Source organism: Chelon labrosus, assembly GCF_963514085.1.
Source record: "Chelon labrosus genome assembly, chromosome: 14".
NCBI lineage: Eukaryota > Metazoa > Chordata > Actinopteri > Mugiliformes > Mugilidae > Chelon > Chelon labrosus.
Window position 1 is genome coordinate 9,324,139 of NC_140347.1, and position 121,896 is coordinate 9,446,034.

At 43.0% G+C, this 121,896-nt stretch overlaps 1 protein-coding gene across 2 annotated transcripts; it reads left to right on the forward strand.

Moving 5' to 3' along the window:
- Positions 1 to 39,061: 39,061 nt before the first annotated feature.
- Positions 39,062 to 115,770, forward strand: cnih3 (cornichon family AMPA receptor auxiliary protein 3; the record flags this gene model as incomplete). Of its 2 annotated transcripts, none has more annotated exons than XM_084560383.1 (6): positions 39,062 to 39,139; positions 57,921 to 57,989; positions 70,134 to 70,181; positions 101,950 to 102,062; positions 106,966 to 107,109; positions 115,254 to 115,770. In XM_084560383.1, 6 exons carry the CDS (start codon positions 39,062 to 39,064, stop codon positions 115,279 to 115,281), a joined length of 480 nt encoding a protein of 159 aa, XP_084416509.1. The 2 variants fall into 2 exon arrangements, with proteins under 2 accessions (XP_084416509.1, XP_084416510.1); XM_084560384.1 differs by lacking the exon at positions 115,254 to 115,770 and adding an exon at positions 107,672 to 107,699.
- Between the last annotated feature and the right edge of the window lie 6,126 nt (positions 115,771 to 121,896).

A 121,896-nucleotide genomic window follows, 5' to 3' on the forward strand; every position in this document is an offset into this window, starting at 1 on the left:
GGACATGGACCTTCTGAGGGTGTCTTTCTGAGGGTGTCCTGTGGTGTCTGGAAACAGAATGTTGTTAGTGGGGGGGGTGTTTGAGGGGAGGGGCCTCTTTGGATCATCCCACAGATACTTGATCAGTTGGGGATCTGGTGAATTTGGAGGCCAATTTGAGTGATCATTTCTGGGGAGGTGCAGGTCATCTACACCGTAGGGTCTGCTCTGTCGCCATAGCTACCACCATCAAATTGACACAGAAGCCTAAACCACCTATAAGCCATGTCATTCACCACCAAAAGTCCCTTCAGCTCCATGGGTAAAGATTTACCATTGAATCAAAATGGTACTAGACAGCAGCTGTTCAGCTTGGGATTCCCTGTGTTTTGCAAAACCCATCTAAATTATTTCAAGCAGGGTTGGGCTAGTTGAATTGTTAAGGTATGCCAGGACTTATATTGCACTTTCTTCTTTCCTGGTTAAGTTTGGTAACCACTGCAGGCCACAAGGAGATGATTGTAGTATCGTTGAAAAGCTTTTAATATATCCAGTAATGTTATGAATATATATATATAGCTTTTTTCTCTCGTTGCATGTTTTTGCAAGAATGTGTTGTAGATGTTGGAGTGGATGATATCAGTTGTGCCTTAGAGAGCTGATAAGCATTACTGCTTCCTCTGCATCCCTATTGTTAAAATATGAAAGAGAGAGAGAGAGAGAGAGAGAGAGAAAGAAAAAGCAGATGCTCATTTATTCTTGCGGCAAAGCCAGATAATGGTTTTTTAAAACGGCCTTCCATTCACAGATATTTCCTGTGTTTAAATTTTTGCTGTAGCTGCACATGCATCAAAGACGGTGACGAAGCATGTATGAATGTAGCACGAACGCACGCCAAACACTTGTCTATGTATGTGCATGGGGCATGCGAATTTGCATTTGCATATGTCTGTGAATATCTGAGAGACTATGCATGTGTTACCATGGTGACGCATTGTCCTCAGTCCTGATGTAGAGACTCTGACACTTTCACAAAGGGATTACCCTGCTTGAAATGAAGACGGAGCTTGGGAATGAAGGAAATGAGAGAGGATAAATCTATATTAAGTAAATGGATAATGGATTTTTGGAAGTAAAATGTTCACTTGTTCTATCTCATCAGTTTGCCCGAAGTATTTGTGTAAATGCATGTGCTAATTTTGAATTTTTTACTACACAATAGCCACTATTTTTGACATAATCAAAAAGAAACTTGCTAAATCAACTTTATAAAGCCAGATCTTTAGAAGGTGATCTATCATCCGTGAAGGTTCAGAGTGCGAAAGCAATTTTCTCTAACCTGGTGTTTGTCAAAGTGGAGATCTAAAGGGCTGCCAAGAAAGTGAAGTTAAGCAGGCTGTTTATGGCTTTAAGGAGAAGCTGCTTTCTACAAGTCAGAGCTTAGAACACACACACAGCGGTGTGCACACTGACAGCTCTCGTCACTGTGGATCGCAGTGAGAAGCCACGCATTTGTAAGAGCCAGGTTAGACTAAGGCGGGGATAAGAGAACCTGTGCAAAGCATCGACAAGTATAGCAGCATCAGAAAAAAATACACAGGTGAAAAGAGGTGAAGCAATGGAGTGAGGGAGGTTTTAGTAAATGGTCTTGTGTTTATGCTTTTCTACCTGTTGGTGCTCAGTGTACTTTACAGTCATAATGACACATCTACCCATTAGTTTACACACACATTCGCATATGAGTGCCAAGCACTAGTAGCAACTTGCGGTTCAGTGATTGGTTCAAGAACACTTTGGCAAGTGTTCCAGGAATCAAACTGCTAGCCCTTTGGTTCATGGACAACCAGCTCTACCTACTTACCTTTTATAACTCACAGGAATAGAATGCATGAACATTTTATGGATTTACAGAACATTATTGAACAGTTAAGGTCAACCCTTCCGGCAGTGAGGACAGTGAGTTTGAGAAGATTGACAGTGAGGAAGAGTGGAGGTTTAAGGCGGGGTTTGAGGGAGAGTCAGGAGATGAAGGTCAGTAGAGTAACATACTGTAATCAACATGTGTGTGTGTGTGCTAAACTAATTTTATGCTTCCTGGTTCCTCTTGAAATACAGATGGCCTGTCTGACGACAGTGAGTCTGTGGATGAAGAGGGAAATGAAGATGATGATGTATCAAAAGAAGCAGCACTGGGATGAGAAAAGAGAGAACTGATGAGTCTTTATACGTTGCCTTTAGGCTTGCTCTGGGGGTTTCAGGCCGGGTTTCAGACTGGATGTTGTAAAGCCTCTTGAGACAATTTGTATCATTATTGATGCTATATAAATAAAATTGAATTGAATGGAATACGTTCAAGTCGTATATTGCAGAAAGTTTGTGCAAAAGTGTCAAGAATCTTGAGCGTATGAGAGTCCCTGTTCCACAAATGCTGGGGAGTATAAAGACAAGGAGCATAAGACAAGTCTCTACACCCATTCTGGTCCCTGATGTGCGTCTGGACACCACAGCCCACTGGCACCAGGATGCAAAGGTACATTTTATGACTGATATATTATCAGGGAGCCCTAAGCTCCCAAAAACTAGGATGAAATATTTTTCTCCTGCAAAGATAAAAAAGTCATGCCCTAAGAGGGTAGGGGTTGTACCTAGTCGACTACACCGCTGTGCCGTGACGCTTTAAGCATCATGTCAATTAGTCACTGATCACGTGACAATAACAACATGGACACCTCCTAGAAGAATGTGAAGAACCCAGTGGGTCATTAAAGCCAACTAGTAGCGATTCATCAAGTGTGTGGAAATACTTCACTAAAGATGAAGCCCATTGTACCGTGACATGAAAAATATGTTAGTCGGTCCAGAAACACAACAAACCGGCTCCCTTATCATATCTTACAACATGTTGTGCTGTTAAATGCCGATTTATATAGGCTATCCGTATCTGTATATAAGGTCATGTGTTTATGTTCAGTTCTGCTGTGTTCTGTTAGTTCACATAGCTGCTGCTGTTGTAGAGAGTGTTTTTTTTTTTTTTGTCCTTGATGTCAGTGAATGCACCATGTAAGAGACATAAGTTATGGTAGCGCTGAGAGTTTGCCGAGCGAGAGCCGCATATTAGAAGTGTCAGGTGTTACACGGTGTTTATGGTGTTGACGTGGGCTACGGCTGACAGTACAGTATGTATTCAGGTCAAGAAAATACATTTCATTATTTCAAGGCATTACTTTCTACTGCGTTTTAATTAGTGACATCATCGGCGGCTGCAGTACTATTGACTCAACAGGGAATAGCACTAGCGTATCATAACAAAATATTGGTGAAATGAACGAGTTTCGTGGCAGATAATGCGTTATTTAGAGGCTGTGTTTCGGTGCCCCAGTCACTCCTACTATATGGATACACGCAGATCTAAATATCGTCCGAACGACTCCAAATGAAACCAAAGTTATATAGGTAAGTAAACGATTGTATTTTATGCCAGAAATAAGGTCCAGATTGTAAAAAAAAAAAAAACGGTAATTCCCCTTTCAATGAATTTTGTAATTTGTGGATCAAATAAACTTTTCATAAATCACTCACAGTAAACATGTTGTGTTTATTCTGTGGATTTAGAAAAGAAACGCCATTTGTTTTGCACCAGGCATTCAGAAAATATTGTACATGCAATTACATTAAGCTCATCTTAACTCTCGTGTCTTCCTGTAGTCTTATCTCTCACATTAAATGTTGCTAAAAAAAAAAATAAAAATAGTGACAGTATTATTGAGCAGTTTGACAAATGACAAGAGGTTAGCAGGGCGCCTGAGATACTGCTAGAAGAGAGAAGCAGTACCTTTAATAATATTTATTTGCAAGTCAAATCTTCTTAATGGCTTTTGTTCATTTATTTATCTGCGCGCTATATAATGGCGGAGCGACTTCTCGGATAAATTAGTCAGCGCTGAGTAGGCAGCTCAGATCCATTGCCCATCTACTAATGCAGGTCTTCCTCTTTTTATGCAGCCATTCATCTCAGACTTCTTTGCGTAACTCAGCGGCGTCCGCAGCAAAACTGCCGGGCGCTTCAGACGAAGGGAAAGAGTGCATGCAGCAGATAATCTGACACAACAACAGAGGGATGGGCGCATTACGGGGAACGGGAAGCTGTTGCGTCAGCGTTTGCGATGCGCGAGCCGGGGGCCGCAGCGCCAAATCACTCTCTTGTTAGGTTTGATGTCATTCATTAATGAAATTTCATACTTGTAATAGCCATTTATAGAGCATGTGTGCAAGAGCCCTCTGGCACTCCTAAATTTATCCGCAATTTGCAAGTAATCATTTATGAACTGGGTGTTGCCATCATTCGCAGTGTATGGCTCATTTCCCAAAACTGATTTGCAAACACTCGGATCAAACAGCATCCAGATTCACAGATGACTTCTACTTGCAACTTAAAAATATGAGTCGTCCTGTCCTGCAAATTAGTTCTTTTCACATGATACAGCCCCCTCCCCCAAATTTTGGTGATTTCTATATTTGTCTGTTCTTTAAATGCATCTGTTCACTTTATGGTGGCTTTGCTCAAATACAGGATGATATTTGCACTCGGAAATTAGCATTGGAAAAGTGCACACTCAGAGCGTGATTGTGAGCCTCAGGAGCCTGGCAGGACGAGATATTCAAATATGGGCTTTACAGTACCGCAGCTGGGTGACTCCTTTTCCTGGATTAATGGCATTGCAGAGAAATCGTCCCAACGCGAGGAGAGAAAACATGTTTCAAAGGTTTGTGTGGTGTTTTCTCATGCCCAGTGGTAGACTTATAAACAGCAATGACCTTACTTTTCTCAGTGGGACTCCAGAGAAAATTGGACCCATAGATTGGCAGCTGCCTGCGTTCACGGCACCGGTCTACATCGCACACTGTGTCTGGAAAACCATGAATATTCTTCTCATTTACATGCACCGATTAGGAGCGCTTTGAATCGGAACCACGTCTTACACTCTCAGTTCTCATATTCCTCAACTGGGTGATTGCCGTCACAGCTGACTGCACCTGTTCCCCCCTGAAACAGATACGTGCCGAGCTCAAAAGGTGATATCCTGCACTGATTCCCTATTTTTTTTTTTAAATCACCCATACAAACATATCTCCACCGTCTTTCTCCAGCTTTAGTAATGCAGCTAGCATTCATTAGACATTCACAAAAGCACAGCGAATCGTGATGAATTTCGTACAGCCGAACAACAAATTAATTGACACAGTTTGATGCTTTTTGGCATCTTTGGTGCATATTTCCAATTATGATTCCCTCAGTCATTCAATTATCACTGCCACCACACAAAGGCATCAGATGAGACTGAAACCTCTGGCGGTCTATTATTTGGGTTATCATAACCCAAATAATAGGCCGCATGCACTGTAATTTTCCCCCAAACAATCTCAGCTGTTATAACCAAAAATATCATTTTATTATTAGCTTGACAATGACAGACATAAAATTATTGTTTTTTCGAAATGGCATTCTTGTTTTTCGCACAAAGTACATTTTAAAAATTACTATTTCTGTTATTTATTAGGAAATAAGCAAAGATATTACAGGATAATTGCCTCTTATGACAACCGGTGTCATTAAACATTAGTTCTGTGAGCTCTGATAACACTCTGATAATTTCTGCGATCAAGGATTGCAGCAATGATGTTAATACTAAGTTAGACGAGTCAAAGAGTTGCAGTCACTGACCCACTGACATTTCTTCTAGTCTTTATGCCACTGTATGCATCAGAAAGCATTTCCATTTCCACTGCCATATCTCTGCAAAGTGGGGTTTTCTACAGTGAACACACACTAAACTGAGGAACAGACTGTGCTTGTCTTGCTGCAAGAAAATAAGCCTAGTGATATTGGTAGGTTGCTGGTTGTTCTTCAATGCACATTGAGTACATTGCATTTGTAGCATGTTGAGTTGAATGTGTAATAAACAATCTGCCCAGTTCAGTTTGTAGTTTTGTATCTGCCAAGCTCACAGAAATGACTGTTACTAATACTTACCCACTTCACCCTACGAATGAAAGAAATTAGGCAACAGTGACCGTGATAGTACAAACATTAGGACAAGAACCTGAGTAATGTTCTCTGAGTTGTTACCCAATGTGATATTGTAAAAATCGACATTATTATTACTATGGATCATAATATGGATCACTGCTATGTAGTGGTTTACAAAATGAAGCTAATTATTTAGACTTCGCCATTAGATTGTCACTTATGAATACATTAAAGGGGAACTACCGTTTTTTACAACCTGGACCCAAAAAATACGATTGTTTACTCACCCATATAACTTTGTTGTCATTTTTAGTCCTTCGGAAGATATTTAGCTCCAGCGGAGCGCCGCGTATATCCATATAATGGGAGTGACTGGGGCACCGAAATGCAACCTCTAAATAACGCATTATCTGCCACAAAACTTGTTCATTTCACAAATATTTTGTTATGATACGCTAGCGCTATTCCCTGTTGAGGAATGTAAATCCAATATCATTTTTACTGCTACAGTGTTGTGTCTACCAACTCCAGAGGGAAATATCTATCTCTTCAGCTGCTAAACGCTGTTGAGTAGCTACTGTGGCTTGCCGACGTGGCTGTAAACAAGGTCCACGAAAGTGATATGATGGGAACAGCCGATGTGGGTGATCATTTTCTGGTAACCAAACATATCACCGCACGCTCAGGCAGCATGCTGTTGACCTAGTGGTCCGGTGGTTCTGCTAGGTACGCTCAGACCATTCGGACCTTGCATTAACATTTGCCCTGAGCAATCCTATAGCAACTGGCTGGAAATCCCATTTATGTCTTTGTATGTGTTAACCTGAAATAGAAATTTTAGAGCGCATGTCCCAACTTTAACATCTTGGCAGCGCCCTATTTGGGTTTCCATTAGTATGCTAGCAGAGTTAGCAGATATTTGTGTAGATCTTGTTTTACATACACACTACATGTTTTAATTAAAACCACGTGTTAATTGAGATTCAGACTGGTAAGTCTAATGCACCTGCTGTACAAAGTCATTACAATCATTAAAAAAATTCCATATTGAGGGCAAGACTTAAAAAAATACATGCTACCACATTTTCAGCTGACGAGGACAACTCCTCAGTCAGGAATTCATTTAAAATGCAAGACAGTTACTGCAGATAATGAGCCGTTACTTGGGTGAAATCTGTTTCATAAGAGATTAAATAAAATAAGTGAGCTGTTATTTGCCCAGAGAATAAAAGTTTTGTACAGATGAACACGCAAGACATGAATCACCCTGGACGTAAACGAAAAGCTGGTCATAATAAACCAGCTTACTGTACTACACAGTAATGTGAGCCTGTGGTTATGTTTCAAATTGACAACCAGACCACTGGTGGCCCCACCCTGTTAAGTCGGCTGTCTGCGGCATAGACACATTGATGGATGCGTGATACTATGAGTTAAGTGAGCCTCGCCTGAGGCACGGCTGCATCTAAGGCAATTTCATGGCTATTGATTGTGGCCTCGTCCATATCTGCCACCCCTATTTGGTCCATGACCTCTCCTGCAGGTCAGGCCGGGGTCACTCTGAGGGTTCTTGTGGCCACAAACAGCATCCCCAGAGGATCCAATACTCCATCCCAGATGATGCAGCTCATAGAAAAAGGAGACCCAGTTTAAGTGAATTTAGGAGGATTAAGAGAATATATCAACCCCAGCAATACTTGTATAGAAATTTGCTGTATTGCAAAGCTTCCTCCCACTTTGATCTCCACTGTTATTCAGCGGAGATCAAAGAGAATCAGGGAGAGCGGAGATTCCCTTTGTGGGAATGAGGTGTATGGAAAAAAAGAAGATGTGCTAATTTAACAAGCTGCAGCTATGAGATGCACGCTGGCTTCCTTTGGCACGTCATCAAAGCAGAAATCACAATCTGCTGCATCACCACTTCATAAGGCTGCCCTGGTAAAGAACACAGAACTGAGAGGGATTTGCCTTTTTTCATTAGTGCAAGGAATGAGAAAACGGGGAGGTCAACACGCCATTATCACATCAAGTCTGTGAGGGTGCTGGACAGCGAGGGTGTTAATTCTCTATGAGCTGCAGAGATGGGATTTACGGCTCTTCAAAGGGAGCCAGATCTCCTGGATCCATCCCTTTCGAAGAGCTGGCTCATTATTATAGTTTTTTATTTTTTAAGAAGCCAGCTGGGGGTAACTTATTTTATCCGGGAAATAATCACTGGGAGGAATGACTGAATATGTTGAATATATATTCTATTAGTGGGATATCTAAGTTTGACTTATTCTGAAATATTGATTCTGGCAAATATGGCACTTTGCTTGACTGATTTTGTCGTTAAAAAAGTGTATCCACATGCTGCTGCATTTTCTTTGTCTTGAAGACAGTGTGGACAACTCAGATGACGTCACACTATACTACGCCTTGTGCCTGTTCTCTGTCTCAATCAGTGGAGTAGCAAAGGAGTAGAACAGCTCGGAACTCGATTCTCATTGCTTGCGTTAAAGAGCCGGTCAATAGATTCGGTTCGTTCGTGAACGTCACATCTCTAATGAGCTGTACGTTTCCCCAAAGATGAGCTGAAATTTTTGAATCAACAAACTAACTTCAAACTCAACACACAGTAGCTAGATAGTAAAAACAATGGGTGTTTTGACAGTTTCTATTAAGTAGTTCATCCTGTTCATATATTGTTAGAGTGATATTTAGCTCATGTTCTAAAATCTATAATTAACATACTGCAACAGTGCAAAACAATGCTACAGTCCTACTCAAACAAGTGAGGTTTCTTTTTTCTCACTCCTGGGGCAGTGAGAACAAGAAAAAGGTTTGTTCTGGTCAGGTAATTTATACCAGAAATTCTAGTGTCGTACTCCGGGGAAGTCCTCATAGGCCCCTCCCATTGCAATATACGCCACACGCGCTAAGCATTGTGGGAGATGGACGAAGAGACGCACTTTTCTTATTATTTTCAGATGTGGGCCAGTCGTTGTGACAACCGTGTCAGTCGGATCACTCCGTTCGTTCAGCATGCACCAACACACAGTATGACGATCTCTACCCAGGAGAGATTAGCGGTCACACTGCGAACATTAGCATCTGGGAGCTAATAGCTATTAGCCACTCCAATTTCTGACCAATCACAGAATAAAGTTCTGCCCAGCTGATGTGTCGAGAACAGTAAGTAACGGCTTTGGTGCACCACTATGTTGATTAGCTGTAGATGCTAACCTTAACTGGCACTGGTCTGGTAGTAAACAATGATTTCTTTTTCTTTGAAAACAGCTCAGTACTGTGGCTAAGAAGGTCAACAGCAAAAATGTTTCAGGCTGCTGCTGGAAATTAGGTGAATTAATTAATTAAACCTTTATTTATCCAACAGTGGGGAAATTGCAGTTTACAACAGCATACAAAAAGGCAGAGAAAGTATTGAATTGCACAGATGATGGTCAGATATTGCACAGATGGACCGGGTACAACAAGCAGACATAAGCTCAAGAAGTATGATGATGACATTAGTATTTACCTAGTAGGAGCTGTTAATAATAATAATTAAAGTTAATGTCAGAAGTCTCACTCTTGTTAGAATATACTTAGTATAAATGAGTATAAATACCATGATGATGTCAGGCAGATACAGTGCAAACTTTATTAACCATAATACTGTCCAAACTCATCAAAATCTTATTAGTGTCTGTTAAATTCCAACGTGAAGCCTGGCTATGAAATAATATTCTTCCATATTTTCCGTTGACTTGGACTATACCTCAGGAATCGATTCAAAATTAGAGGAACGGACTCATGCAGGAGATAATGATTTTGTTAACAAGGTAATAAAATCTTGCTTTGGGGAAGAACTGCGTTATAACACAATATGAACAATGGTGGGAATGAAGGTGACGGTTAAGAGAATGTTTGAATCACAATTTGCAGGTGCATGCTGAGAGATGATTCAGCTTGTGATATCATTCTGCAAAGGCTTCATCCAACTCTCTGCTCAAGCAGTGGTCAAGGCAAATTTAATTTTTCATCTGTGTTGTGTGACGCATCAACTATATTTGCACAAACCTGTAATGTTATATATGTTTTAACGAGTACTTAGTTGTAATACTACAGGAAGGCAGTAAGAGCTGTTGTGTAAAACACCAAATTACAGTTTTTCTACAAAGCCAACGTCTTTGCCTTGTAATTTTCCTTCAAAACTCTCCTAATATGCAAGATTTATTGTAAAAGACTGGAAATATATGACATATGTTTGAAATCACATTTGTTTTCTGACTCATGATACCAGGATGTTATACATACAATATACAGAGGGAATATATTAACTCCAGCAAAGCCTGTATACGAATTTGTTGTATCGCAAAGCTTCCTCCCACATGTGTTATTCAGCGGAGATCAAAGAGAATCAGGGAGAGCTAAGATTCCCTTTGTGGGAACGAGGGGTGAGAAAATGAAGAAGGAGAGATGCTCTAATTTAACGGGCTGCGGCTATGAGATGCACGCTGGCTTCCTTTGGCGCGTCATCAAAGCAGAAATCACAGTCTGCTGCATCACCACTTCATAAGGTCGTCCTGGTAAAGTCGACACGCCATCGTCACATCAGGTCTTTGAGGGTGCTGGACGGGGGAGGGTTTTGCCAAAGATGACCTTTGACTCTGTAACTAACTTCAAACTACATTACACAGTAGCTATGCACTGTAAAAAAACAAATCCGTAGAAATGACAGTAAAAAACTGTCAAATAGCAACAGTAAAAGACAGTAACACATAAAATAGTATATGGCCGTACTAGATACATTACAGTATAACATAATATGTAGAAACTATACAATTTTACAGTGAAAACTATGATATAATATATACATAGTAAAGTTATCCTGGTAAAGAATACAGACCTGAGAGGGATTTGCCTTTTTTCATTGGTGCAGGGAATGAGAGAACTGGTAAAGTCGACACACCATCATCACATCAGGGAGGGTATTAATTCTCTATGAGCTGCATGTTTTGCCAAAGAGGACCTGAACATTTTGACTCTGTAACAAACTTCAAACGACATTACACAGTAGCTATACACTGTAAAAAACTTATCTGTAGAAATGACAGTAAAAAAACTGGCAAATACCAACAGTAAAAGACAGGAACATATAAAAAAAGTGTATTTTAATAGTATTAATAGTAAATAATACAGACCTGAGGGGGATCCACCATTTTACTACCTATTAGTGCAGTGAATGAGAAAATGGGGAATTCAACAGACCATTGTCACATCAGGTCTGTGAGTGAGTTAATTCTCTATGAGCAGTGTGTTGCCACAGATATCAGTTGAAAAGTTTAACTCTGTGACCAATTTTAAACTACATTTAAACTGAATACTCTAAAATAAAATCCTCGGCTGTAGTTTGTCAGACTGTGACAAATCAAAAATGATTCAGATTATCCACACTGCATATTGTATAAACAATCCGAAATGGATCCTGTCCCAAACTCTATAATGCATCCAAATTTGATGAAACTCAAATGAAGTACAACAAAGCAGCACAAATTTTAATTAATTAGCATTTAATTAGCCTATACTGTATATCCTGCTCCTAGCTAGGAGTTCTGATGTTGCTAGTAACAGATTGCTGCCTTTTTTAGATTTTTTAGAAATGGTACACAGGACCTCAAGTGGGAGCTGAACATCAACCACATTTGAGGACAAAGGCAGACTACAAAGTGTTATTTGCTCTGCTGAGAGGGAAATTGGCTGCAATCTGCCTTTTCTTCAGAACCTGAGCCTCCCGGACACTGAAGTGGGCAGGAAAGATTGCAGCCAACCCCCTCTCACCCTGGACACAAACTGTTTGAACCGCTGCCCTCTGGTAGGAGGCTGCCAAAACCTCACGCCACAAGAACAAGAACAGTTTCTTTCCATCAGCAACTGAATTCTGATTCTTATTGGTTTAATTAGTGATTCTGAATTGGCCATGGGTGATAGACTGGTGACCTGTCCAGGGTATACCCTCCCTCTCGCCCAACGAACTCTAGCACTAGCGTATCATAACAAAGTACTGGTAAAACGAACAAGTTTTGCGGCAGATAATGCGTTATTTAGAGGCTGCGTTTCAGAAATAAGGTGCAGGTTGTAAAAAACAGTAGTTCCCCTTTAATAAATCCATCAAGTGAAGGCCATTTAGTAATATACTGTTGAACTGGACATTCAGAAACAAGTATAACCTGACTGATTAGTGTTTGATCCAGATTTCAGCTGACGTAGGGGTCAAAAGTGAATGGCCGCAAAGGTCAATTTGATTTCAGCGAAGTTCAACAAGATGCAAAAAGTACTAACAACACACCAAGCTACAGTTTCTGCAGTGTATATTCAGCTTGACTAACACAAAACCTTCCCTCAAACTCTGATAACATGTGAGGAGCCTCGGATTAAAATCACATCACAATGAACTACAGTGTGCTCTAAATAACATATTTACTGTAGATGGTGATTTATTTAAGATGACATAACAGTTCCAACATCTTGTGGGTTGGTAGGTTTGGCTATGGGCATCTTCAATAAGCTTGAGTGTCTTCCAGCTCTGTTATAACCAACACTGACTTCACTGGTGATTATTCTTCATTTGTGAACAAAGACGGGGTATTAAAAAGATTTCGTATGTATACTCATAAGACTGATGTCCCCAATGACTTACGAGTCCCGTGTGCCGCCATTTCAGAGCAAACCCAATCTAAATTGCTCCTTTACTGAATAAAAATGAAATACTCCAGGATAAGACTTTGTGATGTCCATTACTGATGTGCTTATGCAAAAAAATAACTGACAAAACCAAAGTCCAATTTGTTCTGAGCCTTTCATTATCCGTTCAGGCGCTTCTTTTAACAAACATTTTTCTCAACTCCCACGCTGAAACGTTTCGTTTCAAGCAAAAGCAAAGACAAGATTTATGTGGCCCTCCAAGAAATGTTTTATAAGAAGTCTTGACTCATTCCATCACACTACCTCTCTCTTTTCTTTTGTTGTGGGTCCCCTGCTGTGCTGACTGTCTCTGGTGTGCAGCTGATTGTATACTTTGGAGTTCAGTGGGATGAGAGTGTGCTACTTTTGTTAATTTACAAGTGAATAGACTGGATTTGTGTATTCAGACCATATAACCACGGTGCCGTTGAGATTACTTGTCACAGTAATGATACAGGTATGTACACAGTAATAGAGGTAGTAGTCCCAGCCCTCGACACCACATCAACTATGGCAATATGGCACCACCCGTTTCTGAAATTTGACCATGTTGCCCATGTTCATACACAGTCTGTCTGACATTCATGTTAGTAAGCAATTTGCTAATCTCACATCCAGTAGAAATTGCGTTAGCACTAATTGGAATGGCATGTCTGATTACTTGACTAATTGCGTTTTTTTCCCATCATGGGTCGAAAGCTGCTAATTGCTCCTTTGGCTATCCGCTTTTTCTCTTTTGCCTTGTGGGGCAGCTGCTGCTCAGTAGATAGAGCAGGATATCCACAAACCAGAGGGTAAGAGATTCGATTCTCGATGGGTGGACCACATCCCGAAGGGTTGAGGATGAAGGAGGTGAAAATCCGGTGACGCAGGTGCACCCTTGTTGGGTTTAGGTGGTCATTAATGTGACTTGGGACGCGTTGCGTTCACACTGCCAAAGACCACCTCCAAATGTGGCCAGAGATCGTATCTCTCAAACGCGTTCTGAGTGCGTCCTTGGGGTGTTCAGATCGTCCAGATCAGATCTTGATGCAAGGTCTGGTCCAAAGACATTGACCCCTGAGTTGTTCTCAGTGCTCGACACTGTGTGAATGCTGGTGCGCCTCCGTGAATGTGTCACTGTGACTGTGAACTGCTTTTAAAACCAATGGGTAGGGTACAAGACCACAGCAAGAAGGTTCTGGGTTCAAATCCATCATGGTCGACTGGGAACTTTCTGTGTGGAGTTCCCTGTGTCTGCGTGGGTTCTCTCCAGGTACTTCAGCTTCCTCCCAACGTCCCAAGACTTGATGGTTAGGTCCATTGGTGATTCTAAATTGGCCGTAAGTGTGAGTGTGACTGGTTGGCTGTCTCTCTGTGTTAGCCCTGTGATAGACTGGAGACCTGTCCAAGGTGTACCCCGCCTCTCGCCCAATGACAGCTGGGATAGGCTCCAGCCCCCCTCCACGTCCCTTCACAGGACAAGCGGTTACAGAAGATGAATGAATGAAGACCATTTGTGCTGATTTGGTGTGGTTGATTTAGAGCTGGGCTACTGTAGAAACATGGCAGCAAGTTTGGCAGGTTTCAATCTAAGAGAACTTGCTCCATATGTACATATGAAGACAAACAAACATCAGCCTGTCGTAAGAGGTTATTGTGCATCAGTTACTAACGGATATCATATCCCTTTTTCAGTTTCTGCTAATAGACTCCCCTGAGTTTCCATAGAACATGGAACTTGCACAGTTTCAGGGTGGTGATTCTCAGTGGTTTTGTCTCAACGAGTGGAACCTTTGACATATACATAGATATTTGAATCATAGCTGATTTACAGCATTATTGATTAGTTCAGCTTTAAACTAAAGGCTTTGTCTTGCTTTTAAAAATCCATTTTTATCTGTTTTTCAATGCCCTCTTTACGCCCGTATTCACTTTTTCCCCCCTTACCCATATGACCCTTGATCATTTTGCTGCTATTACATATTTAACTTGTAGTGTGTCTTGTTATTGTCAGGACCACGTAGTGTTTGTTATTTTTTCAGTTCAGTTGTCTGTCCCTTTTGTCACTTCCTGCTTTATTTTGTAGTGTGAGTCTCATGAAGTCTGTCTTCCTGTCTAGTTCAGTTTCTGATTGCTTCCCCCGCCCTCATGTGTTTCACCTGTGTCTCATTGTCTCCCTCTCCCTCGTGTATTTAAGCTGTGTTCCCCTCTCCTTCTATGTCAGATCGTCTTTTTGGTTTTCCTGAAGCGTTCGAGCCCTTTTCTTCGAAGTTCTCTCTAGTTGTGACCTTAGCCTGTCGTTCTACCTGAGTTTTTGCCTGCCGGATAATTGTACCTTTGCCAGTATCCTGACTTCCTGGTTTTGACCCTGTTACTGAAATAAACGACCTCCGAGTTTGCCTGATACCTGACTCCTCCTTTGTCCACCTGGTCTGTACCTGATAGTACGATCTGACCAAGAACTATGGACACATCGGAGTCAGACCACCTCCACACCGCGCTGAAGGCACAAGGAGATAAGCTCTATCAGCAAGACCAACAGATCGCACAGATCCGTTACGAGCTTTCAGAAGCCACCTCACGTGCTGAGGCGCAGAGTGTCTCGGTCTCGGCGCAGCTGTCCCACATCATCAATCGGCTTCAGAGGCTGGACATCTCATCAGAATCCACTGCTGTGGACGCTCCGGCTCCTCCAGCCTCCGCTCCAGTATCCGCTCCTCAACAGCCTGAGTTCCAAGAACCCCGCTCCATAAGACTTTCCAGCCCGGAGCGTTTCTCGGGTGATTCCGGAGACTGCCGGCCGTTCATAACTCAGTGTGAGCTCCACTTCGAGTTCCAGGCCCATGCATTTCCATCAGACAGAGCCAAAATAGCCTATATAATATCTTACCTGTCGGGGAGAGCCAAGGCCTGGGCCACTTCAGAATGGAACAGACGTTCCGTGGTATGTAATTCTCTACCCATATTTCTTGAGACCTTTAAGCAAATTTTCCATTCTGCCACCCCAGGTAGAGAGGCAGCTAAGGCTCTTGTTAATATTAAGCAGGGCAGACGGTCAGTTATGGACTATGCCATTGAGTTCCGTACCTTAGCAACCGACAGTGGCTGGAATCAATCTGCGCTTGTGGATGCCTTCTATCAGGGACTCTCAGAGCGCCTGAAAGACTACCTTGCTCCCCTCGATCTCCCCTCCGAGCTGGATGCCCTTGTCCCTTTGGCATCCAGAATTGACCAGAGGCTCCTGGAACGACAGCGCAGCAGAACCACTACCCCACTCTTCCGAACACCCGCTCCCCGGACAGCTGTCCCCTCGGCTCCTACCCAGGAGTTTGAATCCTCTTCCGAAGCTCCCGAACCCATGCAGATCGGCCACACCCGGTTGTCTCCAGCTGAACGTCAGCGGAGATTCCTTGAAGGTCGGTGCATCTATTGTGGCCAACTTGGGCACGTCATAGCCAAATGTCCTAACCGAGGTACCGTTTCTTCATCCACCTTCAAACCCTTGGTGAGTGTTACACACTGCAAGACACTAAATCAGAGACAGCTAACCTGTGTCACTCTTGCCACATTGACTTCCACCACACCTCAGAGGGCATTGGTAGATTCAGGAGCTGACACTAACCTCATGGACTTTAAATTGGCCGAACAATTAGGACTTAAGACTATTCCTATCCCTGAGCCCTTAACTGCTACTGCTTTGGACGGTAGGCTGTTGAGTCATGTCACACATCAAACCTCACCAGTTAAACTCACCTTCTCTGACGGACACTCGGAGCAAATATCCTTTCATCTCTTCAATTCAGCTGTACATCCCCTCATTTTGGGTTATCCGTGGCTAGTTACTCACAATCCTCATATAGATTGGGCCTTGGGAATTATTCTGAACTGGGGAAAAGACTGCACCAAAAACTGTTTTTCTGGACATTCCAGACAGGCCCCTGAGCTTGCTGGCTCTGAACTAAGTACTTCCCCAGATTTAAAGGGAGTTCCTGAATGTTATCATGATCTCAAGGACGTATTCAGTAAAAGCAAGGCTACTTCTCTTCCTCCTCACAGGGACAGTGACTGTGCCATAGATCTCCTGCCGGGGGCCCCCATCCCTAAAGGCCGCCTGTACTCCCTGTCTGCACCCGAACGTCTTGCCATGGAGGAATACATCAAAACGTCTGTACAAGCTGGACTCATTCGCCCATCCTCCTCCCCTGCTGGAGCTGGTTTCTTCTTTGTTGAGAAAAAAGACAAAACGTTGAGACCTTGCATTGACTACACTCAACTAAACAACATAACGGTAAAGAACAGGTACCCTCTTCCTCTCATCTCCTCTGCATTCGACATCCTTCAGGGTTCTAAGGTCTACACTAAATTAGACCTCCGAAATGCTTACCACCTAGTCAGAATCCGAGAAGGAGATGAGTGGAAAACGGCTTTCAATACTCCCATTGGACATTACGAGTATCTTGTTATGCCTTTTGGTCTTACAAATGCTCCAGCCGTTTTTCAGTTCTTGTTAAATGATGTCCTCCGTCACCTGTTGAATAAAAAAGTCTTTGTGTACTTGGATGATATCTTGATATTCTCTCAGAGTATGGATGAGCATATTTCTACTGTACGAGAGGTTCTCACATGCCTGCTGAAGAATAAACTGTACGTTAAAGCCGAGAAGTGTGAATTTCACAAAGACCAGGTTAGTTTCCTGGGATATGTGATTTCTGAAGGAAAAATGGAAATGGACCCTTCAAAGGTTCATTCGGTGCTGACCTGGCCCACTCCAACCTCCAGAAAAGAGCTGCAACGCTTCCTAGGTTTTGCAAACTTCTATAGGAAGTTCATTAAGGGGTTTAGTTCTGTGGCCGCCCCCCTTCATGCACTAACCTCTTCAAAGACTCTCTTCCAGTGGTCTACCCCGCAGATGCAGCTTTCCAGCGCCTGAAGGAATCCTTTGCCACAGCTCCCGTTCTCACTCTGCCGAGCTCGGACCGTCAATTTATCGTCGAAGTTGATGCATCGGATGTCGGCATCGGGGCGGTCCTGTCTCAGAGGTCGGGTAAGGATGGAAAGGTTCATCCCTGTGCCTTCCTTTCTCGCAAGCTTACTTCAGCAGAAAGGAATTATGCAGTGGGGGATCGGGAGCTGCTGGCTGTCAAGGTGGCCCTGGAAGAGTGGAGGCACTGGCTGGAGGGGGCAGTTCATCCAGTTCTCATCTGGACTGACCACAAGAATCTGCAGTACATTAAGAGCGCCAAAAGGTTAAATCCTCGTCAAGCCAGGTGGGCTATGTTCTTCTCAAGGTTTGACTATGTCCTGTCTTACAGACCAGGCTCTAAGAACAAAAAGCCGGATGCCTTGTCACGGATGTTTTCTCCTGAGGAGCCAGAGGAAAGACAGTTCCCCATCATACCCTCAGAAAGGATACTGGGGGGCTTCACCTGGAGCATTGAATCCAAAGTGATAGAAGCCAACCAGACTATTCCCAGACCTGCGTCGTTGCCTCCCAACAGGTTGTTTGTTCCCCCCAATCTCCGGAGTGAGGTAATTCAGTGGGGACACTGTTCCCAGTTTTCTGGCCACCCAGGAGTTAGACGCACACTTTTTAGACTGGCCGAAAGATTTTGGTGGCCCAAAATGAGGAAGGATGTCATAGAGTTCATTTCTGCATGTACAGTTTGTGCTCAACAGAAGTCGTCCACAGCTCCCCCAGCTGGTCTCCTCCAACCTTTGCCCATCCCTCTGCGCCCTTGGTCAGACATTTCAGTGGACTTCGTCACAGGGTTGCCTGAATCCCAAGGTAACACAGTCATTCTCACGACAGTAGACCGATTTTCCAAAATGGTTAAATTTATTCCACTCCCTAAACTCCCCTCCGCAAAAGAAACTGCTGACATTCTCATGACCAGAGTGTTCAAAGATTTTGGATTCCCTCGGACTATCCTGTCAGATCGGGGGCCTCAGTTCATTGCCCAATTCTGGAGGGCATTTTGTGAATTAATTAACGCCAAACCCAATCTCACCTCTGGCTACCACCCTCAAAGTAACGGTCAAACAGAACGCTTAAACCAAGACTTAGAAACAGGACTTCGCTGTTTAACTGCTCAGAACCCCTCCTCCTGGGCCAAATCACTTCCCTGGGTTGAATTTGCTCACAATACCTTGCCTTCTTCATCTACCGGCCTAACCCCCTTTCAGACTGTATTCGGTTTCCAGCCTCCTCTTTTCCAGAGCCTAGAAAAAGACGTTCCAGTTCCGTCTGCTGCGGCCATGGTACGACGATGCAGAGGGAGTTGGATCCGAGCAAGGAGGGCCCTCCTCAAATCCTCTCTGTTATACAAGAAGTCGGCCGATCGCCACCGCCGCCCAGCTCCAGAGTATACCCCGGGACAAAAAGTCTGGCTTTCCTCCCGTGATCTTCCCCTGAAGGTTCCATGCCGCAAGTTGGCACCAAGGTTCATTGGACCATTCCCAGTGTCCAAAATTATTAACAGATCTGCTGTCAGACTCCAGCTCCCCAGATCCTCCATAATTCATCCCACCTTCCATGTAAGCCGTGTCAAACCAGTCAAGGAGAGCCTGCTAGTTCCCTCCACCAGACCCCCTCCACCCCCCCGGATCATCGATGGGGGTCCAGCCTATTCTGTGAGGAAGCTGTTGGCGGTCAGGCGGCGGGGTCGTGGACTCCAGTACCTTGTGGATTGGGAGGGATACGGTCCTGAGGAGAGATCCTGGTTGCCCTCCCGTCACGTTCTGGACCGCCAACTTATTAAAGACTTCCATGCCTCTCAAGGTCCTGGGCCGCCAGGCGTCGGCCCTAGGAGGGGGGGTACTGTCAGGACCACGTAGTGTTTGTTATTTTTTCAGTTCAGTTGTCTGTCCCTTTTGTCACTTCCTGCTTTATTTTGTAGTGTGAGTCTCATGAAGTCTGTCTTCCTGTCTAGTTCAGTCTCTGATTGCTTCCCCCGCCCTCATGTGTTTCACCTGTGTCTCATTGTCTCCCTCTCCCTCGTGTATTTAAGCTGTGTTCCCCTCTCCTTCTATGTCAGATCGTCTTTTTGGTTTTCCTGAAGCGTTCGAGCCCTTTTCTTCGAAGTTCTCTCTAGTTGTGACCTTAGCCTGTCGTTCTACCTGAGTTTTTGCCTGCCGGATAATTGTACCTTTGCCAGTATCCTGACTTCCTGGTTTTGACCCTGTTACTGAAATAAACGACCTCCGAGTTTGCCTGATACCTGACTCCTCCTTTGTCCACCTGGTCTGTACCTGATAGTTATGACCTTATCACTGTCAAACAGTTAATTCTCCAAGATCTCTGCGCAGAGAGTCTATAATCACTGCCATTATGCCAACAGCCAGTAAAGAGCCTAAAAGCAATCATAATTAAAGGGAACCCACCAGGTTGAAGTCGGTGCATAATATCACACTTTAACATTCAGCAAAATTAGTGTATCTCAGCCGCTTTTGTATGTGCAGCTTTAACTAGACATGCGAAACGCCTAGACTAGAGGGAGATGAGGCTGAAAGAATTGAACATGACAGATTTTAAAGCATGCATCCTCGCATGTATAAAGCGCAGCCCTGTGTACACGTCACATCCGGCCGCATCTGTGGTCTGCGTCGCGGCACACCTGCTGTCAAAGAGGGCTCGCTCAGGCGTCGCCGTGTGTCATGCAACACAGAAGCAGAGGTGCTCCCTTGACGCCTGATGTCACACAACCTGCGTTTAGACTGTCGGGGAGTGTGCTTCAGTCCCCATGGTAACCTTTTCATACCTGCATTCCATTTCTGTTTCTGTGCCATCACTGGCATTATTGCATGACTCTATATGTCACCCTTTTTGTCATTATTTTCTATAGGTGGCTGCTGCATACGCTGTCGCATTGTTGGGAACAAATGGAGAAAAGGGCAAAAGTGAAGCTTATACAGTATGTCATTACTAAATTGTCATTTCTCCATACACATCTCTACGTAGCTAGTTGTTGAGATGTACATTAATAATATGCACTTAAATCTGCTTACAACTCCTTCAAATTGCATTATAAACTGATCAGGCATAACATTATGACCATGTCCTAATGTCCCAATATTGTGTAGGTCTCCCTTGTGCCTCCAAAACAGCTGTGACTCATCAAAGAATGGACATGGGCCTTCTGAGGGTATCCTGTGGTGTCTGGCAACACAATGTTGTTAGTGGGGGGCTTTGAGGTTGAGGGTCCTCTGTGGATCGTCCCACAGACACTTGATCAGTTTGGGATCTAGTGAATTTGGAGGCCAGGTCAACACCTTGTGCTGTTCGGTTTTTTGAGTTGTTCCAAAAGCGTTTTTGTGTCTGTGTCAGGCTGCATCCTTCTGGGGATGGCTGCTGCCATCAAGGAGTGTCATTGCTATGGGGTGTGGTGCCTGGTCTGGTCTAGGTGGGTGCTACATGTCTAAGTAACATCCACACCAATGAATGCCAGGTCCAAAGGTTTCCCAGCAGAACACTGCTTATGGTTACCTGATCTGTCATATATAATAATTATTCAATAGATGATCTATCACTTTTGGCCTTTCTTCTGTCTGAATTCTGAGTATTTTCTGTGTTGTCGCCATGCCCTGTCCTCGGGCAATAGTCTGCTGCTCGGTTAGAAGAAAGCAAAGTGTCTGATTCTCTTTGGATGAGCACAGGTTCGTATTATAAAGCGCCTCCCTTATCTTGCTTGAGGCAATCGATCTTCCCTTAAGACTGAAGCGCTTGATAATGAGGTCATGCGAATAAAGAGGAAGGGAAAGACGGAGATCTGGTTAACATAATGATACAACACCTCTTCAGAAGGGGGAAAGCTGGCTGCCTTTATATCCCACCCAAGAACTAGCTGCAAAAGGGAACCAAATTATTACTGGGATTTATGTCAATGCTCACGCAGAAGATCAAATCACACTGAATGGACGTCTGGTTTCCTGCTGCTTTATCCTTTCTTATTCAACTCATTATCTTGGTCTGATTCCCAACATCTTTGACCAGGGAGGGTTAGGGTTAGGGTTAGTTATGGCCCAGTTGGAAAAGCAGGTTGTCTATGAACCGAAGGGTTAGCACTGCGATAACGGTGAAGAGTCCTTGAGCAAGACTCTGAATGCCAAGTTGTTCCACATATAACATATTGGTGTGTGTGTTTGTGTGAACAATTGGACTGATGTGTCATTGTGACCTGCTGTTTGGTAGACAGGCACTAAAAACAGTAAACACAAGTCCATTTACCATTTCTTGCCAAGCACTGTCTATGGAGATGACCTGTCTTGACCATATTGTGACAATTCAATGTTCTTCTGGGAATCTTCTGGACCTGGCGTCAAAAAACTCAAAAAACCATGAAGAACAGCACAAGGTGTTGACCTGGCCTCCACATTCACTAGATCCCAAACTGATCAAGTGTCTGTGGGATGATCCACCGAGGCCCCTCCCCTCAAAGGCCCCCACTAACAACATTTTGTTGCCAGACACCACAGAACACCCTCAGAAGGCCCACGTCCATCAGCCCATGGAGTCTTTAGAATATGCTTGATTTCATACTGTCCGATTCTAAGCTGTTCCAACCCTACATCAGCAGCATTTATGCTCTGCTGGGCTAACTATTTCTTTTAGACACGCTGAGGAATAACATAAAGAAAACTTTGTTAATGTAGATGACAACATAAAGACCAGCGTACATCATTCAGCAGATCATTTGTCACGTGTCCAAAACGACGGCTCCACATCGTACTAGCAAACCGATCAGCCGAGTCGCCTTCTCAGGTGAATAAACGTAGTACACAAGAAAATCACACAATGTAATTTGTGTCCGACGTCCTACGCGGGGATTGGCATTTGCGTGCGTGCGTTTCTGTGTATGTGTGTGTGTGTGGACATTGTTGCTTGACTAATCCGTATTCATTAGCAGACTGGGCCCTGAGTGACTGGTGTCCTTTTGCCCTTTAGCTCCGTGCCGCCGCCTCCGAAGCCAAATAAACACCCCCTGATAGCGCTTCACAAGGAACCGAGTGGAATTGGGAAAGGTGAGTCAAAGTCAAATGGGCACCAGCAGCCCTTGCCGAGAGAAAAGATACCAGCCTGAACGCATTAGTCCAAAATGAACAAAAAAAAAAAAAAAAAGGCGTAGGGACGTAGGGTAACAGCTCCGGGAGACACACAATGAAAGATAGGGGAAAAAAAAAAGTTTATATTGTCTTTTACCTCTGCTTTCATTTCCTACTATCACACTAAAACTAGGACAGGCCACAGCAAAGGGCCTCTTAAATAAATGAACCAATTCCCCTGTGCGCCCTTAAAGGGGCCAACTGGCAAGCCTATTGTTACGGCCCTAATGTTATCTATTGATTAGGTGCACATTTACATGAAGGTGAACTCTCCGAGAGATTGCAAGCTATGCTGAAGCGGACCTTGTATTGTCTGCCTGTCCTCGTCTGTTCTGGCAGCGGCGAGAGGTTTCTCATTCCGTGACCGAGGACGCTCTGCCAAACGTTGAGCAAGACGTAGGCGGAGCGGGAGGGACGTGAAATGAGACGCTGGGCTTGGAAAGCAGCAGAATGTGACACAGTTAAAGCAAAAAAGAGGGGATAAGACAACAGATAGGTACAATGGGATGAATCTCTGGTATTTAGCCATCTCCCAAGTTACCATTTAGAGCAGAGGTCTTCAACATGGGGTCCGCGACCCCTAGGGGGTCCGTGGAGGTAGGCGGGGGGGTTGCGAATTTTGTTTCCATAAATTTAAATGTCTTTAAATACACATATACATAAGTAGGGGGTCCCTGCTCCATCAGTTTGGGGGTCCTTGGCCTGGAAAACTTTGAAGACCCCTGATTTAGAGCATTTTAGTTCAGGGGCCGCATACAGCCCAATTTGAGCTCTAGGTGGCCGGATCTATAACGTAACAGAATAATAACCAGTAAATAACTAAATTGTTTTAGTGCGAAGAGGAACATTCTGACGACATTTAATTAACAATCCTTTCACAAAATTTTTTATTAGCAACTTCAAATTACTTAAGAAAAATACGTTTTGACACATTGCTGCCACCTACAGTTTAGTTCTCTACTTCACGTTATATCTGCAAGTATTACTAAATCAGTGCAACCCCTAGTGGCCAAATTAGGAATAGCAGTTAAGTTTAGTGAAACATTTTAGTATTCTATGTCATTTTCTCACTTTGCGAATTCATCCGACAGGCAAGATTGGACCCTTTTGTGGGCCGGTTTTGGCCCTCGGGCCATATGTTTGACACCTCTGATTTAGACCCTCGTAAACCCGATTATAATATTTTCTCTGTGTCTGATTTGAGCAATTTCCCGATTTAGCAGAATCAGCTCCACACAACTAGGCCCTTACGCTAAGCTAACAGGCACATTCAGAAACACACCCTGATACGTTTCTTCTTAGCTTCTCCAAACCCAGAAGGAACGTAATCTTGCATCCAGCTATTGACGGGGGAACACGGCCAAGCTCCGAAAAAGTCCCTGCTCAACCGAGACATTCAGACGAGAGCGACAAAAATTGCACTGCCCACCTCTGCGTGCATCTCCCCGATTCTCTCTGGCTGGAGAGAGAGAGGAGGGGGCATGCTCTGACTTTGCAGCAAAGCTCCCTCGCTCGCTCACTTAGGCAACGCTTCAGCAGATCACAGCTCTCTCTGCCAGGGCCCTAATCGAGTTCTCTATAGTCTGTCACATTGTGTACAAACAGCAATACTGCAGGTGATACAGAGGAGCTAAAGCAATGCCACTACAACCCCAGGAATTACATGGTACAAAGACAAGATGTTGCGCCGTTTATGTGTCTCTATGCATCAGCAGGTGTGACTCACCCTGCTTAAGTCACAAGAGATATTCATTTACACAGCTCAGGGAGGCGCAACTTTGTGACGTATGCCAGTGTTTTTTTGTTTTGTTTTTTACGTCTTGGGTCATCCAGTGGTAATTCTGAGCATTATAAGAGCACGGTAATGCTTTGTATGGGGTATTTGTTGAGGTGTTTCTAATCACAATAGGGGTGAAACATAAAAATCGTCCTTACAAGTTAATCATTTACATTTTTTTTTTTCGTGCCTTCTTGACAGTTCTGACCTTTGAGAAGAAACCCAATATATATGAAGATGGATGTTTGCGTTGGAGTTGGTTCAGAGCCTCCACTTAAAAGTAGCTCATAGCCTGTGCCACATATTCCACATGGGGCGCAGGAACAGAATCTTACATCAAACAACAGCCACTCATGGACCACACATTAGCTTTCGCTACATTTTGCTAACATACTCTGTGTCACATGTGAGTAAAACAAGCTAACTGGTAGTGCCTTTTGCAGTGTACTTAAACGTATCCTGCTGCGTTCCAGAAAACTAGGAGGTCTGAAATTTCAGAGCTCCTCCCAGGAAAGGTGCTCTGGGATGCCACTTGAAGCTGGAGGTCCTACTAGCGAAGTCGGGACATCTACCCCGACTTCACCGAGATGCAGCAACCTGACGTCACAGAGCAATGGCGGCGCCCATGGAGATGCACACCGTGAATGTTAAAACATAATTTACTAGACTTTTTCGGTCATGCTAGATATCATCATATTTCACAACATGCCATTTGCGTGAGGATATGTCGCTGTAAGGAGGTTTGTTGAGCGTCTACCGTTAGCTTCCAGCACAGAGAGAAGTAGATCACCTATTTCTGGTGGAAAAACTTTGGGAGACCTCAATTTCTATCATTGTCAGTAACTTTGGGAACAAAACAAATATTATCTTATTGTGGTCGGCCATGTTTGTTGTTTATGTTCAACTTTCCTGGAACGCTTTGAGGTCGCATCTAGTACACGCCAAATCCGACATCGCTGCGTTCTGGAATGCAGCATTAGTGCAAAGCGGGTGGAGCAAATGAATCTTTAGCTAATTCCATTTAACGTTTAATGTTCCACAAACTTTCAGGCAGTTGTGAGAGAGGTGAGCTGAGAACACTGCGGCTTTAGAAAGCATGTGCAAATAGACAAAACACAAGAACGAGAGCAGCCTTCAAGCAGCAGTGATACTAGATGTTTCAGATCTTGCAGAATTCTAAGCCCACAGAGAAAAAGGAAGCGACAGAATACCTCAGCACATGATCTTAAATACCCTTTGGACTAAACCATCTTTAAGATGCATAGGTTGAAATGAAAACCACCGAACCAAGAAAGTACAAATGTAAATAAAAACCCCTTTAAATACAGAAACTTCAAAATATTTTAATCTTAAATTAATGTTACTGGGCTTAACAAAAGAAAATACAAACGAAATCAATCCCCCTCTCTCCCCCTCTAAATTCTAGATGGTGCAGTCCAGATTGGAAGCACCTGGTGGATGTTTGTGTTCAAGTGCACTTCTTGTGCACCAGTTTCAAACAGAAAAACTTTCAAAAGAGAGAATAAAACCAAACAAACACCAATTAAATGGTGCAGCTCCCTCACAATAAGTCTGACATGACGTGGGCCGCAAATACTCACAACACAACCGAGAACGGAAAGGCGCTGCGAAATATCACCAGGCGATGCCAAAAACTAATGTAGAGTTTGAATACATGTTTAGCGTGCAAATTAACTGCGCACGCGGAGAGGTTATTTTAATAGACAAGCTGATAGAAAATAAAGGGCTAATAAGGGTAGACAGGATGTTAAAGCAAAAATGAACAAATAAAAGAACAGAAGAACTTGCAGCACGTTTCTGTATTTGAGTGTTTGCAGTGCAGTACGTTTTGTTCTGATTCAGAGATTAATTGATATCACATTGTTCCATTTAACCTCGGTTGGGTTTGTGTTCACGGGGCAATCGATACCAAGTTCTGACACATCTACGTTCTTGAAAACAGTTTTGTGATTGCTCCTAATTTTGCAAAATAAAAATAAAAAATGGGTTTCCGGAAATCAGCAACGAGTCAGACACTGGACTTTATTGCTGCATATGAACAACATGTTCAGTTTATATGATAAGAAGGCAAACTGCTTGGTGGATTCTTCCAAAGACGCGTCAGGTAAGCTACTTGATTTTATCATTTTAAGGTAGCCGTGTCCGTGGTGTAATGTGTCCACCCTGCAAACCAACCACGACTCCAGGGAGTGATTCCAAATGGGCTGAGACCACTTTGCCCAACCGGGCTCACCTCAGTGCTCTGTTCACACCAGCCCAAATGAACTGACCTGAGGGATTGTGTTTTGTCTATTTGCATGAGTTTTCTTGAGTTGCTTTTTGCTGCGACCATGATAATTTGGATCCAGTGGTATGCATGCAGTACGTCTCATGTAAAAACATGTACTGTGATATATGCTAACGAGTTCCTAAGCATGACAAGTATTCATAGATTAGTCACCAGCATCGATATACTAGATTCAATCTAGGAGAGATGAAGAGGCTTATTTTCCTTCTTCATTACATTTGTTTTAATTAATCCGTTTAGGATAATGCTATGATAAAATATTCTTATTCTCGTGTCCAGAGACATTACACGTATTTCTTGTGATTTACAAAACAGATGGTGCTTCCATCATACCAAAAGCTTTTTCTTTCTCCTGTAAAATAATGATTGTTTTCAGATTCCAAGTTCCCCCCCGCCCCCCCCCCCCCAAAAAAAGCAAAGTCAAAATAAACTGAAAGAGAAAAAGGCCCACAGTTCTGTCAGAGGTCACAGCTCCTCACATTCCTGCCTGCAGCAGTGTGGGGAACCATTTGGCATCGATATAATACGGGCAGCAAGAACCAAAGAGGACGAGAAGCTGCAGCTTCAGACGGCAGCGCATCGATCGGGTGATTCATCTTGAACACACAGAGGCGAGGAATCCTGTGTGGGCTGCAACATGTGCCCGCAGCAGAGTAGAGTACACGTCCAGTACGCACTACTGTATCTGCATCTGTAGTAACCCGGCAGTAGTTTGTCTCCCCGCGTCCGCCACGCTGGACGTCTGAAGATTGGAGACACTGGAGAAGGCCGATAAGCAGCGTGATGAAGACAAAATGCCATGATGAAGCCATGAAGCTCGAGAGGAAGCGTGTGAAAGACTGCCATCTAGTGGCGAGGCTGAAAAAATACTCCTTGGGAAAGACGTTCATATGCAGTAAAAGGTGCAAGTTACAAATTTACCTCCAGCATTGTCGGGATGAAAAGCTGCATTCTGACTCACGTTATGTCAAACAATGAAATCACAGGACTGACTGTTCGGTGACGTGCTGCACCTGCACCGTAGGCCAAAACGGTAATCAACTGAAGAGTGAGCCGCAGAGATGCATTTGCAATCTCCATCAAGCCCTCGTCCACCATGCAAGAGATTAGCACACAGACTGTATTGATGGAACTAAAGTGATTGATAATGTTTTAATTGTGCATCCATTGCTAGGGAGGGAGTCAATATCCTATGCCTTTCCCAGATGAGGACATGAGAGTCACAGAAAACGGTAACCCGTCACTGGTTTGCGCATTGCTGATGTGCATTTCTTATTAGAAGCATGGAAATACGTGTAACGGGAAAAAGCAAATTGGAGACTGCAATGCATTTGATTTGTCTAGCCTTGATCGAGTCAGTAACCTGTGCTTTCATGTCCTTTTGGAGGATCATTTTGTGCACGTAAATCCCACGCTGTCAATAAAATTGACAAATGAAAAGGGCCACTAAGGATACATGAGGTTGTTGAGGTCTGCAACGAAAACCTGAGAGTCCCTGAGACTTCATGTTCAGGTGAAATTTATAGAAATCTGAAGTATTTAGCTTTATACTGTACTTCAGGAAGGAGGATGTTCACCGTGTGCATGCAGCTTACCGCTTACCGTTCAATACGGAAAGATCAAGTAGGCGAAGGATGAACATTTATTGAGGGAACAAGAAAAAGAACATGAACATGCAAGGTAATAGTTTGAGGGTTAGACTCCAAGAGTGGCGGCGTCGTAGAAGTGAATCTCAGCCGGTGATGGTAGGGACAGAACCCCCCAGAGTCTAGACACTGGAGAGGAAGAAGAAGAAGAAGTTGGCAGGTAGCTGAAGGAGACCTCCGATGAAGACTTCTACGATGTCCATGGAAAGTACAAGTTGTTTTCTAAAGCGCCTATTGTTGTCGACGCTATATAAATTGAATTGAACTGAATCCCCTCGAGCCCTTCATCCCATCTCCTAGGTGCATATACTGGTGTATTTCCAAATTCAGCACACTCGTGTCGACTGCTAATGTGCAGACAGATGCAACATTATAGGCATGTCTTTATAATTGACTTAATGCATGTATATATGCAACTATAATAGGCTGCAGGGTAAGATTCTCATTGTGTTTTTTGTGAATGTCAGTTAATGGCATTGGGTTTAAAAGGTCAACCTCCAGTGGTGATATCAATAAAGAGACTCAGGTGCACAGGAATAATAAATAAAATAGAAACAATATTTATTTGTAATTATATGCAGGTAAAGTATCAGAATATGAGACTGGTAACATCAGTATTCATTATGGGGCATATTACGGGGAACAGCTCTCCATGCAATTGGATAGTCTTAAACGCAATCAGAGCCATTTACTTCTAAGTAAATTCAGCTCTACGGCACTCAGGTGACATGTATGACTACGCTGGTGTTATTGGGAAATCCTTCATGCCGCTTGCAATAACACTGTGCAACACCTCACCTGAACAGTTCTGCACTGCGCTAGTTCACTCTGCTGCTACTTCACACACTCATCATATTACCATTTTGCACAACAACGAAGGACAGAATGGATATGGACCTCAAAAAGAGGTATCCTTTATCTTTTATTTGTTGAAAGAGCAAGTTGCAAGACAGAAGTACAAGCATGTGTTCCGTGAATTAACGTATGAACTAGAAAATGATCTTTCAGGACAGCGCAACAGCTCAAAAATCTAATGAGCCAAAGCATGCAACAAATATTCACTTGCATGCAAGCACACTTTCCATATTGGCTTCCTGCAGGAGTTTGCAGGAGCCTTTTGGTGGAGGGCTATGAATGGTTAGGCAGCAAGGTGCTTGGATATTAGCTTATCTAAGAAGCCCAGACTCTATACTTGATTGACAGTATACCCCCCACCCACTTAATTACATGCAAATCTTCCACAAGGTTTGTTGTGTATGTCTGCATGCTAGTCTTGTTTTTCTTTCTGTTGTTGATAATGACTACATAACGGGTATGTGCCTCGTTTTCTGCATTAAAAATTTATTGGCAAACCTGACTGGCAAGGCTGGAGTGCGGAAATGCCAAATCCTTCATTTTACTGAAGAACACTTTGGTGCCCCATAAGATTTCCTGCTTCATTTTGGGGCGAATGCAATCTTTAGAGCTGCAGCAGAGAGGCCAGTCCACGCCACGCGAACTTAAATGTCAGTCTGTCAGCCACACTCATTAGTCAGGTGTATTTTTAGGTTCATTTTTAAATGGATGTTTTTTTTCAGTCTGCTTCATAAAAAAAAAATCCTTCAGCGTTTTTTTGATGACATTCTGAAGGGGTGATCGTATGAATGGCAAGACACTGAATGCTCTGACATTCATTAGGAGCGATGTTGAGCTCCAGGACGAGCATGGCTGTTCACTTCTGATTCTCATTTGGCAGAGCAGCAAGTGGACGCTAGAGCAGGAGTCGATGCTCGAACATCTCGTTTGTTTATTTCGCCAGAGCTGCTCTTGAATATATTATGCCTCACTGACATCTGGACTTGCTGACTATAATTAGCCTTTAGATCTTTACATGTCTCCCAAAATCAATTTACTTAGGATAATTCTGCTTTAGAAATATACTGAAACAAATCGTTACAGAAAAGAGTGTACTGTGTGAGACCCTTAATACCGTTAGCAAAGTTGCTGTTCCGGGCAGCTAATTTGTGCCTTTAATATTTTTGTTCACGATCACTTTCGACTCAGTGTATCTAGGGGACATGAATTTAAAGGGGAACTACTGTTTTTTTACAACCTGGACCTTATTTCTGGCATAAAATACGATTGTTTACTCACCCATATAACTTTTGTGTAATTTGTATTCCTTCTGGAGATATTTAGATCTGTGTATATCCATATAGTGGGAGTGATTGGGGCACCGAAACACAGCCTCTAAATAATGCATTATCTGCCACGAAACTCGTTAATTTCACCAATATTTTTTTACGATATGCTAGTGCTATTCCCCGTTGAGTCACCTGTTATCATCATCCAGGGTCTGTAGCTTGACCTGCTAGCCTCTGACCTGGATGATGTCATCGCAGAGCGTCGCGGCTTGTTTACCTGTAATTTTGCAACATGGCTGAATATTTTTCCTATTCTGAGGTTGTGGACGGCGACTTTGTTTATGATGGACGTCCTTACCATTTAGAGCCAGAGTATACGGATGAGGAGCTCATTGAAAGGAGGATGTGGAGGCAGAGAGAGGAACAGCTGGCCAAAGAACAACAAACCGCTGCACATCCACGAATAGATAACTTAGACTTAGATAAACTTTATTCATCCACAAGGGAAATTGCTTGGTCACAGTAGCTTAGTTGTACATAAAAAACACTCTTAAGAATCTCAGGTAAAAAAGATAAAATAAAATAAAATAGAAATAAAAATAAGTAAAATAAAATCTAGTAAAATAAAATAAAAATAGTATAAGCAAAAATGTACAAATTAGCATATTAGCATAACAGGTAACTCCGGACTCAATGGGGAATAGCACTAGCGTATCATAACAAAATATTGGTGAAATGAACGAGTTTCGTGGCAGACAATGTGTTATTTAGAGGCTGCGTTCCGGTGCCCCCGTCGCTCCCACTATATGGATATACAAGGATCTAAATATCGTCTGAAAGGCTCCAAATGACACCAAAGTTATATGGGTGAGTAAACGATCGTATTTTATGCCAGAAATAAAGGTCCAGGTTGTAAAAAACGGTAGTTCCCCTTTAATATTTTTGTTCACAATCACTTTCAACTCAGTGTATCTAGGGGACATGACTTTAAGCCTTAGTTATTGTTTTTTGTTGTTGTTTTTTGCAGAATGAGGAAAGTATAACTTGAAGGCACATGGCATTCAGCAGTGTAACCATGTGATGTTTCATCTGTATTCACATTACTCCCAAACTGCACTTCAAAAGTCCAACCGATACCGACACTGTAGGTCTAAAACAGCTGATTCCAGAAAGCAGAGATTAAAAGCAGCAGCAGCAGCAGCAGCAGCAGCAGCAGCGTGGTATCTGATGCTGAAGCAGTAATTTTGCTGGCCTGAGGGCCTTGCAGGTTATTGATTGAATCATTATCACAACATTGATCAGTCCGGATCACAGAAACAACCAGCGCAGCACCGCCCCAGCTATTGCTGCGGCCGCGTATTATCAGAAGCGGGACTTGATTTGAACTGGACCGACTTTTACATTAACCTGATTATTTAAAACTAATCCTTCTGAACCGCTATTACACTCGGAGACAAAGTATTCCTTTGAGTCGAGAAACATCGCAAGTTCTGTAATCGTTACCAGAAGAGGAAGAGTTTGCAAGGACATGCCACATAGGGCAAGCTGCTCAAAAATAAAAGTAGTTTCCCTCAGTTTGTTCATATCTAAATATTTTTGATGTCGTGACATGTCTAGTATTGAATGAAATGATGTCTCATGCTCCCTGAATCACTCTTTCAAAATCTGAGCCCCGTGAACATCAGGGAAGAAAAAAATCCATTGATGGAATAACCTGGTCATTCAGTATATTCAGGTAGTCAGCTGACCTCATTCTTGGGACAACATAATGTTGCTGAACCTAGACCTGAGCAACTGCAGCAACCCCAGATCATAGCACTGCCCCCACAGGCTTGTACAGTAGACACTAGGCATGATGGGTGCATCACTTCACCTGCCTCTCTTCTTACCCTGATGCCCCCATCACTCTGGAACAGGGTAAATCTGGACTCATCAGACCACATGACCTTCTTCCATTGCTCCAGAGTCCAATCTTTATGCTCCCTAGCAAATTTAAGCCTTTTTCCCCGGTTATTGAGGTTGTTCAGGAGGTTCTTTGTTGTTTTACTCGTCTCAGATCCGTAGAGGAGGTTGTTTTTTTGACACTCAAGTTGAATAGGCATATTTTGGTGTTGAGTGCGATGTCACGTGCTCTCCAAACGTCCCTCATCATGTCACGAGGACACACAGACCCTTGATTTCATCTCCTTCTTTCTTTACCAAGTTCAATGATAGAAAAGTATGTGGCTCCATCTGCTGGTGAAACACCAGAGCTCAACATCTTCCTTCACCCGGTGAAACAGGGGAAGAAAATGCAGTATGTGGTTAATGTGGCTGCCTCTGTGTTCACCAGGAGAGGTCGGCACTGTGCTGCACTTTGGATCTGCAGGAAGACGGAAGGACAGACAGTCAGGATTTCTGCAGCCGCATGCACAGCCTACAGGGACTGTCAAAATAGTAGTTACCGTTTAATTGTCACACAAAGAACTGTATGTCTTTGTCGTGGCATTTCTTATATGGGTTCTAATCCATCATGGCCAACTGGGGCCTTTCTGTGTGGAGTTTGCATGTTCTCCCTGTGTCTGTGTGGGTCCTCTCCAGGTACTCCAGCTTCTTCCTCCCACCGTCCAAAGACATGCTGGTTAGGTTCATTGGTGACTCTAGATTGTCCATAGTGTGAATGATTGTCTGTCTCTCTGTGTTAGCCCTGAGATAGACTGGAGACCTGTCCAGGGTGTACTCAACCTCTTGGTCGATGACAGCTGGGATAGGTTCCAGCCCCCATGCGACCCTTCACAGGACAAACAGTTACAGAAGGTGAATGAATGAATATTTATTTGTACAACTGCATAAAATCTTGTAGCAGCCTCTACTAGTAAAAGTGACTTTTACTTGTCTAAACTATACGATATCCTTTACTGACGAATCCCCAACTTCAAGCAGTGCCTGCTGTATGTGCATCTCTACACTGGATAGTAATGATTAGAAAACGGTGAATAAAGCCCTTCTTGATTGGACAAAAAGGATTACCAGTTGCTATGCAACACCATTTGAAACGCCTGCTGGGAAACACACACATTATGGCCTTGGCTTCTATCCAGGCGAAAAATAAATAAATAAATGACTAAAAAGAAAGCAGAGAGAGAGAGAGAGGCTATGCCAGTTTCTGGCAGTGCTGCTTTCACAAAAGAGCTGTAAATAAAGTCCACGCTGACACATGCAGCTGTCTGTGATAAAAATGAATCCCCAAATCAGCTGTTACATCATTTTCCACCAAGTTAATTCGGACTCAAGTATTGTACTTGAGTCCAAATTTGTGGTACTTGTATTTTACTCAAATAAACTGGGTATTTGCCTTTCATGGCACAGAGAGAAGTATAGTATGTTTCACTCTGCTACAGTTATCTGAATGCTGTAGTTACTTTACAAATTTAAAAAACTCACACAGATCATATCAAATGTGATATTTTGTTATAGTTGGAACTGTCCAACAGGACACCCAAGAACTGTCTACTAACTAACTTCTTCAATCAATCCATTTGTCCATTAACCCTACTGTTACTGATGATCTCTTTCCGTAGTTTTAGCTTCTCAAATGTGATTTCCTAATAGTACTAATTTCATTTTATAATATAAAACACTAGAACAGTAACAGGAAACGTTTTTTTGGAGTTTGCTTAGCGTACTTTTACTTTCAATACTTTAAGTACGTACATTGATTCATTCATTTTCTGTAACCACTTGTTCCTGTGCAGGGTCGCGGGGGGGCTGGAGCCTATCCCAGCTGTCATCGGGCGAGAGGCGGGGTACACCCTGGACAGGTCTCCAGTCTATCTCAGGGCTAACATAGAGAGACAGACAACCATTCACACTCACACCTACACCCAATTTAGAATCACCAATGAACCTAACCAGCATGTCTTTGGACGGTGGGAGGAAGCTGGAGAACCTGGAGAGAACCCACGCAGACACAAGGAGAACATGCAAACTCCACATAGAAAAGCCCAGTTGGTCCATGGATTCGAACCCGGAACCTTCTTGCTGTGAGGCATCAGTGCTAACCACCACGTCACTGTGCCGCCCGTCAAACACAAACCACAGCTAAGGTTGGTATGTCTAGAACAAACAGCATTTAACAAACTTTTGTCATTCACTGGGTAGAGCATGCCGACTTGCTGGAACCGTTACGCAACAGGTCCATCCTGAATGCAAGTAGTTAGCCCGCTGCCACAATGAATCAAAATGTCTGCTGACCAGTGAGACGGAAACATCGCCATCCCTACAGTCAGTCTGGAGCGGTGACTTGAAATGGAACCAAAACCATTTGCAGAGCAGTGAGCTGAAATGCTGCACAGTTACAGGTGTGGTTAAACTATTGGTCCAACCAAAACAAGTTACTCAAATAATCCGAATCAGAATAATTAAAAGAACAAAAAACAATCAGCAGTTACCTCAAAACATGTCGCACTTCCATACTGTTGGATGACTTGTTAAACAAATGGTACAAAATTTAAGCAGCAGAGGTCAAGATATCCTAAGTTCTTCAAATCTTAAAGGGGAACTACTGTTTTTTACAACCTGGACCTTATTTCTGGCATAAAATACGATCGTTTACTCACCCATATAACTTTTGCATCATTTGTAGTCCTTCGGGGGATATTTATATCTGCGTATATCCGTATAGTGGGAGTGACTGGGGCACCGAAACGCAGCCTCTAAATAACGCATTATCTGCCGTGAAACTCGTTCATTTCACCAATATTTTGTTATCATACGCTAGTGCTATTCCCTGTTGAGTCCAGAGTTACCTGTTATCATCAACGGGGAATACCACTAGCGTATGATAACAAAATATTGGTGAAATGAACGAGTTTTGCGGCAGATAATGCGTTATTTAGAGGCTGCGTTTCGGTGCCCCAGTCACTCCCATTATATGGATATACGCGCATCTAAATATCGTCCGAACGACTACAAATGACGCAAAAGTTATATGGGTGAGTAAACAATCTTATTTTATGCCAGAAATAAGGTCCAGGTTGTTAAAAAACAGTAGTTCCCCTTTAAACTTTCAGTGATGCAACCTGATCCTGTACTTTTTGTCTACTTGGCAAACTATGGTTTGTCTGTGTTACAAAACGTCCAAGCTACATCCTGCAGATGTCCTCTGTTACAATGTGAGGAGCAGTACTCATTATGTAGACTGTGTGACACTGTGCATGTACAATAAGACCGCCTTTAAGCCTGTTACCCAACTAGACCATGCCCCGTGAACTACCTGGATTCAGACGCAGTATTAGAACTTTAAACGGGAGTATCAACATTTACATCAGAAAATCACGAGCAATGACGCAGCAACCTGCTGCATCACTAGTTGCCGTGCAGACTGCCGCTGTCTGCCTTCACCCGCCCGTCTCTCCTCCTCCTCACGGGCCCCCCTGTCTGTCTCCGCCTGACACTTTTGACACCGGTACTTCTCGGCGCCTCACAAAGAGGCCGTCGGTGCTGTCATATCGCTGCATGTGTTGGGGAAGAACAACATTTTGACAGCGGAGTGGTTAAATGTCACAGCGACAAAGACGAGTCCTAGAGTGACTTAGCTGGAAGTCAGTGTGTGTGTGTGTGTGTGTGTGTGTGTGTAATGAGGTTGGAGACAAAAAGCTGCACCGCAGTCATTTTCTGTAACATCACAGTAGTCTGGGCTTAAGTTCCAGACTACAAAGCTCTCCCATGAACATGCACTGAAAGTATTAACACTACAATTTAGAGTTATTCTTTGCATTTGACCTAGCACTTGCACTGCTTATGAGAATATATGCAGCATTCAATAACTTGGAAAAACTTAATACACCTCGCTGTTGGGTAACATCTGTTAGAATACTCTGTAGACAGTGTGTGTATAACATACAGTGTACAAGAGATCTCCTGTCATGGGAAACTGATGGATAGCTTAAATATCACACATACACAGCGAGGTAACACCCTGTCGTAAAAGGTTCACAAGGACAGTTTAGTATCAGAGGAACTCAGAACGTGAACAGATGCCATAAAGTCTAGTAACGTGTTACAATATACACTGCCTGGCCAAAAAAAAGTCAGACACTCTAATATTTTGTCGGACCGCCTTTAGCTTTGATTACATTCTCTGTGGCATTGTTTCAATAAGCTTCTCCAATGTCACCAGATTTATTTCCATCCAGTGTTGCATTCAATTTTCACCAAGATCTTGTATTGATGATGGGAGAGTCTGACCACTGCACAAAGCCTTCTCCAGCACATCCCAAAGATTCTCAATGGTTCTCTATTATCCTTCCAGTTTTTAATAATGCGTTGGACAGTTCTTAACCCAGTTTTAGTAGTTTCTACAATCTCCTTAGATGTTTTCTCTGCTTGATGCATGCCAATGATTTGACCCTTCTCAAACAGACTAACATCTTTTCCACGACCACAGGATGTGTCTTTAGACATGGTTGTTTAAGAAATGAGAAGCTACTCATTGCATCAGTTGGGGTTAAATAACTTGTTGCCAGCTGAAAGATAATCAGCCATGCAGTAATTATCCAATAGGAGGCTCGTACCTATTTGCTTAGTTAGATCCAGGTGGAGACTTTTTTATTTTGGCCGGGCAGTGTATGACCACAATGAGTTCAAACACTTTTCTACTTACTTTGTTAGCTTAGCGTTAGCTTACTTGGTGCCTGGTGTCCAGTGTGCAGTGTAACCTTACTTTAACTCTTACTTTAGCTAATAAGCAATGTGTTTTATTGTATTTTACATACTACCCCCCAGAGGTACACATTATTGCTCGTTACCGAGATGTTTTGTCGGCAGCAAGTTGATTGCCTCACATCAAGAAGGTTCCGGGTTTGATTCCATGGGCCGACTGGGGCCTTTCTTTCTCTGTGGACTTTGCATGTTCTCCCTGTGTCTGCGTGGGTTCTCTCCAGGTACTCCAGCTTCCTCCCACCATCCAAAGACATGATGGTTAGGTTCACTAAATCAGGCAGAGATGTCAAAGATTCAATAATTAAAGCGAGGTCTCCAAGTTTTTTCAAATGAGCTTAAAGAGCCATCTGAGCTTTTCAAGTCTAATGGACAGTAACACCTCTGGTGGTTGAGGGTGTTTCCATATATACATATACGGAATTCCAAGATGATTTCATTTGTTGTTGCAAACATTCATACAGACATAGAGCTGTATGAAGACTTCACCCAACGATTACTAGTAAATATGTATGTCTGCTGCAGTCTGTGGTCCAGACACTGAATTCAACACAGTCTGTGAACGCACCAGACGGTGGCGTCAGTCTCACGGTTAAAATAGACTACTGTGAACTTAAAGCTGTGTCTTTGGCGCAGTCAATTAAACCGAATTTTATCTTTTTCTTTCAGTTTTTTTTTTAGCCAAATCTGATCAATCATCACTCGCCGTTGGATTTTTACGCATTTTTTCTTTTTCGAATTTTTTTTTAAATTTTTTTTTTTATTATAACTGTACATTGCATCAGGTTTTTCATTTTCATTTTGTAAAGGGGAATATAGCTAATTGCTTTACTGGTTATAGAGAAAATAAATGAAGAAATAAATTAAGAAATATCAGCATTCAGTTAAACCAGAGCCGTGCGCAAGTTCCACATGTGAACATTTGGATGTTCACCAATGTTCACCAACATAGTCAAAGCTGCACCTCAAACGCAAACCAAATCTGCACACATAAACACACAGAGAGAGAGAGAGAGATTGGCCAACCGGGTGCATCCCTCTCAGATCCACCTGTTCACGCATCTCCCTGCTCGCTCTCCTGTTTGCTGCCCTCAGGACCGTCAGGGAGAGAGAACCCCAGCGTTTATAAACGCGTAGCGAGGAGCTCCTCTCACAACACCGCCACGGCTCGGCGTTCACGCAACCGCGGGGCTCCCTCTCCCTCTACCCTCCGCCGGATGGATTACCTCCTAATTCACCACTCCCGGATGGTTTTGCGCATGACGTCCACGCGTCGGTCCTCACTCATCTCCCGTAAGGGACCCGCCGCGCTCCTGTGATTACATGATTACCACGTCAGGACTGCGGACACCGATCGCCCCGTCATGCCAAGTGCGCTGATTTGAGACCAGGTCTGACTTCAGAGGCGCATCGCATCACCTCTGCTGCTGCCGCTGCCGCTGCTGCTGCTCCTGGGTGGACGCGCGGCTGATCGTCTGGAGAGGTTTTCTGCAACAAATTGTTGCGAGCGAAGTCATGGTGCCGGTGCCGCCTCGGCTGTCAGTGGCACCGTGAGAACTTTCTTCGTCGCCCCTCTTTTTTGTACGCCTCCTCTTTTTTTTTTTTTGTTTTTTGTTTTTGTTTTTTTGTTTTAGATGTTTTTCAGATCAGGATCGTGCTTCCTCGGGAAATTATCCACCGTTTTCCCCTTCAATTATGTTCACTTTTGCTGCCTTCTGCTACATGCTGTCTCTGGTCCTGTGTGTCTCCCTGATCTTCTTCGCAATATGGCACGTAAGTAGCCTTGAGAATTTGCCTCTTATTTTATACAGCAAGCTTCTATGTGCACAATGAACCCGCAGGTGTGCGTAAAGCTGCCGTAGATAACCCACAAACCCCGATCATGCATTCACTTTAAATGTAAATCTGTGCAGCTCTCACTCTGCAAACATGGCAGGATCATTTTTCTTTTCTTCTTGTCACATATTTCCCAGAACAGGTGCGCACCTGTATCTTAAGCACCTGCTCCATCATTCATACGTGCATTTACACCACTCGGCTACATCCGTACTGACCCAGTTCTATCTGTGAGATGAGAGGAGATGCCTGCAACACCGTGCATCGGCATCCTCCACTTGGATTAAACAGCCTTCCTTCCACATCAATTAGGAAATCTTGTAGAGTGTTATCTATCCCCCCTCTCTCCCATCTTCCGCTCTGCTCCCCTCTGCCTTTAATCAAGCCTCGGCTTATAGCCGCACACCGGTGCCAAATCTGACTGGCTGCATTATGATATTTTGAATAATCAAATTATCTGCTCCCCGTGCAACATCTCCATCATGCAAAATGCCTTATGTAAAGACAGATTTGGGTCAGGTCTTCCAGCCTTTTTTTTTCACCCTGGCTCTGTCTTTTGCGTGGAAACAGCACCAGACTCTGATGCTCTTGGAATGACTGCTCGTCATATAGCAGATGGACAGGAGCCATGTGTGTCTGTATTAGTCTGTGTGAATTCATAAACCAGGGGAAGGATCACAATGGGACACGTTATTGTGTAGATTCAGCAGTAATGCACCAAGATTTATTTTGCATTCTGCTCAAGACGGCAGAAACCGTGGAGATGCCCCCCTCCCCTGGCTCCCATCCACGTTGACATACAGGCACGCAGCATAATAAGCCTGGGCTCCACGGCGCGAGGAAGCGTAATTAGGAGGGGGGCCGTGCGGTCACTTCGGCAGGTAGCCATCCCCCCGTCAGTCTTTTCACTTCCTCCTTTCATTTCAAGGACTCATCTGGTTTCAAAGAACTGCAGGAAAACAAAAGAACAAATGAGTCCATGGCTGCCTGACCAAAAGGTTAGTTTTTAAATGCCCAGAGCAGGAGTGCATTGCTAAAAAAGAGCAAGCGTGCTGAGTCAAACTACCCAGGGTAAAATCAAGCTATAAAAATAAAAGAAAAGAAGGCCACAGACAAAAGACAATGAAAATTAAATGAGTAATGAACCGCTCTGACTAAAACATATTACCAGTCCTGTCAGCAGGCAACGCGAGCCACAGTAGCCCGAGCAAGACAAATGGCCGTGCTCAGACGGACTTCTGTCACCGACTTGGCCGCAATCCATCAAACCATCCGCTGTCAAGTTAATTTCCCGTGCCTTCTCCTCCACTCATTAGCAGGTACTGATAAATGTAGTGCTCCCATCCGGTTCCCCCGGTTCTCCTACTGATTCCAGTCCCTCTCATTTACGCTAACAGGAAGCTACTGTGTAATATCTGTGTGAGGAGGGGGGAGGGAAAGAAAAAAAAAACAGAGGACGTTGGCTATCTTTGGAACATCTATTATTATTAATCACCTGTCTCTCTGGCCATCCCCGGCCTCGCTGTGGGCCGAGGTGTTAAGGCAGCGCGGGTCGCCGTAACGAGGAAGGACCCCGCCGTTGTGAAAATCCAATTAAATTCAGAGTGGGAGACAAAGGTGACACCCCTTTGATACCTGTTGTTGCCGGGTTTGCGAATCGCTGCGCTTCTAATCACAACTGTGTGGCCCAGGCGCTGTGGTGCTTCAGTGGCGGGAATTCGTGATTATTATATCCGTAAACTGCACTGAAGCTCCGAGACACTTTCTTGGTTATTTCTGCTTTTTACATTTGGTACTTTTTGCTCCACAACAATCTATCTGAAGCAGCCATTTCTAATCCCTTTGTAGTTTAATCTCATCTGTTGTTTTAAGTTTCTGTGCACTTTTGAGTCTTTTTGTGTTTGTGTTTAATTGGTTTATTCATAGTTGGGGCTTGAGGTACTCCATAGAAGCGTCTAATCTTTTTTGTGGTCATTTTTGTTCCTTTGACTCCCTTTGTTGGAGTCTATAGTTCTTACAACTACTGTTTTTTGCAATCTGGACCTTATTTCTGGCATAGAATACAATCGTTTACTCACCCATATAACTTTTGTGTAATTTCCCTCGGGAGATATTTAGATCTGCGTATATCCATATAGTGGGAGTGATTGGGGCACCGAAACGCAGCCTCTAAATAACGCATTATGGTCGGCTTGTTTACCTGTAATTTGCTACTGCTAGTTTTTTGCAACATGGCTGAATATTTTTCCGATCTGACTTTGTGGACGAACCATAGCAGTAGCAAATTGCAGGTGAACAAGCCGACTGTCGCGGGTCGGAAGAAGACATCATCCGGGGTCTGTAGGTCAATCTACAGACCCTGGATGATGATAACAGGTAACTCCGGACTCAATGGTGGAATAGCACTAGTGTACGATAACAAAATATTGGTGAAATGAACAAGTTTCACGGCAGATAATGTATTATGTAGAGGCTGCATTTCGGTGCCCCAGTCACTCCCACTATATGTATATATATCTAAATATCTCCCGAAGGACTACAAATTACACAAAAGTTATATGGGTGAGTAAACGATCGTATTTTATGCCAGAAATAAGGTCCAGGTTGCAAAAAACAGTAGTTCCCCTTCAAGTCTCTTTGAAATCACCTTGCCTCTTTTTGCATCCATTTCTATCAAGACAAGCCTTCTCTTCCCAGTCGTTTGGCTCGTTTGGGTTCATTTTGCGTCTCGTTTCAGCCTTTTAGCTACGTTTGCTGTCAGTTTGCTAGTTGTTTTGGCTTGTTTTATGGCTTAATCTGTCATCTCAAGGTAACACAGCAACCTTTGCCACGGTAAGGGGTTAATACATCACTTTATTTAAAAAATAACCAAACAAACGTCACAGAAACAAATGTCATAGGCCGCAATTTCTTCGTTTTGTCTTAAAGGGAAAGGAAATCTTCTGACAATCAGAAGCTATGGCTCCTTTAGCAGCTCAGCGAGATGCGTTTGTCCATTAGGGATAGTGAATGTGAGTGGAGTCTGTAGTTTTTAAGTCTCAGACGTAACTCTCTGGCCTCTTTGAAATCGTGTTGCATCTTTTTGCATCCATTTCCGTCAAGACAAGCCTTCTCTTCCCTGTCGTTTTGTTCGTTTGGGTTCTAGCCATTCAAATATGTTTGCCGCAGTTTACTATTTTTCTTGGTTGTGTTTTTATGTTGTCTACAACGGCCGAGATAACACAGCAAATTTCGTCATGATAGAAGGTTCATTTATCTCCTTATTTAAAACCAAACAAACAAACACAAACGCTGTCATATGCTGTAATTTCCTCATCTTGTTTTAAAGGGATAGGAAACCTTCTGACAATCACAAGCTATGGCTCCTTTAGCAGCTCAGCAAGACACATTTGTCCATTAGGGATAATAAAATGTAATATTGATAAAAAAATTTTTTAAAAAAAGCACGTCCCGGTAGTCACACTGCAAGACATAATGACACTTCAAACCAGATGCTGAATCAATCTGTTCCACATATAAAATACAACAGCGCAGTTACCCATGGGAGCACTCACGTAAGCGATTACGAAGCCATTTTAATTAACATACAAGGTGAACTGCGACCTCCCGCGCGCTCCACGCCTGAGCGCTTCAACGATCCCACTCTGCTTGAGTGATTCTCCTCCCATGTAACCACAGCCCCCTAATATACTCTAAGTGTCATTAAAGCTGGGCGCAAGGCACACTCTCTCCCGGTGCAACACTGATGGATGGGAAAGCCCTGGGGTAGAGATATGATGTAGAGGTTGCCCTGGCAGCGTTACACAGTGCAGAATGTCAAACGGACATCATACCGTGGCAGTTTGGGTATTTACTGTGTGCTGGGGTAAAAGCTGGGTAATCCTCTCCAGACTACCACACTGATGATCCTTGGTTCACTTTGTAGTAATTGTACATGGTACCCTTGGTAACAGGTTTACAAGTTGTACCTTGACTTAATGAGTTCATAAATAATGGATATGCTAATTAGCCTTAAGCTGATGCAGTACCTAAGTTAAAAACAATAACAACACTGTGGCTGCCGAGGTGTCATTGAACGCTGCATGGTTATGAGATAGAGAGTATGAACACGAAGATTCACAATTTAAAACTTCTTATTAATGACTTCTAACATGTTATTTGCTTCCTTCAAGACGTACAGTAGTTGTGGAGACTGCTGGAACTCCTTTGCCTGTTTGCTAACAGTGAGCTACAGCCTGGTGGACTTTAACTTAGTCCACTCCAGGAATTCACAGGCCCAGTGGAAAAAGCACGGTTTTAAACGAGAAATATACACTTGTCAATTTTGTGATCTTTAGCAGCACTGGTTGGCATAGTTTTAAGTTCTGGGCAGAATCAAGCTTTTGCTGTTTCCAATCCTTAAGTAAAGCATTCTTTGGTTCCAGTTTTATATTTAAAAAGGTTTGTGATCTTCATCTAAATCTGGTCAAATCTCAAAAAAAGGTGAATATATTTTTGCTATTTTATTAAAGACGCTGGTTACTACCTCTGCAGTAGCCTCAGTTCTTATCAAAATATGAGTCTAGTTCAACAACCAGCCAGAGCAACGATGAATGGGACACTAAGCGAATTAAGGCATTCTTGACAAATGAATTTATTGCTGTTAACTGATCGTCCTTCACAGTTATTTAGCTTTCACTCTAAACAGCTTGCTCCTCCAATGGCAGGCATTTAGTTGTAAACTAATTAAACTCTACAGCACTCAGAAGATGTGTATAACTATATCACCGTAATGTATGGTTTATACTCTGTGTCAATTTGACTCCCTAGCTACTGCGTCAGCCCAGACCCTACGCAGACCTTACGCAGACCGTAACACCATGGCCAGACCTTTCTAGAAATATAGTAACTATGTGTAACAGCGAAGCAGAGCTCAAGAGCTGTGATTGTTCCTCTTGGTAGTGGCGTATTTCCGCTTTAGTATTTCTGGCTGCTTCTCCAGCCGGAGTTTTGGATCAAGATGGAACACACTGAGGAAAGGTTAACTGAGGAGGTTCAGAGATGCAAACATTTGTATGACTCGTCTTCGGCGAAAGTTTCAGTCACCATTAATGAAAGTGAAGCACGAAGTAGAAACACAAATTAACCCGACTGGTGAAAAAGACTAGCGTTTGGGTGGCGTTGTTACAGAGCGAGCCAGACTGACGAGCGCACAAGTATAAATGGCTCGTAATGGCAAAGGCTACGTGTGTAGCTTACGGTGTCTATGTCCCTCAGAGGTAGAAACCACGCTTTACTCTTCTTATGCAGTCCATCACAGCATACATCCCGCCCAAACGATTTGACTGGCCCTGCAGATCTTTGCTGGAGCATAATCAGTTCCCAACAGAGTGGTTCTAGACCAGCTCTCTGCCACAAAATAACTGTGGATGGGGAAGCTTCTATATGTTGCCATTTTCTACCACAGGCTAACTGATACGCCTACAGTAGTTGGTTTCTGAGCAAAACTGGATGAAGCTGCAATTTCTAGGTTTTAAGCTTTCACTTTCTGACTGAGAGTGGGATGAACTGGAAGGCCAACTGGGGCTAGTTCATTGTTGGCCTCCCTTGTAGGTTAATACAGCCTTTCCAGTGAGAGAGGGATGCTTCCAAACCTGTTTTCTCCACACATTTCCCAAACTGCCGGAAGCCAGCTATCCACACGAAGGCAAACGCTGGTTTAAACCACATCAAGGCAACACTGCACATCAGGATTTCATGCACACTTCTGGAGAGAAGAGAGGAGCAGATCAGCTAACATTGTGCACTTGCCGTGGCTTCCTCACAGAGCGTGACTTTGCATCACACTGAGATTTTGACAAGTACAGGGCATTCGCAGGTTTAACAGAAGTGTTGTGTGAATAATCGCTCACACAGAAGAACCACAACGCACCCTCATCTGTTACTGTCTCCATGGCGTTGTGATGATGGAGTTGTTCTCTTGGGGGGGAATGCACAGGAAGGAGTGACTAAGGGCGTGGGACAGTGGAGGACGCAATGGCGGGCTGCCAGGGCCAGCAAAGCCTTATCTGCCGGCCTAAAATTGATCAAAATCACTGACTTACATTTTAAATATTTTCCATTAATCTTATTAAATTATTCCCAATAGCCTGTTCTTTTCATTTTATGGCTTGTCTGTCTCTCAGCTGCGGTGCATCTGGCAGTGTAACTTTACTTTAGAGCTTTTATCCAATCATATTTCAGCCGTCATGTGTTGCCGGAGTCAAAGAAATCTGCCTGGGGCTTCACAATTAAAACTGAAGACGGCTAAAGCTTGAAACATATTATAATGACGCTGTCACTTTAACCAATCACATTTCAAGTTTGAGGCCTTCTCTGTGGTCTACGGTAGCATTAGTGTTTTCACGTCCTCTGACTGGACGGTCAGAGAGCCGCACCGTTTAAGCCAAGCTAGCGGTTCGTGTGTTGCTAGCTACACAAGCTAATCGTCCCCGTTAACGTTTTGATAGCTACTTTTTGAACCCACGATGGCAGAAGGAGGAGAGGCTATCAGTTTGATTGCAGATCTTAGAAAATCATTTTCACGGTAGACTTTGAAGGAAAAGCTGGATATTGTGAGGAAAGGCCCAATCCCGGAGCTAGCTAGCCTGACCCAGCCGGGAAATCTTTCAGGACAGCGACTATGAGTGCTACCCTTGGTTGACAGGCTCCGTGGAGAACTCTAAATTGTTTCTTAAGTTCTGGTAAAATGAATTATATTTACATCTTTTTATGTATATTTTTGCTATTTTCTTGGGTCGACATTTATTTTCCTGCTGGATTTGACGTATGTGGCGCTGGGAGTGAGAGGAGACTTTTTGAATTGTTCTAAGTGAGTTTCTTGCTTTAGTAATGGCATTCATCTCGCTATGTGAGATATAGATATTGTGTATCCGTATAATGTAGATGGTTTCTATAGCAGTGGTGTCATCACGACTGTATTAAGAGGTGTTTTGAATAAGGTTGGAGGGCATCGAAGGCCTAGGTGGAAAATGCACGGCCCGCCACTGGGAGAATGGGAATGCATTGAGAAGAGAGAAGAAAGAGTGCTTTCCCTTTATGAAACACTGAGAAATGGATTTTCAAGTAGGCAAAGGATTATTTAGCTTCAGAGACAGATGTGAAACTGGGGAAGAAAGATTGAAAGAGAAGGCGATACAGTATTTAGTAAAGCGTGGGTTTGCTGGAAGCCTAAGCTTGTTTTCAGGATTTTTAACACCTCAGACATCTGCTGTATGGGTTTGCTGTGGATGGTCAGTCCCCATGAAAAAAAAAAAAAGGAACAGACAACGTCATAGGAAGATAAAATGGGCATGAGGGATGAGTCTAGTCAAGGAGAGAAATGACCGGGGATGCAGGAGTGATGGAGAAGACTGAGATTAGAATTCTTACTTGTACCGAGCGACCTGCTGGACAGGTGATGGAGGCAGAATACAAGATGATCACAGATGAAATAGCAAGTTGGCAGCAATGCAAATCAAAGGAAGGCAGGGTTAGGAGATAAAAAAATGAAAGTTCTTTGTGGAAAAAGTGGACGTCGCTTCATGGAGTGAGGGAAAAGGCCTGAGATAGATCAAGCTTTTCCCGAAGACAAGTGTGACAGCACTGGATCCAAAGGCAGGAATAGCTTAAGGAGATCAAGAGGAAAATAATTAACTTGAGACGAAAGAACGGACCTTTTTAGACACCGCAAGTAAAGCGTTGTTTTGTTGGTGGGGCGCCGTCTTCACCTGGATTATTCATGTCTTAGTAACAGCCATTAAATAATGATGAAGTACCTTCAGCTTTCTACTTAATGTTCTTGTTACAAATGTCTCTGACCGTGTCCGAAAATCATTGTCTCATTCAATATTTAATAAAACCTCCACTGGGAACATAATGTAGGGGACCATTAGACGTCAGATATTGGACATTAATACCTTAATTAAATATGGAGGCTGTTTGAAATTTATTAGAATACATTTGGATATGAAGTTCACAACTTAATAAGTGAATGATTCTCAATGCGACCAACTTGTCCCAGCAGTTTTACATTTATAGTCCTGACCTTGTTTAGATAACTCCGTACTCATCAAACAAACTGATTTGGGAACACAGCAAGAATGCTTCCAAAAATTGGCCTGGGCCTAGAACTTCCTGCCTAGTTAATGGCTAAATCTGCCTCTGTCAGGGTTGTGAATAAACTCCACTTGAATGTCCTTTTTTTTGTGGCCCTTGTGAACCCAAAAGACAAAGGACTCATAGCACTGTACACAACTTTTCACATCATAACTACGAACTCACCGGAAGGTAGCACGCGTTGTGCTGTTTGTCAGTTGAGCTAAGAAATCTTTAAAAAATGTTTTCGGTTCAATCTTACTTTTATAGAGTACATTGTACTCGCCTAAGAACGTTCCGAAATCTGGTAAGACGGTGACAATGCTGCTTTCAACTAGCCTGGGTTAAGACTTCTAAACTGCTACCTGCGAGCTATGATGTGCTTGTCTACAGATGTTACTGCTGGTTCTCCAAAAACAATTGGACCTTGCCTGAAAAAAAAAAAATAACTGAAAAAAAGGTGGCAATTCATTCTGATTGTTTGGCTAAGAAGCCTACTAGGGTGAGAAACACAAGTTATTGGACGTTAAGAAAAGCCAAGCCAGTTTGGCCAGATTATTTAAACCACTTAAAGGGGAACTACTGTTTTTTTACAACCTGGACCTTATTTCTGGCATAAAATACGATCATTTACTCACCCATATAACTTTGGTGTCATTTGGAGTCATTCGTCAGATATTTAGATCAGCGTATATCCATTCAGTGGGAGTGACTGGGGCACCGAAACACAGCTTCTAAATATCGCATTATCTGCCGCGAAACTCATTCATTTCACCAATATTTTGTTATCGTATGCTAGTGCTATTCCCTGTTGAGTCCAAAGTTACCTGTTATCATCATCCGGGGTCTGTAGATTGACCTACAGACCCCGGATGATGATTTCTGACCTGGGTGTTGTCATCTCTGAACGCCACGCGCACGGTCGGCTTGTTTACCTGTAATTTTTTTTGCAACATGGCTGAAATTTTTTTCCAATTCTGAGGTTGTGGACGAACCATAGCAGTAGTAAAAGCGTTATTTAGAGGCTGCGTTTCGGTGCCCCAGTCACTCCCACTATATGGATATATGCAGATCTAAACATCTCCCGAAGGACTACAAATTACACAAAAGTTATATGGGTGAGTAAACAATCACATTTTATGCCAGAAATAAGGTCCAGGTTGTAAAAAACAGCAGTTCCCCTTTAATTTGGATTAATTCTCCCTGTCTCAGCAAGTTTGGCCGACCAGAAAAGGTGTGTAAAATTTCCTGAATGTTTCTTGTGTGTCTTCTCAGGACTGACGACATGTTTATGTTGCACATTTTGCACAATAAAATGTGCAAAAATCTCGTCATTATTAGAACATTATTAGAAAGTCTCATGAAATATATGTTGGCTTTATGGCTTTTGACAGCTGCCTCTGTGGCCGTGAATATACCAACACACTATTAAAAGACTATATTCCAAACAGGGCAGGAATTATGCAACAAAAAAGGTCGAATTACGTTCAAAAAAGGCCAAAGGCATAATTCTTTGTGTGTAATTAATTCATAAAAAAACTATAAAAGCAAACCAAAGGAAACAGAAATAGGAAAATAAGCCTATGAATGACAGAAAAAAAACGACACAGGTTCTGTGGGTTTAACAGAGCCGCAGTGACTTGCCACCACGCTCCAGTGAACTGCGCAGATGAAGAAGTAGCTTGTGTTCAAGGTGCCCTAGTAAGACGTGAGGGGGTAGAAATGCATAGGATGATACCATTGATTGTAATCTCAATGAAGCAAACAGTCAACATGGCTTTCTGGCACCAGGCTAGGGAGGCTAATGGAGGTGGCGTTCAGTGTATAGCTGGGTTGGCTCAGCATCGATCCACGTGTTCATTAACCCCTGCTGGCTCCTCATCCATCATCCTGACTCCTCCGTTCCTATTGTTTTACTGCACAGTGCATACACCAGAGGATTATGCAGGAGATCCTCGTCCTCCCTCCATTTCTCTTTTGGCGTCTGTTTCACCCACCACTTCCCTAGTATTTTATATTTATGCTTTGTTTGGCTACAAGGGAGTGCAGTTTAAACTGCTTTGGTTTGTCTTTCTTCATTCTCACTCACTGGCTGTGTGTCTACAAAGAAGCTCGTGGCAGTTTCACATAACCCACCGTACAGATCGCGTCGCATTTTAAATGTCTTAAGATCCGGTTTGATCACAGATGATCGGGTTTGCAGAGGTTTCCATACGCCATGGCCTGTAGGGTATGCTTCATTTGTGAACATTTCTCTAGGCCAGCTGATCTCATCTGGCAAGGTAAAGCCCATGAGGATATGTGGATTTAAAATCAACTAGATTTGCATTGATTTTCCGTCTGTGCAAAGATGCTCCGAGAAAATCCAATGTCGCTTCATTCATAGGGTAGTGGATAACAACTGGCCGTATAGAGATGGCTAGGTTGGTGTTTACGTGATATAGATTTCTTTGTGGGTTCAGTAAATAATCAACTAATCAATGCTTTTAAACCTCATACATGTCACGGTACGGATTGTCCATGTCACACCTCATATCAGTCATAGGTACCGGAAGTTCGTCACCTTGGTCAGATCATAACTTTCTTGCTAGTACAGCTTAGTATCAAGTTTATTTGTTTGGTTTGTACACAATAACATGCAGAATTGAACACATTTAGGCATGTGTACGCTTGATTTATTGTAGCAATCCCAACTACCTATTCTATGTCAAGGCTACTTTGACCAGGATGGAAAACTGAGACAGTTAGTAGCTAGCTAGCAGCTTTACATTTGTCCACAGGGAACACATCTATTTCATCTGTGAAGTCTCGGTCATTCAGGTCGCAGTATATCCAAACTAAAAGCTGAAACAAGGGCAGCTGGACTCGAAGAGTTTCCTAAAGACGTTTCGCAACTCATCCAAGTAGCTTTTTCAGTTCTAAAAAACTGATAAGGTAGACTTTTGAACTCTGTCGGATGTGCCTGTTTAAATTTAAATCCAAACTCAACAGTATTTGAAACCGAAGAAGCTGAGGTGATGAGTGCTGAAACATCTTCTTTGGTATATCCAAACAAAACGTCTTCTCAAAAAAACTCTAAAAGTCCAGTTGCCTTTTTTAAACACTTTTTGGGATTGCCCTTGTATCAGCTTTTTTTGGTACATCTATTTCATGTAGCCAATGCTACAGAGTTGTTTTCTGGAAAAATTGGCCCACAATAGCATTAAACTGTAAAAACAACCTGTACAAAATGGTTGCCACATAGTTCTTTCTGACCTTAGAGTTAAAATACAAGGCAGAAGCCTGTTTAGGCATACACTTCAATTTGTTACAGTTCATTAGATCTCAAGAATTAATTTTAATATAATACAATTATCTTAAATAAACGTTGAATGCCATGACCTTGATGAAGCTGAGAGGGCTGCTGATTCAACTGTGTGTTCATTTTGTAGCTAGCACTATTGAATTGTATTATGTTGTACCAACACATGTTTCTGTTGTGTTGACAACCCCATTGTAGTCAGTGGGTGAGGCTAAATAACACATTCAGTCCAGTTTAACAGCACCACAAACTACGATGAATTACCACCTTTCTGATGCCGTTTCAACACAGCACTCATGAAGGAGGATTTAATGCAGGAATTTTATATTAGAATGAATTAATTTTCACTAGTTGTTGTTTGGGAAAGTGAATGTATATTGTTACCAAATATACCAGATATATGTATTTTTTGCTCCACTCTGGGGCAGCAGGAGAAGCCATAAACAAAACCCTGACATAATATTACCATGTGATCATTAGCATCGTACATTCAACAGAAATCTAAAAGACACAAAAAAGCATTAGCATTTTTATTCACTCTCCTTGTTTTGGTCTCTGGCCTTTTTGCTTTCGCATTAACCACAGACATAGTCTATGTATCAATGCAGCTTTAAAAATAAGTGCACATTTAATTGTATTTAATGTCCTTTTGTGTTAATTATTGATTTGTATTGATTTTTTTTTTTTTAAAAAGTTCTAGCTTTGGACAGTGATTGGACAGTTTCACAGCTTTTAAATAAGATTTTGTGTCACTAAAGGCAGTTACATTTCTCCTTTTGCTTCCCGCTGTTTTTTTTTTCATGTCTGAAACAAAGATGAACATTCACAGTATTGTCTTGATTACTACCTGTAAGGTCAAGACCACAGACTGTATATAAATATGGACAATACGTCCCCACTTCCTTGCTTTTGCCAAACTGATGCTATTTTCTTGGGCATACGGGCGGCGCCATGTTGCGAGTTTGGAGCCAGTGTCTGGAGCGACGCAATATCAATGCCCCGCCCACACTTCCTCTAGACTCACTCGCATTTTCGTTTAATTAACTCTGCGCTCTGCCCTACCTCCACCAATTACAAAGAAATGTTGGATTATACACTGTACTCATTTATTTATTTATTTATTTATTCCTACTCTCGTGGTCCTACGGGACCACTTCACAGAGCGTCTGGCATGGCAACTTGTAGTGATCATGATGTCACATCCTGTTTCTATAACTAAAATTAAACTTCTCAGAAACATGGACACTTGAACATGCATCAGCATTATATTAACTACCTAAAATGAGAGAAACCATCCTTGAAAAAAAATGTATTTGACGTGTACTTTTGTGTTTTAGTTTGGCCCATTCCCATCCACTAACATGGAGGGGGTGGACCTTATGACCTATACTGCAGCCAGACACCAGGGGGAGCTCCACATGCTTTGGCTTCACTTTTGAGGAGCTGTTCCGCCCTCCATATGTATATACAGTCTGTGGTCAAGACAGCAAATGCATCTGCAATCAATGTTTCCACAGTTACGTAATCCCATATGTAAAGCCAATTATAGGAAACTGGGACTCCAAACTGGACAAGCGTGAAACATTGACAAGAAAACTTTGCCTTTGCTTTAACTTTGTTTTTGAATATACCATATTCTGGATGGCTGAGAAACTTCACGGGCAGATGCGTATGTGTTGAAAATGCTCGGCTGATGGTGTGTCATATGCCTTCAGTGCTTTGCGGAAAGTCCTGGAAGCTGAATCGTAAAGAAAGCGTATGCAGACATTTTTGGGAAGGTGGAGATTTATTCCATTTGATCTCATCACAGCGAATTAAGGGGTTAACTGAGCCAACAGGGCATCAGGGGAAACTGCCTCCCTGCAGCTGTCTCCACCTGCCAAGGTGTTCAGCGCAGATACAGGCTCGACACTGACAGGGACATGTTGGCAATTAAAACGCAAGCCAGCTCCCGGCACACGGACAGACAGTGACCTCTGGGAGAAATTTCGGCTTCGTCTTGCAGCGGGGTAAAACGGATAGTCAGCCGCACGGATGGAAAAGCAGAACACGTGTAACGCTGTTCAGTGAGTTGAAAGAACAAATGCTGCAAAACTCTTTGATTCTCTAACATTCTGTTAAAGCTGCCGTTACCAAAGAATGGATTAGAGGCAAGAAAGAGCAACACGGGCTCACTCCCGCCACTACTCAACTAGACGGTACATTTGCTGTTTGATCGATATAAGGAAACGGCTCAGCCTGTGTTATAGACTTGCATCATGTTTGTTTCCAAATGCTGGGAAGCAGACTAACAGACTGCATCACGGTCCAACACTGTTGGCGACATGCATTTTAATGTTAGCGCCGGCACTGACTTCACTCAACTCAGAGGTTGATGAGAAATGGTTGTGCGGAGAATTAACCCGCACTGAATCAGTTTATAATTCTGGTGAATAATTGAAACACTTGAATAATTTATGGGACCTTGTAGTTTTTCACGTTAGAGTGCAGATTTCTCTGATTGCTGTTGTTGTTTTTAATCTTGTTATTTCCATATGAATGCCTTGAAGGCTGCTGCATGGAGCGGAAAGCACTTTTTTATTTTTTTTTTGGGCTGCAAATTTACATCTTCATACTGCATCACAACAAATTAGGCTATTCACATTTTTGCTCGCCACATACGCAGCGAGGTGTCGGTCCACTAGCTGCTACAGTCTGCATAAAAATACACTATTTATGCAGGGTTTGGCAGGCCAAGAGAGGAGCGGAGGGTGCCAGTTTGCTGGCTGTCATTGCCAGCCAACCTTGACTTCAAAGCAGTCTGCTAAACTGAACATCCGTATCAAAACAAGAGATGGAGCCGCACAAACATAACCCCCTAGTCATCGCCAGCGGATCTCGAGCAGGAATCACCCTCGGAGCTTGTCGCGGTAGTTTTGAGCTTGGTCATCTGGTCTGCGCTCAGGGGCGAATTCAGCTTCTGATTGTGAGAGGCTGACAGTTTATTGCAAACATTGTCTTTGTAGTTTTAGTTTACCGGGCGCATTGGTAATCCGAGCTAGCCTGGCATAGTAAGACTCAGTTCTTATTGCAATATGAGCCTGGTAACACTCATTATGGGGCGTGTTTCAGCTGATATGGAGAACAAGAAATGTGCTCTGCACTAGGGGTGTAACGGTACACATAAGTCAAGGTTCGGTACGTACCTCGGTGTGGGGGTCATGGTTCGGTATGGTTCGGTACAACGGGAAAAAAGCAACAAAAACTCACACATATTTAAGACTAGCTTTTATATAGACATATTGGCGTGATGCCGTCTTATGTGCGTTAGCATGTTTGATGTGTTTCCAGTGACGTACTGCACCTCCACGAAACATCATCGGCAGACAGTCTTTGTCCGGTCCACCACTCTTGTGCCATCGCCGTTATGTTGCACCGGGAAACCAAAGTGTTCCCACGCTGGTGATTTAAACGAAGCCAGCAGCTTTTCCAACTCCACACTTCTCTTAATACATCCTCCCATGCTTCACACGCTACATTACTTTTCTTCTTCGTCTGTTTTTCGTCTTCTGTAGGCTAATGACATTAGCTTGCAGCTTTTTCGGCTCATTACCGCCACCTAGATTGAAGTGAGGACTCGACTTTTGTTTTTTTTAATACGCTTCTCACTAAGACGTATTTGCCGTATGACTGCGTGCATGCCTGTACCGTGACACCGTGGGACGAATACAAATACCGTTACACCCCTACTCTGCACACAGTTGGACAGTCCTACAACTTGTCACACCAACCAAGTGTGTGACTTTAAGTGAGAATGCCTTAATCTGTCAATGTCTTTTACAACAGTCATTTTGCTGTGAGCAAATTCAACTTTGCGGCACTCAGGGGACAAGTAGGACTACCTCTCTGTTACTCTTCTGTCCGTCACTGCATAAAGCTCAACATCCAAACCATTTGGTTGGCTTTTGTTGGAGCGTGATCAGTCCTCAATGGAGCTTCCAGGCTCTTGTCAAGTTAAACACTCATATCTTGGTTGTGACCGCTAACGGGCAATACACACCAGAAGTCAAATTTCCCCAAATTACTATTGTATACCATTCAACCGTCTCAGTTGAGTTGGGCATCCCTGTGGGCTTTAGTCAGATGTATGTTTATCTCGTTTCTCCCGCTGCTCTCTTGTCTCTCTTTTCTGTCTCTACCCGGCCGACCATAGGCAAATGGGTCGCTCCATATGAGCTTAAGGTTCTGCTCAAGGTTTCTTCCTGTTAAAAGGGAGTTTCTCCTTGCCACCGTCGCCTTCATGTTTGGGGAGTTTCAGGCCGGCTTTTGTAAAGCGTCTTGAGACAATTTGCACTGTTATTGATGACCATTCAATCTGCACTACAAACCTGGCACTACCAGGGTTGGTAGCCCCTAATCTGTGTTGCCCCTTTCCTAGCTAGGCTCACCCTCAGTTATCCGGAGGAATCTCGGAGTAGTGCTGCTGTTGCTAAAGTTGAGCCAATTCGTGTGATTTGGTCGTCTGATAAAGACACTGCTCAGACACTTTCTTGTGGAGGCAAACTAGGAGGAGGACCCAAGGCAAACCTAGAGCACGCTGGAGGCATCAAGCCACCCTCTTTGCCCAGAAACGCTTAAGGATCCTTAAGGAAGAGCTGGAGGACTAGGGGGAAGGATATCTGAACTATCTGAAACGAGCTTGGTGTTGTGCCACTTTGATCTCTGCCTAGATCCATGGGGAAATGATCTGCTTCACAGTTTGTCCTCATGAAATAGCGTTTCTTTACACAAACTCACACACTGCTTCACTGTACGTTTGGATTTATGTACCCATGACGTCTGTGTGTGTGTGTGTGTTCCCAACGCCCGTGAGCAACAGCCGGCGGGAAGCTAACACACTGTAACGGAGCAAGGCAACGAGCCAGGATCACTGTTCGCATCCACTGGGAAATAACATGTAAAGAGCTGCCTGTCAGCGCGGGGGCGAGCCCAGGGAAATAACCCGGGATTGGCGCGAACCTCTGCCATATCTCTGATGTTAATTCCCCATACCCACACATGTGAAAAACACACATGCACCGCAGCCTCTTCTGTTTCTTGCTCGTATACGACACGATGCATGGATAACGTTTTCTAACCACACGGACTAATCCAGCTTTTCTTCGGCTGCACACGCACAAACAGTGAGATGCTCATGCTGCGCTCACATCTTCCAGTTTTCCCATGGCGCGCGCACACTGGAGACGCACAGCGTATCTCACGCACAGGAACACTGCATGACACAGTCATATCTTTTCCAGCAGTGTCCCTCTAGCTATCTTCATGCACACACAAAATCCCCTCCTGTGGCCCAGCTAGTCAAGCACTGACATCTGTTTTTGTAGTGCGGTTGCCTCCGGCGTGTGAAACACCAATGAAATTGTTGCATAGTTCCTCTGCCGTTCTTGCCTGTGTTACGATGAATCGCTATCCCACGATGCAGCAGGGTCTAACAAGCCAAGAGGTTCAGATTTTTCAGTCTGCTACATGCAATGGTCGTACCTCGCGGGCAGATCTGATTCAACATTTTAACTGAAGCAGGTCGTTGCCAATGACGAGGTTGCCGAAAACCTTATTTCAAATTTGTGAGTGCGTGCACGTAATGTCTGCTGGTACGAGCGGCATAGAGAGAGCTGCAGGTATCTGGAATGCCCTTCTCAAGGACAAGGCTTCTTGTCTGGGATTTTCCTCAGATTGACTGAATCGGTCAGCAGATGGTAAGATGATACGGACGTAAGACGTGCTGCAGGAAGATTGTGGCGAGGTGAAGCTGAAATCTCAGGGCAGCATCATCGTGAGGTTTAACCTTATATACAGTACTTAGACTTTATTCATGCACAAGGGAAATTGTTTGGTCGCGGTAGCTCAGTGGCTCATAAAAAAACACTATTAGTAAAAAGAAAACTAGGTAAAGATAGTTTAAATTAATAAACACACACATTAAAGGGGAATTACTGTTTTTTACAACCTGGACCTTATTTCTGACATAAAATACGATTCGCATTTGTTTACTCACCCATATAACTTTGGTGTCATTTGGAGTCGTTCGAAATATATTTAGATCCAGCGGTGCGCCGCGTATATCCATATAGTGGGAGTGAATGGGGCACCGAAAACGCAGCCTCTAAATAACGCATTATCTGCCGCGAAACTCGTTCATTTCACCAATATTTTGTTATGATACGCTAGTGCTATTCCCCGTGGCAGATAATACGTTATTTAGAGGCTGCGTTTCGGTGCCCCAGTCACTCCCACTATGTGGATATATGCGGCGCTCCGCTGGATCTAAATATCGTCCGAACGACTTCAAATGACACCAAAGGTATATGGGTGAGTAAACGATCATATTTTATGCCAGAAATAAGGTCCAGGTTGTAAAAAACAGTAATTCCCCTTTAAAACATACGATTTTCAGAAAAACTGCAGTGTGACACATCTTGGCTCGCAAACGCTGCTTGCACAGTACACCGGCGCTCAGAATATCCGAGCTTGCTTTGTCATTCCCGTGCCCCAGTTCGGCTTTTGAATGATGGCGCATAATTGGCAAAAAAAATCTTCAGTGGCCTCGGGGACATCTTAACTTCCGGAGCTGCACTATCAAGGAAGCTCTGCGCCACTGCCAGGTGCTGCACAATAATGTTGCTGCAACATCACGCCAGTACAAACAGACCTCTTCCTTATTGTTTGTGCATTTTTTTATAGTAGTAAATGACTGTGGAGTTGTCAACAAAGCCACCATATGCACTTTTTAAAGAAAAAACAATGCTTTTTACCATTTTAATCAAATACAGTAGCAATGTTCATCACCACATCATCGCCCTGGTCTACTGCAGTAATTAAGTTGCTTTTGGACAGTAAGGGAGCTCAGTGTCAAAGCAAATAAGACGTATCAGGCTTTGGATAAACACATGTTAATACGAAAAAAAAAAAAAGAAATTACAGAGGCACTCTGAAGTTGAAGAAGTATCAAAAAAAGCCTTTAATTTAACATGGCAAGGACTGATAATACGGTTAATACGGTTTTGGTCGTTGTACAGAATTTCCACAGTAATTAAATATATAGCACGTTTCCATCTGTGATACCACTAATTTGTGTTTTTTAACATAAAGACAATGTAATAACATGGTCCTCAGCAGCCAACCTTGGTACATGAATCTGCACTGCAGGCTGTTGGCAATCACGTTCTTCCACGGCTAGAAATGTATTTTTTTATTTTTTTTGCTGTGCCTCTGTCTTTCTGATTGCACAGTCATTACTTCTCTCTCTCTCCCTCTCTCTGTCAGATAACAGCTTTTGATGAGCTCCAGGCTGACTTCAAGGTGCCGATCGATCAGGGCAATCCACTCCATGCGGTAGGTTTCCTTTCCCGACTTATTTTAATCCATGCTGCATGCGATTGTCTTGTTGTTGTGGATGGAACGCTATGGAACCGTAACACACGATCAAAATAGGTCCTCTGCATCGCAATCTACATGCCTGCACCTTCACTCCCTCTCTCACCATTAATTTCAATTCTGTGCCCTCCTTTTCTCACCTCCCGTTTTTTGACCATTAGGAATTGATCTTTGAGCCTAAATAATGGCATATGTTAATTTGTGGGGCTGAAAACGCCCCAGGAGCACTGCTAGAGAGCCTAATACAAGGTCATAAATAAGCCCTGCAATGAAACAGTTTGTTTTTCCCGCCCACTCAGCAAGTTCATGAATAATGAAATGAGCTGCGTGCTGATTGGCCAGTTTACCCAAAGGCTGATTGGCCCACATATCCTGAAAGCTGATTGGCCTAATCCACCGGCCCAAAGCCATCGATAGCTAACCGAACTACGTTTACTGCTGAGAAAGAAATTAGTCGAATTCGTCGGCGTTAGCAAATGCTATGCCAATTAGCAACACTAATTCTGCCCTGTATTTTTCGAGCCGGGCAAACTTAGTTTTCAATCCATATAATGACAACAGGTGATCGATTGCATTGCCACAAATGGTCCACAAACGGGGAAAAAACAGGGAAAAACATATCCTTAACCATAACCGGCCATTTGTCATACAAACTAGTCACAAAAACGCAAGACGTCAAACTGATAGCCGTAGAGATAGCTAGCCAAATCATATACAGATAGCTACTATGGCTAATAGCTGATACATTAGTCATTAACGACACAAAAAACACACGAAATCCTAGCGTGACACTTACGGATGTCTGCTGTGGTGTCAAAATCGTTGGCACTGATCCTGGGTTTAATTTCAGGCGCTGTGCAAAGCCGGCTTGATACTTTTTTTTTTTTTTTTTTTGTAATATATTTTTGGGGGGCTTTTTGTTGCCTTTATTATAGAGACAGCTGAAGATAGACAGGAAAGGGGGGCAGAGAGAGAGGGGATAACACGCAGCAAAGAGCCACAGGTCGGACTCGAACCCTGGGCTGCTGCAGCAAGGACTCAGCCTCGGCACATGGGTCGCCAGCTCTACCCACTGAGCTATCCCGGCGACCCAGCTGACTTGATACTGTCCGAGGTTGGAGAAACACTCCGGGGTGAAGTGGGCAGAACAAACTACCAACCTCGGGTTGAAGCTCTGTGGAACGCGGTTGTAAATGAACATCAACCATTCCCGCTGACAGTTGAGTTCTTGGGGAAGTCTGTGTAGAGTCTTGACCTGCCCCAAACATCCTGGAACATTACACGCATAGTCCGACATACCGTATCCCTCTTGACAGAAACTGCGGTTAGCTGTCGCTGGGGCTAGCTAGCTAACGCCTCCGCCCTTACAGTGGGCTGGAACATGCAAATGAGAGAGGGTGTATCCAAAAGGGCTGGGCGCCTATTACGTAATATCGGAGCTCTGTTCAGATTTGCCCATTTCAACACGGCCGTTTCTAGTTTTGAATTTGCATACGAAAGCAGGCTGGAGAAGGCGGTGAAGTTTTTGGTGTGGTCCTTAGACACCACTCGGAGCCTAAATTCAACAGGAACAACGTAAATGTGGTTTTGATTCTAGGACTCCTTTAAGAAAGAATTTTGTCAATCAATCAACTTGCACATCTTTTATGCATTAGAAACACTGTTTTGAACTATTTGAAATGTGAACATTGGTGAGATCTAGTCTATTCCTGTGCACGCATATGACAATATGAACATTAATCCACCTCAAGCCCTAGACCAAAGCTTGACAGCTGGAAAAGGGAGGCAACTGCATGTGACCTCCGGCCAGTAGGGGGCCCCAGAGACAAACATTAAACTACAGCAGTGGCAACGCGACATTTTCATGTTTTCAATGAGAGTAGGGGACTTCCCTAACGGGATTCTTTAAAATATTTCCGTGGCACCCTATTCGAAATGAAAATGAGTTGTCTCTCGGGTAAAAAAGAAAAAATAAAGAAGAAGATGAGGAGAAAAGAAAGGAAGACAGTGGTAAGTGAATCAGATAACGACAATTTAATGCTGCTAGACTAACCTATAACCATGAGGGAGATAAATTTGAAGAAAATAACTTCCGCTAGAATGACAATATTTTGTTCATAATTCGTTCGGCGGTTAGCATTAGCTAATTTAGCTATCAGAGCACTGTGTCCAGCTATGTTGTCCATGACCAAGTCTAATGTGGACATTAAATAGACTCTAGAATCACCTTTCCGTGTGCCATTTAAATAGGGCCGTTCATTTAATTTGACAGAATATTTTAACAATAGGAATATCAAAGGTTACGTGAACGAAATGAAAAATAGCTAAAACGGTATTATACATACTGTACATCCTCAATCCTCCCCGGCCGTCAAGTAAGTAAATTCATGTAAATGCATAAACATACTCCTATATTCCACAGAGTGACACATAGTTCCACCGACTGATTCTCTTTGAACCTTGGCAAAGCCTCGTCTCTTTCCACCGCCACCTTCCTTTCCACAAATTCTCCTCAGCGAGGAAACGAGCAAATACATTCTGCTTCATCATTCTTCAAATTTGCCACGGCGGCAAACAGGAGAAGTTGGGGTTGGCCAGCACGGTGGAAGCAACCCTTGGGTGAAGTTGTTTTAGGATGAATTCCAGCTCTCTAAATCCTTCTCCCTCGAGTCCTCAGGCTTTTACTAACACAGTTGGCTTTTAATAATGCATGGCGTTACAGTACAGCACCGGCAGTTAGTCTGAAGGTGACTTTGACTTAAGAGCTCTGGACCCTAGGCCTATAGCTCCCCTGCAAGTATTGACTTCTATACATCCTTGGGGATGAGCAGTAAAGGAAAGTTGGAGAAGGAGAGAGATTGACAAAAAAAAAAAAAGAAAGAGATGGAGGGCTGGCAGACTGAATGAGGGGGAGATGGATGAACGAGGGTTTCTTAAGAGGCAAATGAAGAAAGATTCTTGAGAGGCATCTTCAAAACTCAGAAAATGGTGCATTAGACCAGATTTCCCCACTCAGTGCCACTCTCATATTTGATATTTTGTCGTATTTACATATCGTTATGCAATGCAGACACATATCAAAGAATCCAGCGGGGGAACAGGTGAAAAAGGTTCCATCTAATTTTCTCTTCCCTTTCCCTTCTTCTCTGACTTTTCCATGTTTTCTAAACCCATCCTTCTGCCTTTTGCCTCCTGCTTCTGAAAAGACTGCAATCCCATCCAGACAACGTGTAATATCTTTTTCCATATAATTAATTCCATACAATGACAACGGATGGATTGAATTGTGAATATTTTACCTTTTTTTTTTTTTTTGCTCCACAAAACATCACCTGGGCGTCATGCTGGGAACCGCCGTGACTCGTTGACTTTGGGTTCCTTGCCAAGCTTTAATTGGCATATCACATGGCACACATACTTCCTAACACGTATACGCATATAATAGAAATGCGTTACCCGAACCAGTCTAGTCGGCTCTTCTTTTTTCTGCTCGCGGCTCATGGGTTAGCTGCAGGGTTGTAATGTCACCTTCTTGCACACACCTTTTTCGGCACTTCCCTTTTCCCACAAATCACTGGTTACACATAAACATAGGTTACATCTAAGGCCCCCAGCTGTCTCAGGCTCAGAATAAAAAATTCACACATCAGGATAAAGCACACATGCTGCTGAGTCAAACAACGCTGCATGCAGATACTTCACATACACTGATCAGGCGTAACATTATGACCACCTTCCTAATATTGTGTAGGTCTCCCTTGTACCTCCAAAACAGTTGTGACTCATCGGAGGATGGACATGGGCCTTCTGAGGGTGTCCTGTGGTGTCTGGCAACAGGATGTTGTTAGTGGGGCGGCCTTTGAGAGGAGGGGCCTCTTTGGATCATCCCATAGATACTTGATCAGTTTGGGATCTAGTGAATTTAGAGGCCAGGTCAACACCTTGTGATGCTCTTCATGTTTTTTTTTAGTTGTTCATCCTGCTGGGGATGGCTGCTGCCATCAAGGAGTGTCATTGCTATGGGGTGGGGGTGCCAGGTCTGGTCTAGGTGGGTGCTACATGTCTAAGTAACATCCACACCAATGAATGCCAGGTCCAAAAGTTTCCCAGCAGAACATTGTGTTGTCACAAGATGGTCAATGTTATTCATTTCTCCTGTCAGTGGTTTTAATGTTGTGGCTGATCTCGAACCTGGTTAGCCTACACTTGCCAAAGTTGGCCAGTAAGATGCTATTTTTGGTATATTTCCTCTGAGTTTTTGTGTGCTCTCTCTTCCACTATTGCACTTCTACCACCATTCCCACGACTCCGACTGTCCTCCCTCCACATGCTGCATCTCCTTTTTAATGTTAACACCTCCAATCATTTCAGTTCCCAGGTTTTCAACGCTCTCGCTTTTCTTAACTTTCACAGTTCGTTTCGCTTCAGCCGACACCTCGGTGCATTAATGCGTAGGAACAGCACAAGGTCCCACTTTCACAGATGCTTTTGCCGACGTTCCAGACCCCTCCAGCGCCTGACATTCATCCTCAACTCCTTTCAGCACTTTTCACTTTAGCTGATACTTCAGCCGTTCTTCTTATCGCTGATTCAAACCGGGCCTTCAACTTTTGTGACACACAAAAAGTGTGCCTGGTGATTTTTCCCAGCGAAGGTTTTGACTGAAACCATGAGTCTGCACCATTTTACTGTATTACAGACATTTATGTCTCAGGTGCTTGCGAAAGAAAGCTCTTCAGACAAACTGAGACAGTAAATGTAGATCTGTCAATCTCCTTGGCCCTTATTACATTTGAGTTTCAATAATTTAATTACTCTGCCTATCCCAAACGGCATACATCAGACTTTTTAAGATTAGGAAATGCTCCTTTTGTCATCTCCCATATTTCTTTAACCCAACAGGTAGATGGTTTCATCCAGAGCCAGCCATAAGTCTTCTTGCCTCTTGCATCTAAAAGGCACACACAGCCACAGAGAAATTATCCACATGATCCATCTCTCCCTCGCTCGTGCATAATGTCACCCAGCCTGCTTTTCCTGTCTTCTCCTCTTCCTGTCTCGGTCTCCCTTTCTTGAAACCAAGCGGTCTAATTAGCAGCTTTCTGTCACCCTGCTCCCTCGGGGTAGGAACCTCACATTGGGTGGGCTCCTCACCCAGACACAGGTGCCATCTCATTGCTTCTCCCTCCAGTTTGTCTCGCAGTATATGCAACTTCATGTTCTTGAACGCTCTATCATTGTAACTAACACATTTAAACAGCAGCAGGTTTTAATGAGGCAGTATGGGGGATATAATTTAGTGAATGAAGGAGGGCACGTGAGAGGAGTTGTTTTAACCCTTAAAAGCGGAATTTATAGCATGATCAAAATCATAGTTTGTGCACATGCTTTTGTCATTTTATGGACTTGCATCAGTGTGATTACTGGGATTACATCCTTCTGTTCAACTGCGTCAGATTTAACCTCCCTGTAGTGATGTGTCGTTCGCGACCGAGGCGATTCTTTGTAGCGAGCGAGAAGAGCCGATTCCCGTTCGGACAGATGAAGCTTTTTTTGGGGTGTGCGTGTAGGGGGGTGGGGGTGTTATGGTATTTATGTAATTTAGTTTGCTCTGGTTCAGTTTTTCATTTACAGCTTTGATTAAAATGTTAAACAATAATAGCTGTATTATTTTGTAACGGGGAAAAAAATAAGAAAAATAAGGCTTTTATGAAAACAGCCAATGGAAAATTGCCAATTACCAACACACAAAACATTCATAATTGCTAAACTGTGCTAAAATAGAAGGCTCTGAGTGAAGCTAAATGAAGATCCGTTTGGGAGTCACAAGAACCGGCTCTTCTCGGGGAGCCGAGCCATAAGAGCCGAATCTTTGAAAAGAGCCGAATTTTTTCATTCCTTGTCACTTGTGCTTTCCTATCTCCGACATACAGTACTTCCACTGTTCATACACGATTGACTCCAACTCTTTTCAGAGCTTAACTTGAACCTCACCCGAATCTTCAACTCATAACTCATTAAGCTGGTATCCCCTCATTGCTCATCGCTTACGATTAAATTAGATCTTCAAATGTACCCAGTGCAACTTAACTTGCTTTTCTCCTTCGGTGCACATCCTCCTGCAGGTTCAGAGAGCAAACTGCAAACATAATAAGTAAAATGTGTGCTTCATTAGAAATGTCAGCATCTCAATTTCATCCATACGTATGTGTACAAGCCTGAAAAAAATGTGGGATATCAGAGTGGACAGCACAGACATCTAGAGCAACAAAGAGAAGAACCTTGTTTGTTGAGTACCTCATTGGTAAATATGGGGTTTCCCAAATCCTTTCTTCCCCTTGGGAAGTCTTTTACCTTTCAAGTTTAGGTTTTCTGCCAAAGGCTGAGGACCTTGAGGGCCCTTGCCCAGTAGCTTATGTGTTCCTACACAGCACCCTCCTGGATAGAGATCTCTCATGTTGTTCCGGGAATCTGTTGGAGCCACTCGGGGGCCACAGTTGCCTTCTCCTTCCACAACTTTTCTCGTTCTTCTTTCTGCCCTTGGTTGGTTAGCAATCACCAGTTTGTCAGTCTGCATCGGGAAGTCCCACAGGACCGTATTTATCTCGGTTATTCTCCACCACATGTTGAGGTGTCTCCCACTTCATCCACAGGAACTCCAGTCCTATGGATGACACAGAATTTCAAGTTTTCAACAAGTGTACAACAGGTTAAGGATAACCTTTGATTCTTTTTTCTAAGGCATTTATGATGAACATTATGACTGACAAATCTAAAAATCTTAATATTTATCATAAATGCCCTTTATTTATTAAAAATGTATTTGTAACTGTACTTGTTACTCCAGTTTACAGTGGTCATTAAAGTATTAGAAGAGATGGGGGACAAAGTTCACAGTATAAAATTTCAGACTACGTTCCACTTCATGTGTAACATGTGCACAGAGCTTACCACTGAGGGACCTGAAGTCTTTAACTGAATTGAGGAAGTTAATGTCATTTGTTAGGTAGCCCCATCCACAACTATTTAAACTCCTCTGTCGGGTTAACTGAAGCTCAGTGAGCTGGTCTGATTGAGTTCAGGCGCTTGTTGTTGTTTGGGGGGGAGGGGGATCCGTGCAACATATTTCAATCTACACACTATAAAAGCACAGCTCGCTTTGCATAGTCATAATTTCACACATATCACTCCCGCGCAGGAAGAAACGCTCAAACACAGATGTCCTGTGATAAAAACATATTTACGTTTTTTACGGCGTATTGTTGCCTTGAGTGCGATTTGTGGTTTCTGCTCACACAACACTCCCACATGGGTCCCCACTCTTTTGTATTCCCATGCACTTTATATAAAGCCGTAGCCAAAAGTGTTGATAATGGAACTACAATCAGAGCTGCAGAAAGGGAGAACCCTGCTGTGTTTTTTTATTTATTCATTCATGTGTCGTGAATGTGAACTTTAAGCGGTGTTGCCAGATAGAACTGATGGGTTCCAGTCCAATAGCTGATCAAAACCCATCAAAATGCACAGAAAACCACCCAGTATTGAAATGTTTTGTTGGTTGAGGTTTGAGGTTGGTTCCTCTAGTATCGCCTTTGATAAAAAAGGGATGTGGTTGACGCACAGAAATCATCCAGTAACAAACTGGGGCAGCCGATCACCACAACATACTCGTCATCTCACATCCAGCTACTACGAACCCATTGGATGACGTCATGTAGTCCACTGATAGACCTATGTCTCTAAAGAGGCAGCTCAAACAGCATTTGCAACCACTGCTCGTCATGCAAAGACGTACAATGCAACAAGCATCTTCCTCTTCGCGCAAACCCACAAGCACATTCAGTGCAAATTCAGATGTGAGCTCCTACCTTTGCTGCATAACTCGTTCTGCAGTCTGAGTGACTGATTGCATCATCTGAAACCAGCCAAAAGTTTGTTCACCCGCCCAACTTTTTTCTGACCCACAAAATAAGATTCATCACCTCCCAATCGGGGTATGAAACCGCCCCGATCTGGCAACCCTGACTTTGAGTGTTTGCGTCATTAGCATAGAGTTCACTAGAATCCCACCAAGGACACAAGCACAAGTGACGACAGCTTCTGCAGTCACTTCACACCCTTTTAACTGCCCCCCTCTCCCCCCTCCCCCCTCCATCCGCCCACCCCTCATCACTCCATCTCCCTCGCTTCTCCACGCCTGTCTCTCCCACTTACGTTCAAGTTGAGTCTATGGGGAAGACATTAAGAGTACCGTCTATAGCGTTATCTTTAGGTGGTCAATGCCCAAGCTTGCACGCGGTAATCAGATAAAGGTCAATCCAAACTCCCCACTCCATCCACACCTCAATGCCTCCCACTTGTCATTTACCAGCACGACTTTCCTTACTTTCCGACTCTTGTTTATACTTCCGCACTCCTCTTACGCTTGTCAAATAAATTCTCGCTGAGAAACATTTCAAGGAGCCGTCAGCCTAATTGCTTGCTAATGAGCAGTTGCGGGAGTGCACACGTGTGTACGCAACAAACACGAGCGTGCACTGCTGGCTTGAGTGGAGCATAAGTACATGTCCTCATTCAAACCCGGCAGGCGGTGAGGGGAGAGGGTACCGGGTGCAGGAGTGGTCCTTGATGAGGTGTGCGAGGTGTCTCAAACAGAGACGGACATTAGCGGCGGAGATAATTGGCTATCAGACCGGGTCTTTCATGGCTGTTGCGTTGTGTTTTTGTCAGAAGGACGGGAGCGTGTACGCATTTGCTAAGTCTGTGTGAAGCGGTTGAGGTCACGCGGAGGACAGAGGAAAGGTTGAAACTTGGTGTTTTGAAGCACATGAAAGACTCCCAGAACACGGCGCAGGAATCCACAGCTGAATATAAATTCTCACCCTAGCCGCACCTTTCCGGCGCTCACTCCAACTGATCCACAGATTTCTCCCAAGATGCCTCACGTTGCACATCAGAGCAGACTACCTCAGATGAAATGGCTTCTCCTCGCGCTTTGAAATGTCTGAAATAATGAAGTTTCTTTCTGATGCAATCGAGAAATGAGGTAAAGTCCCGAGGGTCTTCACGTGGTGACACTCTTGTCAGCAAATTTCAGCGCATATACACCCAGACACCAAAGTGCACAAGAAATTATTTTGCTGCGACATGACGCAGGGGGTAGCCTTCATTTTTACACAACTTTTCACTTATTCGCCACAATCTCTCCGTCTGCTGCCGCCGTTGCAGTGCAGCGTTAGTGCTGTTGTACCTCAAACTTGTTTGCAGGAACCTCTGGTTTCATTATTTAGAACGTTGGCATAAATTAATCATGCTCCAGGAGAAACCTCTGTAGCAGCCTGTACTTCATAAAAATAATCATGAAATATTCACGTTTACATCCTCATCAATGCATATTTTAGGAAATGATATTTGAGCCTTGAAGAACATTTTTGCATTCAACAATCAAATACCAAACACTGAAATTAGAACAAATAAGTAACACTCTCCGGTACTAGTATTTAACATGGGTTAAATATTTATTGCTTGGGTCGAAGCATTTCAACAGGGTCCCTGTCTGCTCCCTGACAGCAGTGGTGCAAGGAGCCGAGGGCCAACCATGAACTGGTGACTTGTCTCACACTTTTGTACAAAGGACTCAGTCGGTCACCAAAGCTTTGTGAATGTTACTTGGAATCAAAGTGTTCAACGTATATAGTAAGTACTCACCAAGAAAGTAGTTGCCGGAGTAAGCTCCAAAAGGGACGATGAGCCATTCCAAGGTGGAAGGTCAAAGAGTTTTTTATTGTCGTTCCAACCATATATACTGTAGCAGGTGCAGTACATAGTGAGATGAGAGGACGTTCCTCTAGGTTACAGCTGCATGGAGACATAGGATCCCACACAGTACGAGCAAGCTTATGCAGGCATATCATAACGGCAAACAGTGCAAACAGTGCAAACGGTACAGGCTCGTGCAAAGACAAACGGTCTGCGTGGGTTCTCTCCGGGTACTCCGGCTTCCTCCCACCTTCCTAAGGTGCTTCCCATGCTGGTTAGGTTCATTGGTGATACCTAATTGGCCCTAGGTGTGCATGCAAGTGTGAATGGTTGTCTGTATCTCTGTGTTAGCCCTGTGATAGACTGGAGACCTGTCCAGGGTGTACCCCAGGGTGTATCTCGCCCAATGATGGCTGGAATGGGCACCAGCCTCCCGGCAACCCTTCACAGGACAAGCGGTTACAGAAGATGAATGAATATAAAGCTGCAGCCTGCCTACACCACTACAGAAACAGGACAGAGAAAATAAAGATTACCACCGACTAACTCAGCTTTAGCACGGGCTGGTTTTACTCCTTCTGTTCAGAAATGTCCTTTATGTTCATTATTCAACAACTACAAAAGTTATTGGACTAAATTTAGATTCACTGGTATGAAAGAAAAAACACTTCAAAATACAGTGAATTAAAGGGTCAACGTTAAGTCTTTGGCTGAATAAAGTTCTTAAGTCATGGTGCCAGGCATGAATGGATGGAATACCACTCCCTGCCTGTACACACATATCTTTCAAGGCCGGTTTGTGATTTCTGCATGTCTGGACCAAATGCAAAAGCATGACTGCACACTCGGTTCCTTTCATCCGTCCCGTGGATGTGTCTGAAAGGCTGGCTTTGACTTTACGCCTTTAAGCTGCTAGACCTTCGCAGCAAAGCACGAGTTTTAGCACTGGCTCAGTGATTATTCCTGGAGTGTACCTAGAAGCTGTGGAACAACGTGCAGCCGGAGTTTGTTGCCTTCCCATCCCAGACACACTGAATGGACGTTGCACATGATCCCCAGAGAATCGGGATCCATTTCTGAACATACTTCTGTCAATGCCTGTGTGTCCTTGTTCTCTTTTCATGTTGAGTCATAAAGAGGTGGACGACGGCGAGGCTCATTGCACACTTCCCCTTAAAACAAGCTATTTTTCACGGCACATGTTCAGTCGCCATGCTTACTGCAGTGCTTAACGGTGAGCATTTGACAAAAATGACAATATGGGCTCCCGCAGACACACACAGAAAGCATTTGGCCATACGCCTGCCTTTTTCCCAACCCGGTGAGAGGCTACTTCTGTCACTGACCCACATAAATTGTTGCTTGCTTGACTGTAGTGTAGTCCAGCAGGGGTACGTTCTCACCGTATCCAATTCATGGGCTTTTCCTTAAAAACTATGGGGCGAGGGCTTGTATCTGGCCTACATGATAGATGCAGATGGTGCTGGAAGCTTCCAGTATATGTGTGTGTGTTTTCATTCCAATTATTTTAGCTCATTTTCATGCATTTTAATCCTGTTTGCCTCGTTCAGCTTTGATAATTTGCACGAGACTACATTTTACGAGACTGCATTTATATCATCGTCCCCGTGCAGCTTATGGGACGCCTCGAAGCCAAACTGTCCAGAAGTACAAACATAACGACACCCAGATCAATATATGATTTATAAGCAGCCAGAGGAATGCTTTGCATTTGTGGAGCAAGCAGCGCCGCCAGCCAGTCAAATCCAGATGTCATCGTCCATAGCTGTTAGTTAATATTTGATGGCCATAAAAGCTCTAATGAAGCAGTAGCCGTTGGAGTCAGCATTGTGGCTGAAGCTGATTTAAGCACTTTACAGCTTAATGTACAGGTTGAGAAAATGCAAATATGGACACATTTGGGCAATTTATAGAAACATAGTGGCAGCTGTTTAGGATCTAGTGAATTTGGAGGCCAGGTCCACACCTTCATGTTCTGCATGTTGTTCCTAAACTGTGTCAGGCTGCATCCTGCTGGGAATGGCTGCTGCCATCAAGGAGTGTCATTGCTACGGGGTGGGGGTGTCTGGTCTGGTCTAGGTGGGTGCTACGTGTCTAAGTAACATCCACACCCATGATTGCCAGGTGCAAAAGTTTCCCAGCAGAACACTGAGTTGCCACAAGATGGACAATATTGTTTACTTCTCCTGTCAGTATGCCTGGTGGGTGTATGTCTGTTCAGTTTCACCTTACACGAGATTCTAGAATACACAGGTACACAACAAGATTCCATGAATGTTCTAACACAAACCTTTTCCCCTGTTTTTTTTTTTTTCCTTCCAGAGGGAGAGGCTGCGAAACATCGAGAGGATCTGCAACTTGCTGAGGAAGGTAAGCAGTGAAGGAGAACGCTCATCTGTGTAATGCTAGTTCTGAATTTCTTCTAACAGAAGATATAATAGTGTGACATCTGTTCCCCCCTCCCCACTCTGAAACTCACTCACACTGAATACGCAAGTGTGTGCGTATATGTATCTATTATATGCTGGAGGTTCATTGGATGAACAGCTGATCTCAGTTATCGGCGTTGTCAACTGGAGCCCTCGGGCCCTCCTCTGGCCCCTGGGGAGGATATTTTCCCTACAGTACTTAGTTCCAGAGTTTTGGAGATAAATACACACACACACAGTCATTGCAGCCGTGACTGTGCAGTTTATTGGAGGTGGCTTTAGGCATGCAACTTAAAAGGAGTATACTACCTATTTTCATTATTCAGTTTGCAAGAATAGCAAGAACCCAGCAATCTGTCATAAAATCAATATTCCATCAAAACCTGCATCTAACCCACAGGCAACACAATGTTGATTATTGATTATTGTCTCGCGCTATATTGTGTACATTGCCAATTGCAATGGGGCATCATTCTCAAGTATTTGACATAATTGTGTGCCCTTAAGCTAACTGGATAAGATTGATCCTTCTTAGTATTTAGACCTTGTTACAGCTTGAGACCTAAACTGTGCTGTTTTACCATTGTGTAGTTTTGTTGGACCATTGATTAACCTATCTCTGTAACATCTAATTAAATAAAAGTACTTTATAATCTTACAGATACCTGCCCACCTTTTCCACATTATCAAAGCTGCGTTGAAGTCTTCTACTGTTCAGACTTCACCTGCAAGTTGCTGGCAATGTTTACTGGCAACGAGGCAGAGAAGGAACGTTCAAGTTCCGTTTCCAAATATTTGGCCAGTGCTGAATTGAATCTCCATTGAGAGTAGTGAAATACTATTCAGAAAGGCTGGTCTGAGGATACGGAACAATTATAGCACAGCTGCGAAGCACCAGACACCATGCTTGATCGTTTTATCCCGTGTAGAGCATAATAGCTGATGACAACTGATGTTACATCTCGGGAGGCTCATAAAGTCTCAGCAAAATGGCTGTCAGAATTATTTTACTTTCTTTCACAGAGTCTGAGAACAGCCACAACATGTCCCGTTATGTTGACCAAATCTAATAAATCTAGAGAGTAAATGTGGCAGCACTGAGCCGCAAGCTATTTGAAGCAGTCTGAATGTGACCTCGTATGCTTCTGATGGTTGATGTATGAGTCTCGAACACAACTGCTTAGAGAAAGGTGTTATGGGTAACCGCTGGGCTGCGAAGACTGACAGGAGGCAGCGAAGTGCGCGCCTCTCAGATCTCAACATAGCCGGGAAGTGAGCCTGAAGCTGGGTCTTGTAGTCGCTCTGTTGGGAACTGATTATGCTCCGGGCAAAGTCAATGGTTTGGCCGGGCTCTGTGCGGTCATCTGAGTGCAGTGGAGTTATATTGCTTTATAACATAATAGTTCTGACTGATTGCAAGACTATCCAGTTGCATGCAGAGGTGTTTTCAGTTGGAACACACCCAATAATGAAATCCTAATGGTGTGTTTCTGGCTGTAATTATAGTGGTAAAATATTTCTTCCTGTCTGGTGGACCCAAAGGCCGAATCCACAAAAAGGTATATCAAAAACAAGACTAAAACAAAGGCAGCTGGTCTTGTTTGACATTTCTAAAAGGGGAATTACCATTTTTTACAACCTGGATCTTATTTCTGGCATATAATACGATCATTTACTCACCCATACAACTTTGGTGTCATTTTTAGTCCTTCGGAAGATATTTAGCTCCAGCGGAGCGCCCCGTACATCTATATAGTGGGAGTGACTGGGGCACCAGAACGCAGCCTCTAAATAACATATTATGTGCCTCGAAACTCGTTCATTTCACCAATATTTTGTTATGATATGCTAGTGCTATTGAGTGAAATGAACGAGTTTTGCGGCAGATAATGCGTTATTTAGAGGCTGTGTTTCGGTGCCCCAATCACTTCCACTATATGGATATACATGGAGCTCCGCTGGAGCTAAATATCTTCCGAAGGACTTAAAATGACATTATATGGGTGAGTAAACGATCGTATTATATGCCAGATATAAGGTCCAGGTTGTAAAAAAATGGTAGTTCCCCTTTAAAGACTTTTCACTAATAGTCCAAGAAGCTTTGTTAGTTCTCCCACAGATACCTGTGGGCCTCAGTGGTAAAATGGGCTAGCATGCATATAATCTGACAGTATATAAATCACCATATTGTTTATGTCTACTTCAGTGTGTGAGTTTACTGGCCAACGGTATTATCTATTGGCTGAAGAACTAAAGCACACAGTAGAGGCAAGCGAGGACATCCCTGCCAAAAGCCTCAAGGGATGGGTTCCCATTACATACATTAAGTTAAATTCACACAATTTACGAGCTACTGTATACGCTGTACTCACTTTTAGGAACTATGTGTTAGCTCTGTAATACTGATCACATTTTCAGTGTGGATGCCCGGGGGTCCTGAGGAGGATGTGCTGCACCGTGGAGTTTTCCCCTTCCTTTTTCTCTAGGTCTTTTTTTTTTTTTTTTTTTCCCTCTTCTAAACTATTGAGCTCCCTCCAACTGGCACAGCCACGGCACTGTAGTCCTGACTGATTTTGTTAAAAAGCTTTGGCTGCATTTATTTATGTTGGCATACCCTATTTTGTCACTGCAGACACACACACACACATGCAGGCTCATGGACACGTGCCATTTTTGTTCTCAGTGGAGAGCGTGTTGTGTTCTGATGGGTTTTGGACAGCTGCAATCCCGTGACAATAGCTTGAGGGGGGGATATACTGTATTCTTTCGTCTTCACCGTGTGTGTGTGTTTATTAGATGTTCAGTCCTCTGGCTTGAAGCAATGAGCTAGTGCGTTGTCACAGCAACGGAGCAAATCTTAGTGTACTCATTAGCGCCTTGCCTTCCTATATTTTTGGGTCTGTCTTGCCCCTTTTCCTTTCTCAGCGCCTCTATTTCTTTTTTCTCCCTCCTCTTCTCTCCATCCCTCCCTCCTTCCCTCTCTCCACACGCTCCTAAATGTAGTAATGAGTGGGAGTCGAAGGCATTTCCGAGATGCCACGGGTAATTCTGAGTCGCTGTCGTCTCGAAACCAGCGTTTGGCTGTTTTTCACTTGGGTTTTGAGTTGACTATCATATTGGTGAATGCCAATACAGTAATATATGAACTCAGGAAGAGTTCTCACTGAATAAAAGTAGCACTGATGGAAGCGAGTAGTGAGAATAAAGAATGTATGGTAATGAGCCGGCTGAAATAGGTGTGCAGCTTCAACCATTCTTAGAGTTTGTTTAGCTGTATTTCCTGTATTTTGTAATTTGTCATTTCCTTGTATTTCTGTCTGTTATACTTCCTGTCCCTGTCTTTTCCCTCCTTTGAGATGAACCTGTTGTTCTTTACCCATCGGTCCTTGCGTACATCTAGTTTTGTAGATTTGTCTCGTGTTTTTGTTTGTTTGTTCGGGTTTTCTTTTTGTCTTTTTATACTGCCTTTTGGATTACTTTGCTTCTTCTGTTGGAGTATCTTTTGTGGATCACACCTTTTGTCGGATTTCTGTTTTTAGACTCATAACTCTAGTGGCGATTGATGCTTTACTGCAATATACCACTTCCCGCTCTCAGAATGGGGCACCACAGGGATCATTTCATGGTCCTGTACCATTTTCATTATTGAACTACTACTGTTGATCAAACACCTTTGTTCATATAAATGACACTTTTTCTTGCATATAATTTATCACTTAATATAGGGCAGGTCTGTAGACGTTGCATGTTATCTCATTGTGACCAACATATTTGTAAAAAATACACTATATTACCAAAAGTATTCGCTCACCTGCCTTTACTCATTCTATGAACTGAAGTGCCATCCCATTCCTAACTCATAGAATTCAATATGATGTCGGTCCACCTTTTGCAGCTATTACAGCTTCAACTCTTCTGGGAAGACTGTCCACAAGGTTGAGGAGAGTGTTTATAGGAATTTTTGACCATTCTTCCAAAAGCGCATTGGTGAGGTCACACACTGATGTTGGTCGAGAAGGCCTGGCTCTCAGTCTCCGCTCTAATTCATCCCAAAGGTGTTCTATCGGGTTCAGGTCAGGACTCTGTGCAGGCCAGTCAAGTTCATCCACACCAGACTCTGTCATCCACGTCTTTATGGACCTTGCTTTGTGCACTGGTGCACAGTCATGTTGGAAGAGGAAGGGGCCCGCTCCAAACTGTTCCCACAAGGTTGGGAGCATGGAATTGTCCAAAATGTTTTGGTATCCTGAAGCATTCAATGTTCCTTTCACTGGAACTAAGGGGCCAAGCCCAGCTCCTGAAAAACAACCCCATACCATAATTCCTCCTCCACCAAATTTCACAGTTGGCACAATGCAATCTGAAATGTACCGTTCTCCTGGCAACCTCCAAACCCAGACTCGTCCATCAGATTGCCAGATGGTAAAGCGTGATTCATCACTCCAGAGAACGCGTCTCCACTGCTCTAGAGGCCAGTGGCGGCGTGCTTTACACCATTGCATCCGACGCCTTGCATTGCACTTGGTGATGTGTGGCTTGGCTGCAGCTGCTCGGCCATGGAAACCCATTCCATGAAGCTCTCTGCGTACTGTACTTGGGCTAATCTGAAGGTCACATGAAGTTTGTAGCTCTGTAGCAATTGACTGTGCAGAAAGTCGGCGACCTCTTTGCACTATGCGCTTCAGCATCCGCTGACCCCTCTCCGTCACTTTACGTGGCCTACCACTTCGTGGCTGAGTTGCTGTTTTTCCCAAACGCTTCCATTTTGTTATAATAGAGCTGACAGTTGACTGTGGAATATTTAGGAGCGAGGAAATTTCACGACTGGATTTGTTGCACAAGTGGCATCCTATGACAGTTCCACGCTGGAATTCACTGAGCTCCTGAGAGCGGCCCATTCTTTCACAAATGTCTTGTTTCACAGTCTGCATGCCTGAGTGCTTGAATTTATACACCTGGGGCCAGGCCAAGTGATTAGAACACCTGATTCTGATCATTTGAATGGGTGAGCGAATACTTTTGGTAATATAGTGTATATTCTGCTGCTCATCTCATTATCAAGCCGTAGCAACGTGTTTTAACTAAAATCTCCTACTCCATGAATCCATATAATTTATAACATGACTTGAAAACATAAAAAGTCAAAAGGTCGATTTGGATCTGGTGTGGGTCCAATAAGCAGGATCTTTAAACTTTTGGTGTATTATCTGGGTTGACAGAGGAGTAAATGCCAATGTTTACTTGTACACAGTTCTGGCTAACTCATTAGCAACACCACCATTCTCTATGCATCACAGTGCACGTATCCGAGTGGTGAAAGTGCACAGCAGAATGACCTGGTGGACAAGAGATGAGACAAATATGCAAAGAGATCCAATAACAGTGGCTGAATTTATCCAGTGTAGACACCCTGTGGACAGGATCACAGTTTCTTGTATAAAGTGAGAGCTGTAACACAGCCTGTGCTAACTGATTTAAAAAGAACAGTGGGTCACACATTCATGTTGCACCTCCTAGCCTCCTAAATGTGACACTGGGCGATTCAGCAACAAGCTATAAAGTCACAAGATGCAAGAGTGTTTTTCTTGTTTGAGAAAAAAAAAAAAGGTGTAATACAGTATTCTCAGGGCAGTAATGTTCTCCTGAGAGAGGCACACCATTTGGTAGTCATCTATGTATAAATGAGTAAAGTAAGAGGTATAAGATTCAGTAATAAATGCTCACATTTTTTTGCTAATCATAAGTCATAGTAGCTTATCGTTGGTTGACCTGAATACATATTAGAGTGTCTCACACAAAAGAAGCTACAGAGGCTTTTCTGCAAGTTTACTGAAGCTGGAACACAGGCTACTGTCGGCCATAGACCACGCCAACACCATAAACACCGTCAGTCTGACACTTATAATATGCGGCTCTCTCTCTGCAAAGTCTTAGCTATACCATAATTTCCGTCTCTTGCATGGTGCATTCACTGACATCAAGGACAAAAAAACACGCTCTACAACCACAGTAACAATGTCAACTAGGAGGGGTGTCCATGTTGTTATTTTCACATGATCAGTGACTAGCCAACATGATGCTTAAAGCGTCACAGTACAACAGTGAAGTTGACTTGTTGACTAGTCTGTACAACCACTAATTGCCACTGACATTATATATAAAGCATCCTTTCGTTAGCAGAACAGTTGGTCATCAAGGACTCTGCTGTTCCCGTTACTGAATGAATGTCCTCCATCCTCCAGAGTCTCTACGTCAGAGTTGAACTTAAGTCCCAACTACCAAGTACGCAAATCCCAAAATCCAAATTCTGAGAATGATCTGGCCAATTTGCAGCCACATTAAGATTGCCTAAAAAGGCAGCCAGCAATACTCCATTTAGCACGGCTTGGTGCAGATTGTAGTATAGAGGTAGAGGTACAGAGACATTCACTGACAGTTGCCAGGTCTGTATGCCAGTTGGTTTAATGCATCTGTGACATGGCCCTCTTTTAAGATGCCACAAGCTGCATTTTCTTCCAACCATTGTCTAGATTGAATGCCTGAGGCAAGTGGCCATCAGAGTCAATCAGTCAGTAGGGTAACAGAGGAGGGATGGCACTTTTCGCTGCAGTCTACTGGGATCTCATGTGTCTCAATAAAGCTCTCTGTGCTGAAAGATGAGAAATTGAACTGAGAATAACAGTTTAAGAAAACTAAGCTGATGAAAGTGAGCTGTCTGCGCTCAAATATGAACTACTTTTGGCCCGAATGGCTTGAAAATACCGATAAAAGTAGAACGCCATTGTGGAAAAAGAGGCATTTTCACAAAAATCCCTATTCTTTGTTTGAACTTCAGTTGCATTTTATGATTCAGGGGAACTCGTGAGATTTTTGTGTTTAAAGATTTAATGCATGTAACTTTTAGCTTCCCCGAGCACCATGTATCTTCACTTGTGGCCTCGTGTTGCTCTAGCAGGAGGAATTTAAAAAGTACAACTGACAAATCATACATTTTTGAACAGCCCTTTTACCCTTCGTGTTAAACAGTCTTTCTCTCTGTACATACCCTTGCACCCATGAGAGACAGACCACTGCCACATAAGAGCACAAAAATAAAACGGAAAAGGAGTTCAGAAGCAGTTCTCACATTGATCTCTTACCATTTGATAATCTCAGCGGCAGCAGAGGGAGCAAGCAGGGAATTTCTAGCGTGACTGATCAGTTCAAAAGCAGCCACGTTCAGTCTTGCTGTGTCTTCACGTTGCGTCGTGTCCTCCAAATTTAGTTTAACGAGAAAAGAAAGTAATTTCACTGTATCTTTATTATGCACTGTACATATCCAATGTGCCAGTCTCATTTATATCAGTCTGAATGTCTGAGCTTTAAACAGATCAGTTAAGAGACCAGCTAAAGCATTTTGAAAAACCTCACTGAAGAAGGGCAAAAAGTTATTACGTTATAATAATTCTCTAAAGGTTGTATTTAGAGGTGCAATCTATAGGATTATTTAGGTTGAAAGACAGAATAACACAACATCCTTTAAATACAAATGCATTCATTAGGACTTAAAAAACAACATTAATGGAGTTAAAAGGAATTTAACTTTAATTTAACACGCAACTCGGCCCGGCAATAGCTTGGGAAATCAGGAGGTGATCAAAGCAGCATTCACTCTGTGGAAAATAAGCAGAAATTGAAGTGCAGTTGTAGTGAATAATTTGTGCCTGTGGGGGGCATTATTGCACATCAAAACTGCCAAAAATCCCAAAAGAAGCAGAAGAAGAAACCAAGCCGAAACAAAGAGAAAACAATATTAAAGAAACAGGTCTTTTAAACAGTTCTTGTTGAGAGAAGGGTCTGGTGTGACTTTGAAGGTAAACTTGCTAAGTTATCCACACTTACTGTTGTTGACGTTTCCTGGTACATTTATAACAGATATGAAGAAAGTGTGATTATTTTGTGTTAACCCTCCTGTTACGTTCGTTCAAGAACAGCAAGGATGTTCCTGGGTCAGTTTGAGCCAAGGCATGTCTGATTATCTAAATGTGTCAGAAACCAAAAAAATCCCAATAAACACAGTTTATATCTTTTTATGATCTCCATTACTAACCATTTCATTCAATATTTAGTGAAATGGTGTTCTTTACCTCTCACAGATCATGGCATGAGGACAATTACTTAAAGACTACATCTAAAATACAATAGTTTACTTGACACTGATATTTATTTTATTTTATTTTACATTTTTGTTTTGATTTTTCTTTTTATGGGGTGAGTCAGTCCAGTTCAATTTTATTTATATAACGTCAATAACGTCAAGTACTCAAAATGGCACTTTAACTTTAGGTCTGTTCAGTTTTGGCCAGGCATATTTTCTTTCTTTTACCTACTGTTTTGAATTGAAATGCAATTAAATGCATTTTCCCAGACATTAAAAGAGCTTGAGTTTACAATATTCATGTCTGTGTCTATTATTTGATTCAGTCGTCCACTAAAATCCATTTAAATTAAAAAATGTTGCTTTTTGGAGCAAATATTGTTATGCGATTAAAATGTGATTAATCGAGATTAATTTATTACAAAGCCTCTGATTAATTAGATTTTTTTTTTTTTTTAATCGAGTCCCACCCCTACAAACACATTCTGTCCTGTTCTTGCCAGCCATAGATAGAAAACAGTTAGTTGGTAACCAATCTGTCATATGTCTCAGACAAGAATTCATAATATCACCTAATTTGACTGCAATCGTCTTCATCGGTTAAGGACAGAAGTAAAGAATTAATATTTGGTGTTTAAACCAAAAACTTAATATGTGTCATGTAATCGTTCATGACAATAAAATGCAATTTCCCACATTATACTCAAAGTTTAGCCTAGCTTTAAAATTCCTAAATGCTTGAATACATTCAACACATAAATGGAGACACACTTGTGCATGCGCTTTGAATTATAGAAGGGCAAAATATGCAAGCACAGCCCAAAACAACAATGCCAATGCTGTCTGCTGCCGATAAACCACTCTATGTGTGATATCTCCGTTGTGATCCTTCATGGAGGAACAGTGAAAGTTCCCCGTCAGTCACATTAATGAGCTTATATGCAAACCACAGCGCTCCCTTGATCCCCGCGCACTGTTACTGGAAGAGAAGAGCCGAGAGGTGAGGAGAAGGGTGGAGACGTGCGCTGGGAGGAAGTAAGAGATAAGAGGGAGAGAGAGAGAGAGAGGCAAAGCGAGATGAAGAGGCAGAAACGGGAGAAGCCAGAGATGGTGGTGGAAGAGGAAGAGCGGAGGGGGGAAGGGGAAACTCCTCTTTGACGAGAAAATAGCAGCCGCTGTTATGCTCAGCGAGGAATGAATATTAATAGTGTGCTGCATGAGTTGCACCAGAAACAGCCACGATTTCATTTATTTCATTTATTTATTTATTTTACACTGCTATGGATAAAATACAGCGTCATTTGTATTTGATGTGTGGTATATGCAAATCGGTCCAACAATAAATAAGGCCCGAGCATTATAAGCTTAGTAAATGTAGAATTTATGTCAGAGCTTTGCAGAACATGCTATTATTATTATTATTATATCTCAACATCTGTGAATAACAATTTCGTTTTTTTCCCACCCGAACAAAAATTGAAAATGACTAACACCCTTACAAACAGCAAATTCTGTTTACATTAAAGCCAGACCTGTAAATCGACTGTGCGCATACACCGACCAGCCACAACATTAAAACCACTGACAGGTGAAGTGAATAACGTTGACCATCTTGTGGCAATTCAACGTTCTGTTGGGAAACTTTTGGACCTGGCATTCATTCATGCGGATGTTGCTTAGACATGTAGCACCCACCTAGACCAGACCAGGCACCCCCACCCCATAGCAATGACACAGGCATACACACAAAAATGGTTTAGGATAGCAAAACAAAACAGCACGAGGTGTTGACCTGGCCTCCAAATTCACTAGATCCCAAACTGATCAAGTATCTGTGGGATAATCCACAGAGGCCCCTCCCCTCAAAGGCCCCCATTAACAACATTCTGTTGCCAGACACCACAGGACACCCTCAGAAGGCCCATGTCCATTCTCTGATGAGTCACAACTGTTTTGGAGGCACAAGGGAGACCTACACAATATTAGGACGGTGGTCATAATGATATGCCTGATTGGTGTATATCATTATAGGTATAATTTTCACACTCAGTATATATCTTGATGCAAAGTCTATGGGGACTGTTTAACCATTTGTATATGCCAAGCCTTTATTGGTGGATACTGTCCATACTGTAATCATTACCAGATCTTTACAGTCTAAAGTCCATACTGTAACTACTCAGTGACCAGTAACCAAACACAAATTATTTCCTGTGACCGGGGCAACGTGCAACAAGTCCGCGGCATACGGAGCAGTCCGCTTGAAAATTAGCCCATGCCCCGTAAAAATTCCGCTTAAATTCTTTGAACCGACTTATCTCTAAATGACAGCACAGTCTTTCCGCCCCGCCGCCGTTGTCTAGCAGTAGCACGCGCCGTTTATTGACAGTGCTATGCTTGACTGTGTAACAGATGTCGCGTCATGAGGAAACCGTACTCGCACCTGACTAAAAACGTATTTCGGTGTGTAAACACCATCTGCCGGCACCTGGTTGGCTTTACTCAAGCGTGCTGTCCGACAACATGCTAAGCCGTGACGATAGACACCGAGGTTTACTCTTGACTTCAATAGCAGCGTGTGCTGTTGAGTGGAGTGAAATGTGACAAACAGTCAAACCGCTCCGTGAGGTACTGCCGCCATTCAACCATCTGTCCACCCAGATGACACTTTCGGAACTTAATATACAGTGCATCCATGCGTATGTACAAGCAGGAATGTTTCTGTCAACTTTTCACAAACGCTAATGCAGGATTCCCATTCGTGAGCGCTGCAGAAACAAGAAGTACACTCTTTCCAAGAATAGAAACTTTGCCGGTCAGCCTTCTCCGCTGGAAGTTGAATCAGTGTTGAGACAAGCCCAGGGCTAAACGGCATTCAATGCACTTGGGACACTTCATAAATAATCATGAGGACCGCTTGGTTAACATCTTGGCAGGGAAGTGGCTTCGGGACAGCGCTGACAGTGACATCCATTGAGTGAAATTATGTGATAAATCCGAACTTCTGCACATATTCTTGGATCTGAAAACTTAAGGAGACAGTTTGTTTTCAGTCCTTTAGCACTGAAGGCTTACTCCACTGCTCAGAAAGTCACTACATCATCCCGTGCACTAACTAGCTTTGTAATTGGATAAGTTTGATTTGAAAGGCTATAAGGGCCAAGAACCGATCTGGGCGTTCAGATCACGTAAAAGACAGGTGTGAACACCCCTAGAACGCACTTGAGAGGTCCAATCTCTGACCTTCTTCCTTTTGTTACTTCTCTGATGGGCTACACCGACAAATGCTCCTCGGAACTGAAGAAGCTACTCGGATGAGTGCCGAAACGTCTTCAAGAAACTCTGCAAGTCCAGTTCCCTTTCTTTTTGGATACACTTCCGTTACTTCCTACCACTGTACATATTACTGATGTCAAGGTAAAGCTCCCTCCGGGTGTCAGCTGGAGCTAATCTGGGAGGGTGATGCAGAAGAGTCAGGTATGGAGGGATGGAGTTGAGGAGGATCCCTTGGAGGTCCGTTTGAAGTTTCAGTATAAAGTCTCTGCCCAGTTCTTTTCCCTCCCAGATCCACCTCCGCTCTCCCTCTGACTCATCCTTCAGTTACTTTGACCATCATGCAGGTCACATCCATCTCCACGTCACTCTTCTCATCTTCTTCGTCTTTTATCCTCCCTCTTGCGTACACACACAGTACACACACATATATGTATATATCCGCGAATAAAAATACACCTGGCATGCAGGTGATGTAGCCCGCGTGAAGGGTATTGTCTGATGCGGGGCCACCGAGGACCTGTCCTGTATTCTTTGATAAACCTCTAAAGTTTGCCAAAAACACAGGAAAGCTCCAAATGAAAGCTGAGTTGAACAGATGGGGCTTCCGTTTTGGGGATTATTGGTCTGAGCATGCATGGTAGTCATACGTATAGATCCAGATGGATGCATTCAGACTGTGAATTTCTCTTTTCAGATTAAGTTTAAGTTTTAGGTTTAGACCCGTGCATACTTTAGCTCTTTCAAGTCAGGCAATGAGAACTCCAGTGGATGCTATGGATGTTGGACACAGTTGGATTGGTTTCTGGACACCTATTCTGGGTATTTTAGCAGTTTACAAAGCACATTTGGCAAAGGGCAAACTCCCTACATTTAAGTGGTTGTTGAACAAAAATGGATGAAACATTTAAAAATGCCAACCCTTTTAATTCACACTCCCTACTGCCTACCTGAAAAAAAGATAAACGGTGTTATATGGTATTGGCATCTTTCCCTACACTGTAAACCATTTTGGCATTTTATAATTAGACAGAACTTTGACGAGAAAAAACGGTGATAGCTTTGAAACAAGGCTCTACAACAAGGGTTAAACCACAGTTTAAGTACTTTAAGTACTTTTTCAAAACAGTATTGACTTTAAATGGTTAAAAAAAAAAATAAAGTTTGGGCTGCCGACACATCTTGTCCGTACTCGGACCGGGACTGCTAGCACTAACAGCTCTGGCGGTTTCTGTGCTCACTGCAACATGCTTTGCATTGAGATGGCACCGTAGGGTTGAAGTGCTTCGGTGGCATGCAAACTCGAGCTCTGACGTGTGCGTGGAACCGATTTTGGTACACGTACCAGGAAATCGTGCACTGACAAAAGTTCCGCGTTGTTTGGAATGCAAACTGAGACTGAATGCGTTAACTTTTTTAATGCGTTAATTTTTTTGTAATTATATAATTGCAATTAACGCGTTAATGTCCCACCCCTAGTGTAAAGTTTAAACTAGCCATTAGTCGTCAGTAGAGACAAAAACAGTAGTGCATTGGTTTGACTCACAGGTATTGAAACTCCGGGCTTCTGTTTTAACTAAAGGCTTCCTACAATCCAGGTCTCTCTCCACCATCAGTTTCCTGGATTTCCCCAGCTGTGATTCGAATCCCTATGTAGCACAACATAGTGTAATGTATTAGGTTGTATGGGAGTGACTCCAAAGTGTATTTCTTCTTGTGTAGCCAAAACAAGGTGAAAATACAATTTTATTGATTTCCATGGATAACAGTGATTTTCTGTATCGTGACACCTTCAAATGAAGGGATGAAGAAGCCCAGTTTGTGACAATTAAAATCATTCTTTCACGAATGCAATGAGGACGTAACTCCACTAGCAACAGAACACAGACTGCATTTCATTTTCTCCAACAATATCTAATTAACAATATCATATTTTCATGGTATCAGACAGAATTGTTAACTAGTTTTCATCTTCATTCCTACATTCCTTGGGGGATGGAAACATATCCTTTTCGCAACAGCGCGGCAATGCATCGCATCACGCAAAATCAAAAACGGCACATTTGTCCGTGATAATGAAAGTAATCGCTGGAGTTCCATAGCCATGGCGTCACATGCAAAGCGTGTAGCTTAACCGAGCAAATTGTTGATGCTCAGACATCTGGAAAACTGATCTCTCGTCTCCTTTCCCTTTGCGGATTGTGTGTCCCGCTATTGAACGAGCAAACTGTGGCGGGAAATAATCTATTCTTGACGATATCTTTGACCATCACTGCCCCTGCTGCCCTCAGACGGGAGGTTTCCATCGTATTTACTCGTGTTCAAACAAAAGAAGGCGACAAAAACAGGCACTCACTGTCTGAAAACATCTTTAAACAGAGTCTGTATATTATACAGTAGCATCATAGCCATGCTCCTTCGTATTCTCAGACAGTCTGGATCTACAAGCATTCGCCTCCTGTTCTACTTTCAGACTCAAAGAGCCAACATCTGCTGTACCGGAAAATAACTATGTGTTATTGTGCGCGCTCATCCATGGAAGTGTCTGTGTCTCCATGCTTATGTGTCATTAAGCAAGACACTGAATCCCTTTCATCTCCGTCTCCGTAGCAGCCGCAGACTTTTTCCTTTTTTTTTCATAAAACTATAATTCATGACTGTCGCATGATTTCTAGTTAATTTGTTCTCATAATTATAATTATTACATCAACAAAGAAGAAGCATAGTAAATGGCAGCAGCGGCGGTGGGAAGGCAAAAAAAAAATAAAAAATGTCTTAGCTGCGTTACTGCTGCATAGTTTCACAATTCCTAACGCAATTGCTTGGAAAATTTAAACAGCATCATCTTCTTAATCGTTAAACGTCACAAGCGAGGGCACATTTAGGATATCTGGGCCGTTTGAGACAATGTTTCTCTGGCCCCCCACTTAATTACTGTAATTTGTACATCCTAGTAGAATCTTTATAGGCTGTCTTAGGCAGTGGACAACTGTAATCATCATCTTCATCACTTTTTACCCAAATAGCAACAGCCCCAGGTGCAAGGAAAGAGTGGAAACAAGATCGGTAAGGTCGTTATTCTGATGTGATTAAATCTGATTTGATCTCCATAGTGCAGTGCATTTGCTGATTTGCTCTCCCACTTTTATGGAATCACACACCAGCTTTGACATAAATCAAATCAAAAGTGGTGTTCCGTGAAGACAAACTACATCTGTCAGTGTAACTCGAAAGATCAGGGGCTTAAGAAATTATGTTCATCCTCCAGTGGCCATGAGCATCCACGGCTAATTCCATTGTGGATAATCTTTCTTACAGTGCTTGGACCATCATGTTGAACGGATGATGATAGGGGGGTACTTATGCGATGACTACCCAACGAAAAAGCCGTCTAAAAGAACAATAGTGTTCTTTTCAGTGCGTGAACATCTCTACTCCTGCATCATGCCAGTGGCTAGCAGGGTGCACTTTTTCCCGAAACAGGACAGGGTATAATCAGATTGAATGGCCAGGCTTGCCAAAGACAAGGGGATGCAGAGGAAAGAGTGGGAGAGGAGGACTCATTAGCGTGTCAAGAGCGTCTTTGAATCCCTGAGCAAAAAGACCAGGCAGGAAACAAAAAGAGGAGGCAGTGAAGGAGCGAGAGACGCCAACGAGCAGATGTGACACATCAAGGTACGCGGTTGGGTCTACATGACGTCCAAAGCAGGTCAGTCACCATATAATACTGAGCTCTGTGTCATTAGGAATTGAGTTCACATGGATGATGCCTCACCTAGTGATTTACATCCAATGCTATCATAGCCTAGTGAAGTGGAAGGAATGGATGGTACGTACGCATGTACCATTCATTCATTCATTCATCTTCTGTAACCGCTGGTCCCGTGAAGGGTCGCGGGTCGCTAGAAGAGCAAGCCAGACTGACAAGCGCATAAGTATAAATGGCTCGCACAGGCGTAGGCTACGTGCGTAGGTTGCACTGTCTAGTCCTACTGTAAATGAGCCTTAAGAGGTAAAACAGAATACCCTCTACGTTTTTAAGTTCACAAGGCTGCCCCATGCGGTCTTTTTTTACGGATTATATGGATGTACTGCAGGATCCATCGCACCGCTTTGGTCCAGTTTATATTTTCGCAAAAAACTTAACAATTACATCAGGAACTCTTTCTAAATCTGTCTCATCTCTTAGCAAGACTGTGACCTTGTCGCGGGCTATCAACAAGACATGATAGTGCGTGTCTGTGTGTGTCTGTTTTGTCAGAGTTGGAAAGCTCTACTTGACAGTCCTCACTTTGACAGTCAGCTAAAGCCTCCCATTCCAAAATGACACGGTTTGCATTGGATTTAAGTGACACTGAAGCAAAATTACTGCGGATGTCTAAAAAGTGAAACATTAACTGTAAAATAAATACCATATTTTTTCTCTGTATGCCGTTAGTCAGTGATTATTGTTTTATTTCAACTGACAGCAATATTCCATACAGTATGTCGCCAGTCTCAAAACTCCACGAGTATAAGAGGGCTTATAGAATATACTAGGCCTAGGGCATGTGGCCTTACCAGCTCATGTGGAAGGAGAGTGTCATCAACACAATTGCAGAGGGAAGACTCTTCCATTTTCATGCCTATCATTTCTTCCCTCAGGGTGAAAGGGCATCAGCAGAGTAGTGCTGAATACTGTAGTGAGCCGAGTTTATTTAAGCTGAATAAGAGCCTTCTTTGATGTTCCAGCTCAATGGAAAATGGTCTCTCAGCAGCTGGGCGATCAATGGAAGCAGTTATTGCCTGGGCCACTGTTGTTGTGCCAGATCCTCATATCTTGAAATCTCGATATGTTTTAGGATTTGAATAGAGAGCGTTTTTAGCTTTTAGATTAAAGGAAAATTACAGTTCACTTCAAGTTTTGTTGGAGGATTAGGTCTTTCTGCGTATCAAATAAAATGCTGATATATGGGGATAAAAATAGGTTTGGTAAGGCTACAAAAATACAACTCATTCTGCCGTATTCCTATACATCAATGCTTACTTCAGCTTGGTTAGTTAACCAAGAATTAACTGTTCAGCCTTCTTGAGGTGTCGTGGGCCTAACTTAACGAAACATCTGTGAAGGGAGGTGCCCACTTGAAAACCCCAATGACATGCTGCATACTGCTGTTGTTTAGGCCAGGTTCCCGATGTCTTCATGTTGCTTGGTAGCTATGGTTAGCTGCTGAGTGGGCCATACAAGCCAGCAGCATTAGGTTAGCTTATATTTCACAAGGTTTCGAATTATCCTCTGCTGCTCTGTGGGCCTACAAGCCAGCAGCATTTACTTAGTTCATTTAGATTGTAGGCTAAGCTAGCCAGCAGCATTTGGTTAGCTTATATTTCACAAGGTTTGAGTTAGCGTCTGCTGCTGAGCGGGCCATACAAGGCAGCAGCATTCACTTAGTTTATTTAGATTGTAGGTTAAGCATCATATCACATGACTATAGGTTTGTTAGGGTTTCTCAGTTGGACAGGGCCTCTAAATGTGTTTTGCCCGGGATTTTGGCACAAGGGATTGTAACATCTAATCCTGTGTATTAATGAATGACCCTTGAACTACCATAGCCAATTCTGGTTCTGTTATTAACGTGTTCACTTCCTGCATAGTCTGACTATTTGCCTTCTTAGGCTTGGTGCCCTGTTGGACCTAATTTTTGAGTTTTTGCTGCGATACAATCTTAAAACCCACACAGTGGTAAAGAGTAGTTAATAAATCCATATGACTTCTGTAAAGAAGAACACCACAATCAAAAGGGTCATTACATCAGGTATTAGTTGGGACCAAAATAAGCCGATACAAGGGCAAATGGACTTGTAGAGTTGGCCTTCTTTCAGCTTCTTTGGATATACCATGACCTGGATGACCGAGAACCTGCACAGACATGTTGGAACAAACTATAATCACACATACATGTGTAATAGGTGGTTTAGACTTTTACGTTAAGTTGACACAGAATCTACGGTGACAACGCAGACCTCTACATAACTGACGTGCACCTCCCCAGAAATGATGACACAGAGCGCAAGAGCTATGATTGGTTCGCTTGGTAGTAGTGTGTTTCTGCTTTAGTATTTCCAGCTGCTTCTCCATCTCCACAATTTTCAAATTGATTGTTTTGGGTCAATAAAGATGGAACACATGGAGGAAAGGTTAACAGAGGAGGTTCGGAAATACAAACATTTGTACGACTCGTGTTCGGTGAAATTTTGGCGAAAGTTTCAGCGAAAGTTTCAGTCGCTATTGTTGAAACTGAAGCAGGACTTAACCCGACTGGCAAAAAAGATGCAGGCTAGCATTTGGTTGCCGTTGTTACAGAGCGAGCCAGGCTGACGAGCGCACAAGATGACGTAGGCTACGTGTGCTAGGTCCAGTGCTCTAAAAGCGCCTTAAGTGTCCCATCTGTTAACTGCAATCAGTACCTCACTAACAACAAAATGTATTTATTTTTAAGTAGTTGTCAGAATGGTATAGTCTGTGTAGCATATCCTTCCTTTCACAAACAAGCAGTTGAATTCATGAGGAAACGCACCATGTCTTAATTCAGTACCCTAGGGGTTTCTGTTGGTCTGTTTTGCCCTTGTGGGTAATGGTATCTATTGTTAGCACAGCCTAGTCAATCTATAGAACATTTAGAAATGCTTCTTGTGTCTGTGTCTGTTGAATTTGGCACCATGCTTCTTTTAGCTTTCAGCAACGTTTAGCTGTTTCTGTAAAGCTGTCCTGTAAAGACTGGGGAAATCCGATCTCAGGCGACCAGCTTCAGGTGTGTTCAGACCTGGCATTAACACCCGTCTCTAGCCGGCTCTCCAGATCTGATCTCAGTTTCCCACTTTGCATGCAAATAAACTTCTTGGGGCGCAGTAGATTATTTTAACAGATGATGTCTCTGATGGATCACATCCACTGCTCCAGAACCGAGAACGGGGATGTTTTGTGTGCGTGGATCACGACTTTGGCGCACACATTAAGTCATAATTTATTCTTCTCCGCCCTATCATTGGTGAAACTTGCACAAAACTCGAATTATAACTCCAACCCCGGAAGCTTCCATATGCACCGTATTCTCCGGCAATAAATAACTAAGAATAAAGACAGAGGAAAGTAAGAAAATACACTCAACTCCACCCGGCTCCTTATACATCAACATGATCACATCGATGATGAACCACATGCTGATACGTTATTTAATGGCAGAATCACAATCCTATACTCATAGTAAATACTTTAAATTGCTCATTCTTGACTTTATTATTTAGTCAGTTAACATTTACAAAGACATAATATTTTAAAGGCCAACTTAAGGCGCTTTTTCCTTTAAAGACAATCATTTATAACAATGGTTGTGCCTTTTTCTTTTCTTTTAATGAACAAGGCATCTGATTCCCCAGTCTGTGCTTGAGATTTACACTGTATTAGCACATAGAGTGATCCAGGGCTAAGTGAGTTACGTGATAATCGCGTGTACGCACAGTATATTTCTCTAGTGCCTTACATTATTTACTTCTGAACAGAGCAGAACTCCCCGAGCACGTTGCAGCTTTAATTCAGAGGAGCTGGTGTTTTCCGCTGATCACATTCCAGTTTAATTTAATGCAATTTAACTTATTTGACTTCTAACTAAACTACATCAAGGTGAACCTAAGCGAAGCCTCGTCGCCATGGCTTTGTTTCATCCGAATTCAGTTTGAACAACTAAATGAACTGTGTGGCTCCCCGATCCACGACCTCCCAGTGGAATATGAATCTTTTAAGGGTCCTAAAATATGTACAATTATTTATTTTTTTATTTTTTTCCCAAACTTAATTACAGTTCTGAAGTGGTTTGGGACGGTAATTAGCAACCGGGTCCATTTTTATGTTAAGCAGGGGAGGAAAAGCTGCTGTAGCCAAAATGAACATCCAAGGCTCCGTCCAGTGAGAGAGAGAGAGAGAGTGGACCTAAACGAGTTAGGTGGAGAAGAGTGTGGCGCATGTGATGAGGCTGAATGTGGCAGATTGGAGTAGGAGAGGGCCATATGTTTCCCAGTTGGCAAGGTAGCTCCTGTGCATCTGTGGTTTTCATCTGCAGGCGGCTCGCGCTGACTTATAATCTGTTTGCCAGTGTTTAATGCTTTGCTAGCGGTTTCGTGCTACACATGTGCCTTTGTTGTCTTTTATGAGAAATAATCCTTATTTCTTCAACACACATATTATGCGAGGGCCAGTTTGAATGACGTGGGCATCTATCAAGCACGGAGTGTTTATTGGACGTCTATTTTCACGAGTTCTGAGACCTCATGGAGGAGTCCTTCAGCCACATTCAGGTTACAAGGAAGACCCTATTGTATATATTTCTTTATATTTGGCAGTAAAATTTCAAATTGGTCCATCAACTGACTAACTTACTTGAACTGTGCAACATATTAACCAGCCATGTTGTTGGCAAGTTGATAGAAATGCACGCCTCAGGCTTTGCGCAGATCCGGTCATGCTGCCATGGGTTGACGATGAGCGTAGTTGTCACTTTAGCTGATGTAGTGCACAGATCTCTGGAAATATTTTCTCTGATTTTGATAGGTCAATGCATAAAACATTCAGGTTTGACAGGATATCACTCCCCCGCTCTCAAATGTGCCAATAACATTCATTCATTCATTTTCTGCAACCGCTTGCCCTCCAGAGGATCTGAGTCTACCCCAGCTGTCATTGGGCAGGAGGCGGGATACACCCTGGACAGGTCGCCAGGAAATGTGTTCAACCTAGAATCATATAATTGAACGTAATTTGTCGAAAACAAAAAGCGTGAATGACTGGACATCCAAAAGTCATCGGTATGTCATCCATATTGCGCCGTAATAAAAATACCAAAGGAATGTCTTGCTACAGATCAATCGTTTTAGTCTAAAACCCAAACTGCTGCCACAGCTGGCAATGGCTACGCGCAGACTGTCTTCACGGGTGGCTGGATTTCATTTTGTGCGGAAAATAATCATCTGCGTCTGTCAAGGCTTGTTCCAGCGCGATCGTAATCTCTCAAAGAGCCTGTTGACTGTTACGCCAATTGAGAGACTCCTTTATTCATATCACTGAGGCTCTCTGGTATCCTCTCAGCTGATCATATTTGATTTCAGATGAGAGATATTCAGTGATGCCGCCCGTGTAGCAGTGAGAATATGGATGTGGTGACAGCAACGTCAGAGACTGCAGTTTTCTAACCTGCATGTCAGGAGTTTGAACCCAGAGTCTTCCAGAATATTCCTGTCAGACAAATCAAAGTCTGACAGAGCAGCCAGTGAGTGAATTTCTGTATTGAAGTGTACTGTTCTCTGTGCTTTCATTCCTGCTGCTGCTCTGAAAGCTGCACAGCCAGGTGCATGGCAAACCCAGAGTCAGCATGACAGTGGTGCAATGGGTAATGGTGGCTTGCTTGCTCAGCTGCTTCCTGCATCTCTTTCTGATGTTTTTTTTTTTTTTTTTTTTTTGATCCTCTGTTTATTTACTTCACTCATTAGCTGCAAGTGTTGCTTAGTGACCCGGCGTTCTTACCCTGCGTCCCCTCAGAGCGAGACCGCCTGAAAAGTCAGATTTGAAAAGCTCTCCAGTCTCTTTTCGGCCGTGAGCGAACACACTCGATGGTGGGTGGCCTCACTAATTGGACCTGAAAGAGGTCGAGGACGAGTCGAGGTGGCCGTGGCAGGTTCTACTCGGGCGCTGAGAGGAGCGTGGGCGGGAGCTCTCATTTACCATGCTGGATGGTGATATTTTGCAGTAAGTGGTCTGGGAGCTGTTTGCCTCAGCACGGGGTAGTGAGAGGGAAAAAGACATATGCAGACGTGTTTTTCTGTGGAGAAAGTGATGGGGAACGAAAACGCTGTTTGGATGGAGGTGAAAAGAAACAAAACAAAATGAATGAAAATAAAATGTTTCACACAGGAAAATGCAGATCTCTGGGCAACAAGGTTCTACCCATGAAAAACCTAGCAATAGCATTCCAGAACAACAGAGACTCATTTAGCCATCTTAATTGTCGGGAATCTTCATATTTATGTCTTCAAAGCATTCTTCATATAAATATTAAGGTTTAACTGTCAGACTGTCAGATAGCAGTCTGGCAGATATAGTATACAGATGTGCACTGCATGCTACATAGCTGAAGGCAGCTACTAGCTAGCACAACTTGTATTAAATGAAAAAAATTGGAAACAACTAGCTCCTGTGCAAAGCTAAAAAAAAAAATTAAAAAAAAAGTCAATTTACAGCCATTCATGTTGGCAGTCACAGTTTTAGGTGTGAAATAGTAGGTAGGCAGCTAACAGCTAGCATAAATACAAAATATAATTTTAAAATACTACACAATTTCTACAAGATGGCTTGTAGACAGCTGACACCAGCAGTTATGTGACCACCAGGGAATGTGTTGTTGTGTTTTCTACCTTGCATTAAGAAAAGAAATATATTAATATAAAAAATAATTTTAGCTTGCTAATCTGTTAGCCTTCAAGCTAAATGATGGCATATAATATAAATTTAGGGACCTAGCTGTTTTGTAGTTCCTTCTTGTCTAATTTTTAGTCCATGTATACTGTACGTTTACTGTTTTTACCTTTTTTCGTTGTATCATGGCTAAGTTAACCGTTTGACTAATTAGCCAGGAGGACGTTAGCTTGGTTTAGCAAGAGTGAAAGCTAACTACTCTGGTTCTTGTTTAAAATTATACCCTACCTCCACCAAATAATAACTAGCCCATTTGCAATTAACCGTGTTTGCCTTCAGATGGAACTCCTGAGCTCGTGGTTATGAGATTTTGAGCTGTGCCAACAAAATACTCGGCATTCGCGTGTAACGGTGCGTTCACGCTAGCAGTCAGAGATAGACGAGCTACAATATACTGTACGTACTATAAACCAGCGATATGAAGCGGCAAGCTGACGCCCGACACATGTGCGAGAAAGAAGTAGAGCTGGCTTCAACTTTTTTTGTCGCGTCACCCAACGTTGACCGAGTGTTAGCTTTTGTCGCATGTATTATGACTAACCCCATTGGCCATGAGAAAACGCAACTAGGCAACCGTTGGTGCCACGAAGTCATCAAGGTTAACAGATTAGCTCGTGTTACGCAAAAGAGAAGGCAGTTCATATGGCGTCTTCATGTTAACACGGTAAACGTGAACTCCTTCGAATGTCATATCAACATTCAACAAGAAAAATTAATAAGAAAACACAAAATCACTCTCTAGGAGGAAAAATACTAAGAAGCAAAAGACGAGAACAAGAAAACTCAAAATCAGTATCAAACAATCAAGGAAAGTGACAAAAGTTCAAAGAAAACAAAACCTAGCAAGACAAGGCTTGAAATAACACTGGTTCTACTGACATGAGACAGAATTAACTGACAAAGGAGTAAGGGAAACACAGGCAATATATATTTGCTGGGGTAACTAGGCACAGGTGAAAACAATCAGGATGGGGAAGACAATCACAAAGGCGAGAACAAACAGGAAGGACAAGCTAACTCTAATGCAAAAAGGAAATGGTTAACAAAATAAATGCAGAAATAACAGCAAAACATGCAAAGCTTTACTTCTTTAGTTTGACAGATTTTTTTTCTGTTTGACACTATAGCGATTAGCAAATTTCCCAAAACGTCGGATGTAAGGACATTACTATTTGCTCATAGCTGTAAAATTCCACTTTTACTTTTATGCTCCCATACTTCCTTCATCCCTCCTGCATAACAGCGACCGCCGCAATGAGCTGAACTGGTGCATGAAACGCGCCAAGGGAAGCACGTTATTAAGCTCCGCGTGGGCTGCTGTTTGTATGCAGCTGGAGTGGACTGCTCAGATTTTGCCAACATGTTCATTTTAAACATAGGAACGGCTTTTAGACGGAGGTGTCCAAGCGTGGAGAATGAACCGTTATCCCCCAGCCAATGGGGATATGAAGAAACCCCCCGGGGCGGCAGTAAAAGGGACAGAAGAGACGGGCTCTGTTCCCCGGTCACTCCTGCAGCTGACGTGCTTTGCTGTTATTTGCACAGAGGAGGGAATTAACGCACCGTGGCGGCATATTTAATATCAATCTGCAGTGTAAATAATTGTATAATCTTTGTTTTTATTTATGCAGTCTCATAGGCTAGGCTTTGACAGAAGAGTTAACCGGTTGCACATATAAAATCCATATTTCACGCCATATGAATCAACAAGAACTGACTATCCAACAGCTCATTGTGTCACTCCCTTTTTTCTCCTGTGCTTTTTTCCACACTGGACACTAAGTACATGCATAATTCATGAAAAATTACTGGATTTTGGAGAGTGTGATGGTATACAACCAAGCACCAAATTTAAAATGCCATAGCCCCTGTCTCTCAGTGTTACTCACTGTCTACTATAAAATGACTGACTAAAATGGAAAAATGACATATATGGGGGGTTCCATATTATTTATCCTGTGGATTTGTTCACAGAAACATATTAAACATATGCAAAATGTGCTGTTAGCAGCTCCCCTTTGCAATATATCCATGGGTGTGCAGGCAGCTATCAGTGGGTTACTTTGAAACTGAAGCAAACTCCCCGTTCTCTTCGATGTCTAATCAGATCTGCAAGTGTTTCTAACAGCATGTGATGGACGTCGGAGATAGTGATGTCCTTGGTAAAGTGTAATTCTCACCCGGTCTAAAAATATTAATTCTGTAGGAGTTTTGGCTGACTCTAAGAGCGAGTATAAGTTGTGATGCAATTCTAAATAGACGTTCAAACTTTGTCAAAACAAGGTCTCCGCTTTTTTGCAAGTATATGGCGTATGTGCGAAGCTTAAAATATTCATTTTTTGAGTGCTGTTTTCACCTCTGTGGTAACTCCAGAGGCTGCACTTGAATTCATGCCTCTCGTCATTTAGCTACAGGAACAAGAGCATGTATACATTCTGAGTTTCTCTCAACGCGCCGAGCTCCGCAAAGTGTTGCAAATTGCGGTGCGTCGTGACATACTTGTAGCGGCTGGGGTGAAGCTTCCTTAGTGCCGCTGCTGCTGCCACCGCTGCTGGGTGGATCAGATGGGTGTAATGGCGGCCCCCCCGGGGCACTGCAGCCGGAGAAAAAAGATCTTCCGTCCCAGCTAGGCGCAGTCCCAGATGGGTCCTTCAGCCAACGCACGCGCACGCTTCGGAAGATCTGCTGGACGCTTTGCGATAGTTTGTTGTGCATTTGCAAGGAAATTGAATGTGCATGCTCTAATACACACACAAAAACGCACACGCAGATAACATTGCTTCTGTCGCTGAACATGCTCACTGAATGTAGAGGAGGCTACGCCTACGTCCCAGTAGGCCTGCAGATGTGTATAATCTTTTTAATTTATTAGTTTAACTATTAAGCCATGGATCCGGATTTTTTTTGATGGTAGATTTTGAAGTTTGCCCAGTTTGTCAGTGATAAATGAACATAGCCTCTGCTTTGTGTAATTCAATGCAGTTGGACGCTGACGAAAAACAAACACCAGCACAGCTGCTCACACAAATATGCCTGACTGTTCAGCAGACCTGGGCTGAATAGTTTGTGGTTAGAGCGTTAGATTTAGAGGGCAAGTATGCCTTTCTGATGGACCCGGGTAGACGTTTGAATAAATAACTTTGTTTTGTCTTGTTTTTTTTTGTTTTTTTATATTTAAAGTTTGCATGGCAGCTTATTCAGCATGCCAGAGGCACTACTACAAACTTTACTGATGACCTCAAACGCTGTGGACAACCAAAGGACACTGGCATGTCAGATGATTCTAGAAATTTGGTATTTTGTGCCAGTGACACTGAAACCCTGGTTCTCAATCAAGTCTTATTGAAAGCTGTCGTTCTGTTGCGATTAATAGCACCGTGTGAAGACCGGGCTTTGAGGAAGGATTCTTCCTTGCCTGACATCCAGAGCCCAGAAACTATTTCTAATACCATAGTGCCCCACTACCACATCTGCTCACTTTGACTATCTAATGAACGGGCCCAGTCGAGGCACGGCTCGCTGAATAATCACTTTCCCGAGCTGTCATCGGTGAAAGTGCTGAAAGAGTGAGTTTGCTCACACGCTCATATTTTATGTAAACAGTAAACTGAGCAACCTATGATGTGGATTTTGAGCGTCAGGCACTGGAGTTAGGGTTGGGATCAGGAAGACGAGAGAAGGTTGCTCTTTAAAATCAGAACTCAGAGGGGCTGATATTTAAAAACAGCAACGGAAGAATGGAGGCCGTGATTGTAATTCCGTTGTAGCAGCACGTCCATCTTTTGAGCTGCTTCCTTCTTTAATTCCAGATGTATTCGCACACTGGCTTTTACTTGAGCCACCACTGAGCTGGAATACAAAATAAAACTTAAAGCGTCACACACAACTTGTGTAGACTGGTAAAAATAGAAGCATATCTCGGGTTGGATGGGCGCTTGAAAAGCACAGCTGAAGCGAACCCCATACGTCCTTACACAGATGTGTTTCTTCAGTTGAACATGGACCTGACCCATATTTTTTATTCCCATTTCGATCAACACAGCTGTCTACACTGACCATGTAACTGCTGCACTCCGCTATGCTTTATGCAAGTAACTGCTACCTAAGGGTTTCTTTTTGAGCTTAAAGTTGTTGTTTTTTTTTTCTTATTAATTATCTATGCGGATGCGGACCGTGCGCTGGGCTATGTACAGAAACTGCATTTAAAGATATTAGTGGACCTGCAGGAATGAAGCTGCTGACATGCTGCTTTTACGCCGCCGCCAGCGTAGTCATAGTGTAAAAACTGCTGCATGCTTCGTTCGCTGGTCTGAAAATGACTCATCAAATCTTTGAAACATATATTTCCGGCTCGCCAATGTGTCCGATATGTGCTTTATTGAAGATATGTTTCTTTATGAGTGCTCCTTCCAACTTTTGGACCTGGCATTCATTGGTGTGGATGTTACTTAGACATGTAGCACCCACCTAGACCAGACCAGGCACCCCCACCCAATAGCAATGACACTCCTTGATGGCAGCAGCCATCCCCAGCAGGATGCAGTCACCAAAAATGCTTTAGGAACAGCTCAAAAAAGAAGACATGAAGAACAGCACAAGGTGTTGACCTGGCCTCCAAATTCACTAGATCCCAAACTGATCAAGTATCTGTGGGATGATCCACAGAGTCTCCTTCCCCCACTCCACAGGAGTAGGCCCCCCACTAACAACATTGTGTTGCCAGACACCACAGGACACCCTCAGAAGGCCCATGTCCATTCTCTGATGAGTCACAACTGCTTTGGAGGCACAAGGGAGACCTACACAATATTAGGAAGGTGGTCATAATGTTATGCCTGATTGGTGTGTGTGAACAAGTTCAGTTTGGATGGCAGGAACCATGTGACCCTATTGACAATATTTATTATTAGATAGTATTTCTATTTACCCTTTGGTTTTACTTGTTTTCTTTTGCTGTTTTTTTTTTTTTTTAATACTTTGCTTCCAAGGCGTGCTGACTTGTAATTTCCTTCTTGCTGCTGCTGCTGTGTACTGACGCTGCAGGATAAATTTCCCACTGGATCAACACAGCATTTATCTGTCCGTCTGCGGCTATGTCAGGGATAAAATTGTTAAAAACTCTAGCGTAGCTCTACTTTCTACTTCCACACTGCTAAACTAAAACGTTTCACATCTTTCGCCAGTGCCGCTCGGGGACGCAAGGCTGTTTTTGGCGTATGTTCACGTCAGATTCTTGTGTTCACAAGAATGTCACAAAAAGTTTGTTGCTCCTCTCAGTATCACGCGGTTGCTGGATTGACAGATCGTGTTTGCGCCTCCTTCAGAGTGCTGTCAGCCAAAACGAATGAGGAGATCTGAAACGCGCCGGTGGCTGTTCAAACTCAGTGCATCTATTGTGTTTTAATCAGATTTTGCCTCCTGCGCGGGGGGGGGGGGGGGGGGGAGGGGAGGAGAGGAAAGTGTGTTTGTTCTCGTGTATGTACTGATTGCATGCTGCATCGGTGTGTGTAATGCGTGCCCCGCTTCCCCGCTGTATGTGTGAAAGCAAGTGGGTATATTTAGGTTTTGTCTTAGCAGCAGTTTTCTGGTCTCCTGCTGTTGAAGAGCTATTCTGTGAAAATGTGTTTTTTCTGTTATTAGGAGGCGTGCAGCCGTCTGAATAATGCATCCAGAACACTGCCTCTTTTTTGGCAGCGTGTAAAGTAATGTTCAAGGCCTGGCGGTCCAGAATGGCACAATAATGCTTCGCCCTGTAGGCTGTTAAATATACATGAGTGAAGCGAAGTGGCTTTCTTTGTGAATTACATTAACTACAGCGGTGAAAAGCAGTGAACTAAGATATTTGGGTTAGTCAGGTGTTCACGGAGATTTGCACTGCAAGCAATTGCAGCAACAAAATCAGATTGCCGCCCACGTACAGTGGCGTGCAAGGCTTTATTGGTTGCATGCCAACTTGCGTGGTGGCCAAATACGCTGCTTCGCCACCAAAACAAAAGGTCACGCACTTTAATATTTCGTTGGACTGCCTTTAGCTTTGATTACAGTACACATTCGCTGTGACATTGTTTCAATAAGCTTCTCCAATGTCACCAGATTTATTTCCATCCAGTGTTGCATTCATTTTTCACCAAGATCTTGTATTGATGATGGGAGAGTCTGACCATTGCAAAAAACGTTCTCCAGCACATCCCAAAGATTCTCAATGGGGTTAAGGTCTGGACTCTGTGGTGGTCAATCCATGTGTGAAGATTATGTCTCATGCTCCCAGGACCACTCTTTCACAATTTGAGCCCCACGAATCCTGACATTGTCATCTTGGAATATGCCCGTGAACATCAGGGAAGAAAAAAATCCATTGATGGAATAACCTGGTCATTCAGTATATTCAGGTAGTCAGCTGACCTCATTCTTTGGGCAACGTAATGTTGCTGAACCTAGACCTGAGCAACTGCTGCAACCCCAGATCATAGCACTGCCCCCACAGGCTTGTACAGTAGGCACTAGGCATGATGGGTGCATCACTTCATCTGCCTCTCTTCTTACCCTGATGCCCCCATCACTCTGGAACAAGGTAAATCTGGACTCATCAGACCACATGACCTTCTTCCATTGCTCCAGAGTCCAATCTTTATGCTCCCTAGCAAACTAAAGCCTTTTTTCCAGTTATCCTCACTGATTAGTGGTTTTCTTAAGGCTACACAGCTGTTCAGTCCCAATCCCTTGAGTTTCCTTCACATTGTACGTGTGGAAGTGTTCTTACTTTCACTATTAAACATAGCCCTGAGTTCTACTGTTGTTTTTCTTCCATTTGATTTCACCGAACATTTAAGTGATCACAGATCACGATCAATCAGGATTTTTTTCGACCACATTTCTTCCTCAAAGACGATGGTTCCCCACTATCCTTCCAGTTTTTAATAATGCGTTGGACAGTTCTTAACCCAGTTTTAGTAGTTTCTTCAATCTCCTTGGATGTTTTCTCTGCTTGATGCATGCCAATGATTTGACCCTTCTCAGACAGACTAACATCTTTTCCACGACCACAGGATGTGTCTTTAGACATGGTTGTTTAAGAAATGAAAAGCTACTCATTGCATCAGTTAGGGTTAAATAACTTGTTGCCAGCTGAAAGATAATCACCCATGCAGTGAGTATCCAATAGGAGGCTCCTACCTATTTGCTTAGTTAGATCCAGGTGGTGACTTTTTTTGGGGGCCAGTGCATTATACATGTGATCTAAAATAATCATCTGCAACACAACAGAACTTAAGAGGCATTGACATTATCATACATCGCCCCAGCTACTTTAACATTTTTTCAACATTTTTTAAATATGCAAACTGGTCTGCATAACCTTTCATTTAATCGCGTAATCTCATTGAAATCAAGAGGCATAACACAAGGGCACATACATGCCGAGAATATAGCCAGACATGACAAAAGGATAGACAGCATCAAAGGACACATCCCAGACATCATGAAAGAGAATCAAAACTCGCCAGCGGGATGAGGCAGTCAAGTTTCAAAGTGAAATCCTCTGGAATTCATTCATTTTTAAGGTGTAAAATAGGAGGCAGATTATCAAAGTGTAATGTTTGTCCAGTGGATAACTAGCTTTAAACAGTTGTTGCCGTGGTTTCCTGAGGCCTTTTTGTGGGTGAACTTTAGAAATAACAAAGATAGAAAGTCGATCTCTGATTGTTGCTAATGAGCACAGGCCTAGCGTTTCCTGTATTACACAGTGAGACAGGATGAGACATTTATTACCTTCAGTGAAACACAAGGCATGATGGTAAGCTGTCATAATTTGTGTTAATAGAGAAGAAGGATTATGAACAACATTAACAATGATCAGCATTTAGTCATTCAGTACAAATATAAGGTTAGGAAGAGCTATTTGAAGAATGTCGTTTGGTTTTCTTTATTAATTGCACTTGGTTTTGTGCATGTAAGCGTCATGTCTTGGGTTTGAGAATGCTCCGTATGCTTATTGTAGGACAAAAACAGAAGTCCTGACACTGTAGTATGCAGATATCAGATATCTGGTCCCTGACTCTAATTTGTGCAAGTGTATCATCAACTGAAGTTACATAGAAATGTCCCGTAATGTTTTTCTTCACAAGCATCATTGTGACAACGCTTTGAAATTCTCACTTTGCACTTACCTTTCTACAACCATCAAGGCAAAGATAAAGCACATACGCACACATATCTCAAGAACATATACTAGAGACATGCATATGTATCTAATATATACATGAGAAAAGAGCAGTTAGTTAGTAGTACATTCTGAAAGTCACTTGTTGGTCATTTTAAATGTTTTACACTACTCTCATCGTCAAGTATTTCCTTGCCACCATTGCCTTAGCGCTTTGTAAAGTGTCTCTGAATTCTTGCTGATGCAATATAATGAATTGAAATTAAATCTGAGAGGAATGGAGGGATGTATTTGAGTGATGTGGAGGCAAATTAACTACAAGAAGGTGGCAAGAAGGCAAGATTAGTTGCTGCTCCTTGCTCTTGCATTGATCACCAGTTCACCAGCTGCACACACCGAAAGAGTTGGGTGTGAGCCCTAGGTCCTGCTCAGCTATGTCCACCACCCAAAAGCTAATCGGCGCTGTGTCTTTTTTGCTAGTAGGGTTCATTTTTGTTTCCACTTCTTGCTTCACTTTCGACAATGGCGACTGAAACTTCGCCGAAATTTCGCCGAAGACGAGCCGTACAAATGTTTGTATCTCCGAACCTCCTCAGTTAGCCTTTCTTCGATGTGTTCCATCTTTATTGATCCAAAATTCGAAAATTGCGGAGATGGAGAAGCAGCCAGAAATACTAAAGCAGGAACATGCTAGTACCAAGCGGACCAGTCACAGCTCTTGTGGTCTGCATCGCCATGACGTGTAGTTACATTTCTAGGGAGGTGAACGTCAGGCTACGGCATTAGGGCCTGCGCTTATGGGCTTATGCCGTAGCTATGGTAGCTACAGAAGTATAAACAGCGCATTAGAGCAAGACTAAGGTTTAAAGCAAATTTTACTCCCAGCCTTCTCGAAAGACAGGGTGTATCTACTGTAACAGTGGATCTTAACTTTGGCTACAGACAAGTTACAAGTTGACCACAATTTCACTTTTTAGTCCAGTCACTGCTGGATGTGGTGAACATGCTTCGTTGTGCGGATCAAAACTAACTTTCTGTCATGAAACTTTATAAAAATAAAAAAAAGACTTGCATGGAGACAACATGCAAGTCTTGTTACTCCATGAGGTGGGTGGAGGGACGGTGGGAAGAACTCACACACATATTCTCACCCTCAGCGTTCACTGGGAGGTGGTCCGCCTCCTGAATTTGTAGGGCTGAGCCTCCCAGTTATTATGATAATGATGGAGCTCTGCCATCAGCGCTTGCTGCCCATCACGAAGCTAAGCTCTCCATAATCTGGATGGAGGGATACAGCCATGTGGAATGCATGCAGACAGACAGATTTGTAGTGGTTAAATATAGGCTAAGGATTTTAATGCTAATGATGATGCTTGAGGTTCTTTCCTGCACCGGTGTTGTGGGCATTAAAATGGTAATGTGGCATCTGTTAACCAACTGCCCTTTAGTGTTGTTAAATATAGCTCCGGTTCATTCATGCAGTTCTTCTACAAAAGCAAAATGTCACTCAGGCAATATTTGCATTTGGTAACAATAATCAGCAGTAACCCAGGAAGGAAGTGGAAGGAGAAAGACACAAGCCTGCAAAAAGAAAGAAAAAAAGGTTATTTAGCTTTGTACCATCTCTGTTTGTCTTGCAGTTGGTGCTGCCGGAGTACTCCATCCATGGGCTCTTCTGCATCATGTTCCTGTGTGCCCAAGAGTGGCTGACCGTCGGCCTCAACATCCCCCTGCTCTTCTACAACACGTGGAGGTAACTATCCAATCCATTGTGTGTTCGTGGCTACGCGTTGAGTGTCCTCGCTGTTTGGGGCTTGACGATTTGGATAATAAATGCTGCAGGTGATATTCTTCTTGACTGATATCTTAGAGAAGACCCAAACAAATGATCTTGACTCTGTCTTAGTCTTTTCATGGTATTTCTTTCCAATAACCAAATCTAGAACCGATTCATCGTTTAGGAACGCAGCAGACAAAGTCACAGAAGAGACAAGCTTTCCTTGGCTTCTATTTCTGCTGACCTTACTTCACATCCCGATGCATTTTTGAGGATGCATCCAATGCTCTGAAGGAATTGCACGGTGAAAGCCAGCACATCAGCGTTCTAACGCTTCCAGAGTCTCTGCAAAGCCAATGTCTGGAAAATAGGTCACTAGTCAGCGATCTTCAGATTACTTTTGCTGCTCCTCCTTTGTCTGTTGTTGTCTTTGTTTGCCGTTCCCTTCCTGCTGGATGCTGGGTTAGATGTGGACTGCTGGCAGCCTGATTGGTTTAGGCTCATGTGCTCAGCTGGTTGATGTTAGAGACGGAGAGGAGAGGAGAGGAGAGGAGAGGAATGTCTTATTAACTGGAGACTGTGCCAGATGCCCACGAGCTACAGATACCGCAGCTGAGAGATGAGAGGACAGGGAAAGTAAGAGAGCGAAGTAAGAGAAAGCGAGGGTAGAAAAAACGAGGGTGGGAGTAGCAGGAGGCAGAACAGAGAGAAAGTCAGTGAGTGATGGGTGAGAGATGTAATGTTGACAAGGTGATGCAGAGGAGACTGAGAGAGGCAGGGAGGGTAGCCGGCCGTGCAGTTGTGTGTGAATGCATGCATACGTCTCGCTGTCCGTGTGACGCTCTGCAGTTTACGGATGTTTCTGGAAAAGGCTTCTTTAAGAGGTCAGATCGACAGCTCAACTAGAAAAGATCACACCGTTGATGTCGTTGATTTTGAGCAATATGTCAACTTCATAGGCAACCCAGTACTTTCTCATGAAGGACTAATCTGGGCTATGTCATGGTGGCTTTTGGAGTTCTGTACTACCAACACAATGTTGTCATATCAATAGAGCACAAGGGTGATAGGTTGGCCCTGCATGTGTGAGCTGTTACTGACTTTTTGAGCTGTTCCTTTTTTCCGGTGGAAATTTAAAAAGTCAAGTACGTGAGCAGTTAGGGTTAGGGAGCACACTTAACACCAAGGTCCCAAAACTTGTGCTGCTTCCCATGGATGTCACTATCTTCCATGGTTGTCCTTCAAACCAAATCATATCAAATCGGCTTTATTTGCCATGTACAGTATGTACTGTACGTAGACGTATACAAGGAGTTGTCTCTCTGCATTAAACCAATACAAGTGAGAGTACTTGCAACAGTGGGCAACCATGCAAGACAGCCGAGGAGCAGCTTCTATTTGACAACTAGCACTGACAGCGCTCATTATGGGTAGGAGTCGAAGTGACACCAAATCCAGAAACTTCAGGATTCCAGTTTGGTCCGCAGTTTGCAGAACAATTAAAGCATTTTGCAAAATCCAGCATTTTTGCAGTATTAATTATTTGCAGTATTTCATTATTTGCGAGAAAGCGGTTAAAAAGACAAAAAGAATGACTCAGAACAAGAACAGACTCCAAATGGCCCAGATCGGTTGCCAAACCCAAGCAATGATTCATAGCAACAATTAACTCCAAACACAAAGGGACACCACCCAACTCTTTGCTGGAGTTGGTGTCTAGTAGACGTTCCAGGATCTGATAAGCCTCTTGCATATTCCACGTGAAACAAGCAGAAAGAAAAATACTGAGTGGTATTCTTGCCGTCACTGCTCTGTACCTGAAAGAAAATACAGTCAATGCCACGCCAACTAGGTGTGGCATTGATGGTATTTAGGTTCACTCATGGCGTCTAGGTTCACTCATGCTGTCAGCATGGATCATTTGGTAGTAGAAACCAAAGTTGTAAAGGTGTGTCTTTGTGGTAAACATTTTGGGAACTCTGCATGTGTCAAACGTCGACTAGAGGTTTCGGTTTCTCCCATCGGTTGTCGCCTCCACTGCATCGCCTCAAAACTGGGACTACATTTGCACTGGCACAGTTTTTTAACCCATCATTGCAACAACTTGCTAAACGTCTCAGGCATTCCATGGTTTCTTGTTGACATATTGCTGCTAGTCCCTTCCTGAGTACATATCCCTTGTTCCCACTGGTTCTAGTTTCCACATGTATCTAGTTTCTAGTCTTGAGGTTTGCCCCAAGCTTTGGATATTGGTGTTATTGTATGTACTGTACTATTTTACATGTTAGTTGAAAAGGAAAAGGGAGACTCCAAGGTGTTTGAATCCATGGGCCGACTGGGCCTTTCTGTGTGGAGTTTGCATGTTCTTCCTGTGTCTGCGTGGGTTCTCTCCAGGTACTCCAGCTTCCTCCCGCTGTCCAAAGACATGCTCATTAGGTTAATTGGTGATTCTAAATTGGCCGTAGGTGTGAATGTGAGTGTGAGTGGTTGTCTGTCTCTCTGTGTTAGCCCTGAGATAGACTGGAGACCTGTCCAGGGGTGTACCCCACCTCTCGCCCGATGACAGCTGGGATAGGCTCCAGCAGACCCCGCGACCCTTAACAGGAATAAGCGGTTACAGAAGATGAATGAATGAATGAGACTCCAAGGTGGCCATGTTTTGGTGTACAGCCTAAGCTTGACGTCTTTGCTGATGCTCGGATGTATGAGAAACAGTCAGGCCTCAGTAAAGACGCCTTGATTGCATAAAGTGTGCGATGGCCTAACTGTCAAGTGGTCCATTCATGTTTTTGCCAGATTAAAATCTCACAATATGTGAATGCGGGGGTGTAGAGGGAAATTCCAAGAAAGGCTGGCCAATGTAGTACTGCAGTTACTTAAAATGCTTTGGCTGCCAGCTGAATCCTTCCCAAGGTATGTGTGTGTGTATGTGTGTGTAGTCATTCATATGGTTGTTGTTATAATTAATGATATGTCTATTATTTAATTGTGTGTAGTAGATTGTTACTACTGGCTAACCTCCTTTACCTCATCCTCAGCCATTTGTGCATGTATAGAAATACATGGATACAAAACCTTTGTGTGACACATCGAACACATCAAGATGACTTTCCAAGTGCCTTGTTGAATATTTCATACATGCATGAGACATCCATTGACCAGCAGCAATGCAAATTTGTGAATGTAAGCTGTAATTCATCTTTTACAGCTAAACGAACAGCCATTCCTCAGTTGCGAATGATGAATGTACATGAATCAGCGCATTGTTTAGACATGCATAAACCATTTGCTAACCTCGGTTATGACCGCAGAGACCACATGCATTGGGATAACAGCTTCCTGGTTCTACTTCATTGCCCTTGAAACCCTGTAAAACACAATTAGACACTATCAGAAGCCAACTATCTGAATGCAACTGGTCTATTACATGAGTAAACCATGTTTCAGAATCCTGTTCATTTGCATCAGCTCTGGGGTTTGTTAAAGGCTCATTTCACCTAATAAAACCAGCAATAATAACTGTATCAGCATATAACAGCTCTCTCGAACAGCAGCAGCAGCAGCAAATTCCCTTTATGTCATAATTTGAATAACCTTGGAATGTAAAAGCTCCGGGGAGCGTCTTTCAAATCCCAAACCCCACTCTGCTATTACTCGCCAGCTGGTTTTTGTGTTTCAGTGACACTGCACCTCTTTATTTTAAGAAAGAGAGATGTCCGTGCTCACATATATTGACTTTGCTAAAAGCATAGTGGCGTTTTTTCGCAGACATTCCCTCCAGCCTGCTAATCAGTCAGCAGGTGATCAGTGATCGGTATCTGAAGTAAAAACAGTGTTGTTTTATTGAAAATTCATTATAAAGATTTATTACAAATCTGTATTTGTTGCACTGCATTTGGAGCCGCCGAATGAACCCCAGCCCTGATACCTTATAAAACTACATAAAAGACCTGGGTGAAAACATATTTGAATAAATATTCAAATATTTAATCATAATTTTTTTTTTTTTTGTTGGGAAATTGAACCGCAAGATAAGTTAAATGTTTCTGGATATTTCCATAGCAGACTTTTTGCTAAGCCTTGCCTCCCTTTCTCTGTACCATCATACTGATGCATATGCAGTTTACTTGGATAACCATGATTAAAATACTATTAATTACTAGTATTTTTAAATGAAACTATTATATGGTGTTTTGCTCCCCATAGCACCCCATAGCAATATATTTGATGGCAGCAGCCATCCCCAGAGAAACGGGAATGGCTGCAGAAACTCAAATAACATGAAGAACACCAAAAGACGTTGACCTAGCCTCCAAATTCACTAGATCCCAAACTGATCAAGTATCTGTGAGATGATCCACAGAGGCCCCGCCCCCCACTTGCAACATTCTGTAGCCGGACACCACAGGACACCCTCAGAAGACCCATGTCCAACTGTTTTGGAGGCACAAGGGAGACCTACACAATATTAGGGAGGCAGTCATAATGCCTAATCGATTGATGCTTACTGAGATTAGGGCAGATAAATAAGTTTTAATCCATTCTTTATAGTTTTCCAAAGCACCTCACTTCAGAATGTTTTCAAATCCAGAGCTTGACTGATTGCCGCAACGACTGCTAAAACTAGAACCTTCGCTTTTCAGGGGACCGGTTTATCAAACAGTTGGTTTCCTCCAACGTATTCAACTACTCTTTCACCCATGTCTTCTGCATGATGGTGCCCGCCTGAACTCATCATGCCATCTTTTTCCACGCTATCTTCTTCCCCATTTCCTCCCATCATCTCTTCCGCCTACCGCCATCCCCCCTCTCAACCTCCTCCCCCGTGGTCTGGAACGGGTCAACTACCCGTGGTGTGGTCTTTGCCCCCCTGTGGTAGGTACTTCCATTCCCCAACGGACACTAAGGAGCTGCTCTACGACCCGGCATCTGTGATGAACGGCGACACGCTCAAGTTCTGCCTGAAGGAGGCCTGGTGCAAGCTGTCCTTCTTCGTCCTCTCCTTCTTCTACTATCTCTACTGGTGAGCACAGGGCAGGCGGCAATGGGGGAGATAATTGGATTACATGTAAAGAGGTTACATTAATCTGATTGTGATGGAAAAAAAGTAAAGTTAAAAAATACGACATTGAGTTGAAGATACTTGGAATCCGACCATGTGCTTTCGCTGGGCCTTGTAACTTTGGTTTGATCTCCCAGATCACTGAAGCAATGTGAGTGCAAATCACTGAATAAAGTAACCATTTCTCTGGCAATCACATGCATGTTCTTCCGCGTGCTACAGGTTTTTCAGGCTAGCTATACTTACCCATAGGCTCGCTACCGCTAATGCATGTGATGTTGAGAGAATTTGATTCTTTACTTCATTGACAAGCACCGCCGTAGCGGCGAGATGGATAGCAGACGGATAAAACCGCGAAATACTGGTTGAAATGTTTTATCTGTTCAGGTTAACTGCTGTTATTTATTGATGTCTCTGTTTAGATCTTCTGCTGCTACGTGATAACAATGTGCACAGTTTTCCTGTCCATGTCTGTTTTTAATCAATCCGGATTCTTGTTCCATGTGTCATGTGGGTGCTGCAGTGTGTGGAACCTGGAAATATCCCTCTAATAGGTCTTATCAATGGAAACACTTAAAGGTACAATCCTTATATATATATATATTTTGTTTTTTGACATTTTATTTTTGGCAGTAGATTGAAGCAGAATAACATTATTTTTGACCACACGGACACCTCAGTGTTTGATGAAGTCTCTTGATTCGGAGTACTGCTCTAGTCCAAGTGATTTTATAGACTAGGTGATTGTATTTCAGACGAGGATTTCTCACGACAGCTCAAAAAGGATTGCAACTTTAACATGGAGTTGTTCTTGTATGCGTGTGATGACGCTGTGATTGAACATCGCTGTGATTTCCAGTCCTTGTAGGTAGTCTTTTTAGCTGGTACAGATGCCTCGTTAATGGCAATGTTGATCACAGCGACACCACACGGGTAGAAAAGCAACATCATGAGCACGTGTTGGTCTTCTACTCCTGTACAGTATCCTTAAATTGAGTTATATGCACCAACTTTGAAAATCATGTGAATGGTTTAAATGCATATTTTCGTGGATCATCATAAAGAATATCATTAAAGTTTCACCAATGCCTCTTGCATTAATAGTGCAAGCATCTGCAAATTAGGCACTTTAAGTCCTGTGTTTCCACGGATACACGGGACGAAGCTATTTCTCTTTGAAGGGAAGACACAAAACATTAGATGAGATTAGCAGCAAATTTTCTTTGAAACGCCTTTAGATGTCACAAGATGGTGATATTTTAGAAGGCTCCCTCCTGGCATGGTTTAGTGGCCGACAACTACCTCATCCATCATCAGCAGCGATTTCGCTGTTATTGCTTGGGTGAGACGAGGTTAAAGTTCATCCCTGCTACTGTTTATGTCGCGGACATTGACTGCCTACAGCTGTAAACTCCATGTTGGACTTAATCATCTTGCTTCTCCATCTCACTCCATCGTGTTTCACTCTAGCTCATATTGGATGGACTGGCGGCAGCAGCAGCACCAGCAACAGCGAGGTATTCTGCAGCACACAGGGTGATGGCGCGTTCACTTTCAGTTCCACCGAGTTCAACAAAATATGTCCCAGTGTTATTTTTTTTCCAAAGATTTCAACAGATTCTAGACACAGTGTGATATTTATAGCAATGCCATTGGATCATTTAACTATTTAACACCACACCAACAGTTCTTTAAAGGGGAACTACTGTTTTTTACAACCTGGACCTTATTTCTGGCATAAAATACCATCGTTTACTCACCCATATAACTTTGGTGTCATTTTTTGTCATTCGGACGATATTTAGATCCGCGTATATGACAAAAAATGACACCAAAGTTATATGGGTGAGTAAACGATCGTATTTTATGCCCGAAATAAGGACCAGGTTGTAAAAAAAAACAGTAGTTCCCTTTTAAGAACCTTTTATTGTTTCTTCTTTTCTTTTAACTTTATTCAGATTCAACAATGCAATTACAACAGTTCCAAGAAACACCAAGAAAGAATTTTCCATATACACTATTAGCAAAGTCCACAATAAGATTTTTAAAAGTATTTAAATGCAGCAAAGAAAAGACAAAAGAAAAAGGCCAATTTAAGAGCAACAGCAACACTAATGACAGTGAATTAAGTTCAGCCTAGATGATTCTGGATCCCTGTCTACAGACAGCTGGACAGCAAACTGGAATGCCAAACAGCTTGAACACACTTTTGTACATATTCATGAAATACATAAATCAAGGCTCAACTTTAACTTTTGGACACATTTGAAGTTGGCACATTTGCTGCGCAGACAGACGCCATATGGACCCACACAGCCCCTTGAGGACGCACAGATGTAGAAACCATAAATTAGTTAGAACATACACCGGCTCACAGGAGAAGTAAATATCGTTGACCAGTGTTCTGCTGGGAAACTTAAAGACCTGGCATTCATTTGTGTTGATGTTACTTAGACATGTAGCACTCACCTAGACCAGACCAGACACCCCCACCCCATAGCAATTACACACAAAAATGCTTTAGGAACAACTCAAAAAAACATATAGAACAGCACAAGGTGTTGACCTGGCCTCCAAATTCACTAGATCCCAAACTGATCGAGTATTTGGATGATCCAGAGAGGCCCCTCCCCTCAACCCACAGGACTCAAAGGCCCACATTCTGTTGCCAGACACCACAGGACTCCCGAATAAAATCTTGTTGAAGGTGGTTGAATTGGAAGTGAACCAGCCTGAAACCTGCTCTATGGAACTTGTGTATTTTTATTTTATTTTTTTCCTTCATCCACCGCTCCCCAAATCCAAACTTACTCGCCCCCGCATCAACGACCGAAACATCCTTCACAACCCCACAATAAATCTCAATTGCACACACACACACACACATTCACCAGCACGAAAGCCCTGCGTGCGGCACACACATAATGAAATTGTGCATGCCCTCACAGACTGATGAACACGCAGCCCCACCTGAGCACTCACCTCCACACCTGGGTGACGGGTGATTGAAAATCCTTTTTGGCTGCTCGGCGAAGCCTGTCCGGCGCAGATGATCCGCCGCAATTGCTCTCCGGCTTGTGATTGTGTCCATCTGGGACCAGCAGGAGGACAGAAGCACAGGCTCAAAGGGAGTCGGGCAGACTTAAATCTCGCTGGACTGAGTTTAACCGAGATTAAGTGTTAAATAAATAAACTGAATCATTAGAAACCAGTAAGAATGCTTCATGATTAAGCTGGCGTACTTAGTTTTTCTCCTCATGCCAGCACGGCTCCTATTCCACCTTGAGATCCCAGGTGAGCTCTGTGTCGTCTTGTCCTCCTGACACTAGGCAGTAATGAATCTCTGCCTGACTAACGGACTCCCCTTTGACCTCTACCCTCCAACCTTCTTTCCTCACCACTCTCCTCCTGAACCTTTCGTTTCTGTCACAGGGATGCTGTGTGGAATGTGCTGCACTCCAGTAACAAACACCTTTCTGTCCTTGCAAGATGAATACAGCTTTCCTTTGTCTTGGGTTTACCCCTGTGGTCCAAAAAGACCAGTCCGTAGCATGTTGTTGGATGTTGCTGCCTATTTTTAAAGGTCTAACCCTTTATTTGGTCATGAATGCCTTCCCTTACTTTCTTCTGGGGGCATGACAGTCTGGTCCTTCTGTTTGCTCACACACACACACACACACACACACACAGACATGCAAGGTTAACCCCGGCTCATTAACTAGACAGATGTTAAAAGCTAATGGAACATGAAATAAGCGACATCTGTTGCTAAAGGAGGGAGCCCGATATAAAACAGCTCCAGCAGCCTCCCCTGCTTCGCAACTGCTACATAAATCTTGTATTCATAGAACGTACACTGCAAATGTATTAAAAACGTGTGTACATCCAACCGTATCTGCAGTACTGGGGCTGAGCAACCAAGTCAGTAACTTCACTTGTGAATATACTTGTCTTTTACTCGACCAGTTATTCTTAGTAAAGCAGAAGACAACAAGAACTACATTAGAACTGGCAGCTGAAACCAACATTTTTTAAAGGTTCTTCTGCAGGGTCTTGGTTATTAATAATTATATATTTATCATAAAACTGAAAAGCAATCCTTTGCAATGTGACATCGTTGTGGTATATGCCGGTAGCTTGGTTAAGGGAGCTTCAGTGTCATTGCCACAGTAACAAACTGGCGATGAACGGCGTGAAACCTGACCCGTCCATCAACCCTGACCTCCTCCCCACGCGGGGCTTGCGGCTTTATGACATCATTCATCATCGGGCTTCCCCCGTTAACCTGTCATGCTCAATTATGGCAGCAACACCAATATATGGCTTTGGGGAATTGGCCAATACAGCCGATGCTGTTTCAAGTGTTTGCTAGAGGCTGCCGCATAAAAAAATATTAATACCATGGGTCACCATATGCTGACCTTTGGGGTTGTATTTTATGGAATATTAGATGGGATATTGCACATTAGGTGTGATTAACACATAGAGAATTAAAGGTTTATTTTTTTCTTACTTTAGATTTTATGTGAGTAGCAGTGTGCCAGGAAAAGATAAAGAAAAATGATGCTAGGTGTCAATACATCAGTATTTATAAGCACATTGTTTTTTTCTTTTAATATTTAATTAAACACTCATTTGCCCCATTAGTGTCTTGTACGTGATCACGTAATTAAAATAAAAACAATCTCAGGACCAGGAATGGGAGTGTTCATCATTAATAATTAACAGCTAATTAAGGACAACTCATTTTCCAAGTATGAACAAATATGCGGTAGGTTAAAACGAGGCTCATTTGTACCGTATCGTGCATTCGCTGGGGAGACTGTGTAACACTTCAGAGAGTCATCTGGTTTTTAAGATTTCCTCGGGGTCGAAATAAAGTCTGCATCTTTGATTACCAGTGGTGCGCAACACAACAATAATGTTGCCAATTTGGCAGAAAAGTTATTCTCCTTAAAGGGGAACTACTGTCTTTTACAACCTGGACCTTATTTCTGGCATATAATACGACTGTTTACTCACCCATATAACTTCGGTGTCATCCGTGTTTATCCATATAGTGGGAGTGAATGGGGCACCGAAATGCAGCCTCTAAATAACGCATTATCTGCCGCGAAACTTGTTCATTTCACCAATATTTTGTTATGATACGCTAGTGCTATTCCCCGTTGAGTCCGGAGTTACCTGTTATCATCATCTGGGGTCTGTAGATTGACCTACTAACCTCTGACCTGCATGATGTCATCTCCGTTGTTTTACCTGTAATTTGATACTGCTAGTTCGTGGCAACATGGCTGAATATTTTTCCAATTCTGAGGTTGTGGACGATGACTTTGTTTATGATGGACGTAATTACCATTTTGAGCCAGAGTATATGGATGAGGACCTTGTTGAAAGGAGGATGTGGAGGCAGAGGAACAGCTGGCCAAAGAACAACAAACTGCTGCACGTCCACGATTAGATAATAGGTAACTCCGGACTCAAAGGGGAATAGCACTAGCATATCATAACCCAATATTGGTGAAATGAACGAGTTTCACGGCAGATAATGCGTTATTTAGAGGCTGCGTATCGGTGCCCCAATCACTCCCATTATATGGATATACGCGGTGCTCCGGTGGATCTAAATATCTTCCGAAGGACTCGAAATAACACCAAAGTTATATGGGTGAGTAAACGATGATATTTTATGCCAGAAATAAGGTCCAGGTTGTAAAAAACGGTAGTTAACCTTTAGATTGTGGGACAAATTGCGTATTTCAACTACACGTCTGGAAGTATACAGACCATTTAACAGGTTAAACTGCAGTAGCTTCTCTATTTGCATGCAGCATTCCTGTTTGCTGCCGGATCTCGTGTCACAACATTTTAGCATACATTATGTTTAGCCAATGTCTAATTAGTCTGTGAAAGTGATGGATCTGTAATTTGAATAGCCACAAGTCAATGTGCCGACTGATAAAGGGGTTTTAATGGGAGGATGTCGAGTCCCTGAGGGGAATCAAGGAATCTTTCTCTCTCTCTCTCTCTCTCTGCATTACATTTCTACCCTGCCCATGGATATTCATGTGTCAACGAAGTGAGCTTGCATCCTTCTCGCCAGCAGAGATCATCGGAGGTGTCAGGAGCTGGCAGAGGCCCCTGGGATGAACACAAACGTTCAGAGACGTTAGTTACTGTCAGCGAGGTGCTGATCTGTTCTCGTCAAGTCACAGCTCAACGAGACAAGTGTCGAATACCCAATCTGTGATATGCGCTGTGGTTGTTGTTCCATGCAATCCTCCGTTACTCTCTCTTTTTTTTTCCAGATAAACACTACAGATCACTTTCTCTTTGAGGCAAAATGAGCCTGTAGAACTGTAAGTCTGTCACACCGGGACAGGAGATCATCGGTGTCGGCGGTTGACTTACAGAAAGAACCTGTAGCCATGGCGAAATTGCTTCGTCCGCTTTACTGCAAATGTGTGTTTGACAGCTTGCTATCGCACATGCTCATCGCATCGCATGACACCCATCAGCTTTTGCTTTTTTTGTTTTGCTTTCAGTGGCGACTTTTAAAACACGAGTCCTTTTAGATGTGGAAACAACACGAACATGCCAGGAAGGATTATTGTTCTTACATTTTTAGGTCATGGTAAAAACCTAAAAATGGGAACTTCTGATATGGAATTTAGAGAAATGCGACAAAAAGATTTACACAACTGTTGCGACTTTATGCGTGAATTAATCCTCTCTTTAGACCCAGCCTAGTTCCAGGTACAGATCTATTTATGCATTTTTGAACATTGCGCTTTTTGTGCAACTCCTTGTCTTCACCAAATCCTGGCAAGGAAGTTGGAAAGTGCAAAGCTAGTACTGCCTAGTGCAACCACATTAGCTTAAGTATTGTAACATTACAGACAATGTACTGTACACCGATCAGGCAAAACATTATGACCACTGACAGGAGACGTAAATAACATTGGCCATCTTGTGACAATTCAATGTTCTCCTGGTTGGGAAACTTTAGGACCTGGCATTCATTCATATGGATGTTACTTAGACATGTAGCACCCACCTAGACCAGACCAGGCACCCCCACCCCATAGCAATGACACTCCTTGAGAGAAGCAATTTAGGAACAACTAAAAAAAAAACATGAAGAACAGCACAAGGTGTTGACCTGACCTCCAAATTCACTAGATCCCAAACTGATCAAGTATCTGGGGGATGATCCACAGAGGCCCCCCCCCCCCCCCCCTCAAAGGCCCACCACTAACAACATCCCGTAACCAGACACCACATGACACCCTCAGAAGGCCCATGTCCATTCTCTGATGAGTCACAACTGGGTTTTTTTGCGATCAAATTTTTATTTCTATTTTCATTTACAGAAAGTCCAACAAAAATATTTCAGGAGATACAATATTATTAGAATGGCTTCTCAAAGAAAGACAGTTGGCCCAGGACATAAGAACGTGTCATGGGAAAGTCACAACTGTTTTTGAGGCACAAGGGAGACCTACACGATATTAAGAAGGTGGTTGTAATGTTATGCCTGATCGGTTTATGTTCATTTATTCTTTAAGAATACTGATGCAGGTTTCTCTTAAAATGAATGGCTGTCTTCCAGCTGCCTCAGGCTTTCATGCTGCACCTTATGCTAGGGTTAGGGTTAGGGTTATCTGTCTGCTCAGATAGTTGCTAAAAAGGAAAAGTCTCAGCATCCTTTAACTTTCTGAGCACTTTCTTGATGCTAAAACCTTCAGTGATGAAGGCTCTGAGCTTCCAATCTTCAAGTCCGTGCATGTGTTGCATTAGTCTGAATGATGCAGATTATGGCGCCCAAGAAACATCACATAAATAAATCCACAACTGCATCTCAAACAAACAGACTCTCCATTGCCTCTGAGGCAGCAGCATGGAGATGAATCACCTGGAGAACCAACCGTGGATCAATGAGGTTCACGCACACATGCACGCTCCAATCCTCAAAATGGTTTATCTGAATGCTACAAAAGAGGCCATTAGAAGCAATTTATACTTTGTCACTTCCTGTGTGATTATCCAATCAGAGACGTGTCGATTCACTTCCCCTTTCCCTGTGTCTTCTTCTTGTGTTTCAGTATGATCTACTCCTTGGTTACCTCATAACAACCGATTTCACAGCAACTGGGGAGAAATATTTACGCCTCGGGATGTGTTTGATACCACAGACTGCCGATGTAGAATTGAAAGACGAGGCGCTTAAAACAGAAGAAGAGAACCGAAAAACTTTTTTTTTTTTTTTGCTGTGAAGCCAAACAATGAACTGAAGTGGAGCTGAAGCCGAAGCCTATCCTCCGCTTCATCCCACGAAGATGAAAGGACATGTTTTATCCTCGGCTGTACATAAAAACTGAAAACCACTGTTTACAGTTTGACTGCTCTTAGCGAGACCCAAGTTAATCACTGCCTGGCCAACGTTTGTACCACACATATATACACTAATACACACACACACACACAAGACACACATCCACAGCCTCCTCTGGAGTGCTACCGTACTTCCTGTACAGTAGCGGTGGTAGCCCAGAGGATGAAGAGCACAGTAGCGTTTGCACAGTTCGTCTCAGGCACAGCACGGTGAAACACTGTCCGGCCCAGCACGGTTCACCGACCCTCAGCCACTCCTCCCCCTCCTCCTCCTCCTCCTCGACGCTTCACCAACCGTAGCTTCACAGGTGAGTCCGGGAATGAGGGACAGACGGATGAGCGGACGGATGGATCACACTGTACAGAAAAGAGAAATGAGCTCAGGGGGAGGAAGTGCCGGGGCGGAGAGCTCTTGATGCTCTCCCCCTGGAAAACACACTCGGTCCGAGGCCTGTGGGATTTTCTTTCTATCATTACGTGAATGGCTTTTGTGACTTGTGTGCATTTTGGTGTATTCTTTAAACAAAAAGGCATTTCTAATTGATCTACAGCAAAAGGTATATTCTATACATCAAATGCCTTCTTAGTGTCGTCCTAGTGTCGTTCTGTTGTGGGAAACATTTCTAAAACTCCGACTAGAAACCTGTCGAAGCTTTTTATAGTAGAGGAGCACACATACTTTGCACAACTAGCGTCTTTTATCTCGCACAGTATTCGCAATATCCGGCTATAGAGATAATCCATGATAGTTTAGCCACACAGGTGAAGGTCTTCCAACGTGTAAAGAACTGCGTAGTCCGGTTTGAAGACAGGGAAACAATGTGAATCTTTTCTAGCTCTCTTGGACCAAATTGTTGTCTTTTCACTATTTAAATGGATTTATTTACGTCTACATGTGAGCCAGTGGTGACTCACTTCCACGCTTTATCGGAAAACGTTCTTGTCCAAGTGAGCGAGACACGAATAAAGCAGAAGATTGGAAAGGTGCCTGGTATTAATATTTTTTTTTTTTCGTCCCTGATTTGAGCAAAAGCAACTGTAGCAAAAGATGCCAGTAACATTTGAGAGAGGACCATGTCGTGGCGATTCCCGTAAAGATTACAGACTGCCGTCCTTGCGGCTGGAACGAATTCAGACGCTTCAGCAGTGCAAGCGCTTCAACCTGCACCTTCTATGTGTAGCACTATTTTCTAAACACTGGGCCACTCGTTAAACCTTCACCGCCATCTTCATGTGGTGAGCCTCACTTCGTAAGCCGCAGCCCAAGGGGCAGATAGGAATGCCCCGTTCTTGTTGTTTTCTCTTATTATAACTTGAGCATTTTCTATCCTTACTGTGTATGTATGTGACCAACCAAGCGGAATTTAGATATTGTTTATGAAATAAAGTATTTTAAAATCTAACGTCTTCCTCATATTTGTTAATATAATTTGCGGCGTGTTTTAATGCATTGTAATGCAGTGGTGTTCAAGCCTTTTTTTAAGAACCCAAGGCCACAGGCACACCGTCAAGTTAGGTTAACTGAGCAATTGTTTGGGATCCCCAGATAACTATCCCCCAGATGGGGATAACCATCTATATCTTTGCCTTGGGCCTTGAAAACCTAGGATCACCATTGCCCAAGGCATCCCTTGGTGTGTACTGCATGTCATATTTGACATACAACCCTAACTACTGTGAAGCAAATACACAGTCAATCGCTAGCGTATATATTTATTTAGTTAAAGGGGAATTTTTACAACCTGGACCCAGCATGGCCCAGTGTTATTTTTTTCCAAAGTTTAAATGGATTCTAGACACAGTGTGATATTTCTAGCAGTGCCATTGGATCATTTAACCATTTAACACCACACCAACAACAGGTCCTTAAAGGGGAACTACTGTTTTTTACAACCTGGACCTTATTTCTGGCATAAAATACAATCGTTTACTCACCCATATAACTTTGGTGTCATTTGGAGTTGTTCGGGCGATATTTAGATCCGCGTATATCCATATAGTGGGAGTGACTCGGGCACCGAAACGCAGCCTCTAAATAGCGCATTATTTGCCACGAAACTCGTTCATTTCACCAATATTTTGTTATGATACGCTCGTGCTATTCCCCGTTGAGTCCGGAGTTACCTGTTGTCTATTCGCGGACATGCAGCGGTTTGTTGTTCTTTAGCCAGCTGTTCTACTGGGTCGTTGTCCACAACCTCAGAATTGGAAAAATATTCAGCCATGTTGCAAAAAGCTAGCAGTAGCAAATTACAGGTAAACAAGCTGACCGTCGTGGGTGCGCGCAGCGCTCGGAGATGACATCATCCAGGTCAGAGGTTAGTAGGTCAATCTACATGATAATAACAGGTAACTCCGGACTCAACGGGGAATAGCACTAGACAAAATATTGGTGAAATGAACGAGTTTCGTGGCAGATAATGCGTTATTTAGAGGCTGCGTTTCAGTGCCCCAGTCACTCCCACTATATGGATGTATGGGTTCTAAAGCTCTGTTAAAGTGGTCACCTCATTGACCAAGGCTGTTACTCTATTAGTTGATTCGATGGCAGTCTCTAGGAATAATGCTAATGGTTCCACATTTTCCCAATTTCAACCAGTTTTGCCCTTAAAATCACTTAAAGCAACAGATAGACGGATAAATAGATAGAGAGATGACAGGTGAATGAGTGTCTTTCCAAACTGTGGCAGACAGGCTCTGACAGATTGGTGACAGCATGTCTTCCCAGGATGCACCTGGGTGCTGTCCTCACCACTGCCAGATATTTCATCATAATTAAACCAGGCACACACTGCTGACCTTTTGGCCTCTCATCATGTGTGTGTATTTTTGGATTAGGCCTCCCTTCCCCACTGCACCTCCTCTCCTCGCCTCCCTCTGCCTCTGTTCTCTTCCCCAAATCCTCACCAGGATTCAGCTCCCCCTCTTAAAGCTGTGTGAAATGACATTGAGCTCTTGTCCTGCGGCTCTGGCACACTGCGCTCAGCCGTCTGGAACCTGAGGTTTGCCTGTAAAACTCCCGCTTCCCCCAAACTTTTCACAGCGAGGGAGTCAATTTTAATCTCGCTCCGCGTGAGGCTGAACCTCGCTGATGTATGTTGCTACTTTCCGTGTGAGAAGGCCGAGCAGAAATAGGCTGCCTGACTCACGCTGAGTTCCAACACGTAGTTTTCTAAACTGTGAATGTAGGACGGTGAGTCAGCGTCGGTAGGGTGGACCGACACTGGACACAGGAGAGCGGCACCTGTTCCAGGTCAGTGTTTTTCTGAAGTGGGACACTGAGGCCTGGCATTCAACACGTTTTCTCGAACCAAAAAATATAATCTATTGATTGCCTGGAATTAAAACTTCAGTATGTTATCTTGACAGTCAGAAAAAGATCCCTTGAGCCGACAATGGGCTTGGGTTAGGGTTAGGGTTAGGGTTAGGAAGTCTTGTCAATAAAAGGGGAGGGGCCTCTGTGGATCATCCCACAGATACTTGATCAGTTTGGGATCTAGTGAATTTGGAGGCCAGGTCAACACCTTGTGATGTTCTTCGTGTTTTTTGACTTGTTCCCAAACCGTTTCTCTGGGGATGGCTGCTGCCATCAAGGAGTATCATTGCTATGGGGTGGGGATGCCTGGTCTGGTCTAGGTGGGTGCTACATGTCTAAGTAACATCCACACCAATGAATGCCAGGTCCAGGAGTTTACTTCTGGTATATAATTCAATTGGAACACATCCCACTGAGGTGGGTTCTTGCTTTTTTTACCGTTCCACCAAACTTTTCTTTTTCCCTGCACTTGCTTCACCTCCCTTTCTCTGCCTCCCCCTGTGAAACCTTTGTCTTCACACTCAGAGAGGGAGAGAGAAACAGCTGGGAGTGGCAGATGCTGCTAAGCATTATGGGTTTTGACACGTTCGACTGGTTGGGCCGTCCCGCAGAGCTGGACGGGAAGCCTGTCAGTCGCCAGCTTCGGGATGTTGCATGCTGTCAAACTGCATTACCCACACCACCGCTGGTGGGAGGAAGATGATATCACATGCCTGCCACTACAGTGAGTCTTTTTGGGTCATGCGGTTCTGACAGTCCAGAAGTGATGGATAGTTTGGTTTAAATGCGATGCAGCAGGTGATGGCACACCTTATACAGTATTTACAGAGCTAACATGGAAGGTACAGAATTCCTCTTGTTCACTGTGACTCTGCTTTTGCATCCCCCTCACACCATATTCTCTCCAATCCCTTTTTAATCACCGTGTACTTCTATGTTTACCTATCCTTTCCTTTCCCCTCCATCGCTGTACGGCTTTAAAGAACTGTTTAAAGAGCTGAAGAGGAAGAGTGTAAGCTCTGAATGAACACAAATGAATTACATGTAATCCACGGATTTGTAATCAATCACGGAACATTTGTTTGTCGTAGGTGGCAGTCTCCTCTGTTCATTCAACCGTGTTGGTTCTCAACCGCACACTCCCCAGATTCTGCCAAGCTTAACTCTCTCCTGTAAAAATGTTGGGTGAGTTTGATTCCAAGAATCACAACTACAACACAACAATTCAAAGTTTATGATTGATGAATTCAGCTTAGTGACTTCATGGCCCTTGTATTTGCTCTCTCCCTGTCACACAATCAAGCGTTGTTTAAATGAAAGAAAATAAATTATTTAACACTAGTCCTACATTCAACACATACAGTATATTCAAAACTATGTACCTAAAACTCAAAGTAGTTTATTACCAGAGTCTTGTTGACTAAAATCAATGAAACCTAAACCAGTAAAATCCCTAAAGAACCAGTATGCCATTGTAAAAAAAAAAACAAAACAAGTTCTTCTCTTGATCTGGTGTTTGGTTTCTCTGCTCAGCGCTACTATAGAAACCTGGCATTGGAAGGTGTTTAGAAAGGTGAGAACTTAGAAAACTAGAAAAAAGTTCATGGCAGGTGATTGGACGTACCATCTGCCTAAGGCTGGCATGGTGGACTGCAGTGTGGTCTTGTGTTATCACAAACATATAACCTTGTTAGATAATATCCCCAGTAACCACATTTGAGTGATTTAGTTTGTGCTCAAGTAACCAGGGTACAGCCTGCATCTTATAGTCACCTGATTTCTGAAACATCATGAATAAGAGACGTGAAATCTCCCGTCAAGATAGTGCCTTGAGAGAAACTTAAAAGTGCTGATGATTCATAAGTATCAAAAATGAAAGTAATGCTATTTCTCAAGAGAAAGCATTACCTTTTATTGAAGGGCATGACAGGTGTTGGCCTGAATGTGTCATTTGTAATTAGAAGATCAAACACTTACAATGTCAACTAAGTGTACATGGATGCTTTAGGTCTGCAGTGACCCTATACACTTACACACTACACACTACACACTTTTGTACATATCTGTGAGGTGCAAAATTATGTGAACCCTTGTTTTCCATATATGGTGTGACCCCCTTAAAGGGGAATTACCATTTTTTTACAACCTATTTCTGGCATAAAATAAGATCATTTACTCACCCATATAACTTTGGTGTCATCTGGAGTCGTTCGGACGATATTTAGATCCGCGTATATCCATATAGTGGGAGTGACTGGGGCACCGAAACACAGCCTCTAACTAACGCATTATCTGCTGCGAAACTCGTTCATTTCACCAATATTTTGTTGTTGAGCAGTAATAGCAACTAAACATTTCCGGTAACTGCTGATCTGCCGTCTACAGTAGCTCGGAGGAATTTTAGCCCATTCCTCAGTACATAACCACTTCACTTCAGAGATGTTGCGTCCTCACACCAGATGGCCTGACATATTCTTTTAGAATTTGCTGGTATAATTCAGAATTCATTGGTTCAACAGTGATGGAAGATCAGTCACTTTAACAATTCGGTCTGCAGTGACCTTATTAGCTTTTTTTTAGGATAAAAACACTAGAAAAAATTGTTTTTGTCAATTTTGAGATTTAGACATCACAACATTATCCAGTAAATATGGATATTCAATATCCATGCTGCGTGATGTAATGCATTGTCAGTGTATTATATAGTAAATAGCATTAAATACAGGACAAGCAGGATTCTGTTCTTTTAACAAACAAACCGCAAATGATAAAACATGGTTAATCTGGAATGTTTGACTCACTCTTTGAAGTACTTTCTAATTAAATGATGTCTTAGATGTCTAAAAGTCTGCTTTGACTGGGATATAATAAAAGAGTTGATTATAAAACCCTTTACCAAGGATCAACAAACAAAAATAATAAGAAAAGTGTTCATCATGATGTCAGACTGCAGGTGTTTATACCCTTCCTTTTAAAATCATAGCCAAATTATTTTTCTCCTGTGTTCCCTGTGTTAGCAGGCTTAGCTTTCTTCAGAA